The sequence below is a fragment of the Schistocerca cancellata genome, chromosome 5 (assembly GCF_023864275.1).
Source record: "Schistocerca cancellata isolate TAMUIC-IGC-003103 chromosome 5, iqSchCanc2.1, whole genome shotgun sequence".
NCBI classification, from domain to species: Eukaryota; Metazoa; Arthropoda; class Insecta; order Orthoptera; family Acrididae; genus Schistocerca; species Schistocerca cancellata.
In genome coordinates, this window is record NC_064630.1 from 615,572,581 (window position 1) to 615,705,669 (window position 133,089).

Below are 133,089 nucleotides of genomic sequence, written 5' to 3' on the forward strand. Positions count from 1 at the left end.
ATATACTACATTGCAGAGAATCAAACCACAACATCCATAGTTTTTACAATGAAAGGAGTATACAATTTTGTGTTATCGATTCAGTGAAACAATATTTACAGAAGCTCAACGATGTAACATTAAATAAAACAAAAGCAAAATAAATCCGTACTGCATTATAGCTATGGTGTTACACATGCCCCATGATTCGTTGAAGTTTCCCGTCAGGGATACTTCAAGGAAACATCCATAACACCTAAGTGGTGTTGACTACAAAAAAAAACATTATTTCATGCAACTTAAGTTGGGAGAAACATACAGTATATACACTAAGAAATTTCATATATTTCTTCGAAAAACATCCTCAAAATAAAGCATTTACAGTAATTTTCATCCACAGACTGGCTTAAGGAAACTAATTTTCATCATTACAACAGGGCATACATTAAATTTTCTGTCTCTTCCACATAGATACTACATCACTGACAGATAAGCAGTATACAAAATAATCTGCACATTAGTACAACAGGTATAGTATTCTAGAAAAAAATATACATACACAACAGCACAGCAACATTCTAAAATAAATCCGTACAGCATTAGAGCTATGGTGTTACAACCACTACTAAATCGTGACCTGAGTCTGTTTGTACTCCTCGTTACGCCTTACGTTCCAGTATGTCATTTCGGAATCTCGGCCTGACCATGACGTAATCCAACTGAAATTTCCATATGACCTCTAATTCATCTGATTTTCTTGTCAATTCACTTCACGAGGCGTTTTTGGGAGGACTTAATGTGTTACTCGGTTCCAGGTGGAACGTAAGCTCTCGCGTTTGATGTACAGCGCATCAGTTGCAGCATCTGCCAATGAAGTTTAATGAGCATCACTGTAACATTCTGACGGTCTCTAAACGAAACCGTGAGAAAATGCGCAGCTGTGAGTCTGATTTTTTTCTGTTTCTTCTGTTGTTTCGAATTTGCGATGGTCCGAATCGGACGAATAATATTCAGGAATTGGTCAGAGGAGTGACTGAGCAGCTTCTTTAGTGGACGAATTACAGAAGCTTAAGGTGCTTCCTATTAGTTCTGCTTGGTTCCTCCTTTACCTGTAACAATATTTTTGTATTTTTGCCACGTTACACTGCTACAGACGCTTAATGTGTTTTGCAAGGAGTAAAATTCTCCATATTTTTTAAAAATAATTAAATAACGTGAGAACCGTGAATCCATAGTTCGTCAGGGGTGCACCACCTTGTACTTTAAAACTAAAGATCATTTTACACAGAAATAGTGATATTTGCAAATTAACTGAGTTTCTGTAATGTATTAATTGCCAACAGCCTGTGTTTGAAAAACATTTTTTAACCGGTAACTGGTATCTCATAATATTTCTTCTCAGTTTGATTTAACTTACTAATTAAGGCCGTGTAGTAGAGAAATATTGTAACCGTTGACCATTAAATACAGTAATGGCAATATTTTCTCGAATTCGAACATTTTTTTACTCGTGGTAGATTGTTAATTCCTTGGAACCGTTTTTCACATTTGGAATGAACCCTTCTGCTGCAGAGTAATTCCTGAAATTTCACTGCCGACTACAATCCACATAAAGGGTACATCATAATTTCAAAAATTTATTAAACTTATATTCCAGGGCTGGTTAAAGAGTTACATGCAACAACACTGCTTCAATGGATGGGGATTTTATAGTTACTGATTCACAGAAGCTCTCCTGCATACTTTGCGGGTCTGCTACACCAGAAGGAATTCCTAGAGTCGCATACTGTGGGAGGAGAAGTTGCGAGGGCGGGTCATGATTGGTATCTAGATACCTTAGCAGAGTGCCGCCAGCAAAGTTCGGGTCACAATTTTAACCTACCTCATATATATGTGTGTGTGAGTGTGTGTCTGTGTATGTATGTGTGTATGTGTGTATGTGTGTGTGTGTGGTTTAGTGATAAAAAGGCCAATGTCCAAAATCTCCATTTTCAGCTACTGCTGATTGAAGTTTTGCTGCGCAATTCTCAATGGAACTAAACTGCAACAAATTGGTGTACTGACATTTTTTTTTTCTTTCATTTTATTATTTTTTGCACATTGTGGCCCATATATACTTATTTCAAAAAATTACTTATTTCTAACTTTATCAAGGACATTGGCCTTCACTAAGTATTTTCTTCGCGTTTTAATATAGGACATTGGCCCTTATGTTATTAATAAATGACTGCTTTTTACGTTGTTACAAGTTATGATTACTGAAATACCACATTTATTTGTCACTAAACGCACAAATGTGGGTTAATAACAATGTTTAGAAAGTATTAGAGCATTATGTAAGAGGAATGAACACACAATTAGAATACTGTAGATCTCAATTTTTTTTATTTTCTAGTAATATTTCATGTGCAACATGCAGATAATACTTTCAAAGTGTTCAAGAAACAATGTTGATACAACATGTGAAAACGGTTTAGTTATTACTAGTTTTAAGTAATAGCCTCATTGATTACAACTTGTTTTTGTACACATACATTAGAAGTTATAAACAAAGTAGAAATTAGAACTTTATGAGATAAAGAATCATACCAGGTCAGTCAAAACGCACACTAGTTCTCCTCGACTTCGAACTCTCAATCAGTGCCATCATCCCCATCGGAGGTGCATGCCAAACTATTGAGGAAAGTGGCGTAGTACATCCTGCCACTGCTACTTATGAATGGCATCAAAGGTTTCAGATCATTTCATTTTTCTTTTGACAGAGAAAGTGGTTGGTTTGATATAGGCTTCAGACTAGCTTGTTATTTGCTCCCATGCCGTTTCCCTTTTTTCTGCTTATGTCCAATACTTTGAACGGTACATTATCCTGAAGAGTGGTTTTGTACAACAACTGGCCATGTGAATCTTCATTAAACGCATACTTAACCCACCTAACACTGTTCCCATACACAGTATCCGCTTCGGTATTTTTAGTCATGTAGATAAATATGTTTTTCATGAGGGACTTGAAATCAAAGAACTCCCTTTGCTCCATTTCGAATAGAATAAGATTTGGATCACACTGTATGTACCTGATGAAGGTCACGCAATCCCTTGGAATTTCAATGGGGTCTACAGATTTTTTCTTTGCTCTCTGAATAACGGCACGAATTGTGTCAGCTTCCATATGAGTATGACCTGGTTCTAGGAATTTATGGTGGATGAGAAGTGGATGCCCTTGTTCGTGAAGTTTTTGAAAGACATAAAGTAACATTGTTCTAACAAAGATGTTTCTTGTTTGACCTGGACAACAGTCGCTGTAGAATATAACATCTGATACTTCTTTGTCTAATACATTGTTTAGGTACTTCATCAGACGCAAAGCAGTTTCTTGGCTACCACATGTGGCAATGGTTTCCTCCCAAATGAAGCAAATTTTTCGTTTTGTATTAGCTTGATTACCTGTGGCATTATAGGTCCTGAGCTGCCTCTTGTAAAACGATACTCCATTCACTAAAAACGCCGTTGCAAGGCACTTTTGAAAATCGAAGGAAACGACAGTTAGCTTTTTATCCTTCAAATACAACTTCTTGTCTATATCCTTTTGTTTGTACGCAGCTTCGGCAAAGTCAAGGTGTTTATTTATCAACTATTCAGCATTTATTCGCTCTGCTTCTTGGTCGTAGATTTAATAATCATATCAAATTTATCACATTTTGCGCAAGTATCGTTTTTGGGCTTTTTAAATTGATAGTTGAAATATTCCACAAACATCTCCCTGTAGAAAGACCTACTCTGAGGTATGATGTTGTTCTCTGTACAAAAGTCCACACCTAATTTGTACATTTTAGAAATTGACAGATCGTGTGAAAGGTACTTTCTTGCAGTATGTGAACGAGAGTAATGAGATTCAATGGTAGGAAACATCTGTAAATGATCGAGAATAATTTTCCGTGCCTCTTGAGACACTTTTGGCTGGTTCCCATGCTTTCCACGCAGACCTTCAGCACACATACCTGAGTTCGATTTCCTTTTCTTCTCCGTTACAACTCGGACTTTTTTTAAGGTGATGTCAAGTGTACTTAAAAACATTTTTTGACAGACTGCAATATGCTCACATGATTTAGGGAGTGAATAGAGGCAAGTGAATTTTCGCCTACTCCCCAATTCTCTACCATCTCGTAAACTTTGGCTAGCTTTACCTTTTTCACAAACGAATCCTGCTATGAATTGGTTTTTTGCTTCCTTACTTAATGCATAATAGTCTGCAAATATAGTTCTTTTTCTAAACACTTCAGCCTACATGTACAGGCTGCTTAAAGACCTTTGGTCTTAACCGTTTTTCCTGTAGCATTTTTTATTCTAACCCTGCATTTCTTCTTTTCTGCCTTACTTCTCTTGCCCACAAGTTTGGGTTCCTCATCCTTTTTCTGGTAATATTTCCTTCAGCCTTCTTTCTTCCACGTTTCGTTGTCGATGCATTTTGTTCCTGAAATAAATTATCGTGTTCCTTCTCCTCATTATTCAATTCACTCAAAGCATTCATTTCAGTTGGAGTGTTCACGACAATTCAGTTCATTCGCTTCATTCTGTCCATTCGCTTCACTGCCTGTATTGCTTAAATTACCTTCCGAGGAAAAACACTCATCAAAGGAAAAGTCATTTAGATCGCCACAATCAGATGGTGAACTGGTGACCATCAATCTCATTACTAAGTTGTAAAACTTCTTCGTCAGTGCACGACAGTGCCTGGTGCTGGGGCTCCTGAGACAGACCTGAAGAGAACGCATATGATAATAATTTGTTTAAAACACAAATGTACTACTAACTGCTAATTTTATGCTGATTATTATAGCGTAAAGCAAACAAAACTAATCCTTAAGAGTCAAGTGTAATGAAGTAAAAGGAATAATACAAGTATTCATTACCTTGGCTTGGAGGTTTTCTCAAACCCATTTGTAGCAGCTTTTTCCCTCTTGTTGCCATTTTGTAACCTTTGTAACAATGGTCTAACTGGCATTTAAACAAACACTACAAAACAATCTCGACAAGCGATATCAATAAGTGACAACACACAATTACACAACAATGTCAACACAATGTTATACAACAATATCAATACACGTTGCTTGATGGGGGGCCAATGTCACAAACACCCATGGTTTAAAAAGGCCAATGTGCACTTTGGCCCTTTTATTTATACAAAAATATTTTTCAAACGGGCTTAAGTGTATATTGGCCTTTCTTCCCATTAATGCTATTCTGACATTCCGTTTGGACATATGCCCTAAATGTATATGTATCTCTGTTAATAAAGGAACAGGACACTGGCCTTTTTTACACCAAAATAATGATCTTACAGACAGTGTCGTAGAGCCAATAACTGAAAAACTTTGATTTTGGACATTGGCCCTTTTAGCACCAAGCCAAGGATTCATTCTGGATTCATACCTTTGTTTGTTCCTGCATTTCGTAAATTGTAACTTCATTTTGACGCCATATATTACCCTCTTTCACATAAACATGTATTAACAGCAGTATAATGTCTCGTACAGCAAAATGATGGTGATGCCACGACTCACAAAGGATGCATATCGCGTGAGCATCTGGACTGCAGTGGACGAAGACTCGAGCAATGTAGTTTGGCCTTTGTATGAAAACATACTTACAGGCGCATTGGAAATTATGTTGGTGGAAGACTACTGTCTCGGAGATGTGGTCATCTTCGACTTGGCCAGTGAATGCTCGACATGTCGTACGCACAGATATCAACTTCATCCGCAATCTTGAACTCTGCTACAAGGTAATGTTGGAGATCTATTCCAGGTCTAATTGATTAAAAGTATGAGATATATGGAACCTTTCGCCATTAAAACTATTTACGCGGCTGGGAATTGAAGATGGGTAGAAAGTGGACTGATGTGTTCTCCAAATAAGGTTGGCGCCCAGGATAAAAGTGGCAGGAAGCGAACCCTCTTCCACAGAAATCAGTTGCAGTATTCAGGTGGCGTACTTGTACCCTGTAACTGTCTGATCACAAGGCAATATATTACAACAGTAAAAATATTGTGGGCAGGACTATGAATAAAGATAGTTGCTACTCACCATTCAGTTGAGATACTAAGTCGCAGATAGGCACAACAAAAAGACTGTCAGCAAGTGAGATTTCGGCCAGCGTACACACACACTCACACTAAACGTAACTCTCGCACACATGACCACGGTCTCTGGCGGCTGAAGCCAGACTACGAGCAGCAGCGCATGATGAGAGAGGCAGCTGCTTGATAGTGGTAAGGAGGAGGCTGGGGCAGGGATGGCTAGGCATACCAGTGCAGGGTTGGGAGACGGTAATGTGCTGCTTTTGGGAGCACACAATGACGAGATGGAGAGAGGATAGGGCAACTAGATGCAGTTTGGAAGCTAGAGAGAGGATGCAGGGGAAGGGTTGGAGGGGGTATCAGATAAAGAGAGAAGACTGAGTGCGTTTTTCGAATAGAGGACTGTGTAGTGCAGGAATGGGAAAAGGGAATGGTCTAGATGGATAAGAACAATGAGTAACGAAGATTGAGGAGCGATACGGAAACGTAGGATATATTGCAGGGAGAGTTTCTCTCTGTATAATTCAGAAAAGCTGGTGATGGTGGAAAGGATCATGATCACATAGATTGTGAAGCAGTCATCGAAATAATGAACGTCATGTTTGGCAGTGTGCTCAGCAATGGGGTCGTCCATCTGCTTCTAGACCAGAGTTTGTCAAAGGCTATACATGTGGACAGACAGTTTGTTGCTTGTCATGTTCTTGTAGAAAGTAGTACAGTAGCTGCAGCTGTCGGAAGGACAGACTCAGCACACAGGAAAGTCAAAACAATCTTTGGTAACATTAAAAGCAACGGTGGTAACATTAAGAGTGCAACTGGAATTCCACTGTTAAATGCAGAGGAGAGAGCAGATAGGTGGAAAGAATACATTGAAAGCCTCTATGAGGGTGAAGATTTGTCTGATGTGATGGAAGAAGAAACAGGAGTCGATTTAGAAGAGATAGGGGATCCAGTATTAGAATTGGAATTTAAAAGAGCTTTGAAGGACTTACGGTCAAATAAAGCAGAAGGGACAGATAACATTCCATCAGAATTTCTAATATCATTGGGGGAAGTGGCAACAAAACGACTATTCACGTTGGTCTGTAGAATATAGGAGTCTGGCGACATACCATCTGACTTTCGGAAAAGCATCATCCACACAATTCCGAAGACGGCAAGAGCTGACAAGTACGAGAATTATCGCACAATCAGCTTAACAGCTCATGCATCGAAGCTGCTTACAAGAATAATATACAGAAGAATGGAAAAGAATGAGAATGCGCTAGGTTACGATCAGTCTGGCTTTAGGAAAAGTAAAGGGACGTGAGAGGCAATTCTGACGTTACGGCTAATAATGGAAGCAAGGCTAAAGAAAAATCAAAACACTTTCATAGGATTTGTCGACCTGGAAAAAGCGTTCGACAATATAATGGTGCAAGCTGTTCGAGATTCTGAAAAAAGTAGGGGTAAGCTATAGGGAGAGACGGGTTATATACAATATGTACAACAACGAAGAGGGAATAATAAGAATGGACGATCAAGAACGAAGTGCTCGTATTAAGAAGGGTGTAAGACAAGGCTGTAGCCTTTCGACCCTACTCTTCAATCTGTACATCGAGGAAGCAATGATGGAAATAAAAGAAAGTGGAATTAAAATACAAGGTGAAAGGATATCAATGATACGATTCGCTGATGACATTGCTATCCTGAGTGAAAGTGAAGAAGAATTAAATGATCTGCTGAACGGAATGGACAGTCTAATTAGTACACAGTATGGTTTGAGAGTAAATCGGAGAAAGACGAAGGTAATGAGAAGTAGTAGAACTGAGAACAGCGAGAAACTTAACATCAGGATTGATGGTCACGAAGTCAATGAAGTTAAGGAATTCTGCTACCTTGGCAGTAAAATAACCAATGATGGACGGAGCAAGGAGGACATCAAAAGCAGACTTGCTATGGCAAAAAAGGCATTTCTGGCCAAGAGAAGTCTACCAATATCAAATACCAGCCTTAATTTGAGGAAGAAATTTCTGAGGATGTACGTCTGGAGTACAGCATTGTATGGTAGTGAAACATGGACTGTGGGAAAACCGGAAGAGAAGAGAATCGAAGCATTTGAGATGTGGTGCTATAGACGAATGTTGAAAATTAGGTGGACTGATAAGGTAAGGAATGAGGAGGTTTTACGCAGAATCGGAGAGGAAAGGAATATGTGGAAAATACTGATAAGGAGGAGGGACAGGATGATAGGACATCTGCTAAGACATGAGGGAATGACTTCCATGGTACTAGAGGGAGCTGTAGAGGGCAAAAACTGTAGAGGAAGACAGAGATTGGAATACGTCCAGCAAATAATTGAGGACGTAGGTTGCAAGTGCTACTCTGAGATGAAGAGGTTAGCACAGGAGAGGAATTCGTGGCGGGCCACATCAAACCAATCAGTAGACTGAAGACCAAAAAAAAAAAAAAAAAAAAAAAAAAAATAAAATAAAATAAAAAAAAAGCTGCAGCTTATCTTCTAGATCACATGTCTGGTTTCAAAGACACCCCTGCCTTTGATGGGGTAGGTGGTGCTTGCGACCAGACTGGAGTAGGTGGTGGTGGGAGGATGTATGAGACAGGTCTAGCATCTAGTTCTGTCATAGGGGTATGAGCCCTGAGGCAAGAGGTTGGAAGCTGGAGTTGTGTACAGATGGATGAAGATATTATGTAGGTTCGGAGGGCTGCGGACCACCACTGTATGAGGAATTTATTAAAATATATACACAAATATTCAGCTGCAGTTTGACGGGAGAGCTTGGAAACGACTTAAAGTTCTGAACTCTGGTCTGTATCTAACTCAATGGACTACGGCTAGCTAATATAATTGCACTTCAGTCCCGACAACTATTGGTGACAGCAGACCCAGTTACCGGATAAATTTTTGTGACTCTCGGCGATGATTGAGACGACTGGTGGTGTCCTGCTGATACCTGCAGCTGAAACTCCTGGCCGCTGGAACAATAACTATCTGAGTCAAGCAGAGCCGTCACTTATAACTGCGAATCAGAGAACTATTTGTTTGACATTACTCGAAAGCAGGATGAAGGGTATGCTTTCAGCGCATTCTCTAGCAGCATACACAACAATTGGCAGATAGCCCGTACTATTTTAATGTTTTTTGGTGGAAGCATGAAAGTGCAGCATCTGTGGAGGGAACGGTTTGCGGCGGGAGGGGATATAAGTTAGCCGCGAGCTCTCAGGATCTCAGTTTATCAGTGTACATGACAATGGAAACAAATAAAGACGCATTTGCGCCGTCACTGAAACATTTCATCGAAGTCGTCTACCCTTCGAAGGAAATATAAGATTTACTCCTTCTAGCCGAACATTGTACACACACCGTAGATATCGAAGCATTAGAGCCTGCTGCAAAAAATGGTGCAATTATGCTCTCACTACCGGATCACACGACACTTAGACTGCAGCCCACTGACGTTTCATTCTTCAGGCCACTGAATAGTTACTACATAAATGAAATGGAGAAGTTACTACGACATAGAGAGAGTAGACGTTGTCACCCTGCTTCACATGGCAACATTGTTTGGGAAAGCATATGAACCATCAACAATAGTAGGTACGGGAATAATGGCTTTTCTAAAACAGAAGTTTGACCACTTAACCGAGGTATGTTTCAAGACTGTCATTTTGTAGCAGCAGGTCAGTCTAAAACACATGGTGTCCTGTTTTAGAAGTTTGAGACACAACCCTAACTACTTCTACTAGTGAACTATCGCATGACACGCAGGTTTCAAGAATAAAATATGTTACAACCAGCAGTGATCAGAGGAAAAAATTCAGTCTTCCTTGGTTGAAACCTCTCCAACGCCACCCTAAATCTCAGTTGGAAAAGGGCGAAAACAAGCAAAGTTCTGACAACAGTTATACTAACAATTGGTAAAACCGTCAGATCCTGGAATATGGTGCGACAAAAACAAAAGGGAGAAGAAGAACCGCTGTGAAAGTACGACTCCAAAGTTCTAGGCCGAAGAAGACAGCTAAATTTAAACATTATTTACCTTCAATAAACAGAAGTTCCAACTCCAACGAGGATACTCTGTTCTGTACTACCTATTATGTTGACGCCAAGAAAGACATGACTCACTGTCTGATATGTAAGCAGTGGGTTCATGAGACGTATACTGATGTTATAGAGGGGATTAAAGCGTCTTACTGCTGAAAAATCTACTCAGATTAGCGAGAATGAAGAACCGTTGCAGTAGACTAAATTTTGTTAGACTAATACTATTACTAGTAGGTACAGTAATTGTTTCGTGTGAGATTAACTTTCAAGGTATGGTTATTGTTCTTTTCGTAGTAGCCTAGTAAGACATTAACTTTGTATTCTCTGTTCCTTTAAATTTCTTGTAATAATCAAAATCAAATTTAAAACCAGAGCAGCCACAGCTAAAGTAGCTACGCATAACAGGTTATCAAGTCATATAGTACAACAGGTGTTTAAATATACGTTTTAAAACTATTAAAATATAGTCCAATAGTCTGCTGTAGCTGTAATTATTTCGGTCGACCCAAACAACTTACAAGTTGCATCTTCTGGTGTATGTAAATGCTTTGTCCTATGGTATAGGTCAAGCAATTGGTGCTTGACATAGGACGAAAGGGACATATTCTAGTCGTTAAAGTGAAGAAAGTTCGTGATTTTAACACAGACAGGACATTCATATTTGATGATGGTTTTTGTCAGTTGACGAGGGCTGAGAACTTTGCCTACCCACGCCAAATCTTACTCTGCGGCATTCTGTATCAACTCCCTACACTATAAGACACGGCATTTATACACAGCAGAAGACACAAAAATTGCGAAACCGGTTATGTGGGTGTCCAATCCACTTACATAAATCGGCTTCAGGAGTCTACTGCACTTCTCATTAAGTTTTATATTTTAAGAGATTTTACACCTATATATAAGCACCTGTTTTACAATATGAATCGTCAATGTGTTACGTATAAATTTGAATGTTATTTCGTAGATACATTACTGTATGGCTGCAAAAGACTAAAAAAGTCTCACTCTTGATTGTATATAGCATTTAACGATTCCTTGTGAGTAGTGCGACGTTATCATGAATATATGCCTCAATGTAGTTTCTGTGTTCTGTGTTGGTTTCCCTTTAGCATTTTATATACCCGAATCATGCTGACAATATTTTAAATGTCTTACGAACTTGTGTTTCGGTGGAAGACGAGGAGATTAATACTTAACACAGTTTCAATCCGCCAGGAAGTTTCATATCAGCGAGCACTCCGATGCTAAGTGGTGATTTCATTCTGGACAGTAGCTGTCTGCACGCTTGTGTTGTGGTCTAATGGGTTGCTGTTATCCTCCACTCAGTTAATGCACTGCGTAGAGCGCACCTGCAGCCCAGTGTGTGTGGAGGTTGTATTTCAGGGTGGAGGGTGGTTTTGTGATGTTTTCAGGGTGTTCTTGGTGCTATGAATTAGGCCAACTCACTCAATTAATCGTGAGTATGAACCAGGGTGTTCACTTCAACGTTCTCTTTATCCGAGTCTTGCCCTCTATTCTGTGTGATTGTAATTATTGCTACGGACATTCTCATCTCTCCTGTTCACAGAGTGCATGCATACGCTGCAGGTTTGACGACTACACAAGCACCGTATCGCCCATTGACTGCGAAACTGTATTACATGACATCATCCCCATAAAAATGTCATGAAACGTAGACTGTCTTAGTGTGATGCTTCCTGGGATGACTAATTCTCTGTCCGGAGACTTAGCTTATTGCGTTTCTGATTACGGATGCAACTAAATAAATTTGCGCAATCATGTCTGCTAATGAAATCCTGATTTCAGCAGGGTGCTTTGAGGTCGAATTATGTGTGCAGCGAAGTAGGAAAATACTGTTTTTGTAATGAACAGTGGGACTTGTTAACTGATCTGATAACATCAGATACTCCAGATAGTTCAAGGTTAATATCAGGCACATTTCTACTGATATGACGTAAGTGGCAACATCTGTTTTCCCCATACATTATTAAGCTTAGTCTCTGCAATACTATTTTCAAGTGAAACTAAATCAAGTTTTACTTAGCTAAGCTTCTACAAATGTGGCTACTCAGAACATTATCATAATTTTTTTTTGTTTCTCCATTGCATTCTGTAGTGCTCATTAATTTCAGTTTAAAGACTAGTTTGTTTATTGAAGTGACAGTGTGGTAATGACTCAGTAGTGCACTAGAGAAAACCTATTAGTGTTCGTATTGTTTCAAGTCATACTGCCTGTCTGTTGCAGGTGTTCGTGCACCTTCCTGGATCGACGACTCTGTTCGACGAAGTGCAGCCTGACTGCGTACCAGACGAGCTGGGAGGCACTGCTGGACCTGTTGACAACTTTGCCTGTAAGCAGCTCCACTAAGAGTTCACCGAACAGATTCATCACATCCCACACATCCACGTACACTACTGGCCATTAAAATTGCTACAACAACAAGAAATTCAGATGATAAACGGGTATTCATTGGACAAATATATTATACTAGAACTGACATGTGATGACATTTTGACGGAGTTTGGGTGCATGGATCCTGAGCAATCAGTACCCAGCACAACCACCTCTAGCCATAATAACGGCCTTGATACGCGTGGACATTCAGTCAGACAGAGATTGGATGACGTCTACAGGTACAGCTGCCCATACAGTTTCAACACGATACCACAGTTAATCAAGAGTAGGGACTGGCGTATTGTGATTAGCCAGTTCCTTGGTCGCCATTGACCAGACGTTTTCAGCTGGCGAGAGATCTGGAGAATGTGCTGGCCAGAGGAGCAGTCGAAAATTTTCTGTATCCAGAAAGGCCCGTACAGGACCTGCTACATGCGGTCGTACATTATCCTGCTGAAATGTAGGGTTTCGCAGGGATCGAATGAAGGGTAGATCTACGGGTCGTAACACATCTGAAATGTAACGTCCACTGTTCAAAGTGCTGTCAGTTCGAACAAGAGGTGACCGAGGCGTGTAACCAATGGCACCCCATACGATCACGCCGGGTGATACGCCAGTATGACGAAAACGCATACACGCTTCCAATGTGCGTTCACCGCGATGTAGCCAAACTCGGATGCGACCACCGTGATGCTGTAAACAGAACCTGGATTAATCCGAAAAAATGACGTTTTGCCATTCGAGCACGCAGGTTTGTCGTTGAGTACACCATGGCAGGTGCTCCTGTCTGTGATGCAGCGTCAAGGGTAACTGCAGCCATGGTCTCCGAGGTCATAGTCCTTCCTGCTGCAAACATCATCCAACTGTTCGTGCAGTTGGTTGTTGTATTGTAAACGTCCTGGTGACTCAGGGATCGAGACGTGGCTGCACGATCCGTTACAGCCATGCGGACAAGATGCCTGCCGTCTCGACTGCTAGTGATACGAGGCCGTTGGGATCCAGCACGGCGTTCCGTATTACCCTCCTGAACCCACCGATTCCATCTTCCGCTAACAGTCATTGGATCTCGACAAACGCGAGCAGCAATGTCGCTATACGATAAACCGCTATCGCGATAGGCTACAATCCGACCTTTATCAAAGTCGGAAACGTGATGGTACGCATTTCTCCTCCTTACACGAGGTATCACAACAACGTTTCACCGTGCAACGCCGGTCAACTGCTGTTTGTGTATCAGAAATCGGTTGGAAACTTTCCTCATGTCAGCACGTTGTAGGTGTCGCCACCGGCGCCAACCTTGTGTGAATGCCCTGAAAAGCTAATCATTTGCATATTACATCATCGTTTTACTGTCCGTTACATTTCGCGTCTGTAGCACGTCATCTTGGTGGTGTAGCAATTTTAATGGCCAGTAGTGTATATTTGAAGACCATCTGGCAGCTTACCCTAATTATTATCGTACCTGGCCCGTAGGCCACAGAGCTCAGCGTGGATTCTGATTTCCCACACATCCACTCCATGATGTCTGAGTGTGAGGAGGGGGAAGAGGGGGCAACAACGAACACGCCGTATTTAGATAGCAATGCCGTATTTCTCAACAACACAGATCACGAACGAAACAGGTTTTCAGTATTACTTAATTAGTTTCGGCGCACTGAAGGCATAATGCCGTTATTATCTTATACAAACTGCCGGCATACGAATAGATGCGAACAATTTTACAGATTTTCGCACTCGGTCTTCCCCGTAATCGAGACCTGTTTAGTGTAGTAATAAAAAAAAGTCTTCGACACACATATGCTAATAGAAGTATTACAGCACTTTGGCAACCCTATTATGCAAACGTGGAAACTCTACCTGAGTACAACAAAATGGCTTTGAGCACTATGCGACTTAACTTCTGAGGTCATCTGTCGTCTAGAACTTAGAACTAATTAAACCTAACTAACCTAAGGACATCACACACATCCATGCCCGAGGCAGGATTCGAACCTGCGACCGTAGCGGTCGCTCGGTTCCAGACTGTAGCGCCTAGAACCTCACGGCCACTCCGGCCGGCCTGAGTACAACAATGTAGGCGCTCTCGACAGTGTTAACATAAACGGATTTCTATTGAAATCGGGAATCACACTGAAGGTCAATTAGCTATGTAGATATGCACAGGGGCGTTTTCAATTGAAATGGCAAACGGTATAGGAAACAGATGTGACGTTTGCAGCGTCCTCAAAACTTTTAGGAAACTACCCTTGTAATTCTTTCAATGCCGTAATAAAATCTTCAAACGTCACGTTAGTAAGCTTAGGGGCCTGGAATATGTTAGTCACAATCTGTCCTTTGAACAACACGATTTTCTTTTCAAATGCATTCCGGTCAAATGGGGGTAAAAATCAAAGCAGTGGATTTCAAAAAATATTCCGCTGCTACGGTCATCTTTCATAAAAAGTCACAGAGCATAAATTTGATTCAGTTTGACACAGTGAATTAAGAACCATACACTATGCAGAGATGACGCAATTAAATACTGACACTGTCACACGAATTCACTCTGTAAATTAAACCCTTCATCACTGAGTTAAAAGCCAAATACCTTTTCAAGTAACATTACAGGCACTGTACCTATCATAAATAGTTGTCGAACTGTCTTTAAAACATATTAATGTTAACTACAACCCGCCCCGCCACAATCGGGAATCAGTCAATCCAGATCTTCAACATTTGTCGTTCTTCAGAAATCACAGAGAAGATGCAGTACAACAATGATAGAACCACTTTACTGGCAAAGGAGACTTGATAACTGAACGTGAACTGACAAGCACTGTTTCTGTGTAAAGGTCATCTTCATGGTAATTCTCGTGGAAATACAGCCCCTCTGCCACGTTCAGTCACTACGTTACTTCAAAATTAGTCTGTACAGAATTGTTAAGGAAGACTCTTCTAACGAATAGACAACTATGTTTCGCAGACTTACAGAACTGTCATTGTTCTTTTAACATCGGGGTTCAGAACAAAAACTGCTTTTCACAGATTATCCAGCATTAGGAACATTTACGGTAGAAAATTAATACTTGTTTCCACAAGAAAATACAAACAGTCCTACGTTATGACTTTGATAATAACAGTGTCTCAAATTTCTTCTTACGCTCATACAGGAAAGCTACTAAAAATCGGAGTGCTTGTGTAAGTATGTGAGGTAAACTGTTCTCCGTGTTTCTGACAAACTTCTGGAGAACGTCGACCGTGATTGGCTGCTGGAGAAGAACAAGTACAAGTCAGACGAGAGCAAACGCCCCGCCAAGAACCACGATGGCGATATCTACGGCATCGCAGGCTCATTTAAAAAATTGTCCGTGGACTGACACACAACTCTGTATCGTAAGACAGAGAGAAGACATTGTAAAACACGTGTAGATATTGTAAAGGGTTACTTGTAGCCAATAACTGAAATAAACTGTTCTCTACTAAATCTCATAATTCTAGATTCATTTTATGATTTAGTCGTTTACCCTTTCTTTACATATTGTTTGTATAATGACAATGATTTATCACTAAGCTAACCATCTTCCTCGAGGCAACGACGAAAAGTTCTACAGATGTTAAGGAAACTGCCTTTCTAGAATTGCCAACGTTTCGAAGAATGCAGTTTTACGTTTTGCAGGCCTTCTACATTGCGTTTTGGCTTAATGCTAGGGACCGATATTACCACAAGGACTGTATGTACAGACTTGTGTGTACATAAGCTTCTATCATTATTATTTTTTTCTTGTACAACGATATATTATAACAGTGCAAAATTGTGTTTGGTTTAAGAGATACAAAACAACAGTATTTTCACTTTTTTTCTGAGATTGTTATCATGAATTTCGTGCTCCTCTCTTTTCTTAGTATCACAGTTTTCTGTATGAACTTCTGTAGAGGATGGACAAACATTTTAAACACCAAAAACACAGTGTGTTACCACGGCTAGTACGATGTAGGAAACCAATTGCCCTTCAGAACAGCTTCCAGTCGTCTTTGAATGGATAGAATCAGTTCCTCTATGGTTTTCAAGACAATCCTGTACCATTCTTCCAGGAAAGTAGTGACAAATTCAGGTAACGATGATGGAGGTGGATACCAACCACCTACCCTTCTCCTCAAAGCAGACCACAAACGCACAATAATGTTAAGACCTGGTCGCTGTTGTGGCCAGGGTAGAAGCAATAACTCATCCTCATGGTCACTAAACCAGTCCTGAACGATGTGAGCTGTGTGCGCAGATGCCCTGTCGTCTTGGAATGCAACATCGCCATTGGGGAACAAACACTGAACAATGGGATACACGTGATCAGCTAAAGTGGCCAATTAATCCTCCGTAATTGTGTGCCCTTGCTGAGTAACCACGTGGCTCATGGAATACCACATTATGGCCGGCCACATCTTCACTGAACCGGCCCTATGTTTCACTCTTACGACGTAAACTTGGTGGGAATTCGGAAACATGTGAAACAGGACTCATGCCCTCCAAATGACTTTCTTCCATTGCTCCATATTCGAAGTTTAATGTTTCAAACACCGCAGCTTTCCTCTTACGGACATTTCCATCACTGACGAGTGGTTTTGGGAATCCAGCTCGCCCTGCAGTTCCCTGCTTACGTAGCTCCCGACGTGCTCTTATGGTGCTGATAGGGTTTGCGAATGCAACATTGATTTATTCACTGACTCTTACAACAACCACAGTTCTATTTTTTCGTCACAGTTTCCTTACTGATCCTCTGTCACGACCACTCTGCACACATTTTCGTACGTGTTGTGGCCTAGCGGATGATATTTTTTTTCTTGATGTAATTTACCAACAGCCGTATGTATTGTAGAAATTGATTTTATGAACTTCTTACGTGCTATCAGTTTCGGCATTACACTGATGCCATCTTCAGGCCCCACACGCCATAGTCGTAAAACCCCTATGCACGGAAGGAGCCATTTAACAGGATCCATTAATTAAATCGTTACGCAACCACTCTTGGTGGCCAGGCGACACAGACTGTGCCCAGAGTACGAAGGTAGATGATAATATGAATGACACAAGACCGGTAGTCTTTACTGACACAGAAGAATACGAACAAATTTTGTTGTTTTTGGTTGTGGTCTTCAGTCCTGAGACTGGTTTGTTACAGCTCTCCATGCTACTCTATCCTGTGCAAGCTTCTTCGTCTCCCAGTACCTACTGCAGCCTACATCCTTCTGAATCTGCTTAGTGTATTCATCTCTTGGTTTCCCTCTACGATTTTTACCCTCCACGCTGCCCTCCAATACTAAGTAGATGATCCCTTGATGCCTCAGAACATGTCCTACCAACCGGTCCCTTCTTCTAGTCAAGTTGTGCCACAAACTCCTCCACAATTCTATGCAGTACCTCCTCATTAGTTGTGTGATCCACCCATCTAATCTTCAGCATTCTTCTGTATCACCACATTTCGAAAGCTTCTATTCTCCTCCTGTCCAAACTATTTATCGTCCATGCTTCACTTCCATACATGGCCACACTCCACACAAATACTTTCAGAAACGACTTCCTGACACTTAAATCTATACTCGATGTTAACAAATTTCTATTCTTCAAAAACGCTTTTTTTGCCAATGCCAGTCTACATTTTATACCCTCCCTACTTCGACCATCATCAGTTTTTTGCTCCCCAAATAGCAAAACTCCTTTACTTCTTTAAGTGTCTCATTTCCTAATCTAATTCCCTCAGCATCACCCGACTTAATTCGACTACATTCCATTATCCTCGTTTTGCTTTTGTTGAAGTTCATTTTATATCCTCCCTTCAAGACTCCGTCCATTCCGTTCAACTGCTCTTCCAACTCATTTGCTGTCTCTGACACAATTTGTGTCATCGGCGAACTTCAAAGTTTTCTCCACGGATTTTAATACCTATTCCGAATTTTTCTTTTGTTTCCTTTACTGCTTGCTCAATATAGAGATTGAATAACATAGGGGAGAGGCTACAACCCTGTCTCACTCACTTCCCAACCACGGCTTCCCTTTCGTGCCCCTCGACTCTTATAACTGCCACCTGGTTTCCCTACAAATTGTAAATAGTCTTCCCTGTGTTTTACCCCTGGTACCTTCAGAATTTGAAAGACAGTATTCCAGTCAACATTGTCAAAAGCCTTCTCTAAGTCTACAAATGCTAGAAACGTAGGTTTTCCTTTCCTTACTCTTTCTTCTAAGACAAGTCGTAAGGTCAGTATTGCCTCACGTGCTCCAACATTTGTACGGATCTAAACTGATCTTCCCTGAGGACGGCTTATACCATTTTTTCCATTCGTCTGTAAAGAATTCGCATTACTACTTGGCAACTATGACTTATTAATCTGATAGTTCGGTAATTTTCACATTTGTCGACACCTGCTTTTTTTGGGATTGGAATTATTATATTCTTCTTGAAGTCTGAGGGTATTTCACCTGTATCATACATCTTGCTCACCAGATGGTAGAGCTTTGTCAGGACTGGCTCTCCCAAGGCCGTTAGTAGTTCTAATGGAATGTTGTCTACTCCCGGGGCCATGTTTCGACTGAGGTCTTTAAGTGCTCTGTCACTCTTCGCGCAGTATCGTATCTCCCATTTCGTTTTCATCTACATCCTCTTCCATTTCTATAATATTGTCCTCAAGTACATCGCCCTTGTATAGGCCCTCTATATTCTCCTTCCACCTTTCTGCTTTCCCTTCTTTGCTTAGAACTGGGTTCCATCTGAGCTCATGATATTCATACAAGTGCCTCTCTTTTCTCGAAACGTCTTAATTTTCTGTAGGCAGTATCTCTCTTGCCCCTAGTAAGATAAGCCTCTATATCCTTACATTTGTTCTCTAGCCATTCCTGCTTAGCCATTTTGCACTTTCTGTCGATCTCATTTTTGAGACGTTTGTATTCCTTTTTGCCTGTTTAATTTACTGCATTTTTATATTTTCTCCTTTCATCAATTAAATTCAATATTTCTTCTGTTACCCAACGATATCTACTAGCCCTCGTCTTTTTATCTACTAGATCCTCTGATGCCATCGCTACTTCATCCCTCAGAGCTACCCATTCTTCTTTTACTTTATTTCTTAGCCCCATTCCTGTCAATTGTTCCCTTACGTTCTCCCTGAAACTCTGTACAACCTCTGGTTTAGTCAGTTTATCCAGGTCCCATCTCCTTAAGTTCCCACCTTTTTGCAGTTTCTTCAGTTTTAATCTACAGTTCATAACCAATAGATTGTGGTCAGAGTCCACATCTGCCCCTGGAAATGTCTTACAATTTAAAACCTGGTTCCTAAATCTCTGTCTTACCATTATATAATCTATCTGATACCTTTTAGTGTCTCCAGGGTTCTTCCATGTATACAACCTTCTATCATGATTCTTAAACCAAGTGTTAGCTATGATTAAGTTGTACTCTGTGCAAAATTCTACCAGGCGGCTTCCTCTTTCATTTCTTAACCCCAATCTCCCTTTTCCTTTTCTCGAATTCCTGTCATCCATGACTATTAAATTTTCGTCTGCCTTCACTACCTGAATAATTTTTTTTATCTCATCATACATTTCATCAGTTTTTTCATCATCTGCAGAGCTAGTTGGCATATAAACTTGTACTACTGTAGTAGGCATGGGCTTCGTGTCTATCTTGGCCACAATAATGTTTTCACTATGGTGTTTGCAGTAGCTTGCTCGCACTCCTATTTTTTTATTCATTATTAAACTTACTCCTGCATTACCTCTATTTGATTTTGTATTTATAACCCTGTATCCATCTGACCAAAAGTCTTGTTCCTCCCGCCACCGAACTTCACTAATTCCCACTATATCTAACTTAAACTTACCATTTCCCTTTTTAAATTTTCTAACCTACCTACCCGATTAAGGGATCTTACATTCCACGCTCCGATCTGTAGAACGCCAGTTTTCTTTCCCCTGATAACGACGTCCTCTTGAGTAGTCCCTGCCCGGAGATCCGAATGGGGGACTATTTTACCTCCGGAATATTCTACCCAAGAGGACGTCATCATCATTTAACCATACAGTAAAGCTGCATGCCCTCGGGAAAAATTACGACTGTAGTTTTCCCTTGCTTTCATCCGTTCGCATACCAGCACAGCAAGGCCGTTTTGGTTAGTGTTACAAGACCACATCAGTCAATCATCCAGACTGTTGCCCCTGCAACTACTGAAAAGGCTGCTGCCCCTCTTCAGGAACCACACATTTGTCTGGCCTCTCAACAGATACCCCTCCGTTGTGGTCGCACCTACAGTACGGCCATCTGTATCGCTGAGGCACACAAGGCTCTCCACCAACGTCAAGGTTCATGCTTCAGGGGGGAGGGGGGGGGGGGAGGAAATTCAAACAAAATCAGAATCAAGATAATACGGAACACAAAAGAGAAATCCGGTAAGTACAAGATCAGTTGGCACAAGTAAACAAGAATTACATATTTCAGAGGACACTCGCGCTCCAATACTGTCTTATCCAAAATTCTTGAAAAAATAATGTATTGTAGAGTAGCTTCACACATTTGTAAAAATAAAGTTTTAAGAAAATGTCAGTTTGGTTTCCAGAAGGGTTTTTCAACGGAAATTGCTATATATACTTTCACTAATGATATATTAAATGCTCTTAGTAACCGGAAGTCACCCATTGAGATTTTTTGTGACCTATCAAAGGCTTTTGATTGTGTAAATCTTGGAATACTTCTAGATAAGGTCAAGTACTGTGGTATGAATGGGACAGTTCTCAAATGGTTGAAGTAATACCTAACTGGAAGAGTGCAGAAAGTTGAAATAAGCAGTTCACATAATATGCAAAAAACTGGTGATTTCTCAAACTGGGGAACAATCAAGAATGAGGTGCCGCAAGGTTCGGTCTTGGGTCCTCTGCTGCTCTTAATACACTCCTGGAAATGGAAAAAAGAACACATTGACACCGGTGTGTCAGACCCACCATACTTGCTCCGGACACTGGGAGAGGGCTGTACAAGCAATGATCACACGCACGGCACAGCGGACACACCAGGAACCGCGGTGTTGGCCGTCGAATGGCGCTAGCTGCGCAGCATTTGTGCACCGCCGCCGTCAGTGTCAGCCAGTTTGCCGTGGCATACGGAGCTCCATCGCAGTCTTTAACACTGGTAGCGACAGCGTGGACGTGAACCGTATGTGCAGTTGACGGACTTTGAGCGAGGGCGTATAGTGGGCATGCGGGAGGCCGGGTGGACGTACCGCCGAATTGCTCAACACGTGGGGCGTGAGGTCTCCACAGTACATCGATGTTGTCGCCAGTGGTCGGCGGAAGGTGCACGTGCCCGTCGACCTGGGACCGGACCGCAGCGACGCACGGATGCACGCCAAGACCGTAGGATCCTACGCAGTGCCGTAGGGGACCGCACCGCCACTTCCCAGCAAATTAGGGACACTGTTGCTCCTGGGGTATCGGCGAGGACCATTCGCAACCGTCTCCATGAAGCTGGGCTACGGTCCCGCACACCGTTAGGCCGTCTTCCGCTCACGCCCCAACATCGTGCAGCCCGCCTCCAGTGGTGTCGCGACAGGCGTGAATGGAGGGACGAATGGAGACGTGTCGTCTTCAGCGATGAGAGTCGCTTCTGCCTTGGTGCCAATGATGGTCGTATGCGTGTTTGGCGCCGTGCAGGTGAGCGCCACAATCAGGACTGCATACGACCGAGGCACACAGGGCCAACACCCGGCATCATGGTGTGGGGAGCGATCTCCTACACTGGCCGTACACCACTGGTGATCCTCGAGGGGACACTGAATAGTGCACGGTACATCCAAACCGTCATCGAACCCATCGTTCTACAATTCCTAGACCGGCAAGGGAACTTGCTGTTCCAACAGGACAATGCACGTCCGCATGTATCCCGTGCCACCCGACGTGCTCTAGAAGGTGTAAGTCAACTACCCTGGCCAGCAAGATCTCCGGATCTGTCCCCCATTGAGCATGTTTGGGACTGGATGAAGCGTCGTCTCACGCGGTCTGCACGTCCAGCACGAACGCTGGTCCAACTGAGGCGCCAGGTGGAAATGGCATGGCAAGCCGTTCCAGAGGACTACATCCAGCATCTCTACGATCGTCTCCATGGGAGAATAGCAGCCTGCATTGCTGCGAAAGGTGGATATACACTGTACTAGTGCCGACATTGTGCATGCTCTGTTGCCTGTGTCTATGTGCCTGTGGTTCTGTCAGTGTGATCATGTGATGTATCTGACCCCAGGAATGGGTCAATAAAGTTTCCCCTTCCTGGGACAATGAATTCACGGTGTTCTTATTTCAATTTCCAGGAGTGTATATATCGATGACTTGCCATTCTATATTCACGAAGATGCAAAACTGGTACTTTTTGCCAATGATACAAGTATAGATATTACACCCAACAGAAAAGAATAAACTAGTGACATCTTAAATAATGTTTTTCAGAAAATCATTAAGTGGTTCTCTGCAAATGGGCTCTCATTGAACTTTGACGAAACACAGTATATACAGTTCCACACAGTCAATGGAATGACACCATTATTAATACAGACTTCGATCAGAAATCGGTAGCTAAGGTAGAATATTCAAAATATCTTGATGAGGGGTTGAACTGGAAAAAACACACTGAGGATCTGCTGAAACGTTTGAGTTAAGCTACTTATGCTCTTAGGGACATTGCAAATTTTGGCGATATACCTCTGAGTAAATTAGCTTACCACGCCTACTTTCATTCTCTGCTTTTGTATGGCATCATATTCTGGGGTAACTCATCATTGAGTAACAGAGTGTTCATTGTACAAAAGTGTGTAATCAGAATAATTGCTTAAGCTCATCCAAGATCATCCTGCAGACACTTATTTAAAGAGCTAGAGATTTTAACTGTAGCCTCACAATATATATATATTCACTCACGAAATTTGTTACTAACAATCCGAACGAATTCAAAAGAAATAACAGTGTACGTAACTACAACACTAGGAGAAAGGATGATCTTCACTACTCAAGCTTAAATCTTACTTTGGCTCCGAAGGGGGTAAATTATGCTGCCACAAAAGTCTTTGGTCACTTACCTAATAGCATCAAAAGTCTGACAGATAGCCATATAGAATTTAAAAGGAAATTAAGAGAATTCCTTAATGGCAACTCCTTCTACTCATTAGATGAATTTTTGGATGTAGTAAGTTGGTAATTTCCCCAACCTCCACAAAAGAAAATAAAAATATTAAGTGTCATGTAATATTTTGTGTAATGTAATATCTTGTATACACACCTTATATTAAACTGATACGTTCCACATCATTACGAAGTGTCGTATTCATGATCTATGGAACAAGCACTAACCTAATCTAATTTACTCTAATCTAATCTAATCTTGTTACACAACAGTTCGGAACTTTCGACAGAACTTGACACTATCACTCTGCAAAATATTGACAGGGATGATATTGACGACGTATTTGAATCTAATGACTTAATTCAGCATAAAATTAAAACAATTGACAACTGTAATGATACTGATGGGCAGGACCTTTTTGACATTTTACAAGCACATTCCACAGTTTTTACTCACAGAACAGGAACAGTCAAGCGATTTCAATACCAGTTTCGTGTCCGTGATCATACTAAATTTTGTGTTAGATCACACGTAATTCAAAAAATTGCTTCAAATGGCTCTGAGCACTATGCGACTCAACTTCTGAGGTCATCAGTCGCCTAGAACTTAGAACTAATTAAACCTAACTAACCTAAGGACATCATACACATCCATGACCGAGGCAGGATTCGAGCCTGCGACCGTAGCGGTCGTTCGGTTCCAGACTGTAGCGCCTAGAATCGCACGGCCACTCCGGCCGGCTCATACGTAATTCCGGCACATTATAGGGACCGTGATAGATCAGAAATACAATCTATGCTTGATTATGGCATTATTGAGCCTGCAGTAACCTCTTACAACAATCCACTACATCTTGTTGAGAAGATTAATGGATCGATCAGGGTTGTCTTAGATTCGAGACAAATCAGTACTATCATCATTCCTGAAACAAACAGGCCGCAAACGTTGGAAGAACTTGTTCAGAATTTTTAATGGTGTAAAACTGTTGTCTTCTATTGATCACAGATCCAGCTTTTATCAGGTCGAACTTCATCCAGAATGTAGAAAATACACAGCTTTTCTTTGTTTCGGCGTTTGATATCAATTTCGGAAACTTCGTTTTGGTTTGACAATTTCTTCGGCAGCATTCATTCGTGGGCTAAATTCCATATTACCTGAGTTCTTAAAACGTCGTACACCTTATATGTATACGATATTCTAATAGCAGAAGCCTCATGGGAACAAGATAATCGCTGGTTCTTAGGACATTCGAAAAATTTTGTGAGTGCGCAAGTGGTGGTTCATGGACATGGTATATTATTCACAAGACTCTTCAGTGGTAATTGTGCAACCGCACAGTCACAACGGATGGCTGCTGCCCATCTCTACAAGGACTACAGTGGGTCTGCTCCTTTGGTGGCCCACCAATACCATATTCTCAACCAGGACTAGAGTGGATCTGCATCTGCGGTGGCCCACTAATATCATTACCTTCTTCAAAACTTGAAATGACTCTGCTGCAGGTTTGCTCACTTGTGGCCCATTACCTGTCTGCATGTGAAGAGTTACCACTCTGTTTCCACTGGAAGGACAACACTACTTCTTCAAGACTCATGGAAATCAACTTCTTCCGTGTGCATTTTCTTTAACTGCTCAGACTTTGTGCAAAAAAAAAAAAAAAAGCTGCAATTACTACTGTGATGATTGATCGGGACTGTCTTTATGGACTGTGAGTAAAATTTTTGCTATTGACCAACAGTGTATCAACAGGGCGTGCATTTGGTATCTTTGTTATAGCAATTAACAAAAGAAATTTTAAATCAGTATTGTCCACTGCCCAAAACAATTTGTAAAATTTTTTGTGGGGAGCATGGCGGCTATGTAAGTAGGCTGTTCATGTTTGTACGTTGGTAACGCCACGTAGTGCTCTGTACGAAAATCGTTGACTGCGCTGTGTGCAGTCTGTGGCTGGTTTGACTCATTGTTGGAATATTCGCTTGAGTAGTGTTGGGCAGTTGGATGTGAACAGCGCGTAGCGTTGGGCAGTTGGAGGTGAACTGCAAGCAGTGGTGGATGTGGAGAGAGAGCTGCCAGAGTTTAGAGACGTTACTATAAGCGGACGATCTAGACGCGTGTCCGCCAGAAAAAGGAAATTTGTAAAGATGGGTGTCATGAATTGATGGATATATATATGACTTTTGAACATTATTAAGATAAATACATTCTTTTTTCTCTATCAAAATCTTTCATTTGCTAACTATTAGTATCAGTATTTAGTGCCTTCAGTAGTTAGAAACTTTTATCTAGCTGGCAGTTTTGGCACTCGCTGTATTGCAGTAGTTCGAGTAACGCATATTTTTGTGAGGTAAGTGATTCATGAAACGTATAGGTTATTGTTAGTCAGGGCCATTCTTTTATAGGGATTATTGAAAATCAGATTGCGTTGCGCTAAAAATATTGTGTGTCGGTTTAGTGATGATGAGAATAAGTAAAGAGAAAACAGTTAGAGTACGTTGAATTTTGCTCAGCTATTCGAAAATCAAACAACGTAGAAGTTTACCAGCACAGTCATTCAGAATTTTTCTAAGGGGACGTTACACATGCATAGTGCCTCAATCGAGGTCTCGCCGAAAGCCCCCCAACATTATTTGCAGGAACCTCCTCTGGTCGGGCCTCATAATCGTTTTATGCGTACCTAAGCATAATCGCTGTGCCCACGCACTAGCCGCAAAACAAGTTATTGACTCAAAGAGTGCTCTATAATTGGATTTCTTTTCAGTATGCCTCTTATACGGCCGTGGTAGCCGAGCGCTTCCAGGCGCTACAGTCCGGGACTACGCGACTGCTACGGTCGCAGGTTCGAATCCTGCATCGGGCATGGATGTGTGTGATGTCCTTAGGTTAGTTAGGTTTAAGTAGTTCTAAGTTCTAGGGGACTGATGACCTCCGATGTTAAGTCCCATAGTCCTCAGAGCCATTTTTCGTGTATGCCTCTTAGAAGTAGGTGAACAGTTTTGTTTTTCGCTATTATGAATTTGTTCTTCGTGCACCATTCACCGATGAACACAATGAACCACGTGGCTCTACTCTCTAATTTGGACTGGAGTTAGCAGATACCACGACCGAAGGTCATCAGCATACGCAACCACCCAGTTTGCTATGTCGTTGTCTTCTAGTTCAGTCAGTAGTAATTCTATGGCTATGTCCCAGAAAATCGTTCAGCATGGGGATCATTGCGGACAACTCGTTATTATCCTGTTTTTACAGTAATCTTTAAGCCTGTTGTATGAAACCAGTGGAACATTCATCACTCTAAGTCCTGCAAACTGCGCTAGCCACCAAAGGTTGTCGAAAGCATGAGCTATGTGAATTAGGATTTCTACTAGGTATTCGTGGGCCTGTTTACTGCCATGTGGCGCGGCTTGGCGTGCGGACGTGTTCGGAGCTCCGGTTAGTTTCGTGTATTGTGGTGGGAAAGAGTGGTTATAGGGCAGTGAACGTTTCTTTGTAGATAGTTAAAAGTGTAATCCGCCACGTTGCACAATAAAGACTAGTTCGGGACTGAAGTTTCACGGTGAGATTTCGTTTCTCCGTGATAGTGGATGCATTCTTGTGAGACGTGTGGCAAGCTTCGTCGGCAGAGTAGCTGGTCATTGTCCACTGGCGGCAGCGACGCGTGGCGCCTTCTGCCGACACCGACTCAAAGGAAGGCCTCGGCGCTTGTTCGTGACGTCACGTCAGCTAGGAACGGCGAACGCCAGGTCTGTTGCAGGCATTCTCATAATGGTGGTGTCTCCCTCTCTGACACAGGAAAATGTGAAACTATTGGCGGTAGTTGACCAACACACATTGTTCTGAGAGATTTCTGCAATCAATTAACTGAGCAATTCATTACACTTCTTAACAAATAGTGTACTCCTGAACTTAAACTTCCACTTGTTTTAAGGATTGACATACAAAAACAACTTCATGGTCCAGCAGGAACAGAATTCGTGCTTCTTTACCTTATTTGTAAATCTGAGGAAGTTACGTTTGTACTGGGTTGCTTTTACAAGAAACTGTTAACATATTGGTGCTCTTCTTTATGTATCTTGGTTGACTATGGGGTGAGGAGCACTGAATGTTAGTGAAATATCTTGCGATTGTACACGTTTGGGGAGGGGATGGGGGACAGAAGGAGAGGCAAAAGAGAGATACTTGTTTTATCAAATAATTTTTTTTTTTATCTTATAAAGTTTCTCCTTTCAGTTGCAAGAGGGGAATATTTATCTTTTCTAATGTGCATGCTTAAAAAAGTTTAAGCTCAGTGGTATTTTCGATGTATGAAGCTATTTTGTTTCCTGTTTAGAATTCCTTTCGTTGAAAACGACTGTAATCTAATGACTGGCAACAGTTGGACATTTACACATGTAAATTAGTTCACATTTCCAGTGACGATGTCAAATGAAAATAAATAAATAATAGAAACGAGTTAATTGTAAGGGGGTTGGGGTAAGTTTCGATAACAAAATGGATCAAATAAATATAGATACTTGAATGTAAAATTTCCGAAGCTTGCAATGGGGCAAAGCATCTTCTCATATTGATCTATGTTTGTTTCGACAGAATTCAGTAATATAGAACTACGATCTTCATTTGTAGCTTTACGACAGTAAGAAAATCTTTCATCTAAATAAAACTGCAGAATCCGAAACAATACCAAACGTTTTGTCCAAAAATAAGAGATTTACAGTGATAAGCACGCCCAGGCGTTTCTGCCTGCAACAGAACCGGCGTTCGCCGTGCCTAGCTGACGTGACGTCACCAACAAGCGCCGAGGCCAAGGTTATCCGAGGCCTTCCTTTAAGTCGGTGTTGCTTCTGCTGACGGTGCGCCACGCAGCCGACTGCAGTGACCCCGGGACGCTGACCATGCTGACACCGCGGCCTGCGGTGGGTTGATGGCGCGAGCTACAGCTATTCGGTGCGTCTGGCGTCACAGACAACAGCGGCCGTCTCCAGAAAGCTGGCTGCAGGAATGTTCAGCTGGTGCGTGGCTCTTATTTCTTCGCGCTACTTTGATACTGGCACACTGGCATAGTGCCTGAGCACGAAAGACGAGTTAACAATGTTTTCTAGGTCTTAAAGCTGTTTTTCTCTTTCGTTAGACCCAGATACCGGGAGCTGGATGTCAGCTACTAAGTGCCACCTGGCGTGGGCTCACTCTGTCTCACTTTGTGAGAGATTTTAAGAACGTGCATATTAGGCTGTGCATGAGGTTTAGCCCCAAGTCCGCACTAACACGAGGACCCTGCAGCATACATCGTGGATCAAGCAGGCGTTGGCTGGATCAAACACCGATGAAGGCTGACAGACGCCGCAATTAAACATTACAACAACAGCAGGAACTGGCAAAGGCGACACACCAACACGGGAACAAGGAGTGATCAGACGAACAAGCTCTATAGTAGCTGTAACACGCAGACGTACAAACATGGATTCAAAAATGACAGCAGCTGCAGACGAAATTATGGCAGATTTTCAAGCAGAGCTAAAACACTAAAGGGTGTCCTCCACAATTACTGCCTCAAATCAGGAACGAAATACGGGCATTGGCCAAGTCAGACTTTGTGGACAAAACGACGAAGTAAGAACTGAAAACGAAAGACTGTGTAGGGAATTAACGGAGGCAAATACCCCTCAAGCAACAGACAGAATACAGTATTTGCAAATGGAGATTGTGGCCCTAAAGGAAGAAAATCAAAAATTACGCATCGAAACGTGGCCAACACCACTGACTTTCGCTGCAGTTGCGGAAGGTAGTCCTGTCACAAAGCCGATAACCCGGGCTGAAAAAGAAATTGAATTAGTAAAACATAAACAGGCCACTGTCCTCTTTTTTAAATCAAAGAACAGCCAGGATGCTAAAGGAACAAGGGATACATTCACTACAGCAATAAACCCGAGACTTGATAAAATGAAAGTTACAGAAAGCAGTAAGGAATACAGCGAACACAGTAATTCTTCAAACAGAGGCATAAGCAAGCAAGAGGAAGATTATTCAAAAAAACATCAAACTTAAAGGACATTCGATGTGAAGAGTCAAGAAAACTATGATCACTACTGGCTGTACACAGCGTTCCAGCAACACCAACAGATCAGGGCTTCCTAGACGAATAGTTTGAAATAAGTTCAAATGGCTCTGAGCACTATGTGACTTAACATCTGAGGTCATCATTCCCCTAGAACTTAGAACTACTTAAACCTAACTAACCTAAGTACAGCACACACATCCATGCCCGAGGCAGGATTCGAACCTGCGACCGCAGCGGTCGCGTGGTTCCGGACTGTAGCGCCTAAAACCGCTCGGTCACTTCGGCCGGCCAAGGCTGAATCACCTATAGAGTGGCACAGTATGCTAGCCCACGATTGCACAAACAGACAGAATGATTCTTCCAACCGAAAACTTCCCAACAGATAAACTCTAACTCTGCAATATTTTATGGAAAGCCGGCCGTAGTGGCCGTGCGGCTCTAGGTGCTACAGTCTGGAGGCGCGAGACTGCTACGTTCGCAGGTTCGAATCCTGCCTCGGGCATGGATGTGTGTGATGTCCCTAGGTTAGTTAGGTTTAAGTAGTTCTAAGTTATAGGGGACTGATGACCTCAGAAATTGAGTCCCTTTGTGCTCAGAGCCATTTTTTATGGACATTATGTTAACGAAGACATGAAGACCTTAACCTTGACAATGTCTACAAGAAGCTGGTAAGAGAACATGGGTGCGTGTACCTCGATTACATCCAGAGCGGGCCGAAGTTCTTTGTTTTTACTAAACTTCCATAGTGAAATCGTATGGGTAGCACGACAGTGGCCGCAGAGCTTGGTAGGCTGGTGAACGAGATATGTTCGGACATAATGTGTCTATATAAGAACTGTACACACGAGATGGAAGAATTCCAGGCCTTCTGAGGCAGCATATACAAATCACAGGCACGAACAAGGTCAATGCTGCAATCATTTTCGTAAACAGTAACCTTACAGTAACACAAATAAAACAATTACTCACACATCATACGATTGCAGTCGAAATAACTTCTGGGAAGGAAACATGGATCATCTCGTTCATCTACACCCAGTACTCGTTTGGCCTAGAGCTTTTTGCTGAAGTAATAAAAGAAATTGCTCGATTTGTAAGTGGCAGAGGACTACTTCTCTTAACAGACATAAATGCTAGGCCAACCCTCAGGCACTCTGACAGAATGGACATCATAGGACACATAATGGTCGACATTATAAACGAATGTAATCTTTTCGTTTTAAACAAGCCTAGCCAAATGCCGAATTACCAAGGAAATAGTGGAGTAGGCAGCATCACGGAATTTCTCTGGCAAACAGTGCATCATTAATACAGGTAGCGAACTGGAAGATGCTCGATAAGAGAATACTCAGTGATCATAACGCAATAATTATATCCACTAAAACACATACACAGACACGGCACCCAAGATAGCTACTGCGCAAAGTGAACTGGCAAAAATTTAGGCATGTGAGTGATGAGTTCCATCTATGTGTTACCCAAGGAAGCATAGATTACAGAGCTCACGTTCTCACAGACGCCTTAAAGAAAGCGCAAGCTACAGCAATACCTGCAGCACAGGACACACCTAAACAAGTGGTCAGTATTATCAACAAGATTAAGAAAAGATACTCGTGATGAACGACGATATAACCAAAATTCAAAGACAGCACAGGAAAGAGAAATTAGACTTCAACATTATCGTGACGCTAAAACACTATACAGAGACGAACTACATAAGACCAGGAAAGACCACCGGGACACATTTGTTAGGACAAACTTACAGGACAACATGGTACTACCACATGAGGCTAGAGATGCACACAATAGTATCTCCTCAAGAAACTACTTCCTCAAGATGACACAATCACGCCACCCTTCGCAGACTCCTTTATGACTAACACGAAAACGAAGGTATCACCATCCCCTTTGCTCATGAGGAAGCTGCACTGACAATAGACAAAATAAAGAACAAAAGGTCTATGGGCTCTGATGGCACCCACCGTGAGACCGTCAAACAAGCTGCTCCACTTATAGTACCATATCTGAAAGACTTACTGAATGACGCTGTACTAGAAAGACGAATACCGAAGGTATGTAAGATGACAAATGGAATTATAATCAAGAAAGCGGAGGACAAAGACCCGACTGACCGTAAGACATACAGGCCAATGTGCATCATTAACATTCTCGCAAAGGTACAGGAGACACTGCTGTGCAATAGACTTCAGTCACACCGACAACTCTTCCTCCTTAGCCCACATCAATTTGGTTTTCGACCACATAAATCCATCGACAGAACTTAGTATTGCAGAAATTTCTTATTATCTGTATCCATAGTGTACATATCCTACACAAAATTAAAAATCATTGGCAAAGATATTACACAAACGCAAAGCTGTCACCTTGGATATGTATCACTATTGTCAAAACAGAGCACCGTTAGTACACAGATAATCTGTGTGAAAACTTGACAGCTGACCTCCTTTGGAGAGAAATACTTTTTCGCATTTGCAATAGGTGTCTCTATGACATTGAGTGACAGCATTAGTTCATGTAGCCTTTCAGCTACAAGTACCAAAATAGTATCTCGCTTTCGCTTGACAAGTACACAGAGATACACATTTTAAAATCAGTTTATTGTAATTGGTTTATTCTCATTGGATCAAACTTCATTTTCATAATCAATTGTGGCATCCTGTAGAAATAACGAAATCTTTGTTCAAGATGAATTAGAATTGTGAATGGCACTTGAATTTCATACACTTAAAAGTTTTGGATAATGGTGCATTCACGAAATGCACTTGGCGTAAAACATATAAATATGGCACAAACAGAACTTCCTACCATTGTTACTATAAGTACTGTTATGAGGGGTCTGCATTGCATGCAGCAACTAAGTAAATCGATACAGGGCAAAATATGATAAACAATACCTAGGGCAAAACCAAATGGCAGCAAAGATTTGCAACAGTTTACAATGATTTAGTGATAGAAGTTTTGTAATACTTAACTTCACTCTTCGGACTTTGATGTTCACCGTATTGGCTGTCTTTAAGCACTGGTATAGTGAACGATGACTGACATCACTTGTAATATCCCTAGTGTCGCCCTCTTTGGTGGCGACTGTAGATGAGTTTACAGATGTTTGATGAGACACTATCCTGATACTGTAAAACGGCGGTCGTGATACACTAACAGGTGGATGGAACCATGCATCTCATTACAGTGATAAGCCAAAATGTTATGATCACCCGGTTAATACCTTGTTGAAATGATGTACGTCAGCGACGCGTATCAGAGATCCAACAGTTTGTCAGTAGGTTTGTGGAGCAACGTGGCATCAGATGTCTACGGACAGCTCATTTATTTCGCTTAAATAGCGGGCTGCTGAATTGCGTAAGCAGTGATGGGACCAATTAGGGACCCATATAGATTCTGTAGGATTTACATTAGGCGAATGTGGTCGCCGAGACGCCAGCGCGTCTTCACTATAATGCTCCTCAAACCTTTGTAGCACGGTTCTGGCTCTGAGCCACGACAATTATACTGCTAATAGATGACACAGACGTCGGCGAGGACATAAAGCGTGAAGGCAGGCAGGTGGTTCGCAGGTGTCACCGTGTCTGCGATTGCTACTGCTGGTCACACGCTTTCGCAGGAGAATGTCCCCCTTAACATAATACTGCTCCCACCAGCCTGTGTCCGTGGCACGCTGCGCGTTTCGAGGCGCCATCGCCTGATGACGACTTTTGTGGAGACGACCACGGACTCAGTAAAAATGTGGTTCACCCGAAGAGGCGACACGTTCCCATTGATCAACGATCGAATCCCGCTGGTCCCGTGCCCTGTGTAAGTAGGCTGTTTATGTTTTCTTTATGTAAGTAGGCTGTTTATGTTTTCTTATTGGCAACGTTACGTAGCGCTCTGTATGAAAATCACTGGCTGTGCTGTGTGCAGTCTGTGGCTAGTTTGCATTGTTGTCTGCCATTGTAGTGTTAGGCAGCAGCAGCTGGATGTGAACAGCGCGTAGCGTTGCGCAGTTGGAGGTGAGCCGCCAGCAGTGGTGGATGTGGGGAGAGAGATGGCGGAGTTTTGTAATTTGTCATGAACTGCTATATATACACTCCTGGAAAAGGAAAAAAGAACACATTGACACCGGTGTGTAAGACCCACCATACTTGCTCCGGACACTGCGAGAGGGCTGTACAAGCAATGAACACACGCACGGCACAGCGGACACACCAGGAACCGCGGTGTTGGCCGTCGAATGGCGCTAGCTGCGCAGCATTTGTGCACCGCCGCCGTCAGTGTCAGCCAGTTTGCCGTGGCATACGGGGCTCCATCGCAGTCTTTAACACTGGTAGCATGCCGCGACAGCGTGGACGTGAACCGTATGTGCAGTTGACGGACTTTGAGCGAGGGCGTATAGTGGGCATGCGGGAGGCCGGGTGGACGTACCGCCGAATTGCTCAACACGTGGGGCGTGAGGTCTCCACAGTACATCGATGTTGTCGCCAGTGGTCGGCGGAAGGTGCACGTGCCAGTCGACCTGGGACCGGACCGCAGCGACGCACGGATGCACGCCAAGACCGTAGGATCCTACGCAGTGCCGTAGGGGACCGCACCGCCACTTCCCAGCAAATTAGGGACACTGTTGCTCCTGGGGTATCGTCGGGGACCATTCGCAACCGTCTCCATGAAGCTGGGCTACGGTCCCGCACACCGTTAGGCCGTCTTCCGCTCTCGCCCCAACATCGTGCAGCCCGCCTCCAGTGGTGTCGCGACAGGCGTGAATGGAGGGACGAATGGAGACGTGTCGTCTTCAGCGATGAGAGTCGCTTCTGCCTTTGTGCCAATGATGGTCGTATGCGTGTTTGGCGCCGTGCAGGTGAGCGCCACAATCAGGACTGCATATGACCGAGGCACACAGGGCCAACACCCGGCATCATGGTGTGGGGAGCGATCTCCTACACTGGCCGTACACCACTGGTGATCGTCGAGGGGACACTGAATAGTGCACGGTACATCCAAACCGTCATCGAACCCATCGTTCTACCATTCCTAGACCGGCAAGGGAACTTGCTGTTCCAACAGGACAATGCACGTCCGCATGTATCCCGTGCCACCCAACGTGCTCTAGAAGGTGTAAGTCAACTACCCTGGCCAGCAAGATCTCCGGATCTGTCCCCCATTGAGCATGTTTGGGACTGGATGAAGCGTCGTCTCACGCGGTCTGCACGTCCAGCACGAACGCTGGTCCAACTGAGGCGCCAGGTGGAAATAGCATGGCAAGCCGTTCCACAGGACTACATCCAGCATCTCTACGATCGTCTCCATGGGAGAATAGCAGCCTGCATTGCTGCGAAAGGTGGATATACACTGTACTAGTGCCGACATTGTGCATGCTCTGTTGCCTGTGTCTATGTGCCTGTGGTTCTGTCAGTGTGATCATGTGATGTATCTGACCCCAGGAATGTGTCAATAAAGTTTCCCCTTCCTGGGACAATGAATTCACGGTGTTCGTATTTCAGTTTCCAGGAGTGTATATTATGACTATTAAGGTAAATACATTGTTTGTTCTCTATTAATATCTTTCATTTGCTAACTATCCCAATCAGTAGTTAGTGCCTTCTGTAGTTTGAATCTTTTATTTGGCTGGCAGTAGTGGTGCTCGCTGTATTGCAGTAGTTCGAGTAATGAAGATTTTTGTGAGGTAAGTGATTTCTGAAAGGTGTAGTTTAATGTTATTCAGGGCCATTCTTTTGCAGGGATCTTTGATAGTCAGATTGCGTTGCGCTAAATAATATTGTGTGTCAGGTTAAGCACAGTCGTGTACAATTGTTCTAAAGGGGTCGTTTCACCTGTACAACCGTAACTGATGATGTCGTTGGATCAACTTGTGAACACGTAGGGGTGATCAGCAGCGGAGCTCCATGTTCAACAATGTACGATGAACGGTGAGCCGCCGAACCTCTCGTTCTCTGAAGAGTCGTGGACGTCCAACCATTTCGCATCTACTGGTGATTTCACTGTCCTTCCACGTGTCTCCGTAGATGCTCACGAGAGTAGCACTCGAACATTCGACCAGTTTCACAATTTTCGAAATAGTCCTTCACAGGGTCAGCATAGTAATAATCTGCCCTTTGTCAAAGGTGGCTAGCTCAATTATTTTTCCCATTTGCAGCCCGTATCTCCATTACGGTGATGTCCCGTTCTTGTCTTTTATAGTTACATACTTTTGTTACCGCGTCCCTTTTCCCGGAACGCCACCAGGCGGCATGCCGTTGCGGCGGCATGGCCATAATATATTGGCTTTTCTGTGTCTATTCAAGTTTGACATATGGATGTCCACTTGAGAACCATTCCTGTGACGTAAGACGGATATGTAACACAGTCAGTGTCGTATGTGCCCTTCTTGGAGTCTAACTACGCAGCGCCTGAGTTATTGGTAGCTCGGCGCTCGTCTGTATAGGCTGCGTCCCGTATCTTCTGGAGGACACAGCTAATGTTGTGTTACAGTGTCCATATCACAGTAGAGTTCTGAAACCCACAGTATAAATGACACTGCTTCTTGCACTGCCTTTGAAGCTGTTGTAACAGCGACCGGAACAAACGCGGGTTTGGAAGGCTGGCGTATTTTCTGTTCTTTGGAGTCATTACAACAGATCGACCAATGGCATAACAGTAGGATGTTATCTCTTTTCTCAAACAGAATTTGCTGAATATCTTTAAAGATTAGCCACTTGAAGGACAATTGTTTGCGATCTTGTGGGAACGAAATGAACCGTTGTTCACACTATTGTACTTACAAGTGTTTGGATAGTGGCTGACGCCTTAAAGTGTAAAAACAGTCACGGAGACTTCGTCGATGTAATTCACTAGGGTAGACACAAAAAGGGGGTTCTGGGACGTGTCCAGTTAAGATTTGCTAGCCTATTAAAATAGCAACATTTACTAGTGTGGTATCCACAACAAAATTAGCCTCAAGTGGACTGTTCAGTTCCCTTGCTGAATTGGACACAAACTGGAGAAAAATTGTGGTAGTCTGTTGAATGACATTAGGTTCTCGTGATGCTATATTACTTCTAAATATAGGTCCACAAAGCATACAAGAAAACGTATTAGGAAATGGTGGCCTTCTACCTGTACATCACTCTAGTTGCGTAACTTAATATCAACTGACTTCAAGCGAAGGACTGTCATGACCTTACACAGTATTGCATACAATCAGCGCAATAAGAGACTCATTGTTCTTTCCTTGAGCTTAACTTATCATTATATCTGTTCTATGGACGTACGGAAATTGGTTACATTTGCAATGTTTGGGTGTTTATTCTAAATTAAGAGTTGTTAACTAATAACTGTGACCCTTTAAGAAAATTGTGCAAGAGTTATGTTTTACTTACTTATTGCTTAAGAGAGGTTTTATTATTGTTTATTTTTTTATCTGTCACTGGCACTTAATGATTTGGACAGCAAGAATGGAAAGTTAAATCATGTAAATCTGTGGTTAAAACAATTATTTAACGACCTCTTTTATTCAGAGATATTTGGTGATTATTGTATTGCATTTTGTGCTATCATATGCGTTGTGAATAAATGTGGTCACTCAAAGACCAAATGATTCAAGAACTGTGGAACCACCCTTCCGTGTGATTCTTTTCCTATTCCAACCTGTTTCTTGGGGTTACCCACCCACACAACTGCGACAGGTAGCGGCAGTTTCCAGCGGATGAACAATGTTTGAGGCCTGAGAGAATCGCATCATGACAGTCGACAGAAGAAGTTGGAAAATGCGGGAGATGTTCACACATCTATCTCCTTTTCGTCCCTTAATTCTGCTACGTAGCTGCGTTCTATGATGGGTTAGTACTTTCGTAACTGTTGTTCCAGTTTAATTGTCTATTCAAGCATATACTACCTCACTCTGAATATTAACTGGATTGATTCTGTACTCCGGCTCTCTGGCTCTGTTGCAGACGTTATTCTTTCAGAGTAGGTCGCCATCTGATTTCCCCCTTCAAGGTAGACAGGTTTGGTTCTTTGTAGTTTTTCGTTTGATGCTTATTTCGTGAGATAATTTGCCCGGTCACGATCAATGGACTACCCTATATATATATCTGTGTGTGTGTGTCTGTGTGTATAGATTGTTTAATGTCGTGGCCACTCTAGTGTGAAACTTTATTTGTGCAGATTGGTTTTCCCTTCTCGTGGGTGTTCGCAGGGCAGCTTTGGCAGCAAACAACGCGATCTATTCCTGGGCCCCAAACTGAGCCTTGTTTGTTTGTTGCGTGGTGGCACTTCTGTCGTCGAACGGTGTCCCGGTTGACCGGCAGTCTGCCACCCCTACCAGTCACGGTGGCTCAAGTTCATCGTTTCATGCGTGCCACGGGAGAGTGTCACCCTTTATGAGGGAACCAGAGGTTAGATTTGTTTAGGGAGCTGAAAGAGCTGAGATGTTTAAGACCTGTTTGGCAAGCCTGGAGCTCTTCTTCATCACATCTCTGCAATTGTCTTTCTAAAGCTGGCACTCTTATTATTACTTCTCAGTTTGCTTATTAGTACGTCTCTTCTAAGACCTGTTGTGACTTCGTAGGATTACCTGGCGTATTATGTCTTGAAAATCTCTTCTTATTTGCTGCAGGATCCTAAAATCAACTCGATTCAGCCTTTCGGCGATCCAGGTGTTCGCCAACTTCAGGATAACGCTGCTTCTGCTCATGAGTTCCGCTGATAATTGATGCCTCGCTTTTTTCGTCTTTTTTTTCTTTATTGTGATTTCATTCCCCTGCCCCATATGGGCGCAGTTGGCGATTCGTGGAACACAAAAAGACACTGAAGTCACATGGACAGGTTAAAATTCGGCCACAGTATTAAAAACACTCCAGAACAACACACTGTAAACCCACTTGGAGCACACACGATGAAGAATAAAACTTCCAGGTGGGACCTGCTGAGGGAGAGGTCTGAGAGGATGGAAAAGGTGGGGAGAGCAATGTGTTGTAGAGGAGGGGGCTGGATGAAAAGTGTAGGGGCGTCAGCAGGTGCACCAAGAGGCATGAGACAGGTGGGGTAGGACATGAAGAGAGATGACAAAGTAGGAGGGAGTGCAGAGACATTGAAGGGAAGCAGGAGAGGGAGTGGGAGTAGGAGGAGAAAGCCACTCAGGGGAAGGGAGAGGGAAGGAGAGGGAGCCTGAGGAGGAGGCAGGAGGAATTTGGCGTTAGAGTTCGGAGGAATGGTAGATGTCAGGGCGAAGCTCTTCATCCAGGAGGGGTAGATGTTGGAAATTGTGTTGGGAAAGGAGGCACAGTGTGTGGAGATGGAAGAGGTTGGGACACAACAGTAAAGGCGTGGCAACTGGCTGGGGGTGGAGATGAAGGAAGACACTAGGGGGTGTGCTGGATCTAGTTGGCAGACAGTATGCATTGTGTGGATGTGTTCAAGGAAAAGGAGAAAGTGGGAGAAAAAGATGAAGTCTTAGAGGATGTGAGTGGGGGACAGAAGGCAGATGCGGAAGGTGAGGTGGAGTGCGTGACATTCGAGGATTTGGAGGGATTTATAGAACTCGGGAGGAGTGGAAATCCAAGCAACACTGACAGAACAAAGTATGGGGTGGATCCAGGATTTGTAGGTGTGAAGGATGGTGGAAGGATGCAGACCCCATGTCTGGCCGGAAAGGAGATTCAGGAGGTGGAGTCTGTTGTGAACTTTGTGTTGGATGGTAAAGAGATGGACAGTCCAGGTGAGGTGGCGGCAAGGGTGAGGCCAAGCTATTTGAGGGTAGGAGTGAGGTAGCTAGGATGGCCATAAATGGTGAGATAGAAATCTTGGAGACACAAAGAGCAAATGGTGCAGCCTATGATGATCGCCTGGGTCATGGAGGAGTTGGTACCTAGGAACCACATGTTGCACCAAGTGGTGAATTGGTCAAAGTCGGTTTGGAGGGTACTTTGGGCCTGTTGAAGGGTAGAATAAAGTGCTAGCAATGCAGTGTCGTCAGCAAATTGGAGGAGGAGATGAACAGACAGGGGAGGTTTGGGCATATCAGCAGTGTACATGAGATAGAGGAGAGGGGACGGGATAGAAAGTATGGGAGTTGGAATTGCGGATCGTCACATAAGAGGGATGATGGGAGAGGAAGGAAGCAATGAGAAGGATGTAGTTTATAGGGAGAGGAAGGTCTGGAGTTTGAAGAGGAGCCCAGGCCAGACACGGTCGTAGGCGTTCTGGAGGTCAAGGGAAAAAAAGATAGTGGAAAGAGGGGAGTTAAGTTGGAGGGCAAGAAGATTGGTAAGGGTGAGATGGAAGGCTGGAAGCCACACTGGGTAAGGGGAAGGAGGTGGTGCTGGTAAAGGGCGGTGAATACAGTGAGAGAGAGGATGGTCTCGAAGACCTTACTGAACACAGAGGTGAGGCAGAAGGGATGATAGTAAGAGAAATCAGATAGGGGGTCTGTTGGGTTTAGGAAACAGCAGAATATGGGAAGTCTTCCACAGGTCAGGGTAAAATACAGTGGTGAAGGGGAAATTTTACAGGGTATCAAGGACAGCCAGATAGGGTGGGCGCATACCTTGAGGTGGCGGTAGGTGACGAAATCATAACGAGGGGCGGTGTTGTGTTTGGAGCGGAGGACGAGTGTGATGTTGTGTGCAGTGATGGGAGTGTTGATGTTTGAGGGGGCAAAGTGATCCAAGTACTGAAAGCTAGGGCGAGCAGTGTGCCAGAGGTATCAGGGTGGTCAAGGTCGGTGGGGAAGAGGGAGTAATCAAAATGGGGATCGACAGGAACGGAGAAGACCTCGGAGAATTGGGAAGCAAAATGGTTAGCCTTACAGAGTTTGTCAGGAAAGGATCGATCGTCATGGTGGATAGGGCAATGCGGGGTGGGATGGCTATCAGTAAGGCGGTGGAAGGCTGACCAGTACTTGGAGGAGTTGACAGGGAGGGTGGAGTTGAGGCGTGTGCATGTCTGGCGCCAGTTCTGTCGTTTCTTTGCTGTAAGGAGGTTCCAGATATGTCGCTGTAATTGCCGATGGCAGAAGAGTGTATCCCGGTCACATGTGCGGAGGAACGAATGGTAGAGTCTGCAGGATTCATGCAGAAGGATGGCCTGTGGAGGAAGCGTAGGGAGGTTAGGTTGGATAAGTTAGGTAGGGACATGGGCCTCCACAGAGTCTTCTGAAGGAAGGAAGACGCATGGGTGATGTCTGCAGGATAGTAAAACGTGAGGGGGTGGCTTTCGACCTGTAGGGCGATGGTTTCCCAGTAGGCATCCCAGTCGGCAAGGCGGTAGACATGGACAGACTTTGGAGGGGCAGCTGGATGTGTGGCTGCAGAGGTGTCATGGACAGAGGAGACGGTGAGAAGGACAGGGAGATTTTCACTACCAACGGGATGCCTCACTGCAAAGCGACATCCTATGTAGGCCTCCATACTGTACACATTGCATGCGCCGCCCATCACAGTTGCTGCCCTCCAAGACTGGGCAGGTGGCGCTGCCATTATTAGAACACCGATAGTAAAGATACATCGCACTCAGGGACGATCTTCGAACACTCGGAGAGGCCGCACTGAAGGACGTTCTGTTTTGGTTGAGATAGTACAGGATTCCACGTCCTTCTAAGAGGAAACCCATTGTTTTTATTAATTAAATTTCCGCCAGCCTAATTTCAATTGCCTCCTTATAGACACTATTCCAAAAGCTGTAAGTGTTGGCAGCTAGCACACTTTCGTCGAATTTCATACCGTGTCCCTTGTTTAAGCAATGTCCTGCTACTGCCTAATTTTTCAGTTATTCTAGCCTTGTATGACGGAGATGTTCCATGCACCTGTCATGAACTGTGCGAGTCGAATGGCCGAAGTAAGCCTTCTCGCACTGATTCGGAATTTTATATATTCCAGGCTTCCTAAGCTTCAAATAATCTTTCACAGAACCAAGTAATGGTCTGATCTTGGAAGGTGGACGGGACACACTCTTAACGCAAGAACTCCTTAAAATTCTTCCAGTCTTAAACTACTTGCCACAGCATAAGGAGTAAAGGCCTCCAGTCTATGATACTCTTCATGCATCTCCGGTGATGGTCCACACTCCATAGCCCAACAATCTGCTTCTCAGAATATCCATTTTCCATAAAGCAGCCATTAAATGCGCAAGTCCTTGGGTTAAACTGTCTGCGTCGGAAATGGCATATGCTCTGCGTGCCAGAGTCCTAAGGACGCCACTACGTTGGTATGGTGGATGACAACTGTTAGATGGCAGATACTGATCTGTGTGCATCTGCTTTTGGTGAACACTATGTCCCAGACTAACATCCGGGTTTTTTGTAAACCATAACATATGTGAATGGAAGCTTTCTATCGCTTTCAAGCTCCATGGTAACTTAATGCTGGGATGATGACAGGTGAAGTGGCAACTCTGGGTGAGAAAGGCTACTCCTGGATTCTGTTCAAAAGTGTTACTTATCAATATAAACCAGCAACAGCCTTGCCGCAGTGGATAAACCGGTTCCCGTCAGATCACCGAAGTTAAGCGCTGTCGGACGTGGCCGGCACTTGGAGGGGTGACACTCTGGGCCTCCATGCGCTGTTGCCATTTTTCATGGTGCACTCAGCCCCCTGATGCCAATTGAGGAGCTACTCGACCGAATAATAGTGGCTCCGGTCCTAGAAAACCATCATGGTGGCTGGGAGAGCGGGGTGCTGACCACACGCCCCACCTAACCGCATCCTCATTTGAGGATGACACAACGGTCAGATTGTACCGATGGGCCACTTCTGGCCTTAAGACAGAGTGTACTATAAACTGCTGAGCCTTACCTTCGTCCACAGTCATTACCTACTAAACTCGTTCCTTGTTGGCTGTGATACCCGCCTGCTGTATCTCAGCTTACTTCGACTTTTGGGCAGTTACACTATGTGATCAAAAGTATCGGGTCACTTGGATGAAAATGACAAGTTCTTTGGGCCCTCCATCGGTAATGATGGAATTCAATATGGTGTTGGCCCACCCTTAGCCTTGATGACTGCTTCCATCCTGCTGGCATATATTGAATAAGGTGCTGGAAGCTTTCTTGGGGAATGGCAGCCCATTCTTCACGGACTGCTGCACTAAGGAGACGAAGCTGGTGCAGTTTGGAATTCCTTTGTCATGGTCTGGATAGATGACTGCCTATTAGTGATAAGTGAGTGAAAAATGGGAAGAGCACGAGTAAGCGGCAGCAGGCGAGGCTACAGGGGCGCAGGCAGCGCGGGCGCCCGGTCTCCGGCGGCAGGTGAGGCCTCGCTTCCCGACATCGGGGAGCTCGTCCGGTCCCAGGTGAGTGCGGCGCTGCAGAGTAAAGACACGCTAGACGTAATCGTGCAGTCCATCACGGACTCTGTGACGGCCGCGGTCATGGAAAAACTGCAAGAGTCTGTCGGGCGCAACAGCACCGAAATCCAGTCTCTTAAAAAGTCCCTGGCCGCACAAGAGAAAAAAGCCGCCGACCTAGAAGCTAAACTGTCTGCGGCCACCGATGAAATTGAGCAGTATCAGCGAAGGAACAGCTTGCGCTTGTTCGGGGTAGCTGAGAACGATCGTGAAAACACCGACGACCTGGCCATTAGCCTCGTGCGTGAGAAACTTGGCGTGCAGATTGACGTGACCGACATTGACAGTAGCCACCGTGTTGGGCGCAGGATACCAGGTGCCATGAAACCCAGGCCCATAATAATTAAATTTGTGTCATACCGGAAAAGAGCTGAAGTCTTTGCCCAGAAAAGAAAACTCGCCAAGAGTGGGGTTACCCTGAGGGAAGATCTGACGCGCGAAAGACTAAAAGTTTTGAACACTGCGATCACACAGTTCGGCCTTCAAAATGTATGGACCCAGGATGGCAGGATCGTAGTCAAGACGGAAGGAGGGAGGAAAACGGTGACGAACATGTCCGAACTGAAAGTCTGAGCGAAATATCGCGAGACACAAAGTCTCATATTGTACTCCGTCTAATATAAGTTAATTTTTATTCTTTTTTTCATTTTTTACGTAAATATTGCTTTGTTATTTCTATAAGCACCATAAGTACTCTCTTTAAAATCAGTCAATTGTTTCACATAAATATTGCTTCTTTATTTGTCTATCATAAGTGCTCATGCATATTCATATTATCAGTCAAACGGGAATTAACATTGTCCATTAACAGGAATCTCCTTAAAACCGCCTTTCTATATCTGTCATTTTCATCCTCGTCACTACCACTACTACTACTATTATCTTTTTCGTAACCACTACTGCCACTTTCCATCTTTCTTTTTGCTCCTTTCTCCGATACCTCCAGCTTGTCTTTCACCTTTAGCTCACAGACGCTTGAGTCAGTCACGACCTTGGACACACCTGTAAATATGTCTTCCCCCGCGAAATCCAGCTTTTGTCCCTCTTCCGGCCAGCAGGTAGACGGAGCGCGCTCGGTCCTACAGGGGGCCACAATGGGACGGACCGGACGGACCGGTTCCGGCGACGGGCTCTTTGTGGCCCACGCGAACGCGCAGTCGCTAACGGCTCACTTCGACGAGTTCTGTGACCTGTTCTGCCAATCGCTGTTCCATGTTATCCTCGTCTCTGAAACTTGGTTGAAACCAAACATTTCTTCCGACGCTATCCGAATCAATGGTTACTCTCTCCTAAGAGCAGATCGTGAAACACGACGCGGAGGTGGTGTGGGTGCCTATGTTCGCTCTGATCTCAGACCTACTGTACTATGCACATCGGATGCAAAGGGCGAAGGAGAAGCAGAGTTCTTGTTTTTCGAAATAAACACATCAAATCAGAAACTGCTAATTGGAGTAATCTATAAACCTCCAAACGTCGGTGCTATGTCCTCCTTTCAGTCTGCCCTGTCCTCGCTCGTGACACTGTATGAACACATAATCATTATGGGCGACACAAACATCGACTTACAGTTAAAATCTCCCTCTGCAGAAAAACTAAGGAGACTGTTCCTCTCCAATGATATGAGTTTAACACCGCTGGACCCAACTCATCACACGCCACACAGCCATACACTCATAGATATAATAGCAACAAAGCGACCAGATAAAATAATTCGCGCCAATCAGACATCCGCTCCAGGACTCTCTGCTCACGACGTGATATTCTTAAATTACTCAGTGCATACTACCAAAGAAAAATCTCACCTGGTAACCTACAGAAACCTAAAAAATGTTAACCATGACGCTCTTCAAAAGGATTGCTCAGACATCCCTTGGCATGATATAAGCAATGAACCGACTTTAGACGGAAAAATTCGGGAATTATGTCGCAAAATTATTACACTGTATGATAAACATGCTCGTCAACGCAGTGTCAAGGTAAAGAGAGCTCCCGTTCCGTGGCTCACCACTGCATTACGCCAGTTAATGTATAAACGTGATGCTGCACATAGGGCCTTCAAGCGTAACCCAACTCCCGAGGCGTACGAAGTTTATAGGAAACTCCGAAATAGAACCAAGCAAAGCGTGAGGAATGCCAAAATCAGACATGCCCGCTCTGTCGTATGCAGTATAACAAAACCTGCTGCACTGTGGAAAAAGCTGCGCAGTTTCGGTATAGGGAAGCGAAGATCTGACGCTGTTTATCAAGCGTCTGCAGAAGAATTCAATGATTTCTTCTCAACAGCTATAAACTGCCACGCAGCGACAAATTACCAGCCCCAAGATATCAATCTCTCGAGAGACAAGTTTTACCTAAAACATGTAACTACTGGCACAGTACACAAGGCAATTATGAGAATCTCTTCCGAGGCAGTAGGAAATGATGGAGTGAGCATTGGCATGATTAAGGACGTCGTAGACACTATTACTCCAGTTATCACAGACATCTTCAACCTGTCTCTTGTCAGTAGTACATATCCTACTGAGTGGAAGCAAAGTTTAATTCAACCTATACCCAAGACTGACAACCCTATGTCGCCAGGTGATTACAGGCCGATCAGCATACTACCTGCAATATCTAAAGCCCTAGAATACATCGTCCATGAACAGCTGACGGATTACCTCAAAACTCATAACATCCACAACAAATATCAGTCAGGCTTTCGAAAGCACCATAGTACAGCAACTGCATCAATCAAAGTAACTGATGACATTAAACATGCTATGGACAGACGTGAAGCTACCATCCTAACACTGCTTGACTTTAGCAAGGCTTTTGATACAGTTGACTTTGATATATTACTAATTAAAATGAAACAGCTGAATTTCTCAAACAGCGCTATACACTGGTTCGACAGCTACCTCAAAAACAGAAGTCAACAAGTCATTTGTGGGTCGGAAAAGTCATCATGGAAAAACGTGCGCTCTGGAGTTCCCCAAGGCTCCGTCCTTGGTCCATTACTCTTCTCACTGTACATTAATGATATTTCTTCAGTGATTCACTCCTGCAACTACCATCTATATGCCGACGACATTCAACTGTACATAAGTGCAAGCCCCAAGAACATTGCTGACGCAGTAGCGAGTATGAACGCAGATCTTTGCTCTGTTTCTCGATGGGCACAGAACCTAGGTCTGAAACTAAACCCCAAGAAATCCCAGGTCATACTTATATCTCATCCAAAGTTAATCAGTCGGTACTTTCGCGAAACAGTCCCTCAAATACTCCTCAATGGTACCCAACTACCATACCAAAAAACAGTAAAAGACCTTGGAATAATCTTGGATGAACACCTAAACTGGGAAGAACAAACAGTCACAGCTTGCCGGAAATCGCTCTCCTCCCTACATGCAATTCAAAAATTTAGAAAAATATTTCCAACCCATGTTAAACAAAAATTAGTCCGAACACTAGTCTTGCCTAATCTTTACTACTGTGATGTAGTTCAACACGGCACAAATAGTGAAAATTCGAGATGCCTCGAGCTAGTGATGAATGCTTGCGTTAGATACGTATGCAATATACGGTTGTATGATCATATCAGTCCTTCATACTCCCAGCTAGGTTGGATACGCCCACATAAGGCACGCGATCTCTACACGATGTGCTTACTTCAACGATTTCTTAGCCACTGGTGCCCTCAATACTTATCTTCTCACATTAAACACCTATCATCATTCCACAACCGCAATACCAGATCGGATACATCTAGCATCTTGGCTGTACCTTTACATAACACAAAATCTTTCTCTGTGTCATTCTCCATCTCAGCCATACGACTATGGAACGAGCTCCCCTGTGATCTGCGTCTTATCCAGAACCACTTAACATTCAAGAGGGAACTCAAGACTTACATATTAGGGACGGTGTAGCCACCATTGTCGTGCCCCTCTCATCTTTTTCTTTCTTCTCTCCATCATAGCTTCGAATTTTACCATTCTATTTCTCCTCCTCTAACTTATCTACCTTTTCTATATCTCTTTCACCCCATTCTATCGTCTTATGTCTCTGCTTGATGAGAATAACTCACAAGCTGCAAGAATATAACGAGAAAATGCCCAACTAGCAATAGGACTGACATTCATAAAAGAAAAAATATGTTCACTTTCCTATACATAGTCATTACTATTATTATTATTCTTGATTATTATAATTACTTTTTGATTGTTATAATTATCATTGTAGTACTTTTATAATCTCTAATTTTTTCTGTAACATTAATACTGTATAACATGTTATATGTCCTTAATGTTCTGTAGAAACTGAAATTTGTTGAATCTGAGTATGCCTGGTTAGGTGTAAGAGAGGGCCTGAAGGCCCTAATCTTGCCAGGTAAAATAAATGCATAAATAAATAAATAAATAAATATTACACATTACGACCCTCTTTAACCGTCGGCAGTGTCTGTCACACGAGGTCGGCCTGTAAGCTTTGGTGCTGTAGGTGTCACTTCACGTTCCCAATTCACTATCACATCGGAAACAGTGAACCTGGGGATGTTTAAGAGTGTGGGAATCTTGCGTACAGATATAAGACACAAGTGACACCCAACCACCTGACAACGTTCGAAGTCCGTGAGTTCCACAGAGGACCCAATCCTGCTCTCTAACGATGTCTAATGACTACTGAGGTCGCTGATATGGAGTACCTGGCAGTATGTGGCAGAAAAGTGCACCTAATATGGAAAACGTGTGTTTCTGGGGGTGTCCGGATACTTTTGATCACATAGTGTATATAGTTATTACAGGTTGCTTCAAAGCTTCTGCTGGTGTGTAACAGTTGCAGCACATTTTAACTGCATGTGCTTCAGCTTATTGTGAATGTTGGTCAATTGTACATTATTAATGGTTTTTGTTAATGTTTGGTTGGAATATACAGGTGGGCATTTATGTTTAAATTTTACACCTTCCCAGTTGGCCAGTTTGAAGGACTGTGTACTTTATTATTTAAGGGATATTCTTATTATGAGTTGTGCATTGCTAAGCGACCTTCCAACAGCTACAGTCAGTGACGTGTCTTGTGATCATTCCCGTATTTCGATAAATGATGTCTGATTTGTTAGTATATTTAGCTGCTGTTATTTTAATTGATTTAGTTGATAAAAATGTTTGAATAACCTGCCTGTACCCACGTCTAGTTGATGTGACTTTTATGTTTTGAGGAGTCTGTCCTTCCTACTTTAATGTCCTGCTCTTACTGGTACAATTGTTAAAGTTATTTTTTAAGAAACTGAGGAATTGTCAATATATATAACACCAATTATCGTAATTCAGATGGTTGATAAAATTGTTTCTTGAACCTGCCAGCATTCACGCCTAGTTGATGCGACTTTTCTTGTTTTCTGGGAATACTGTACGTCTGATTTTCATGTCCTGCTCTTAACGTTAAAATTTTTTCATTTTTTTTAATGATTTGAACCTGTCCAAATTTAGATTAGAGTTCTGATTCCTTTAATAAGTTTTAAATTTCAAATTCAACTCAGTCTCGAAGAGTAGCTCATTTCCAGAGAGTGAGAATTTCGTGAATAGTTATCAGCACAATGTGGAAACACGAGAGCATCGTTCGTAGAGGTCACTCTATCATTAACTTATGAAATATTAAAGAAGCAGTGGCCAAATTTTGTAAGACATGTTTGTTGTGGTCGTCAGTTCAGACTGGTTTCATGAAGCTCTCCATGCCACTCTACCATTTGCGAGCTTCTTCATATTCGAATAATTACTACAATTTAAATCCTTCTGAATCTGGTTAGTATATTCTTCTGTTGGTCTCCCTCTACAAATTCTGCCCCTCCCCCTTTCTCCCACTTCCCTCCAGTAGTAAACTGGTGATCCCTTGATGTCGCAGAACTTGCCCTATCAACCGATACCTTCTTCTAATCAGGTTGTGCCACAAATTTCTTTCCTCCCCAGTTCTAGTCAGTACCTCCTCATTTGTAACATGGTGTACCCATCCTATCTTCAGCATTCCCCTACAGCACCGTCCGCCTGATTAGCTGAGTGGTAACGTGCTTGCCTCCCATGCAATGATCCCGGGTTCGATTCTACGCTCGTGAAATGGGTGTTGTGTTGTCCTCAACATCATTTCATCCTCATCACCGGCATCCAAGTCACCCAATGTGGCGTTGACTGAAATAAGACTTGCACTCGCGGCCGAACTTCCCCAGATGGTGCCTCCCGGCCAACAGTGCAAACGCTCATTTCATTTTATCAACCACACAACATTTCGTATTTTAAATTTTATTGTCCGTGTTTGACTTCCATACATGGATTTACTACATACACACATTTAGAAAAGACTTCGTACCACTTAAGTTCAAATTCGGTGTTAGGAATACCTCTTCACCAGAAACCTTTTTCTTGTCATTGCCAGTCTATATTTTATATCGTCTCTACTTCCGTTTTAATCATTTATTTTGCTGCCCAAATAACACAATTCGTCTAGAATTTAAAGTTTCTGCTTTCCTAATCCACTTCCCTTAGTATCACCTGATTTAGTTCTGCTACAGCTCAATTTCCTCGTTTTGCTTTTACTGATGTTCATCTTATATCCTCCTTTCAAGACAATGTCATCCCGTTCAACTGCTCTTCCATGTTCTTTGCTGTCTGACAAAATTTAATGTCATCAGCAAACCTCAAAATTTTTGTTTCATCTTCCTGAACTTAAATTTCCGCTCATTTACTGCTCGCCCAATGTACAGACTGAATAACATCAGTGATATGCTACAACCCCGCCACGCTCACGTTTGTAGCAAAATAGTAAGCAACCAGAAAGAAACGTAATTTCTTTACCGCTTTCAGGCACTTAGTGCCCTTCTTCAGAAGTTTATATCAATAGCATTATTCGCGAGTGTGAACAATAAGATGCATACAGCAAAATGCTCTTCTCATCCACGGCTTCACTTTGATGCCCCTCGGTCTACGACGGAGAATGCTTCAGCACGCTTTCTGAAATGTCACCTATACTTAGGCGTGGAAATATAGCACTGGAGTATAGAAATTAAAATTTTGGACACTAATCTGGTGAATATAAGTTTTTGTGGAAATTGATTTGCACTTCCTTTTACATTGAGGATGCATTTCTGGAATATTGCGACATTATATTACTTGATGAGTTTTACACTGATTTTTCAGTCCCTTAACCCCATCTAGGTTCGGAATAATAGATATAATCATCGAGTTGTTTTGCTCCGTACGCATCTTGCGTATATTTTACAATTTTCCAACATGTTAGGCGTTGCAAACAATAAATTTAGTGCCGGCCGATGTGGCCGAGCGGTTGTAGGCGCTTCAGTCTGATACCGCGCGACCGCTACGGTCGCAGGTTCGAATCCTGCCCCGGGCATGGTTGTGTGTGATGTTCGTAAGTTAGTTAGGTTTAAGTAGTTCTAAGTTCTAGGGGACTGATTACCTCAGATGTTAAGTCCCATAGTGCTCAGAGCCAGCCAATAAATTTACTACACTATTGCTTTTTGTTACATTGGAACCATCTATTGAGAACAGATAGAACTACTCATAGTTCTAAGAACGAACTGCCCAAGTTTCTACAGAGCACCCATCTGTTGGTGGCAGTAACAGCCTCATCCAAATCGTGGTGCAAAGATCGAAATGTGCTCATTTCCAACAATGCAACCGCGCCACCGCTACAGTCGCAGGTTCGAATCCTGCCTCGGGCATGGATGTGTGTGATGTCCTTAGGTTGGTTAGGTTTAAGTAGTTCTAAGTTCTAGGGGACTGATGACCGTAGAAGTTAAGTCCCATAGTGCTCAGAGCCTTTTGAAGCTACAATGCAGGAATCTACGAGTGACAGGATCACCCGTTTTCTTCAGTGCAACCATCTGCTGGTTACAATAACAACTAGGATGTGAAACAGGTCTTGATTATTTTTTGCATCCTCTGATTTGGTGGGACAGTTATTAAAGTCATACTCATTTCCAACAAATACCTAGTTCATTATTTAAATTTTATAAACAAATGTTGGTTTTTAATTATTTACAGAGAAGCAAGCTGTCTATTCGTTCCATTATTCAATGGCAAATGATTTACATTTTGCAATGAAATTTATCAATGGTACTGGCGTTCCAGGACCTAAACGAATTTGTGGCAGACAGTAATGCAAACACGGTTGACAAAATTTTCCGGAATTCAGATTCTTGTTTGGCTGCCAAGCAGGGGTATGTGGGGAGAGGGGCATGATGTATGCTTTATAGCATTATGTTATTCGGAGACCTTTAGTAACATGAGACCCGTTTTTTCTGATATGAGTAGCAAAGCAATAAGCAACCATGGCTTCCGGTTCAAATTTATACAGTGAGACATGTCCAACTGCACACAGCAGCAAAAACTGACGCACTGTCAGCTTCAAGTTGTGAGAACCTGATGGTTTGAGCATAAAGTGTAATCAGTATCCAGGTCACTGCAGAGATGTCACCAGCTAAGTTGAACCAAGTTGGTGGATCAAGTCAGCCGTGACTTAGGAAAAACACAACACAAAACACTAACCATTAAAGATTAAAAAATTCTCACATTACTCACTGTCAGTAGGTTCCTTTGTCCTAAATGTAGCGTCATCGTGTTCGGTATTAGCACTGTGACAATCAATTAGCAATTAATAAGTCCCTGTTCACTGCTTAACATAGGAATACCCGTAATTATAACACACAAGACTCCGGTAGTTCTCTAAAGCTCCATTTTTTCGTTGTTTTTTCCTCGCAGGACACAACACAACATTAGTCTTTCACTGCCGTGGATTATGCAGAACTTGTGTCAGGCATTTACGTGGTCCTCGATCTCGTCCAGAAACCGTGGCAGTGAACGGTGTGTATGTTCCATGTGGAATCAGTGCAGTAAGTTGGTTCCGACGCGACGTGGGAAAATCGCAGAAAGGAAATGCCATGCTTTTCTATAACCTGCTCTATATGTTGGCGTATAAATGCAGACTGTCGAACGTGCATATAAGGAATACTGGACCACTCGCAGGCTAACCGACAAGTCCCGACGACAACCGTCCACTCCTCGTCAATGACAATTAGTTACAACAAGAGCAGAAATTACGTAGTGAACTGCATGCACTTGACATCTGCACTCAGGTACCTTTCAAAGAGCCACTGCTCTCAAGACAACATGAAACTGTGCAATTTCAGGCGACCAAGAAATACAGAAACTGTACGGGTTGGAGGTATGTGACATGATCCGACAGTCAGCTGTTTTGTCTCTTCTCAAATCATGCATGGCGTCGACGGCACTGACGACCCAGGTGTGTGGAGGATAATGCCCAGGCCGGAAGTTAGTGTTGTTTCTGGGAAATGCTTTGACTTGGGCCCACGTATTCAGACTGCCACGAATGGGAACAACAAGATTTGCTTCAGCACACTGAATCACCAAGTTGCCAAATCTTAATGATCAATACCCACCTCTGTAGCGGAAGCTTTTAACGCACTCTAGTGCTGTGGCGCTCGACTCTAAAGTGGACCACTTAAAATCCTGGTGGTGGATGGAATTTCAGCTGCCAGTGTTTGGCCGGCAAAGGGAAGTCAGGCCATGTCATAAGGTTCCTAATCGCCAGTTTTTGCACCAATGCCACGAATTTAATCCGGATCTCTGCACAGGCATGAAATAAGAGCATGTGGCACAGTTGATGGTGACCTGTCTTCCGGATAGAGACATTAATCTCGGCGGACCCCTTATCGCTATTCGATATCCGTAGGGTACATCCGGCAACATCCGGTTTCGCCCTCTGCCTTCTCTCGCGATGGCGCAACAGGGATACCAAATTTGAATGATGCTCACAACAACGCGTTTGTACGTAACTAGTCATACACGAATGGTGAGAGCCGCTCGTGGTAGCTGATGGGCTGAGACGCCTTGTCACGGTTCGCACGGCTGCCCCCGTCATAGGTTCGAGTCCTCCCTCGGGCATGGGTGTGTGCGTGTTGTCCTTAGGGTAAGTTAGTTGAAGTTAGACTAAGTAGTGTGTAGGTTTAGGGACCGATGACCTCAGCAGTTTGGTCCGTAAGACCTTACCACAAACTTGCAATTTTTTACAAATTGTCAGAATCGTTGTTCTCTGCGGCAGAACAGCCCTCAGAGTGAACGACTGTCGTTCTTGAATCAGATTTTCACTCTGCAGCGGAGTGTGCGCTGATATGAAACTTCCTCAAAAATTAAAACTCTGTGCCGGACCGAGCCTCGAAATCGGGAACTTTGCCTTTTGCAGGCGGGTGCTCTATCAACTGAACTACCCAAACGCGACTCACACCCTGTCCTCACAGCTTTACTTCCGCCAGTACCTCGTCTCCTAGTTTCCAAACTTCACAGAAGCAGGAGAGCTTCTGTGAAGTTTGGAAAGTAGGAAGTAAAGATGTGAGGACGGGTCGTGAGTCGTGTTTGGGTAGCTCAGTTGGTACAGCACTTGCTCGCGAAAGGCAAAGTTCCCGAGTTCGAGTCTCTGTCCGGCACACAGTTTTAATCTGCCAGGAAGTTTTACTGTTGTCCTTGTTTCGTGTTGTTACCAGACCTAATAAAGTAAGGCCCATGAACGGCGTCACATAAGGAGCGATCACTGTGAAGGACTCGCCACGTGATCGACTGAGACAGCATTATGAGCAGCCGACGATTTTGTGGGTCGTGTTGTGAATCGTGCAACATTAAGATTTGTGGGTCATTCGGCTGGACCATTGGCCTCATGTTGGACGGCATGGTTAACGTGAGGGCAGGCGTACACCTCGACATGGTTTCGGGAGACACCACCTGTCCCTCAGCAGTGAGGACCGCCATATTGTGCATAAGGCACACAGTAACCCCTTCAAATCTGCGTCTGCAGTCCCAGAACGAGTAGCGGACTCCCTGAAAATTCGGTGTCCTGTCGCACAGGGCGGAGGCTGGCGGCACCAGGACTGGCCAGTTGCCGTCCCACGCCTAGGCTGACTGTAACAACACAATCTGTACAAATGGTGACATTGTGTTCAGTGATGAATCACTGATTTCACTACTCTGGGTAACCGCCTTCGGAGAGTGTGTAGGCGACCTTGGGATAGATCCCATTAATCCAAAGACTTGCAGAGGCACAGCGGTGTTACTCCTCACGTTATGGTATGGGGAGCCATCTGGTATGGCTTCAAGTCACGGCTGGTAGTGATTGAGGGAACTGTGACGGCACAATGGAATGACACGGACATCCTACGCCCTCCTGTGTTACCTCTCACGCGATAGTAGCGTGGTGCCAGTTTTCAGCTGGACAACGCTCGTCCGCAGACAGCCTGCGTCTCTTCAAACTACCGTGTAATGGTGAGGTACTCCCTGGGACGGGAAGATCCCCTTTCCATCCGCAATAGAATGTGTGTGTGTGTTCATGCAGCTCAGACTTCAACTCCGCCCCAGTGCCTATATCCAGGATACAAGGACCAGACACAAGAGTTTTGTGCAGTTTGCCTCAGGGGAGGATACAAACACCTTGTGACACATTAACCCAAGCCGGCCAGAGTGGCCGAGCGGGTCTAGGCGCTACAGTCCGGAACCGCGCGACCGCCACGGTCGCAGGTTCGAATCCTGCCTCGGGCATGGATGTGTGTGATGTCCTTAGGTTAGTTAGGTTTAAGTAGTTCTAAGTTCTAGGAGACTGATGACCTCAGAAGTTAAGTCCCATAGTGCTCAGAGCCATTTGAACCATTAACCCAATCACTGCATGCATTCAGTCCATAGTCGTTGTAATGTCATACTGTGACCTTCATTCCAAATTTAATCACTGAAATAACTTAACATATCATCTTAATCCGTGCAGTACTAACTCCAACATGAAGTTGTGATATGAAACTAAGGCACATAAAAGTCAATTTCATGTGCCATTTAGTGTCTTAAGAATCGAATGAAAATTATCACGTGGAGAAGCCGACTCTTTCATATTCTTTTCTTTTAAGGAACAAGAGAAACTCTACCGAATAAGTGAACACACGAGTTGATATAGCTTTGCTGCACTTGCCGCATTTTTTACAACCAGAAAACCGGAACTTGCGCATGTTGCGAATCTGGACCTGCCGTGAAGGCTACACTGTAATTGCAACAGGTCCAGTTGCGTCATTAAAACCTGTGCAACCGCTTTTAATACTAGCGACGCCTGGCGTCTCTTGGCATACTAGTTTTTGCTAACACACAGCCGTCAGTCTCTTCGCGTCGGTCCTAGAGAGAAAAGGTCGGGATCTGCTGCTGAATACACTTTGTGTGGTGAGTCTAACGCCTTGAACAGTGGTTCCTTTTCAGCCTCGACGTTTTACGACCACAGTTATAAATGCAGTGATAACAAGTTCGGGTAACTTGCGATTAGGTGATCTTTAGCCTAAAAGCGACTGAACCGCACAGTTAAATGATTAAGAATGATTCTACGCTCAGAGAGGGGTAATCAAAGTAGTCCCTAAGTAAATCGTGTCCTCGACGTGAGAGTGCGTCCTGTGAAGTCATAAGGATGAACTAAATATCAAATCCATCACAGTTATTTGCTGTTCAGTAGTGTAAAAGTTTAAAAAAAAGGCTCTGAGTACTATGGGACTTAACTTCTAAGGTCATCAGTCAGCTATAACTTAGAACCACTTAAACCTAACCAACCTAAGGACATCACACACATCCATGCCCAAGGCAGGATTCGAACATGCGACCGTAGCGGTCACGCGGTTTCAGACTGCAGCGCATAGAACCACTCGGCCACTCTGGCCGGCAGTGTGAAAGGTTTTCAACGGCAAAAATAAGCTCCATTAGTAATAGGCACTCCTCTTGCTCATGTCATGCTGTTAGAGGATACGCTTGTAGCAGGCCGGTGGGGCCGTGCGGTTCTAGGCGCTTCAGTCTGGAAGCGCGTGACCGCTACGGTCGCAGGTTCGAATCCTGCCTCGGGCATGGATGTGTGTGATGTCCTTAGGTTAGTTAGGTTTAAGTAGTTCTAAGTTCTAGGGGACTGATGACCACATATGTTAAGCCCCATAGTGCTCAGAGCCATTTAAACTATTTTTTTGATAGGCTTGTAAAATACATTGTAAGGGATAACAAGAGATAAACGGCATGATCTGAAATACAAGAACATGCAGTTAGTTCTAACTTCTAAAATTAATGCCTGCTGATGTTACGAACCAATGCTTTTTGCAGTTACGTAACCCCTCATTAAAGTAAACTTCATTCGGGCCGTTTTGCTGTAAATGCCTTCATAATTAGATACTTACTAATAAAACGTAGCCAAGAACACATCAGCTCACTCTCATTCAGCTTCTGTGATACATGGGTTAAGTGAATCCAGAATTAGAGGACCTATCTTAGTTAAGTAAACTAAAAGCAAACTGCGTCTTGGAAGACTCTACGACACTGACCGACCGCCGCCGCCGCCTATGAACGTCACTGGATGCGCTTACATAGGGGCGTGAGGTAAGCACTCCGCTCTCCCGCTCTCCAGGCCGTTGTGAGTTTAGTGACCGGAGCCGCTACTTCTCGGTCAAGTAGCTCATCAGTCTGCCTCACAAGGGCACCCATCCAAGTTTTAACCAAGCTCGCCTGCACTTAACTTGGGTGATCGGACAGGAGCCGGTGTTACCGCTGCAGCAGTGAGGTTGGCTTCCAACGGAAGTACATTTCATATTATTCGCTCTGTTTACAGTACAAATTTACCAAGGGAACTCGCATAGCAAACATAAATTATTTATATCAAAGCTAGAATAATGACTGACGCTGAATACGATACGCCCCCTGAAAGGAAAACGTAGCGCTCCGCCGGCTGTCTCTCGACAGCAAAGCATTCACGTGTTGCTGTGAACTTGCTTGGACGACTCTGGAGGTGGCATTTAGTTGCTGTTGGTTTTATTATGCTCTCGAGCTTGTGAAACTTATTAATTACAGATTTTCGTCAACAACGACTCATAGGCAAAGTTCATGTTTCCGTGCCTTTATTTTACTGGCGTTCTCAATAATGTTGTTGAAATCTGTTTAATTTGAAACTTTTCTTTTAATTTATAAAACGGACATGTTTGTTAGAACTTTTTATTCATATGCCTCAGAATAGTACGTTCAGTGCAAAGTCTTGATTGATGGGAAAGCCCCACAATGGCTTAATAGCTGTGTTAGAAAATGCTACGTAAACAAAGATAGTTCCATCACAGCTTCAAGAGAAGATTCTGTAGCTGACAAACAAACGCCGAACGAAGCAAAGATGAGCGGGAGGAGAGGAATGAGACAAGCGTTCAGTGACTTTGAAAGAAAATGTTGTCAAGTGATCCGATTATGAACCCTAAAGGACTTTGGGTTTACGTAAAATCAGTAAGCGATCTATTCATTCACTCAGTGATCATACTGAAATAGAAGCGGAAGATAACAAGGAGACGGCTGAAGTATTGATTTGGGTCTTCCGAAACTTTCACCACAGAAGTTCGTAATACGGTCCCTCCTCTCAAGGATCGTACGAACTTCTAAATGGCAGATATTGCGATATGCAACACCAATCGCTTATTAGCGGAAGGGCATCAGAATAAGATGTGATACCTGTAACACCCACAAAAATTCTTCTAGCAGCAGTTCCTCTTCTAGCAGCAGTTTATCGTAGATCTCTGGAACAACGAAGGCTGCCTAGAGCATCTGTTGCGACATAACAAAAGAACATGTTTTCTGGATTAAGTGACAACGTGGAATTGTACTGAAGGTGCCGTTTGGAGGCAGTCTCCCTGAATACTACCATTATTACTTACAATCATAGATAATGTTTTTATTCTGTCATCGTGTTCATTATCCGCCATTCTGGCTTTTTTATTTGCTCTCTCTTTAGTGGTTCTCGAACGTCTTCGAGCGACTCTACAAGCACGATATTGCCGTCGACATACCTGCAGCGATCTTTTTTTTTTTTTTTTTTTCTAGTGGGCATTCTGGGAGGAACAAACTTCAAATCTGACAGATGCCCCTCATAGAGGCTGGGAAAACGACAGACTCATACCAGTATCAGAAGACCTCCAAGTCCATATTCAACGGTAGGATACCTGTATTTCGCAACTTAGCTCTCTTGGAGTAAACCCAAGCCACAAAGTAACTGCACTAAAGAACCAATACGCAGATCTGACTGTGTTGTGTTCATGGAACTATCCTGTAGCAAAATGAAACGATCGTATGGCTTTATTGACAGGGAGATCCCTGCAGGTGTAGTTGTACTGCCTGGTGCTAGTCTTTCGATATGATGCCACTTTGGCGGCATGCACTTCGAGGAACGTAAAATGAACTGATGAGCACAACACAAGCACCCAATAAAAGATGAAAGAAAATCTTTGGCTCAGCCGAGATTGGAACACGTAACCCTACGATCTAGAAGTGCGACGGTAACCACTTTTTTTAACTAATTATCCAAGATGCTACTCCAGGCGGGTATAAAATGAATGTGCACTACGAAAAATAATGAAGGCTAAAATGAAGGTTTGGCCCTGTTTGACTACCCCCTGAAGCTGATCTTAGAATCTCTTAATGATGATATCTCCTTGCTATTTAACATATAAAATACAACATAAACATTAAAGGATGATTAAGGAAACTAGTAACTATAAAATGATCAATGATATTTCTGCTTATACATTTATTGTAGATTAAAACCCCTTTATATTACAATGTTTATATATCAAAATCCAATGGACATAAAGAGATACAAATGAATTTCCTTACCAGTACGATTGATCGGTTGACCAAATCTGCCCCTTTTCACGGCTACGCGATCTAATATAAATACCGCGAGACGACTGGCGTCATCTAAGTACCAAACACTAGAAGATGCTACTTTCATGGATGATCTACCGCGGCGTGTTACCTCAGTAGAAAAAAAATTTACGTGAGCACAGCTGTTTAGCTTTATATCCCTAATAAACCGAAGCAATTAGCAATATCACCGTATGTATGGCGTCCGGTGCGTCGGAGTGGTAGTTCTCGTACAAGTCTGCAACGGCTGAAGAACTCCAGCCACAAAATATATTAAAAAAACTCATTCAATCTCTAAGTCGGCACAGGATGGTCCTCTGACTAGTATAATCTAATATTGTCTTCTCCTATCTGTGTTCTACAGACGAGAAACGCTAACTCCAGCCACAAGGATGGAGTTTAGATAACGTCTCAACGTGAGTATAGGCAGAAGTAGTGCTCCCAATCACTGAACGCTGTGTTCTCAACGACAACTCCAAACCTGGAGGCGAAATCCAGCATGGTATAAGATCGCAGCAGTACAGTGCCTAACAGTTCTAACTATAAAATCTCCTGAGAGTCTGTCTGTGCCAACAAGGCTGGTTGTGAGCGACTGGCAAACCAGTGCGCTCAAAATGGAAGACCTCCTCTTTCCACCTCTGGCTTTCCAGCAAAGTTCGGTTCCTCTCCCTAGTTACTCAGAAGGTGAATCATATTCTCGAAACCCCGGAATATTCTCCCTCTCAACATATTCTTCCTACCGCCGACCAACCATATTTTAGTCTTTTGTCATGCAGTGCGGAGAGTTTGCGAGGAAATACCTGTACTCATACAATGGTACGCTTCTCAGAGTAAAAATCCTCGGAAATAGCCCAGCCTGCGATTCCAGAGATAACGCATCGCCGTTCCTCACTGCTGCGTCCAACATTTTCAGAGTTTCCGAAGTATTTTCAGGTTATCCTTCCGGCCCCAGTACAATACGCCCGGCTGCCTCTGTATTGTGCTTCCCCGCTCAGGTGCCCAAACCATCCGTTTTGGCACTTTGTGTGTGAAGCAGGACCAACACACCTGTGTGGGCTTTTCCACCCACGGCTTTACACCTGCCGTTTCATTTCCACTAGCGTTCCAACCTCTACTAATATAGGCAATCATTCATTACGCTGTTTTGATAGGAAAGACACTCCGTCACCTTTCATGCAATAAGCGTTAACAACTATTCACTAGGTGTACGTGACAATGTCAGTCTTCTTTAGATATTCACGTATACGATATACAACCTATCAAATGATACCTAATTGCAGTTGTAAATCACGGCAAAGTATGTAAGGTGCGAAATTATAGCCACCTTACAAATAGAACAGAGGAGTGTTGCAGGACTTTGGGCAACAGAGTGGGCAGGGTTGTGAGCCCGCACCTTGGCCTCGGTGTCGCCGTCACCAGCCGGCGAGCCACGTTTATAAAGTGTGAGATTAGTCCGCCTCAGTAGCTGCATGGTCAGAGTGACGATGGTCTGAGCAAAGGATCCTGGGTTCGAAGACTTTCCAAACACTACCAACGACACTACAGTAACGCAAATCCACCGCAGTGCGACGCGTATCTCAGAACTCAATTGGACAAGTAGTAGAAGATCGTTGGTGTATGCTAGACAGCGAAAGGTATGATCAAGTAGTGTCAGACTTTTTCCTATTTTTCTCTACAAGTATAACCCATCTATACATAGGTACAAGAGAGTAACTTCCCTACACTTTAAAACATGTGACGTTGGAAGCAACACATAGAACGCGTGAGCTCCACAAAGGTTTATGGAATATTTGTTCCAGAGACAAAACAGTGCTGTTGTACTGGCTTCACGTATTTTTCGTTGTACTCTCCCGTGTACATCTTTCTGACGAGGCATTGACATCACCTAGGGCCCTGCAATTGGCAATATCCACAACAATGTTGTTGAATAACCTTTTCAGTCTTTCCCGACATAAAAAAACCGATGCAAAACTTTTTTTGTGCTTAATTCCAGTCTAAGTCCAGACGACTGTAGCATTGATGTTGATCTTGACGACTGGTAGAAACCGTTGCTTAAATCTAGATGACTCTAAAATGGTTCAAATGGCTCTGAGCACTATGGGACTTAGCAACTGAGGTCATCAGTCCCCTAGAATTTAGAACTACTTAACCGTAACTAACCTAAGGACATCATACACATCCATGCCCCATTCAGGATTCGAACCTGCGACCCTAGCAGTCGCGCGGTTCCGGACGGAAGCGCCTAGAACCGGTCGGCCACTACGGCCGGCTAGATGACTCTAGTTCATCTAGTTCGCTTTTCATATTCACAAAATAAATTGTGCGATTATTATGTATCACATTTGAAAAAGTAATTATCGTAATGTAATACTTCAGTTAAACGTTGATCAATCACTGGTACGCTCTCCACTGCACTCACGCGCGTAGATTTAAACTGTACTTATAGTGATATAGATGGGATATGTATCAGAAAATGTTTCATGTAAAATAATATGACGTTTTACGTAAATTCTAAATATTCTGGACAAATCCATTGACAACGATCACGGCATGATGACAGGAAAGTTCGTACCAATGTTATTATTTTGTATATTTGGGGCCTAGAACTCCATTCCCTTTTATTTACTGAACATATCTTAACCTTCTTTGCAACGTGATTAAGAATGGTCTGGTCCTGGAGTGCCTCAAAATACAGCGGTACTCGAGGTTTGAAGCCCCCTCCTCCATCCCAGAACCCGTGGTCCGGTGCGGATCACCCCTTCCGCCCCCATCTCAGCCCGTCAGTGTCTGTAATAACTGTTTCTTCTTTAATCCAGGCTCAACGGACGAACTTAAGTTCAAAATGGTTCAAATGGCTCTGAGCACTATAGGACTTAAGATACGCGGTCATCAGTCCCCTAGAACTTAGAACTACTTAAACCTAACTAACCTAAGGACATCAAACACATCCATGCCGAAGGCAGGATTCAAACCTCCGACCGTAGCAGTTGCGCGGTTCCGGACTGAACGCCTAGAACCGCGAGACCACCGCGGCTGGCTACAAACTTCAGTCAATATAGTGGATAGTCCAGAGGTCAACTAGCAGTCCTAGATTCAGTGTGGTGCGAAGCTGCTACGTGTATCAGGTGCACAGGTGGTCATTTAGAGCATCTTGATGTAAGCAGGAGTTTCATTTGCTTAGCAGCTGCACTCTGTTTCTATGTGGTTCTCAGGATTCAGGTATCGTAAAGAGGTGTGGGAAATGTTCTGTCATGGAAATAAAATGTTTACAGACGCTTGCCCGCACTAAGGAGTTTCTTCATCTATGTGTCAACCACGTGTACTGGTCGTATTTATTTTTAAGTTATTCAGAAGCCAGTATTAATTTGATCAATGGTGAATTTTTTATTTTTCGGAATGATAGTTGCTACTCTTCACGTGTCATCCACACATTATTCATTAAAAAATGTTATCCAACAGCTGCCCTTTTCAAGGATGATTTAAGCTCTGTTTCTGACTATGCTGCGGCATTTGCTTCGTTTCAGAAGGATTTATGGATTTTATTTGCTCTAACACACGTAATATAAAATTTTAGATTCCACCCATTATACTGTGGTCCTCTGTACTTCGTATCTGCTGCATTTAGATTTGGAGTTATTAGCTGTATCAGTCGCTCGCTGGGAGGAATTGTACGTTCTAATTCTTGACGTTCGGCCATCGCGGAGATTTTGTATTTGTCCTTCTGTTATTGTGTAAGTAGGTCTCAAATTTACAACTTTGAGTAATTTCATTGTACCAGGCAGAGTATGTCGATTTACCTTTCGTGAACTCAATTATGCTAGACGGTTGTAAAAACTTACTCAGTGACAATGAACAGAACCGCTAACCGAATAAACTGATAGCTGCGGGCAATGGAAGATGTAGAATTTTTCAATGTACAATTTAGCCCTACGGCAACTCAGATGTACCGTTTTGTATCCATTTTGATATGGCATTCATCGTTCATCAAACATCTCTTGAATATGATACGTTTTGGTAGTCCTCACTGTTGCTTCTCTTCCAGGCATGTTGTCTACTAGAAAATCGTTCGTGTTCTATCTTCTTTTGTAGCCACTACTTGAATTGTCCCTTGTCCTTTGTCTTTTGTTTGGCTCCCAAGTCGCTTATCTGGCAGTCAGTAACCGGTGTCTCACTCTACTTGTTGCTCACCCCTTGAAAACTTTCATGACGTTACTTATGTGTTGCGGAGGCTTCGACACAGCTTAATAGCGTTCCTGAAACTGGATTAAGGTTCAAATGGTTCAAATGGCTCTGAGCACTATGGGACTTAACATCTATGGTCATCAGTTACCTAGAACTTAGAACTACTTAAACCTAACTAACCTAAGGACATCACACAACACCCAGTCATCAGGAGGCAGAGAAAATCCCTAACTGGATTAACCCACAGCCAAGTTTATCCTAGCGTCTGCCACGCTACATTCCTTGTATTCACCAACCAACAGTTGTGGTACTGTGGAGGAAGCAACTGCGTGATAATGATAAATGTATCACACATTGCTTCGTTATGACTATTAGTTTCAGCTACACAGACGTATGTCTTGGTTCACTAGCCACTGGTCGAGAAAAGATTGCGATCGCGTAAGGGAAACCTTTTCTTCACAAATGCTTGCACAGAGCTCTCCGTGTCATGGGGCACCGATTTTATTATTTCTGGTTAAATTGTTACGTAACTTTTTACCCTGTCAGTTTTATGTATCCTAGTTACTCCGAACATTATTTTCCATTCACTTATAGGTTTTTCTTGTCGTATTACACCAGCTTTCAGTACTAAATATGGGCTGCGAGGCTCTGTGGTTAGGTGGATGGCGGAGTAAATGTCCAAAAATTTGGAATTTGAGGGTCAGTTCATCACAGCTGTTTTCTGTCACTTATCACTCCTTCCCTCTCTGGCGGTAATCTATGTAGGTGAAACACAGAAGTTTGCACCACACTAGGATTATATACAATATTAAACAGTGGTTCCTTCTGTGATTGGCTTTTAAGTAAGTGGGGAAGTCGGAGCAAGCAAGGACGTACTACGTGTAGTAGAGAACATTGCTGTCCAGATCAACCATCGAGCTGAGGGCACCTATGCTTACCGAAGCAGTTAACACATCAGCATTGCGTAACAACCATCCCCCTCCTCCCGCCGTACGCCGCCAAGCACGCGCCCAACGAATTTAATTTTATATCTGCCCAACCAAGGGCACACGAGAACAAGAGAATACATTACTAGAGGTGTTAGTTCCTTCTGGCCCACCTCTGACATACTTTCACATCCCGGCAAGGGCAGTAGCCCTCCACTCTCAAAACAAGTGTTACGCTATAGAATAGCATTAGTACACAGTGGCATTTGATGTCACAAACTCTTTCGCAAGTAACCCTAAGCCCTTGAATGTAAAGGTCCTGAGACCGACACCAGGCATGTACAAATATCTGAAATCTCGCAGTTCTGCGAAACTTGACAGGTCTGTAGTTCTCAGGCCTCAGGTTCAAACCTCCCGACTCCCCAGGCTCCACACTCTCGAGACTCTACGTCGACCTACCAGCATGTGCAGATATCTTAATTTTAAGCTTCACAGTCCCCCTGCTTTCATGAGTAAATTTCTTTGTTTCCACACACAATTTAATTTCAAACTATTGTTCTAGCTTATTGTGGTGTCACCGCTTCGTCATTTGCTACGACCTAGCAAGGCGTCATATTCAGTTACTATAATTACTATCTTCAAGAAAGTGTTCTGAACAGATAATATTGTGAATCACGTACCGTCAAGAGCGACGTTCATCATTAATGGATTAAAGTTAGGTATCGAACTAATTACGTCCGCTTTTTGAATTCGCATTCCTTGTCATGTGCCACACCTCACGTCAGTATAGTTCTTCCCTCCGCACGCCGGCCTGCGTGAGCTATAACTCGTGCATTTCTGCCTCCACTCGTGTTGGTTCTTCTGCTAACACAAAACTTATCTTGCATGTAAACTATATAAAAAAATTCTATCGAGTCTATAGGTGCATAGTTCATCCCCTTTCAATGCGTGAATATCGTAAATCTTATTATAAGAAAAGCGTAATTTCTTAGAAGTGGTGTGTAAATTACTTAATTTGCATGTAAAAAACAACGAAATTATCTTTGATGTCACAACGTGTATTGTAGGGCTTCAAGATTTTGCTATGATATCACAAATCTGCGTAGAGGTACATAATACTAAAGTGCAATTTATGGAGGTGAATTGCTGACAGCAACTCACTTACAAAATTGTAACAGCTTACGCCAAACTGCAACAAATTGTCCGAAAACTATAACAAGGTACTTTTATTAAACGTTCATGAGGTTTAGAGCTTGGAGTTTCATACCACCGCTTAAACTTGAACCCTGGACGTTAATTGCCTCACTTTCTTAGCCCGCGTTATGCTATTCAACTATAGGTCTTCCTCGAAGTTGTAAAATTATTCGGGTTATCTCTATGCATTTCCTACACTTGGTGAAGCCAGCAATATTTATAAACTGTCTACAATCTCGTTTGGACTGTTGTACCATTTTCATTATGTAAACAGACTATTTTCATGTGGTGAATGTTGATACTGGTTCTCCTACCATGACTGCCTCTAGACTCAGGTAGATTCAGGTTATCAATATTTTTCATTTTTCTACAGAGTCGCAGGTGCCTTATAAAGTTTATTCCCTAATTATTAGGGACCTTCCTCAGCTGATAATATTTTACCCTTGAAAATATGTTTCTTTCGGCGTTATGCTCTTGTTTTTCTTTTTTTTATACGTTATCATGTTACCTTCATAATGAAAAAGCAACTTTCATGTAATACTGGCTGACTGTAACAACTGAGCCTATACATCGTCATTTCATACGATGGTGCAGATAGTGATTAACAGAAAACTGTAACAACTCACTCACAAAATTGTAACAGCTTGCACCAAACCGTAACAAATTGTCCGAAAACTATAACAAATGGCCCCATGTTATATTCTAGGAATATCATACGAAAATATAATTCCGTAATGGACGTAAGCATATCTGCCTTCTACTATAACTTTAACTCTGTGATAGCCCAAAGTGTCCCCATATCATGCCTGATGTATGTAGTAGAAGGATGGTGCAATTTACGTGGGGTAAGTTTTCAAAGGTGTATTGCCTCCACCACTCCCACCAAATTCATGTATTTAAGGTTAGCTTCAGGATAGTCATTTGAAAGAAGACGTGCTATACTAACATTCTGCAGGTATGAGGGAACACTAATTTTTTTGCTACATTACATGGATGTGTTTGGTACAAAGTATGTGGAGCATATTGTAAACACTATTTATTAGCGTTTAAAACACTTAAACAGTATTGGACAGGGTCAAACATACAAACTATGCTGTAGCTGTATATTGTAGCCCCAAGCCTGGTAATAAGGTACTCAAAAGTTTTTCGTAGTCACCTCTCTGGACACTTTATAAAATCTATAAGGTGCTTAACGGTAACTTTGTTTACCCCTGTGTTTGTAATCTGAAACATAAACATGTTATATATCTGTACACTTGGAGCTCAGCCTTATTAAACAGACAATTCCAAGGGTCTCATCGTTGTCCACAGTCACATTGCTGTTTCTCTGGCAGCCTTTTTCCATGCGGAACACTTGGTCTCATAATAAGTAGTCTCACATCTGCATTTTGCTAAGACTCCCAGCAATATCTTGCACTGTGTCTAAATCCCAGAGGTAATAGCCGTTTAGCCGAAATTCCTGTCCTATTTCTGGATGCTCTTCCGTTACAATATTCATTTCAAAGCCTGCAAATTCCACTTTATATTGTGTAGCTCTGGATTTTTATGTTTCTTCGAAATGGTTTCCAGGGCTTCCTTACCGATTTTTCCCAATATTCCTCTTTCTATTGCGTTGTCGTTGCTATGTGGGAGAAATTGTAGCTTTGCTTTGACACCATGTCTTGCAATGACAAACTTGGAGAATTTACTAGCTCCCTCATAGTTAAATGACCAATTTATTTGTAAAATTACTGGCAGGAGAAACAAGTATCTGACTCACATGTGGATGTAAGTTATAAGGTAAAAACTAAGCTGGATGGTACATTTATTAAAACAAGACCACACAAAAAGAGACTTGTTCTCTATGAGTAAATATATGTGTAAAATCAAGAAAGGTTTTTCTACGAGAATATTTCTTGCTGTTCTCCGCCACAAATCCTAAAAGCGTCTGCTATATATAATCACCTACATGTACGTCTTTCGAATGGGGGATGCGTATAGTCGTGTGACCATTGGAAATAACTGAAACGAGGTAGCTGAAGTCATGGCGACCCTGCATCTTATCTACATAATTTACTCATCTGTAGTCTGCAGTCCTGCTTGTAACACCCGTACCTTTTGACATATAGCTTCACGGCGTCAATTTTTTCCTTTTTGCCTACGTGCTGTTGTATATTAAACTAGCATAGAGAAAGTATGCCACTTATGTATGATGTTTGAGGTTGTTGTTTTTATTTTTCTTCACAATTTTTTTGGTGGTTATAACTTCCAAAAGTAGTGGGTTTAAGGTTCTAATTTTTTGTTTTGAGTTTTGCTTCTGTTTAATCGTCATTTCTATCAAGTTTTAGATTTATCAACTGAGTAGCCCAGTTGCAAAAGCGACTATCTGACCAAAGTTCGGACATTGAGTTAGAGGCACTTTCTTTTAGAGAGTTCCACGTTATATGTAATAATGTATCGACGAGGCTTCAAAAACGGTTCTAAGTATTTTAAGATGAGGTGCGAAAAGTGCATGCGGGTGCAAAGGCGGCTACGTTTTCTACGCGTTAGGTTGCAAAAGCGTCCAAATCCTATTCGGTTAGAAAAAGGCAGAGTCGTAACGGGATAATGGCCGCCGAGAAAGGGTACTGTTGCAGAACCGGACAAAAAATGGTTCAAATGGCTCTGAGCACTATGGGACTTCACATCTGTGGTCATCAGTCCCCTAGAACTTGGAACTACTTAAACCTAACTAATCTAAGGACATCACACAACACCCAGTCATCACGAGGCAGAGAAAATCCCTGACCCCGCCGGGAATCGAACCCGGGAACCTTGGCGCGGGAAGCGAGAACGCTACCGCACGACCACGAGCTGCGGACGCAGAACGGGACATATCGTCTTGTCTCACATAACACCTTTTAAAAGTTCCGAGTTTTAGCTACATGCGACTAAAATGGTTTGGTTAGATTCTCGTATGTTTTTGCTACTATTGCTCATCGTAGGAAGGAAAGTGCAAGAAGGCATTGTTATATGATAAAAAGGCCTACCAGCACACTCGTTCCACTGTGTATTTTAAAACGACTTTGTAGGCAGTTTTATTGTAGCACTGTTCGAAATGGACAAGGGTGATGAAGAGGAAATTTCTACTGTTGAAGTACATTTCGACTAACTCGACGACAATAAAGCTGAGATTAGCGTTAATGATGAGAGGGAAGACGCGACGAGAAACTCTACTATTCAAATATTCATTACAGGTTTAATGTTGTTGTAGTTAATGACCTAGCAACATTACCGATCCTTTTCTGGAATACATTTCTTGTAAATTCAACGTACTTCGAAACAGAAACACTCAACTTACGATTGCTTTGACATAAAACTACTATCAGTTGGTTCTCAATTTCATTTTTCGTTTATCTGTAGGTACCAACCGATAGGGTTTCCACAGATGCCAAACGGTAAACATCCTGTCGGAAAGCTAAACTGTAAAGAACTCACTATGCAGGGCGTAAGACGAATCCATCACATCATTTTACGAACAAATTAACCGAGAATGGCAGAGCAACTAAATTCTACAGCATGTCACTTTGTCATTCCCTCGAACATCTAAGCTTACAGGAGACAAAGTATCAAGAAAGTAACTAATTACGGAGTTTGTGCTCCCAAAAATCGTGAAGGAGTTTCCATAAACATCAGGGTTTACAGAGCGGCTTTCACTGGGATTTTGTAGATGAAAAAAATGAGACTCAACAAAATTTGTCAGGGTACAATGAACGATTCCTCGCATGCAACCGCTGAAAGAAGAGGAAGTGACTGAAGAACGAAGCTGTACGAAGGTAGGTAAAATGCAGTTGTCAGACACGTTGAACAGTTCAAGCCGATCGAAAGTCACTATTCTAGAGGAAATATGCTACATCGTCAATATTTGTCCAGTGAATTAAATGTCAAAATAACGTGGGAAATGTTCTGTGACAAACATCCTGGTCTGGACGGAAAATATGATTACTACCGGGCAATATTCTTCAATAATTTCAATATTGGCTTCGGAACACCTTATATTGACACATTCTCTACATGCTCGTCCCTACAAAGTATGATTTCCTTGGAAAAAGAGCCAATGGGAAAGAAAAATTTGGAACATCAGTTTACAGCTCACAAAGTTCGGAGTGACGTTTTTTATGAAAAACTGAAGGAAGACATTGAAGGTCAACTAATTTTAAGTTGTGACTGCCAGAAAAATTTAGTACTTTCAAAAGTCCCAGATCAGGCCGGTTATTATTCCAGACAGAAATACTTATATAATTTCACGGTTTGCCGAGGTTCCTCTACGAGCAGTGAGGCGAAAAAACAATGTGACATCGTATGTTTGGCTGGAGAACGAATTTGCAAAAGGGGTCTAATCAGATTGGTTCACCTCTTCATCATCAACTGCTTAATCCCAATTTTCATGGTGTCACCAAACTGCGCCTCTTTTCGGATGTATGCGGTGGGCAAAACATGAGTACAACAATGATTGGGCTGTTGATGTACTGTTTCTTGTACGCTGCTCCAATACACGTAGAGAGCGTTGAGTGTGGTTCCTGATCGTCGGTCATTTTTGGAAACAAGGAGAGAAAATTTTCAAAATTGAGCGTAATCGAAAACCGTGCAGTATACGTCTGCATAACGGAAAAAATCGTTACAGTGGTGCATTTGGGGTCGGACGACTGCAGAGTGAGAGACTGGAAGATGATTGCCACTGACGTCATGAAAGCCCCTGGGTCGTGGCACTTCCAGTTTCAAAAGTCGAATAGAATTATCATCACGAAGACAGCAAACAGAAAATTATGTCTTGTGCAAGTAACATTCTCGAATTTTGAAAGTGGACAGCCGAAATATATTCTTAAAAAAGGCAAACGTATCACGAAAGAAACTCTTCGTGAAGAGATTACAAAAGGCGTCCTACTGAAAAAAGCTAAAATTACGGACGTCAATCAGCTATTAGAAGTACACTGGGGAGAGACATGGCCCGATGAGGAAAAGTTAAAATGCTACACTGATGTTTTTGAGCAGCAGAAGATCCTGGAAACAAGCGAATGTCGTGGATGGACTTGATTTTGAGCTCTTAGATAACGACGATTCCCCGAACATAGCTTAAACGCTGTATACTTCATTTTACCTTGTGATCGGTTCTTTGCAATATCTCATTTTCCCAAGATTTGTTTCCAAAGATCTCTCACTTTCACGACAAGTGTTAAGAGTGAATTCACTGATCAAATCTGAGTAATATTAATATTGTACCTTGTAGTAGTTCATGTTTAGTTTTCTATATAAAGGTTTCCATCTTTTTCAATATTTAAAATAAAACACTATTTCATTACTTCGTTAGTTTAATTTTCTTCCTTTCGCATTATTTTAGTGTACTACTATAGTCTACCATTATTACCGACATATCCAGATAAACAACGGAATTAATTTTTCGGCTCATTTTGCAACCGAGTACATTACATCACGGCCGCCGATGCGGTTGCAGAAGCGGTTAATTGGCCCATTCGGATGCAAAACGGGCTAAGTACCAATTTTTGCATAAAAATACTAATAAGGGGTTAATGTGCGATTATAGAGACATTTATGATTTATTCGCTATGTATTTTTTTCCTTTTTTTTTTTTTTTGAGACATTAACCACCGTTGTAATATTACTGTGAGAGCAAGGCTACGTTTATCCGCTTTTCCCTAAAATCTTTTAAAACTAACTTAGCCGCTTTTGCAACTGGGCTACTCAACTTTTATCCATTATTTAGTCTCTTACCTCGTACTGAGATGTATAATACGTTTCACTGTAGTTGAGAATTTCGTGTCACCGTAAAATGTAAATTCTGCCTTTGCATCCTGTCGGTGTGCGTATGTGAACAGCTACCAAACCTGTGCATTACTGATGTAATTATTCATGTACGTCACTAGATATAACAAGATGCTTTTACATTTCGTGTAAACGAATCACGGAAACTTCTTCTATGCCGTCCATAATTCCGTTTTTATTTCTTATCAACGAATAGAAACTCACGCTTATTATTCCCCCAATAAACTGCACAGATGCTTTAGAAATCATTAAATATCATATCTGTATTGACATGGTCTTCGTAAGTATGTTTCATATTCGTGGTTTCCTTTTTGAAAGCGAAAATGTGTTTTGAAATATCATGAATCAATCGTTTAGGTGTTTTTAAATACGTCTGCAAATTATAAAACGCACCTGTATTGTTAGGTCTTCCAAAGCAGAAGTAATTTGTTATATGATTCTGCTTCTCCCGGGGAACGTCCTCTCATTCAAAGACTGAATTCGGCTCTGTCTCACCAGGCAGTGGTACTGACATGTTATAAGTGTATTCTTTAAATCCTACACCTTCAGTTCCTTCCACTACTTCTTTTAATAGCTCGTATGTAGCCTCGAAAACTGTTTTGCAGAAAACATGTATGTGCTCAAAACGAAGTCAATCTGGATGGGTTCACAACGTCAATAACAGGTTCGTTTTTCCGCTGTCTTACGGCCCTAAAATAGCCAAACGTATGTTACTAGATAGAAAAGCAACGTTTCCATTCAATTTTTCCCCTCATCACCGTCACAACAATATTTCTGCTGAGTGAGCGTTTGATCCATGTTGACATTTTCAGTACTGCTGTTTATAGAAGTTTGTAAGGGATTTTGTAACGAAATACACACAATTTTCTATGTTAACTACTCTTTTTCGATGTCTTTTACAAAAGATATGATTTCGATTCAGTCCCTGTATCTTTTAGGTATGAATCTTGAGATGTACTACGTATAAACAGCAACTATCGTCATATTTGGAGACGTATTCTTCAAACGAAACAAACACCATCTGAACAGGCCTTGAAGGCCCAACGATACCGACCGATCACCGTGTCTTCCTCAGCCGTTAGGCATCACCGGGTGTGTTCAGCACACGGCTTTCTCGGCCGCTGTCAGTTTTTGTGACCGGTGCTGCTTCTTCTTAATCAACTAGCTCCTCAGTTGGCCTGAAAGACACAGAGTGCACCCCGCTTGCCAACATCACTTGGCAGACCCGGACAGCGACCCATTCAAGTGCTAGTCAAGCCAGACGGCGCTTAACTTCGATGATCTGACGGAAACCGGTGTTACCACTTGGTCTGAATTCACATCACGCTGCATCAGTTAGATTTGGTATTAACTTCACATATGTATTATAACGCTCGGTTACCAACCTCTTTTCACCGCCGTAGATCTTTCAATAGTAGTAAAACAGTGTATCATATTTTAAAACGACTACTTTCGCGTATGAATACATTCATCTTCATTGTGTTGTTTTATGCAACATGGGAACTCGCCACTACACTCTGTTTGGCTTCCCAAATTAACTGCAAGAGTTTCTGTATTCCAGAAAAAATTGTCGAAGAAGACGTGTATATTCTACAGAACTACTCCCACTCATGGCCTATTATTGTCACTTTAGACTTAAATAATCCAGGGTTTTCAGACGCAATCACCGGACTGAATTTATAGCTTTATGGCATTTCTATAACCACATATTTTGCATCATTGCTGTTGAAACAGTACATAGTTGAATAAAATGGTAGTTTACTTCCGTTGCTATCCAGACTGTGTGTCACAGTGTGCAGTAAAACTGGAACAACTTTAAGGCTGGTATTCATTATCAGCTAGTATTCCACAAGGTCACCTACAAGAATAATGATAGTTTATATAAAAAATCGTTGTTTCACAGCCATATAGATTTATATATGAGTAGACTGCATATATCACTTACAGGATTGACTTAAAGATCTTTTGATGTTAACGGTTTAACGTATAGCTGATTACTGATTTTTATATCAGTATTACATGTGATTTTATTGTTTGACCATGAAAATTAGATGAAATATGTCGAACCTCACCTTTGTGGGGACGCACATCACAAGAACTGCAGGCAGGAGGGTGAGTATTCCCGTCTCTGGAAAGCTGAAACAGGACCTACTTTTAAAGCTATTCCAAACTGTTAGGATCAGAAGCCGCAGAGACACGATTTCCAATACCGTGTTGCTCAGTCGGTATCATGGCTTCACATACTGAAAAGGAGGTTCGTTTCGTTCAACATTATGCAGTTGTTCATAATCGGATTACATCAAATTACGCTTATTGCACCGCATGTGTTGACTTATAGAAACAATTAGAATATGACAGAATTACTCTCAAGCGCCAAAGAAACAGGTGTAGGCGTGCATATTCAAATACAGAGGTATGTAAACAGGTAGAATACGGTGGTGTGGTCGCCAACGCTTATATAAGACAAAACTGGCGCAGTTGTTAAATCGGTTCCTGCTGCTGCAATGGCAGGTTATCAACATTTAAGTGAATTTGAACGTGTTGTTGCCGGCCGCGGTGGTCTAGCGGTTCAGGCGCTCAGTCCGGAACCGCGCGACTACTACGGTCGCAGGTTCGAATGCTGCCTCGGGCATGGATGTGTGTGATGTCCTTAGGTTAGTTAGGTTTAAGTAGTTCTAAGTTCTAGGGGACTGATGACCACAGAAGTTAAGTCCCAAAGTGCTCAGATCCATTTGAACCATTTTTGAACGTGTTGATACAGACGGCTCAAGAGCGATGGGACACAGCATCTCCGAGGTAGCAATGAAACGGGGATTTTCCCGTACGATCATTTCACGAGTGTACCGTGAATTTCAGGAATCCGATGAAAACATCAGATCTCCGAAATTACGATAGGCCCGAGGTATTCTTGCCTGTCGTAAGAGGCGACTAAAAGGAATATCACACTCTTCGGCCTTTATGTGATGGTCCCTTTTAGGGTTTGACCATTTTTCAAAATTTTCCAGAAGAGCGAGCCAATTGGGGAAGGGCGCTTTACATGGTGCATCATGTCCATCGTGCATTGAGATCTTTAGCCCACTTTCTCGTTGTCGCATTTTAGTTCCACTCATTCTACATTTCTTGGGCGAGGACACCTTCCTGGTTGTGGTTTCCACCGCGCACTATGCAGTGTCCCTGTATGCGTCGACGATGACCATGGACTTCTTTGCACCTGATAGCCAGTCCGTTGTGGTAGGGCCGCCATGTACCCAGTTGGTTGTAGGCCCCTGCCCACACAGGGATCGCTCTACTGATGCCTGCGGCGTTAACTCCACACGTATGCCAGGGGGTAGATGCCTTTCCCCCTGTGGCATTGGGAGTCCCAGCAATGTCCATCCTGCCAGGTGGCCTTTGCTGCGGCTGGGTGACGCCCGTGGGGAGGGCCCTGGTTGGAGTGGGTCACATCAGGATGGATGACACGCGATGATGCATAGTATGTCATCTATCGCTGGTGGTCCACCGCCAACAGTCTCTAAGCAGGCGAAGTCTAACTTCAATGCTAAGACATGTGACCCCAAATCGTTTTCCTCCCTTGCCACACCATGGGAGGAATGCCAGGTTGGCAGCGGATCTTATTCGTCCTGGTACCTTGTATGTTCGACAAATGATGGGGAATCTTTCATGACGATGAACCCTCAGTTTTTTGTTGAACATTTAGAAGACAAGTTTGGGGAGGTGGAGGGATTTTCCCAAAACAAGATCCAGGTCAATCTTGATCAAAACAGCATCCTATGCCCAGTTACGGACGTTACTGGCTTGTGACAAGCTGGGGGATGTTTCTGTAACAAACACGCACCGTAAGAGCTTAAATATGGTCCAGGGTAACATATTTCACAGGGACATTCTTTTGCTGTCTGACGATGAGCTGCAGGCCAATTTAGAGCGGCGAGGTGTACATTTCGTCCGTCGTGGCCACCAGGGTCCGAGGGATAACCAGGTTGACAGCGTTGCCTTCAGCTTGCCCTTTGAGGGTGATACATTGCCCAAGAAGGTTAACGTGATGGTCTACTGCTGTGATGTAAAGCCCTATATCCTTCCCCGAAGCGGTGCTTTAAGTGCTGAAAGTTCAGCCATATGCCTTCCTGTTGTACACATGTCAAGATTGTGGACGCTCCTCACATCCCAATACGCCATGTGCCCCAACTCCCATATGTATCAAATGCGGAGAGCTCCAATCGCCTTGATCGCCAGACTGCAGGACTCTTCAGAAAGAAATGAAGATCATGTAGTACAAGACCCTGGACTGACTGACCAACGCTAAGGCTAAGAGAAAATTTGAATGCCTCCATCGTGTACGTACGACATCGTCTTACGCCGACGCTACAATAGTTCTGGCACTATCAGTTCCTCATTTGCGAGGGTAGGTTTTATCATCGCATGTCCTTTGTCCCTCTGTGTCCGCCATCCTAGTGCTTTTAGGGTTGAGGTTTTAATGTGTTGCAGGGTGGCTGGCTTTTCCTTTTTATTTTCGTGGTCAGCCATCAACTGTAATCTGCTTCCTTGTTTTACTCTCTTCTAACAGTTTCTTGCATCTCTCTGTTGTTTTCTTGTCTTCTTTTGTTCATTTTAGTGTTGTTGCCTTTCCTTCGTTCTTGTGGTCTTTCCTTTCTTTCCGTTTTGTGTTATATGTCTCGTCTGTTTTATTCTCACATTTGTGGCATTGTTTTATTAGGAACAAGGGACCGAAGACCACATAGTTTGGTCCCTTCCACCCGTCTTTCAAACAAACCAACCAACCAACATCCCTGCAGCCGCGAAAAGATCTTACAAGAACTGGACCAATGACGACTAAAGAGAATCGCTCAACCTGACAGAAGAGCAACCCTTGCAAAAATTGCTGCAGATTTCAGTGCTGGGCCATCAACAAGTGTCAGCGTGCAAACCATTCAACGAAACATCATCCATATGGGCTTTCGGAGCCGAAGGCCCACTCGTGTACTCTTGATGAATGTGCGACACACACCTTCAAGCCTCACCTGGGTCCGTCAACACCAACATTGGACTGTTGATGATTGGGAACATGTTGCCTGGTCGGACAAGTCTCGTTTCAAATTTTATCGAGGAATGGACGGGCACAAGTCATGAATTCATTGATTCAAAATGGTTCAAATGGCTCTGAGCACTATGGGACTCAACTGCTGTGGTCATAAGTCCCCTAGAACTTAGAACTACTTAAACCTAACTAACCTAAGGACATCACACACATCCATGCCCGTGGCAGGATTCGAACCTGCGACCGTAGCGGTCGTGCGGTTCCAGATTGTAGCACCTTTAACCGCTCGGCCACTCCGGCCGGCTGAATTCATTGACTCTGCATGTCAACAGGGGACTGTTCAAGCTGAAGGAGGCTCTGTAATAGTGTGGGGCGTGTGCATTTGGAGTGATGTGGAAACCCTGATACATCTAGATACGACTCTGAGAGGTGACTGTACCTAAGTACCCTGTCTGATCATTGTGTATTCTAAAAGATTTGGGCAATGCTAGGAGGACAATGCAACACGCTAAAAGACCAAAATTGCTACAGGGTGACTCTAGGGACCCTGTTCTGAGTTTAAACACTTCCAATGGCCACAAAAATCCCCACTCATGACCATTATTGAGTATATCTGGGACGCCTTGCAACGTTCTGTTCAGAAATGATCTCCATCCCGTCGAATTCTTACGGATTTATGGAGAACCCTGCAGGGTTCGTGGTGTCAGTTCGCCCCAGCATTACTTGAGACATTAGTCGAGTCCATGCCACTTCCAGTTGCGACACTTCTGCGTGCTCCCGGGGGCCCTACACGATATGTACCAGTTTCTTTGGCTCTTCAGTGTGATTTTATATGCATATTGAAGATGTACTGAAAATTATAAAGCCGGTATTGGAATATATGTAAGAAACTGGAGCGCTCAACAAGCTCTGGATTTTAATGCAATGTAAATTAAACTATTTGCGCTCTACTTTCAGTGTTCGCACTGAAATTTAGCCCATAGCACTAGACTTTGAAAATTAAAATTTTTACAGGATTTGAGGGTTAATTACTATACTTGCACATGGGGGACTTGAGCCCAAAGCCTTCGGGCTCTTGTTATAACATTTACATACAAATAATCTAGCACAATTCCGTGTAATTATGTTCTAAAATATTAATACAAGCGAGCACTCGAAACTTGGGCCTGAGGCCGCGGGATTCGAATTTGGGATAACCGCTCACGCTGGAGGTTGAACTCAGTACCTTTAGGCTCGAAAAAGCTTGTGGCCTATATGCCATTCGGTACTTGCACTATTAGATTGCGTAGCACTTGTCTTGCGAATGGACGGCAATTTCTCGGGTGTGAATATGTGTCACTGCTGGGCCAGAAAGAATAACAACCTCTACTTACGTTATATTCTACCACCTTCCTTCTTTCATTGCTTACAACATCTGTCACAGAGAATTAGCACGGTCATAGATTCCATGCAGTAGGTATCACGTTTATTTATTTTCTGTTACCTGCTTAGCAAGTAAATTTAATTACCTAGTACTCATGGGCGTTGCATCGGATGAGAACTTGGGCAGAAGACTAACCACAAAAACCGGTGATTAATCGTGGCAAGACACGAGACCACATGAGATAAGAAACTTTCTCTATATTTTGAGAATATTCGCTCGACCAAAAAGTTCAAGAACCTCGCCACTGATTACTCTGACTGAGGCTGTGTTACCAAAACAGCTGCCAACATTCGTGAATGTGATAATTTAACGGAGGCTCGAGACAAGGTACATGTTAAGCTAACCGTGTTAAGACCATAATTATCACTGCGTGCGGTGCACAGAAGAAAGTCAGAAAACACTACTTCGGCAGCCAACTGGTCACCTCTTATTTCATCGCAGTCCTATAATGTTTGCCTATTCGTGTTTTCCCACTACTATGAAATCTATGATATGGTTTACCATCGAAGATGGACATCATCTCTTGCTCCAGCAATGTCTGCAGCGTACATCAGATTCGATAAATATCCAACCACTTACTGTTTTGAAGTAAGGAGTTTCCGTTGAAGGTATAGACTTTTCTAAAGACCAGTTTTACAGTGATGCCCTTTCACACCACACTCCATTACGTACTCCATCTATGGACTACAGAGTTTCAACATTAGGCCCGTTGCTGTGTATGTAAATCGAAACGTATTCGAAAATATGACCAGTTCCCAACCCTATGAAAACTAAAACTCAGACTGATGTTGAAACGTCCACAATGACACTAAATTTTACAAAAGAATTTCAATCAGTATGTTTTCATTGTGAATTTTCGGAGAGGTACATTTAAGTTGTCACGCCATAAGTACAGATGGTAATATGTATGAATATTCATGCTTGTAGTATCCACCCCCGTGAAGTGAACAAATATAATATAGATTCATCATGCAAATCTTTGTTCCATCCATTTAATGCTTAACTCCGCCAAAAATACGATCTGTTTTCATCCTATGTGATTCATTTGCCACCATCAAACAAAAATTATACAGTGCTAACATATTACACATCATATACATGTAAAACAAAGAACATATATCACAAAATTCTGTATCGAATCGGGACAGAACAGTTTTACGTTTTACGGATGTAAGTCAGTAACAAACATGTAAGATGGAGAGAGCGGCATTTTTGCGTTAACCTATTACTGGCCTGTGCAATTATACTGCACAATGGGAATTGTTTCCGTATACTTTCATGAAGAGCCTACATTGAGGAAAGATCGTAAGTTTCACCTATCTCTGCTAAATAAATCTGATTTCGACTGATGTGTACTGAATAATTTAAGGGTCAATACATTTCAAGTTCTTTAAGTCTTCAAACAAGTACGCAGAAAAATTTGTAATCAATTCAAGGTGAATTACAGTGTGAGTTTTCTAGGACCAATAAGATAATTAATCTTCGCTACACAACTAGTGGTGATTCCTAACCATGTGTCGGTTTTGTAAATTATCTGAAAAAGTAATTTCATATGAACTTCAAATTAGGTCGAGTGTCTAGTGATCTCTGTTCAACAGGTAACATATGGAAACGAACAACTAGGCCAATAACAAGTTAAGCTCCTGAGACAGTCTTTAGAGGTTCATTAATGTTTCAAATATTCGTTTTGCAGGTCACCAGTTCGTCTGGACAGAACCCACACTGTCGTGGAAAAGGATACAAACTATTGCCTGTGTGTCTCACCAGCATCTTGGATTGATCCGTGGACAATTCGTCCAAAGGCCATTTGCTCATCCAAATAAGAAACTTAGTAAGTGCAAAATGTGAAAATCACTGGCACCGCATGATTTCAGCATGTTGTAGTATGTAGCTTAAGATAAATACACGATTAAAACAACTTGTCTTGAATATTGGGTTGTAAAGCACAAAACATGTACTTCTTATGAGTCTTCATTCAAAGCCACATCATCACAATTGTATTACGAAGGGAAATGAGTTTTTCTCATTTTCTTAACCGCATGTAGGGTTTCTAAACAACTGAAAAAGTAGTGTGACATGCTTTTCAAAATAAAAAAAAATTTTAAGGCGAGAGTCTACTGCATGAATATATTTTAGAAAACGCATGTTCACTATGCGCTATTGACGTTTCTAATGGGGACAGAGGCAACTGGACATGCGCGGCCCGATCCTATCAATATTTCATGCTGTTCTTTTTAAATAGGGCGGTACATATCCTAAGGACCTACAATACGAGTAATTTCAGGTAAAGATGGAAGTGGTTTGCTCGTCTAGGATGCTGTATGACAGAGCAACTCAGCACCAATAAACGTTAGGTACTGTCGCACCTGGACGCAAGCACAGAGCAGGCTGTGAACGGAGTCATGAGGCCGTTTTATTCTCTCCTGAGGCAAGCTGGCCCATTGCTGTTGTAACTGGTCCTTGTCATCCTGGATATACTGCCACTGGGACGGAGTTGTGCCCGAGCTGGTCCCAGACACGCCCTGTAGTGGACGGATCTGGGGAACTGTTGTGCTACCAGAGTACCTCAACATCACACAGACAGTACATAGACATAGTGTGCTTCGTGTGAATGAGCACTGCCTTGTTAAAAAAAAATTATCCACGATATTGCCATAGGAGAGGCTAGTAAGAGCTTCTGCGTTCTCACCAGTGATACAGGATGGCACAGAATGTTGCATGGAATCCATTAGATGTTCTAAGGTAGCAGGCTCAGATGTGAAAGAGTTACGAAGTGTTTGGCGCACAATGCGCCTACCTTCCCTTGTGGCAGTTAGACGTGGCCGATCCTAACCTTGAAGAAGACTACGCACGCCCACACGTTCCCATGCAGTGCGACACCTGGCCACTGTCACCTCTAGCCGCCCCTCCACATCTCGATATTGCCCGTTCGACCAGCCGGTCAAATGCGTACCCACAATGAGGCCCTTTTCAAACTAACCAGGTGCTGATAACGCTGTCTTGCACGGGTGCCGGCATCTCAGTACCCTTCAGTGATCACTGAATAGTTGATGCTGTTTACGCCTCTTTTTACTCTATCAGACCTTGTAATAACACTAAACACAAACATTCCTAATGCACTCTGAGAATTTCAACTTCCATCATTTAAGTACTCGTCTATGGTGTGTGTGTGTATGTGTGTGTGTGTGTGTGTGTGTGTGTGTGTGTGTGATGTTACAGTGATACCCGACTATGTCTTCAGGGTGCTTTATTTCTTTTGTTATGGGCAAAACGTTTTCTGTAGCCAATAAAAATGGTAACCATCCGACAAGATTTCCGACTCCAACTTCAGTCTTACTGTAGGTATTTTCTGGCGGACAGCTTCAAGGATCTTCGGGTAAACCGGTCTCATTGAGCCTTATCCTGTACACCCATAGTCCAGCAGCGATTTTTCGAAAGCTCTATAAAACTGGACCACACGATCCCTGTCATTTCCCCAAAGCCTGTGGCTGAGGTACTTGAAGATATTAGTGCCCTTTTGGGCCCTTGCCTTAAGGCGTTTTGTGTGTGGTAACCACGACAGTTTCGAACCAAAAATAAGGCCCAGAGACGTCACGCAGTCTGTATGAGGTAGAATGGTGTCCTTCATAAGCAAGTCACGTAAATTAAAATGCCGCTAACAACGATTAAAGTGAACACACACACACACAATTATCTGCTGAAAATGTAAAACTCATCTTTTCAGCCTAATCTTCCACCCGCTTCACTGCACGTCGTAACTGTCGAGTCTCTGCTGCAAATTTGGAACACGAACAAAAAATTTCAAATTCGCCACAAATAAGAAACATTGTGCAGGACTCCTTCCTGTAGACAGGATGCTGTTGAAGAGTGTAGCAAAGACGGTAATCCTTAAAACACTCCCCTGGAGGACAGCATTCTTCTGCTCAAAATTATCTGACAGCACAGCACCAACTCGGTATCTAAAAAAGTGGTGAAATTTTGAGGACCGGATGAAGAAGAGGAAGCCACGGAAGCCCCACTGATGAAGCTGTTCTACAATACAGTGTTTCCAGGCGGTGTATTACGCCTTTTGATGTCAAAACACTACATAGACAATGCTGTTTACGTAGGAAAGCCTTATGGATAACCGTCTCGAGTAGGATCGGGTTGGCCGGCCGCGGTGGTCTCGCGGTTCTAGGCGCTCAGTCCGGAACCGTGCGACTGCTACGGTCGGAGGTTCAAATCCTGCCTCGGGCATGGATGTGTGTGATGTCCTTAGGTTAGTTAGGTTTAAGTAGTTCTAAGTTCTAGGGGACTGATGACCACAGATGTTAAGTCCCATAGTGCTCAGAGCCATTTGAACCATTTTTTTTTTTAGGATCGGGTTGTCGACAGCGAATCGTCATCCCCTCAATCTACACTGGTCTCTATGATCCAGACTAGACGTCGGTTAACCATACGTTCTTCCTTAGACAGGCGACGCTTTGGTAAATACTGCGACAAGTTCGATCCTTTGCTGGCTTGAGAAGAGCTGTCATTATTCCTCGCTTCATTGGATGGGAGACTGGCCTGTCAGCCATATCGAAGTCTTGAATCGTGATTGGCAGTACTATCAAGAGCCTTAGTCAGTGTCGAATCCATCTCCCATGTGGAAAATAGGTACTTGTAGGACTCAGAATTGCTGAACCTGAAGTCTAACCCACTCGTCTCAATGGTGGCACGGTAATGACAGAATACTGAATCTAGGCTGACAGTGGCAGTAGTTGGTGCAAGATGCTCTGCCATCGGCTGCGTGATGTCTCTGGATGTTGTTTGCAGACAACCGTGTTTCAGCACCTCTGGTATAGAGAAATGACTTCATTTATCAAAAATCATCCTGATGACTCTCTGTACGCTATATGGAGTGGTTCGAAGAGTCCAGGAACGCTTGCTATAATATTTTCTTGCATTCCCTAATAATACGACAAGCCTTGGCTCTCGCCGGTCGAAAAGCTGCAATATTTTCCGTCGTTAGGTGCTTCTTAAACCGTCACAGAGACACGTGCCTAACTCAGATTACTGTGCGACGGTCATCGGTCCACCAAGGTACAGGTTGGCTTCTAAGATGACCTGACCACTTCACGTTGGAGAAAGCAGCGATATGGTGGAGCGCTTGTGAGATGCGGTCCATTTATGGCTAGACGCTGCCTCAGTGTTAAAACGCAGCCATCTAGCTGAACTGGGTCCAGTTGGATCTACTGGTCATCCATTTTGGCGGGGCCTTTTGAGGGAGTGCACCCAATGATACAGGAGTCGTGAGTAATACGTGGTCACAGGAATTAAGGTCATCAAGAATTTCCCATGCAGAATCTACGAGGGCAGGAGAACAGAAAGGGAGGTTGATGGCTGAGGATGACCCACCAATAGCGTTAAAATGTACAGGACAACATTTTCTTTGGGTTGCACAGCTCCGCAGACATCATGACGCTCTCCAAAACTCACCGCTTGGGCCAAGTATAACGGAAGTCCCATAATGCACTAAGGACATTAAAATCTCAAAGCAGAAGAGGTCAATGGGGAGCCGTTCTAAAAGAATCTGAGAGACTCAGAATCTATAGCTTCCTGAGGTCGTACACACAGAGAGTAAATAGTAATTCGCCGACTCACATAAACTTCAGTAGCTACTGCTTGTATTCAGTGACCAAGAGGAGAGCAGTCTGTTCATCCTTGCAAAAGACTGCTTGGCCTGGAACATATGGGCTTCATATGCTGTAAAGTGCGTTCCTTGTAAGCGCGGTTTCGGTACTTCCAATTGCGTATTGAATCCACAGATGTTCAACTGTAGTATGGGAGCTCTCTATCATGGGGGCTGCACTTTCAAACTGTCTCTGCGCTGGGGTGGAGAACTGGCAACAGGAGTACGTTCAGTCTTAGGTTGATGGCTCCTGTGGGCAGACTTCTCATACCACTGGCAGACGCATTAGAACCTTTAGGTCGAGTTACGTCAACATGGGGTTACGGTTTACCATCAGTTTTCACCTGCGATGAGAGCTTCTTGTTTGATTTTAGTGTGGAAAGATTTGGCAGACTGTTTACCAAACGTTGACTCAGAAGGCACTGGAGGCTCTGCTGTGTCCTGGAATTCTAGAGAGGGCTGTGGATTCTGAAATAACTGCAGCTGAACAAGTTCACTTTTAAACGCAGTTATTAGTGCTGACACTGGCAGCCACCATTTGTTTAGAAGCATAGGTTATCGGAAGAGGTTTCTCAAGAGCTGAAGCGAAGGATGTAGTGAAAGTATGAGGCTGCAGGGGTTGTTTTGGCTTCTCTATACGGGACACACATCGCTTGTTTCATCTCCTGTATCTGATGTTCTTCAAGGAAGCTACTGCAATCTCTAGTCCGGGCAGCGTGATGCGCAGAGCAATTGACACACTTCGGAGATGAACAACCGACTCGTACGTGAGCAGCGGCCTTACTGCATTTGTCACAAGTGGCTTCTCCCTTAAAACCGATAGCAGTATGCCAAAAGCGCTGCCATTTGAAACAGCCACTGGGTGAAGGACGCGAGGAGATGGGATCCACTCAGAGCCCGGCTTGTCAGAGTAAGCTATAAAAGTCAGATACGGCAGTTTCCCGAATTTTCCCACTAATAGCAGTTCCACCTAAATAGACATGCGTCTCATCAACGTGCAACACACCTTGAGACCGGAGGGATTCTTAAAGACGTTTTCAGCATACTCGCGGTTCGGGTGGTCAAGCCAAGAGTCTTATTCCCTGTGGCACACAGTGTTCCACTGTCACGTCGCACAGTGGTCGCTGAGGCATTCCCAGAGCTTGCTAGCGATGCTTGCCAGGCTCATGCCCCAGGGAGTCCGGGGTCCGAAGCCGGTACCCAGCAAAAGAATACTGAGCCCCTGATGGCACTGATTTGAGATTTTTATAACCTTCACGGCAGATTTTGCCTCTTGAAAGAACAATTAATCTCTGCATTACACATAAAATCATTCTTTACAATTCTTTCAGTTAGTTACTTGACATCTTTTAATAATGTGGCCGAGCGGTTCTAGGCGCTTCAGTCCGGGAACCGCGCTGCTGCTACGGTCGCAGGTCCGAATCCTGTCTCGGGCATGGATGTGTGTGATGTCCTTAGGTTGGTTAAGTTTATGAACTTCTAAGTCTAGGGGGCTGATGGCCTCAGATGTTAAGTCCCATAGTGCTTAGAGCCATTTGAACCATTTTAATTGTTGCACCATTTGAAAGTGGTTTACGATAAAGTTGCAGCTCCTTGTTAAATTCATATTTTTTAACGCAGTTCACCTTCCGTAGGATTTACGTACCATCTCTGATGTTGTCGACGAAACATAGTCAAAATATATTGGTAGAGTAAGATTTGTCATCAGTCTTCTCAATTTTCTGATGCTGCCATTCACGAATTCCTCTTCTGGGCCAATCTCTTCATCACAGAGTAACAGAATCAATATCCGCAAGTACTTCTTTGAAATACGTTCTATGAAAAAAAACCGGCGCACCACGAAGGAATTACCCGAGTGGGACGGAAATCGGTAGATGTTATGTACGTGTACCACCACACGAAGAGGTGGACCAAAGCGTGTTAGCGTCTTTGGCTTACTCAATTTGTGAACCTCTTTCTCTTGAATAAATAATCTAGTTTTTCTGAAATTATAATCATTTGCTTGATCGTACATGCACGTCACATCTTGTGTTAGTATGTATTACGGTAGATACATTCCCTTGCTTTTCATAGCTTCTACATCTTCTTCAGCTACTGTGGAAGTTATTTCTTGATGTCCTATCTCCCTGACGCTTCATCTGGTCAGTCTTTGCCACATATTTCTCTCCTCGTCCATTTTGCGAGGAAACTCCTCTTTCCTTATCAGTCCACCTAATTTTCAACACCACAGTTCATACGTTTCTAATCTCTTCCTTTCTGGCTTTGAAACAATTTGTTACTTAGTGCTTTACAATGTTATTCTGCCGAAGTACGTTCCCAAAATTTTCTATCTCAAAGTTACTCCGACGTTTGATACTAACAGATTTCTTTAAACAGGGATGTCCTTGCCTGTGCCACTCTGCTTTTTTAAGTCCTCCGTTCTTGTTCATCATGTATTATTCTGCTTCTAAGCTAGCAGAATCCCTCTGCTTTGTCTACTTCTTGTTCCCCAGTTCTGGTGTTAAGTTTAACTTTAATCTCAGTTGTACTACTCGTCTTTTTTCGGGTTACTCTTAATACCTGATGGTATGTCTCCAGACGCATGTATTCTAGATAGCAACTGGAATTGTCGTTTGGGCGTTACTTCCCCAAATACTTAGAAATTCCATAGGAATGTTATCTGTGCCTTCCACCTTACTTGATCTCTGTTCTCTAACTCTGATCCTTGATCCCCTGTCTTCCATGTTGTCTCCCATTTCTACCATAACATCAAACAGCTCCTCCCCTCGTAGAGGTCTTCAGTCCACTAATTCCACCTATCCGCTCTCTTCTCTGGGTTTGGCAGTGTGATCCCCAGTGCACCCTCAATGTTGAGGTCCTTGCTTTTAATTTCACAGAAGGTTGTTTGGCTTTTCTGTATGCTGGACCTGTCCTTCTGGCGACAATTATTCTTTCGATTTATTCGCATTGTTGCTGTAACCATTTCGTCTTGACTTCACTGTACTCCGTACTTATGCCGTAGTGACTTTGACTGCTGTACTTCTGTCGTAGTCTGAGATTTCTGTATCTTCTTATTTTGTTGATCCAATGAAATATGTATGTTGTTACCCAAGCTAGAGTTACATGCCTTTTACCGACGTTTGACTGACCAGCTACTGTGATTGCCTTTGTTATATCTGTAAATTTCTCTCCAATTGAACAACCTGCTGTGGTTTTCATTATCGCAATGTGTACACATTTAGAGAAGTGATCTCATCATTCCACAGTACTTCAGTACACTGCCTCTTTCCACATTGATTCTTTGGGACAATTGTCTACAGTTTCCCCTCCATTATTGGCTTGTTTCCTGATGAGCAAAATCATATCACAGACTATTCATAGTAAATTACTCTCTGCCCTACCTTCCTATTTATGAAAAGTCCTGTTCCCGTACCGAGCAAAGTGGCAGAGCGGTTAGCACACTGGACTCCTATTCTAGAGCATGAATTTCAAGCCCGCGTCTGACCCTCTTGATTTAGGTGTTCCGTGATTTCCCTAAGTCACTACTGGAAAATTCTGGGATGGGTCTCTTGAAAGAGCACGGCCGACTTCTTTACCCGCCTTTTCCTAATCCGATGGGACCAATGGCCTCACTGTTCGTCTCCTCCCCCAAATTAACCAACCAAGTTACTCCCGTCAACTATTTTCTGCTAGTGTTGATGTTACCTTATTTTCTTAGGCTGGCTTTTGTTTTAATTTCCATATTCAGGGTCCTACGCAGAAACTGACTACTGGTCTCGTCCCCTCCTCAATATTGAGTATCGTCTCTAATAGAGAAGTAAGAGTTCTTCATTCAGTTATTTTCAACCTGTTGCTTCTCCTGAATGCAATCTTAGTCCACTAAAAGGTCTACCGGAACTACAGCATTGTTCAGTGGAGACGTTCACTAGGAATAGAGCGCCGTCATCCCAAGACACATACTCCACCATAAAATCTATGGATAATGACACAGTAATGAAGATTCGTTCAAAAGAAACGTAAAGCAGTCCGGCCACTCTTTTTCAGATTTTATGAGATTTCCCTAAATCAGTCCAGGCAAATGCCTTTTAAGGGGCTCTGCTGATTTCCTTTCCAATCCTTGAAACAATACAACTTTGCTGATACGACTTTATAAACGCCAATCTTCCTTCTTGCATTTATTTTAAGCAGTCAGTGGTTAAGTGTCACTTACGCCTTCGGGCTTTTCTGTTAGTGAACTGGCGATCTGGTTTAAGCGACTGTGTCTACTTTCTGCTTTACAGCAATGACAGACACCGACAACTTCTTTGGGATCACGGCTGAGGAGGTGGCGTACGTCAGGAAGCAGCTGGCCACCAACGAGGAGGACATCAAGGCGGCTGTGACGTCACTGCGAGAGTGGCTCAGGTTGCAGCCACACTTACCCGACGCCGTAGGTCAGTACGTTTGTCACACTAGAGGCCATATATTACGCCAAGTAATGCGCACAGAATCATCAAAATTTGTGTAACTACTGGGATGTAATACTTTGTACTTCCAAAAATTATTTATCTCTTTTATTCGCAGATCTAGGGCAGCACTTTCTTAGCGTGGGTGTATCTGAAATTCGCTATAGTTTATTACACATTGTACAAGTGCAGAAATAATTCAACTATATCTTATTATTGATGATCTATTTCTTTTATGGATAAATGTAAAACAAAAACTTATAGTTTTGTGTATTAATTTGTGATTGCAATATAAGAAGGGGATTATGGACTATACAAATGTGATAATGACACAAATATCACAAACATCTAAAAAAAATTATTTCTTAACAGTTCTATCGTACGAAGTTTTATACAAGAAAACTGTTGTCGATATGGTAATCCTTTTTGTGTTCTGTACACTTAACATCCTTCTAAAAATCTACCTTCATAATCTCTATGGGAAATCTATGTTCCAGAGGACTCCTTCGTTGAGCGGATGTACATCAACTGCAAGTGCAGCATGGAGAGGGTCAAAGTAGGATTAGACGCGTACTTCTCCCTGAAACACAGATTCCCCGAGTTATTAATGAACAGAGATGTAGGAGGATGCGACATCCAGTTTGCAATGAAGCATGTGTGAGTTTTTACCTTTCTTAGGCTTTTTAAATTTACAATAGCGTTATTATTTTTTCAGTAAGTAGTTCCCTAATGGGGTTCGTGGCACAGCTCACAAATCATATACGAATATAGCCCAAAAAAGCATTGTTGCGCGACAAACTTTTCAAAGTTTTCTGGCACTACTTCGAGTATTCCATAATGAAGATAATATGACATGGCTCCGCACTACCATCTAGTTACGAGCGCGCATAACAAAACAAGTCAAATTTCTTGAGCACTTAAACACAACTATGCACACTGACTGGATAAAAATAGCAACAGCAAGATGGAGAGTTGGTAATCAGGAGCTGCATGCGATTGTGAAAGAGAACAGTCATTTCAATAGAAATTTGGTAAAAATTGTCATTCCAAAAAGAGATGTTAAACATTTTCAGTTCGAGTGTGGTGTTGAAAATCATATATCAGATCTTTCTGGCCGATCATAACCATATAGTCAAGTGTACCTTTCGGAATTTTTTCATTCAATGTGACACAGTATTTCATCGTTGTCTTTTGTGTAGTTAAAACATTTATTCTTAGAGTCTTATTTACAACAAGCATAGGATAATACTGAATAAAATTTGGTGGACCGACATCACAATTATATTCTGTGACTTTAAGAAAGTCACAGAAAGTGTCCAATCCTTCAAAAAAATATTTGGTGGGTCTATATTCCATATATCTCGAGGAAAACTTCAATTTTGCCTTTCCTTGTATATATATTATGCAGTTTGATGTGATCAAATAAACAAATATCAATCGACTGATTTTTTCCTTTTTGTCTGGAAAACAACAAAAATAAAGTACGACATATCAGATGCTGTAGGATTGTAGACATTAGTAATAGATATAGGAATCAAAATTATTCCTCCCTATCCTGCAATCTCCACGTTTTGTGGTTTAAAGAAAGATATGAGAGTCTTCAGGTTTACCTTCTTTGGGAAGAATATCTTTTATTTGAACTCCAGCATCATTTTTATCACTCCATCAAAGAATGACACTGCTGCAGTTGGACTCAAAGTAAAAATTACAGATAAATCTCATTCCCACATAATTTCTATATAATCTTTAAAAAATCGGTAAAATAACTGTAATGGGTTAAGTACATCATTTTTCTTCCTTTTTATCTTACCATTGTTAAGAATGTGCCCTTCTGTAGCTAACTCATCACCTAGAGATGAAGTCAATCGAATAAGAGTAGTTGAACAAATTAATGGATACCCAGTCCTAGACAAATAATGTTTTCCTTTCTCAAAGTCCTTTGTAACTTTGGACCCTACCTGTGTGTTCTGGCCTATACATTTCTTTATCCACTCAGACTGCTCTAATTTTTAAGACCCTGTGTATTTTTGTGAGCTTCATTCTAGTGAGAGGCACTGTTTGAGATTTCTTTAGTGAACCCATATATTTCTGTTTGTCATTCAGTGTTGTCACCAATTTGCTTTTCTTCATTCTTTGAACAATTTTATTCTCTGCAGCTAATGGTAAATATTTCTGTAATTCATGTAATTCTTTCGAATATTCTAAATCTACTTCAAAACTTTATCCACTTTTAGCACTATCAGGTATTTTCTTTATTTTATGCACTCAAATTTATATGGGTTGTCAAATTCAAATCTACCATGTGGTAAATATTGGGTCATAGTCCATAATAAAGACTGTTAACATCTAAATAAGCTACGTAATTTAATGTCTTAGTCACATCGAAATCCCTCAGATATTTGTTGTTTGTCTTCACGTATCTCTTGCAGCTGTGGGATATCAAATGTCTTTTATTCCAGTCTTGCATCAAAATACAAAGTCCTTCGACGATGACGGGTTTCAGTCAATAGTGACAAACTTCAGATCTGTTCTACACCATGTCCTAATGTGATAAAGCCGTAATGGCATCGTCGAAACATATAAATACACTCAGCAATGCATCATGATGTAAAACTAGAATATGGTGTATAATAGGCTACATCGTCCACACAGTCACTTTGTAACTGACATTACTGTACAACATGATGTTTTGTACAGTAATGTCAGTTACGAAATGAATGTGTGAACGATATGGCCTATCTTATACCATATTTTAGGATAAATTTTATTTACATTTTTGTAAGAGTCGAAACGTGTAGTTTAAGGGCGGAAATGACTGTTCCACATCGCATTCACATAAAGCTGTAGTTATCAAACTGAAATCTTCCTGTTGCGGTATTTATCCATTCAATGTTGCATAGTTGTTTTTAATTGCTAGAGAAACTTTTCTTGTCTCTGTTATATGCACGTAATTCATAAACATGTAGATGCTGATGATAAAATGTAAAGATATTTTCAACCCCAGCGATTTACTGGGGTAATGAAAAAAATTATCAGTATTTACCTTCATTATGAAATGCTCAAAGTAGTGTTCAAAAAATTTGAAAAATTTTACATATGATGAGCCTTTCTCTTTTTTACTTTTGAATGATTTTGGGCTAAATTTATATATGTTTTGTGAACTGTGCCAGGAACCCCACTAAGGAACTACTTCAGTAGTTTTTCATGGTCTCTGGTAATGGATGTACAGCTCTACAGAACAAGTGTACCAATAATTGGAGTCTGACCGAGTGCAGAGGTATGTTGTCTCGTCAGTTATTCGTGAAATGATGTTATTACATATTTCGGGAAAACATTGGAGTCTTTTGTGCTACTGAAACAGTATTTAAGCATTTTCATTTACAATCAAATGAAAAATTATTTTTTAATTCTGTGGGATGCTGTGTCTTTCAGGGACATGACATGTAACCGTCTGGGCTGCTTTGAGTATTACTTTTTATTTGAACTGTAGGCCTATTTCAGTAATAATGCCATCATCAGTTTAATTGCAATTGGAAAGTTTATAAATTTTGGTACATTTCGTGTATTTCATGTGAATTATGAAAAATATGATTTCACATACGTTTTCAAGCCTGACTTCCATGTAGTATCGTCGTTTCTGTTGCTTTCTATTTGTTACTGACTATATTTTATGTTAATTTAACAACAATAATTAGTTTTGTAGTGCTTCCTGACTATTCGTTCAGTAGTGGTCAGTAAGAAATTCCACTCTGTAGTTGAAATATGTCACAAATGCTGTCACTAAATGTCACCTACAGACTGAGATTTATTTCTGACCACTAATAAGTGAAAAATCAGAGCAAACCACAAAAATTATTGTTACTGTTACACTAACTTAAAATATAACCAGAACAAACAGACAGCAACAGAAACAACGGTGTTGCACGTAATTCAGGACTTGAAAACGTATGTAAAATAGTATTATTCGTAACTCACATTTTATATAAAAAATTTACTATTACTTGTAAAATGTTGTGTTTCAGATAACATGACGATGGCTGTATAGTTGAAATAAGTAGTTAAAGTAAAAAATAATAGTCATAGCAGCGTAATTGGTTATGTAAATTTATTACGACTTTGAAAAATCTGTTGTCAGTTTTATCAGTCGTTTTGCCATATAATTCGACTGTTCCTTTAATGAGTGTTTCAATCTCACAGCGTTAGATAGTTTTGTTAGGCTGCTCGAAATGGTATGCCCCTTTAAAAACTCGTTGAGTGAAACGAGCCTTTATTATTGTGCAGTCGTATCATAATTTCACGTCAGAATACTTCATTCCTCTTATCTACGTTTTAAACAGTTTTGCTGCCACTAAATATCTTAATTTTCCCTTCTATAAACCTCGCAATTTATAGCAATGTGTTACGCTAAACTAATGTCTTTCTGTAGAACTATTTTCGTATTATAATTGTGTTCAGATAAGAAGTTTTGATTTTAAATTTTTGGTACATCAAATGTCCGTTATGTTTCACCAGTCGTAAATTTTTCAACGCCGAGTACTTTCGTATATGATCCTCGGCGTTACCCTCAAATCGTTATCGTTGCCTATATCACTAAAGAAATCCTTTCACATTAGGCCAGTATCAGGAACATGCCGAACTGCGAACTCCAAGCTATGTGTAATGAGATGCTAACGGCGGAATATGGAGACTGCAGTCTCCAAATACATGTTTTTTCACTGTGATCGTACTCGCACACGAAAAGATAATATAGTGTTTGGAGAGAAAGCGATACCCCTGTTTTCTTCCTACGAGAAAAAGAGTACAGACCAAACACTTCAGCAGATGACAAAACTTTCACTCTTGTTAACGTCATTGTGGCTTCAAGCTACGTTCCTGTAAGAGCACAATATGATGTGTCTTTGACAATTTCCAGTTTGGCTTCTATATGTCATTTACTCACCTATGATTCAAAAAATCGCATCTAACGTGCCATGAAAATTACTTTCTAATCGAGTCACACGAAAACGTAGCTGTAGATCTACTCCAATGCATTCTACTTCAGATTCTTGGAACTCTAAAATCAAGATTCGAAGTGATGCAGGACGCGGTTCTCAAGGGTTTTATCGAATAACTCAAAAATGTCCCCTAAAAAACAAACTCGTGGTAATACTGCTATAGTTGACATGAGCATCCTCATATTTTTCAACGTGTAACAGACAGGGAATTCAAGGATATCTTACCTCATCAGCTTCTTCACATCTTTGATGTTGAATTTTAACTTACTTGAAACGCTGCAGTAATACATGTTACCCTCTATATGGTCAAAGTTAAGCCTTGTATGATGTTGAATGAAAATAAGGCTAAAAGGTATTTCAAACAATGTAATATGTCCAAAATTTACCACTGGTTTGTGGCGTCTCACCACTAATTTCTCTCCTTTGCCAAATTTATCACCTCAGAGTAGCACTTGCAACCTATATACTCAATTATTTGCTGGATGAATCGGAATTTCTATATTCCTCCTCAGTTTTTACGCTCTACAGCTCCCTCCAGTACAATGGAAGTTATTTACTGATGTTTTAAAGTAACTAATTTTGCAGACAATCTCTTGATTCGTTATTTTATCAGTCAAATTAATTTTCATTATTCTTCTTTGGCACCACGCCTCAAATGCTTCGATTCCCTGCTGTTCCAGTTTTCCCACAGTCCATGTTTCCACAATTTGGGTCACATGTTCGATAATAGGATTTTCTTTGCCAAGAATGCCTGTTTTTAGGTCCTTAATGCTCCGTTCGTCATGGATTATGTTGCTGCTTACGTAGATGAATTCTTTAACTTCTTCTACTTCTAGATCACCAACTCTGATATTAAGTTTCTCGCTTTTCTTGTCCGCAGCTCGTGGTCTAGTGGCTAGCGTTGCGTCAGGGCTGGGAATTTCTCTACCTGTGGACTGGGTGTTTGTGCTATTCTCATCATTTCATGTTCATGATCATCATTCGTGACAGTGGCTAGATTGGACTGTGTAAAAATCGGACTGTGTACAAGTTGGGACTTTGTACAGGCGCTGATGAGCACCCCAGAAACCTAGCATCATCGCTGTTCTCAGTCCTGCTACTTCTCATTACTTTCGTCTTTCTTGAATTTACTCTATTCTATACCCATTAGACTGTTAATTCCATTTAACAGATCCTACGGTTCTTCTCTTTTACTGCGAATGGCAATGTCAACAGCGAATCTTATGATTTATATCCTTTCTACCTGAATACTGATCTCACTCTTGAACCTCCTATTTTTTCATTGATTATTTTATGTATAGATAGAACAGTAGGGGCGAAAGACTACGTCCCTGTCCTACACCATTTTCTATCCAGGAACATTGTCCTTGGTCTTAGTGGCTCATTGTTTCCGCTTGCATCCATTATCAACCGCTACGTCAGAACTCTCTCTCTCTCTGTCTTTATGTTTCCCAAAGCCAAACCGGTCGTCTTCTAACACATCCTCAATCATCTTTTCCATTTTTATGTACATTACTGTTGTCAGCAGCTTGGATGTGTGGGCCTTTAAGATGACTGTGCGATAATTCTGACATTTGTCAACTCTTTCAATCTTAGAAATTAGGTGGGTGATGGTTTTGCGAAAGACGGGGGATATATTATCAGTTGCGAAAGACGGGGGATACATCATCAGACTCACACATAATGCACCCCATCGTGAATAGTTATTTTGTTGCCACTCCACCCCAATTATTTCAGAAATTCTGATTGGATGTTATCTATCCCTTCTGCCTTATTTGATCTTAAGCTTTCCAAAGCAATTCTAAATTCTGATTCTAGTAGTGGATCCTCTGTCTCTTAATTGTTGACTTCTGGTTCTTCTTTTATCACTTCATCAGACAAGTCTTCCTCCTCATGAAAGCCTTCAGTGTATTCTTTCCACCTATCCCCTCTCTCCTCTGCATTTAGCAGTGGAAATGCCTTTGCAATCTTAATGTTACCACCCGTGCCTTTAATTTCACAGTGCTTTGTTTTCACTTTGCCGTATACTGAAGCCGTTCTTCCGACAGTTATTTCTGTTTCGATTTCTTCGCTTCTTTCACACAGCCGTTTTGCTTTAGCCTCCATGCAATTCGTACTGATTTCTTGCCTGTGTGATTTGTTTTTCTGTATTCCTGAATGTCCTCTTTTCGTCGATCATTTGAAGTGTTTCACCTATCATCCATTGTTTGTTCGCAGTTTCCCTCCTTGTTCGTATGGCTTTCTTTCCAACTTCCGTGAATACATGTTTGCCCTCAATAGCAGGACTGTGTAATGAGCTATTTATTATCGTAGTATCTCTAGCATCAGAGTACTTAAAGTTTCTCTCTTCATTCCTCAGTATTTCCGTGTCCCATTACTTACACATTGATTCTACCTGAGTAGTCTCTTCAAACTTAAGCCTACTCCTCACCACTATTAAATTGTGATCTGATTGTGTGTCTGCTACTGGGTACTCCTTACATTCCAGTATCTGATTTTGGGATCTCTGCCTGACCATGATGTAATCTAACGGAAACATCCATATGACATGTAATGCTTCTGATTTTCATGTCATGTCACTTCGAGAGGTGTTTTTGGGAGGAAGTGATTTGTTACTCGACTCCTGGTGGAATGTACATTCTGACAGTATCAATTTTACGTACAGCGCTTCCTTCGCAGCATCTGCCAATGGAGTTTGATTGTTCAAATGGCTCTGAGCACTATGGGACTTTAACACCTGAAGTCATCAGTCCCCTAGAACTTGGAACTACTTAAACCTAACTAACCTAAGGACATCACACAACCATGCCCGAGGCAGGATTCAAACCTACGGCCGTGGCGGTCACGTGGTTCCAGACTGAGGTGCCTAGAACCACTCGGCCTCAACGGTTGGCAATGGGGTTCTGTCGCTTTCTAATCGAAACCGTGAGAACATGTGTCGCTGTGTATTTAGCCTTTCCTGTCTCTTCTGTTGTTTCGAACTGATAGTCCCAAATTGACGAATAATGGTCAGGAATTGGTCGGAGTTGTAACTGTGAAGCTTCCTTAGTGGAGGATTTACAGAAGCTTAAGGTTCTTCCAATTAGTTCTGGTTTGTTCTCCCTATTCCAGTAGAATTTCATTTTTCGTTTTCCACTTTACATTGCTACAGATGCATGGGGTAAAGTGCTGTACCTGGAGGATAGTGTATGTAGGAACACATGATGTTTCCTGGTCAGTACTTAATTTTCGTGACCGATTTTGGAACCACATGAACAACCGCACACAAGAGATCGCCATAAGGAGTTTCTGTCATTTTCTACTGTTCTTATTGTTGTGAGACCTTAGGTTGTGCTTTGCCCACTATTTGTAAATATTAAATGTTCTATATATTTAAGTATTATATAATATATGAAAGCTATTTCGAAGGTAGTGTAAATTCCTCAGTTAATGAGTCTTAGGAGGAGTAAAATACTTTATATTTTTTTAAAACAGTTCGTCAGTCGTGCGCCATTTTGCACGTTGGGACTAAAGGTCATTTTACAGTGAAATAAGTGATATTTGCTAATTAACTGAGTTTCTGTAATATTTCAAGAAAAATCTGTCTCGAAAATGGAAATTTGTATTACTTGCCAACAGCGTGTATTTGAAAAATTTTTCAACCTGTAACTGGTATTTGGTAACAGTCCTTCTTAGTTGGATTTAACTTATTGATTATGGTCGTATAGTAGAATAATACTGTAGCGCATAGACTGTTAAATACAGTACTGACAAGATTATCTCGAATCCGAACGTTTTGTAATTAAAGTAAAATGTTAGTTCCAGGTAACCGTTTTTCACATTTGGAATGAACCATACTTTTGCGGAGTTGATTTTGCAATTTTAAAAAACCACTGTAGTCCACATAAAGTATATGCCATCATTTCAAAATGGAATTAGAATATTTATTAATTCTCTATTACAGGGCTGATTAAACACAGACCTCTACATGCAGGTATTTTACGGTTACTGGTCCACAGTAATTCTCCTCCATACCTTGTGGATCTGCTACTCCAGAAGTAATTCCCAGACTCCCATACTTAAGTTTTGAGAGTGGGTCTTGATTCGAATCTAGATACAGTAGCAGAACTCCATCAGCAAAGATCCGAGTTTGTATACCAATCAGAGTCACGGTTTTAACATACCAGCATATTTCCAAGAGTGCACAGTCCGTAATAATTTGAAGGTTTCATTCTGGACGCATACTTTATTGTTTGTTCCCGTATTTCGTAAATTGTAACTTTATGTTGACCACATATATCATCCTCTTTCTCATATGCATGTATTAACAGGAGTATAATGTCTCCTGCAGGAAATTGATGATGCTGCCACGCCTCACAAAGGACGCATATCGCGTGCACGTCCTCACGGGAGTGGACGAAGACCCGACCAATATAATTTGGCCCCCATATGGTAAGATAGTGTCCATCGGAATGGAAGTTATGTTGGTCGAAGACTACTCTCTTGGAGATGTTGTCATCATCGACTTGGCCAATGTGAACGCCGGACACATCGTGCGTGCAGATATCAACCTCATCCGAAACCTTGAAGTCTGCTACAAGGTAATTTTGAAAACCTATTCCATTCTGGTCTAACCGATTAAAAGTATAACATATATGGAATTTTACAGCACTAAAACTATTTACATCACTGGGAATCGAACATGAGTATAAAATTCTCTAATGTGCTCTCCATATGAGTTTGCCACCCAACATGAAAGTGGCAGGAAACGAACTCCCTACCACAGTAAAAGTTGCTGCACTAAGGTAGCGTGCTTTCAGCCTGTAACTGTCTGATCACAAGGCAATATATTACTAAAATAAAAAGAATGTGGGCACCATGATGAATAACAAACAAGCATCATTAACAAAATTACGAAAAGTTAGTTGCTACTCAAAAAAAAGCAGAGATATTGAGTCACAGATAGGCACAACAGAAACAATGGCAGAAATTGAGATTTCGGCCAACAAATGCAACTCACACACACATGATCACGGTCTCTGTCAGCTGAAGCCCGACTGTGAGTAGCAGTGGGTGACAAGACACACAGCTGGGTGATAGGGGTAAGGAGGAGGTTAGGGCAGAGGAGAGCGAGGCATATCACGGTACAGTGTTGCTTGCACGAGGAGGACAGAGGGTAGGGCAGCTAAGTACCTTTGGGGGATTATTAGGAGATTTGAGGGAGGCAAATAGCAGAAAAGAAGTAAAAAGACTGGGGGTGTATTGCTTGAATAAAGCGATGTGCAGTGCAGGAATGGAAACAAGGAAGGGGCTAGATGGATAATGACAATGACTAACGAAGGTTTAGGCATAGTAGCATATACCGCAGGGTGAGTTCCCATGTGCAATTAAAAAAAGCCCGTGTTGATGGGAAGCATGCAGATGGCACCGGCTGTGAAGCAGTCACTGAAATGAAGAACGTCATGTTGCGCAGCGTTCTCAGCAACAGGGTGGTCCAGCTGCTTCTTGGCCAAAATTTATCAGTGGCCATTCATGAGGATAGACAGATTGTTGGTTGCCATGCCCACATAGAATGCAGTGTAGTAACTGCAGTTTAGGTTGTAGATCACATGTCAGGTACCCTGGCCTTTGATGGGATTACGCTCGTTACCATACTGGTGAAGGTAGTGGTGGGAGGATGTATGGGACAGCTCCTGTGTCTAGGTCTATTACAGAGACATGATCCAAGACGCACACTGTTGTGTGCAAGAGCTATGTAGGAATGGATGATTTTGTGTAGGTTACGTGGGCGGCGAATTACCACCCGGAAAGGCATTTATTAAAATAATATGTACATAAATAAGTATCTAGCTTCAGTTTCAAGAAAGAGCGTGGAAGCGACTTAAAACTTTTGAACTCTAGTCTTCATCTAACTCAGTAAACTATGGCTGGGTAATGTAATTGTGGTTGAGTCTCGACTACTGTTGGCAGCACACCTAGTAACTGGATAAATTTTGCTACGCTCGGCGATGGTTATGGCAACTGTTGGTGGTTTGCTGGGAAATGGAATTGGATCAGCTGGTTACCGAAACCATAACTGGTCGAATGAAGCCATTCCCGATTTGGTTGCATCGTAGCACATTAACTACCGAACGGAAAATGTTAGTTCCAAATTGATGCATTAGTTTCCTAGGTTCAGTTTCACAAAAAATAAAAAAAAATGTTTCAAAAGTTTTCGAGATTGCCACATGCTGTGGATCTACTAATGGAAACTAATTTCATTGGTAGATAACAAATGTTGCTCTATTCACAACCTTTTCAAAGAGTCCCAAAAATGATTAGGTAAAGATTGTGCAGGTGATAGTGGTAATGATTCCTGAACTGAGTAGTTGAGATAAGGAACTACTAAATATTTGTACCTTACAGCAACAGTTTAAGCTCATAGAAACTGTTCAGTGTGACGTCCGTTCTCCACAACCCGTATTTTACAGAAAGATTCCCGCACTTAGTCGGATGTCGTTTTTAGGCTGTAGTAGAGAGTGGACAAAATGGTACTGTTCGCAGTGTGAAAATTGGGAGGAAAGTTTATTTTTTTCTTTAATTTTCGTTTAGAAATCAATTCCTTAACACAGTAAATGTAGTGTACAGTGTACACCATATTCCTGAAGCAGTAGGTACAACAATGGCTCTATGAATCAAGCAAGGATTCCTTTTTGAAATTTCTAAAGAACACTTCCAAGCAACATATTACACAGCATGATATCTCGATCATCTTGTCGCCGACAATCTAGACGAAAAAGTTTAGTTTCTCATAACAATTTAGGTTAAATGTATGTACGTCCATGCTTTCGTCACATATCGTACTTTACACATGGTTGAAAATTTCTCAGTCATTCTCTATTCTTGGTTTAAAATTCTTCAGATTGCCTTCCATGCATGTCTTCCCAGAATGCGTCCTAATTATAACAATGTACTCTTACAGACTGTAGTATGAAGATACGCTGATGAAGGTGGAACTAACGTACCATTACTCCTGTACAAACCCTTTAATTTACTTAGTTACCTAATGAATTTACACAATGCACAATAATAACCGTCAGGACGTCTTAGTGCAAATAAATAAAGTATTAAACGATTTATATGTATATTAAGGTAATACCGTATATGTGCTGGACCACTTGTTGTTCCATGCCATGAGTAGTCATCAAGGCTTTAGTTTCCCTTGCAGTCGTTCATGTTTACAAATTTAAACTAGCGTCGTGGGGTCCATCTTCTCTACAGGATCCTTCATCTTTCTTTCTCTTGTCTTCATCCAATTATTTATATCTCGTATTTCACTCTCACCCCTTATCGATACATTCATTCTCAAGCTCCACATGTTTAATTCTTTGACCTGTCTTAGTACCTTCATTTCTATTGCTGTTAACTTGTCATTTGTCTGTTTCGTTTCCGGTCTAGTTTATGCTGAATATTTAATAACAAGACAAACCATTGCATTAACCATTTCTATTCTCCCCTCTGGTGTCTTAAATTTGTTAGTCCACAGAGTCTTTTTTAAACAATCTGTTTAGGCTTACTGCTTCTGTCACTTGGCTTTCCACTTCCAGGTTTGTCTTTATGGCTGGTGATGACAGTCCCTGGCTAATTAAAGCTCATCACTTTTTCAGGTGATTCACCACATACATCTACTTTACTGTGCTTCAGAAGTGTTCTTGAAGTTAGCATGTTGTTGTTGTTGTTGTGGTCTTCAGTTCTGAGACTGGTTTGATGCAGCTCTCCATGCTACTCTGTCCTGTGCAACCTTCTTCATCTCCCAGTATCTACTGCAGCCTACATCCTTCTGAATCTGCTTGGTGTATTCATCTCTTGGTCTCCCTCTATGATTTTTACCCTCCACGCTGCCCTCCAATACTAAATTGGTGATCCCTCGATGTCTCAGAATATGTCCGACCAACCGATCCCTTCAAGTCAAGTTGTGCCACAAGCACCTCTTCTCCCCAATTCTATTCAATACCTCCACATTAGTTATGTGATCTACCCATCTAATCTTCAGCATGCTTCTGTAGCGCCACATTTCGAAAGCTTCTATTCTCTTCTTGTCTAAATTATTTATCGGCCACGTTTCACTTCGGTACATGGCTACACTCCATACAAATACTTTCAGAATCGACTTCCTGACATTTAAATCAATACTCGATGTTAACAAATTTTTATTCTTCACAAACGCTTCCCTTGCCATTGACATTCTACATTTTATATCCTCTATACTTCGACCATCAGTTATTTCACTTCCCAAATAGCAAAACTCTTTTACTACTTTAAATGTCTCATTTCCTAATCTAATTCCCTCAGCATTACCCGACTTAATTCGACAACATCCCATTATCCTCGTTTTGCTTTTGTTGATGTTTATCTTATCAAGGCACTTCCATTCCGTTCAGCTGCTCTTCCAAGTCCTTTGCTGTCTCTGACAGAATTACAATGTCATCGGCGAACCTCAATGTTTTTATTTCTTCTCCATGGATTTTAATACCTACTCCGAACTTTTATTTTGTTTCCTTTATTGCTTGCTCAATATACAGATTGAATAACATCGTGGAGAGGCTACAACGCTGTCTCACTCCCTTCCCAAATACTGCTTCCCTTTCATACCCCTCGACTCTTATAACTGCCATCTGGTTTCTGTACAAATTGTAAATAGCCTTTCGCTCCCTGTATTTTACCCCTGCCACCTTCAGAATCTGAAAGAGAGTATTCCAGCCAATATTGTAAAAAGCTTTCTCTAAATCTACAAATGCTAGAATCGTAGGTTTCTCATTTCCTTATCTTTCTTCTAAGATATGTCGTATGGTTAGTATTGCCTCTACGTAATCCAAACTGATCTTCCCCGAGGTCGGCCTCTATCAGTTTTTCCATTCGTCTGTAAAGAATTTGCGTTAGTATTTTGCCGCTGTGACTTATTAAACTGATAGTTCGGTAATTTTCACATCTGTCAACACCTGCTTTCTTTGGGATTGGAATTATTATATTCTTCTTGAAGTCTGAGTTTATTTCTCCTGTCTCATACATCTTGCTCGCCAGATGGTAGAGTTTTGTAAGGACTGGCTTTCCTCCGGAGGCCTTGTTTCGACTCAGGTCTTTCAGTGCTCTGTCAAACTCTTCACGCAGTATCATATCTCCCATTTCATCTTCATCTACATCCGCTTCCATTTTCATAATATTGTCCTCAAGTACACCGCCCTTATATAGACCCTCTATATACTTCTTCCACCTTTCTGCTTTCCCTTCTTTGATTAGAACTGGGTTTCCATCAAAGCTCTTGATATTCATACAAGTGGTTCTCCTTTCTCCAAAGGTCTCTTTAATTTTCCTGTGGGCAGTATCTATCTTACCCTTAGTGAGATAAGCCTCTACATCCTTACATTTGTCCTCTAGCCATCCCTGCTTAGTCATTTTGCACTTCCTGTCGATATCATTTTTTAATGTTGTATCCCTTTTTGCCTGCTTCATTTACTGTACTTTTATATTTTCTCCTTTCATCAATTGAATTCAATATTTTTCTGTCCATCCCTCAAAGCTTCCCATTCTTCTTCTACTGTATTTCTTTCCCCCATTCCTGTCAATTGTTCCCTTATGCTCTCCCTGAAACTTTGTACAACCTCTGCTGCTTTCAGTTTATCCAGATACCATCTCCTTAAAGTCCCACCTTTTTGTAGTTTCTTCAGTTTTAATCTACAGTTCATAAACAACAGATTGTGTTCAGAGTCCACATCTGCCCCTGGAAATGTCTTACAATTTAAAACCAGGTTCCTAAATCTCTGTCCTACCATTATATAATTTGTCAGATACCTTTTAGTATCTCCAGGGTTCTTCCATGTATACAACCTTCTTTCATGATTCTTGAACCAAGTGTTAGCCATGATTAAGTTATGCTTTGCGTAAAATTCTACCAGGCGGCTTCCTCTTTCATTTCTTAGCCCCAATCCATATTCACCTACTATGTTTCCTTTTGTCCCTTTTCCTACTCTGGAATTCCAGTCACCCATGATTATTAAATGTTCGTCTCCCTTCACTACCTGAATAATTTCTTTTATCTCCTCATACATTTCATCAATTTCTTCGCCATCTGCAGAGCTAGTTTGCATATAAACTTGTACTACTGTAGTAGGTGTCGGCTTTGTATCTATCTTGGCCACAATAATACGTTCACTATGCTGTTGCAGTAGCTTACCCATACTCCTATTTTTATTCATTATTAAACTTACTCCTGCATTACCCCTATTTGATTTTTTATTTATAACCTTGTATTCACCTGAACAAAAGTCTGGTTCCTCCTGCCACCAAACTTCACTAATTCCCACTATATCTAACTTTAACCTATCCATTTCCCTTATTAAATTTTCTAATCTACCTGGCCGATTAAGGGATCTGACATTCCACGCTCCGATCCGTAGAACGCCAGTATTCTTTCTCCTGATAACGACGTCCTCTTGAGTAGTCCCCGCCCGGAGATCCGAATGGGTGACTATTTTACCTCCAGAATACTTTACCCAAGAGGACGCCATCATCATTTAATCATACAATAAAGCTGCATGCCCTTGGGAAAAATTACGGCTGTAGTTTCCCCTTGCTTTCAGCCGTTCGCAATACCAGAACAGCAAGGCCGTTTTGGTTATTGTTACAAGGCCAGATCAGTCAATCATCCAGCTGTTTTATTGGAATGGTGAACTAACTTTTCTAAATTATTCTCATTATTTGCTTTTAGTAAAGCACCGTTAGCTTCACCGATATGTACCATTTTGCTTCCTGTTCTATATCCTGTTTGATTTCCTCTAGCATCTGTAACGTTCCATTAATAAGTTGATCAGGATTAGGATTAATAAGTGTGCTTGTCTAATTCCTTTATCTACTATAATTTCATCCATGTCCTTCGCGTGTTTTAATTATAATCTTTTACTATTATTTGTGTAATTACATAATTATATCAATATAATTGTATATAATGTAATTATAATATAATTAATTACTAATTTTGTAATTTTCACTTCCTTATAAATAAAGTTAGGCTTATATCCTTATTTCTAATCCTACGAAATGCTTTTGGCAAGGCAACAAAGCATACATAGGCTAGGTTATTTGACTATGTATTCCTCCACAGCCTGTCTGAGCGAAATTAGCTTCCACTGTGCTAATTTTTTTCCTGAATTCTTGTTAGTCTCCTGCTTTTTCTACCATATATCATTCTGTATTCTGTCTTTAATTACTGAAGTTAACAGTTTTAAGGTGATATCAAACAGGGTAATTCCCAGTAATTCTTTAATACATTTTACCTCCTATTTATAAACATAGAGTTTGTAATACTTCCTCTCCATCCTCTTGGTATCGCACCATCATCCATAATACTGTTAAATAAAGCATTAAGCTGTTGATATAATACTTTCCCTTCCCCCCCACCCCAATATTGTTATGCCATCTGTCCATGGAGATTTTCACTTTTAATGCCTTGTTATGGAAGAGCATGTTTTGTCCATTAAGCAGTCACTTTGGTTGTCGCTTTTTATGTGTTTCTGTATTCTTTGAAGTTTCATTTTCGTTACGTCCTTATATTACTGTTTAAAATAGTATTCCCACACACTTTTGCTAACATACTGTACCCAAATGCATTCATTAATATCCTTCTTTCTCTTTAGGTGCAGCTACCATATTTTCTTCTGTATTGCTTAAAAGTTGTGAAACTTCATTGTACCTGACCATCGACTGTTTTTTTTATGCTCAGTGCTACCGGCTTCAATCAGTGGACGCTTATCAAGCCGAATCGAAGCATAACTTGCTTGTCAGTACAAATCTGAGGCAATCAACTTCAATGTAGGTAGAAAAATATAGCTTCTGTTGCAATAAGTAATGCCCAAAAGACACAGATATGAAGGAGAAGCACACAAGACAATCATCAATTTCAAACTGAAGAAAAATGTGATGTTATCATTCCTTATCATTTGTGTATCACTCCTACTAACCGTCTTTCATTTTTCAAATACCTGATTTCGCAATATTGTGAATGGTCATACACTTTGTGTAATCGTATCAACTTGGACTAATTTTATGAGTGCTTCTGAATAGATGATTCCTTAACACCTCTGCTAAACCAAGGTGCTCTGTATGTAGTAATGCCTCCTGTATCGTTTATTCTTTTCGTACCTAAAGCAAGCATTGTGCCCCTTATTTATTTAATCTAAGGCTATTCAATCAAGCATCCTGTTCGTCTGGACAGGTCATTCTCTTTGCCTTTTGTAAATATACACCAGTATCTCTGTTGTGTACGAAGTCATATACAACAGTTTTTATGGTAAATCGTTAGATCTCTCTAAATTGTGTATGTTTATCCGCAACAGGACCTACTTCTCCTACTCTCGTCAGTAAATATTTGGCCTTTTGTTGGGTAAGAAAGGGGGTAATGTACATAATTCTTCATTTGCCGAACATTTACTTACTTCAGACCATTCGCCAAGAGAATTAGAAAAACAGTAGATTTACGTAAAGAAATAAAAAGCTGGAAACTGAATTTTTTTAGAACGTGAAATTTACAAACATCTGGTTAAGAGAGCTGGTAACACTTTGAACGATCAGTTCCAACTCACGATAAGCCCTTCCTGATGGATTTAAACAACTGCTCAAGCGTCACATAATCCGTTTTTACCGATCTCCGCTAACACCACTGAATGTACAGTTTTCCTCAAAATATTTCTGTTTCACTGTTGAGCGACTGACATTTCATGTTGCTGGGTTTCATTCTTCGAGGTCTTTTCTACTTATGTCCGTACAGTTGGTATTCCAAAAATGGTATTGGTACACTTAAGCAGAATGTTCCCATTTTTTTATGTTGTGATGTAACTGTATCCATTTTATATTTTCCTCCACCCTTCTGTAATAGAAGGAATTTGTTGTAATAGATTTGTTAAATTGTATACACTAAATCAACTTGCATTATCACTCTACTACATAAATGATTTACACACAGTTTTATATTTAACGTATACCTCTAAAAATATTGCATGTATTATTAGTCTTCTGTAAGAGATTGTCATACTGCTTTAATGTAAGAGTAAAATTATGTTACCTATCACCAGCAAGACGCAGTGCTTACGCGCATGTATATAGAGCCCACTGCTTTTCTATTATCCTTAGCGGAAATTTTTTAGTGCCTTTGTTTTCCCGTATTTGCACTTCTTTCCCCGTACATTTTTAACAGTGGTCTCTTGAAAATAGAACTCTAGATTCTGTGCACTGAATTTATGTACAGTATTACTCTGTCAGTAAATGTATTACAAATTTTATACGCAATGAATACCAGTAAATTTATTGCATTTTTAGTAGCGTTGTATAGGAAATTTCATTCTTTCCTCAACGTAAAATGCTGTTATTTAACACAAGAAAGGCACAGTTCTTATACGCTCGGATTTAGCATCCTCTGCAGATCAGTTTTTCCTGGTCGCTTGAGCATGTATATTTGAACAGTTCGCCTTTGTCTCTGGTACGGTGTATGCTTGAACTATACAAATATTGTATCCTTTGGCTCCCGTTATAATTTTACGTTGACAAGAGCCTTTACCAGTGGGCAAATACATTTGTACATTTCTTCTGACGTTCTCTGAATGTGATCTGTCTTCAGCCTTGGCATGTGATGTTTCTGGTTTTTATATCAATTTTGTATTATACGAGAGCCGCTCGGCCTCAGCTAATTTAATTTACCTCCATATGACGTAACAACTGAGTATATTTTTCTGTTATCAATATTCTGTTATGTATGTAAAAACAATTTTTGTAACCGATTATATACATATTTAGTGCAGAATCCTTCTGAAGAAAATACTTTTTCAAATATTGAATCTTAGATCAAGGGCGAATAAACCTTTTGCATTGCAACTAGGTGGCTGATTTTTTTCAGCCTTTCGGCTGTTTTGTGTTGACATATTCCTCGTCTGTCCTCAACCTTCCTTGATTTCCCAGTAGCTAATCCCGACTGTTATAAAAGCCAGCATTTCTTTTCCATGTTACGATCTTTGCGCACCAAGGATGACAGGTAAATTTGGAGCAGATATAAAATTTCATTTCGACTGCAGAGTTGACACAGGATCTGCAAGCATCATTTTACAAGGCGATTAACATTGTTTGTAAAATAATAGCAGGATGACAGAACAGTCCAGAATATAGTGACAGCAATGCTTGGATCCATGGAGTGGCTAAAATCAAGACGATCTAGCGACCAGGGCAGACAGAGCAACTGCATCGCCGCAATCACAGACACCGGCGCTAGGGTCCCGCGGCGCCAACACGAGTCCTCGTGCGCGGACCACGGAGGGAACGGTTTGCTGTGGGAGGCGATGTAAGCCAGCTGCGAGTCCTCAGGGCCTCAGTTATCAGAGCACCTGACGAAAGCAACATGTCTGATTGCCGAAATATTGTGCCCTTTGGACACTATGGATTGGCTGTATAGTCGTAGACTATTCGATCAACACATACGTCGTGAGAAACTAAAGAATGACACAATAATAAGATTTTCCAAGTACCTTTTATACGTTTTTTTTTATGCAACTTGGCTCGCAGAATATGATTGAGTATATGATACGTAAAATTTCTCATTTCTCTTCGTATATAATCAGTTATGGTAATTGAGACTGCTCTTCAAAATAAATTGTTACAATAGTTTCTTCCGTTCATTTGCGTCTTCTTTTGCTAATGGCGCATCATTAATTTCTGTACACACTCGATTATTGTTAAACAAGAGAGAAATCTCAGGACACATCGGTCATATCAGTCACAATTTTTCGCTTACTCATCAGAAAGGAGAACGTAAGAAGGTAGGCAACCACGTGCATACTATCGTCTCTCTGGCTAACATTTTCTCAATCCGTGATCATTCATCGAATTATTATTTGACATTATATTAAAAACTTGACGAATGTAATTCCTACCCGCAGTAAAAAGTGAAAAAACATTTAGAGGTCAGGATGGCATCGTTGCAACGAGAGCTGTGTAAGATTCCAACACCGCCGCAACACTTACAGTCCACATTAGACCACTTTACGCTTCTAAAATGGTCGCTTATGACGCTGGAACATGTGTGCCCGTAGATAAAGTGGAGTACGTATGAGGACTAATCATAAAGTTTTAATTATAATATCGCAAAACTAAAGTTACGTAATTAATTTCGTGTCTGTTTATAGTTACATGTCTACAGTTCGAATATACAGTGCAATTCCCTCCTCATAGTAACGCAGCACTCTGCTAGAGGCGACAAAGAGAATGGCCGAAACTGGCTACTCCAGGTGTGTGCTGCGGAAGTGTGCTGTTGAGTTTCACTGTGTACCACGACATGTGCACGCAATAAGAAAAAAATTAGTTAGACAACTTTATTTTTTCTAGGTGAAAATCAAAACAGCGTGGCTAACGCTCGTCCGTCAAGAAAAAACTTTAGCGTAAATGGTTGTTTTGCCTTTCTTTTCTTGCGAGTTTGTGTTCCGTATCACGGCACAGAAGTTACTGTCATATTAAGTTCAAATTAATTAGCTGTACTGTGTTTTTTTTTTTACTGTTTCCGAATTTATGTCTCATAAAAACAGTCGTTTTAAGTATACTCCCTCCTCTGCGTTCTTTCTTTTACCAATATTTATTATATACACACCTAGTGCAGATGACACTTGATGTTCTGCGGACTACTAATTCGCTATAGCTACTCAATTCATTGCTTCAGCTATACTTTGTCTTGTACTGCTCCTAATCATGTTGATTTATCTTTTCCCATTTCTCTCCAGTCTTTCATTATTTCATCAATTGTTTTGTTTTGGGCAATACCGTAATTTTCAGCCTCTCAATTGGTTCCCACTAGTGCTCCTGTCCTCTCCTCTCTCTCATTCTTGCTGTATGCCACTAGCCATCTCACCTATCTTAATATTCTCAATTGTCCACCATTCTCGTAGTTGTGCTCTAAGTTACTGATGTATGAATCGTTCTAAGCTCGTTAACTTTATCTCAGCAGAGCTGTTTCCTGACGTAAATATACCTTGAAACTGTTGCAGCATCTTGAGCCATCCTCGATCCACCCCTTTATGTAACACATCTCTTTTTTCCTTATCAAACAATCCTCTTAAGTAAATGAGTTTGTAGGTGCTGTGGAGTTTCACTAACACAGTTTCAGTTCTTCCAGTATTACCTGTCTTTCTTAACTATTTAACATTACTATTTAAAACTAACATTGAGACCAGTCAATATTACACTCCGCTCAACTCCATTACTACTTCTTCTACATCCACTTTGTATTCAGCTGTTAATATTATATTATTTGTGTAAACCATTCATTGTTTTCGTTTAGTAGCAACCCCCGAAATTATTTTTGCTTCAACATTTGTAATAATATTCCTCAAAAGTACATTACAATTTCTGTGTGTATACCTATATAGCCTGGCTCTCGTATTATCTTAAATTCGACTGATACCACTTCTCTTCGTGCATATTTGCTCCTCGAATTGGTGCTACCTTCGTTTCTTGCAATACAGTGTTTACAGTTTCTCTTCTAATACTGTCCTGGGATCTGAAGACGTTTCCATCATGGTATTCGAATTTTCATAGTAGTTTTATTTTGAAAAACATTAAATGCATGAGAAATTTAAAATTTTGTTCCACTTATGTTAACATTTAAATCCAGTTCAGTTATATGAAACTGAAGAATTTTCTTTCACATCATTTTGTACAGAAGTGTTCTCCTTCAAAAGATCATATCGCTCATCTAATTAATAAATTTGATATGTACAGACTGCTTACTGCCGGAGGTTGAAAGGAATTCACTTGGTGAATGCATCGAAGATCATACATTCCGTCACGAAAATAGTGAAGATGGCGCTGTCTGAAAAGTTGCAAAAGAGGGTAAGTCATGCATATCTCTCATTGATTTTTCCCCTTCTCTGCAACATGGAATTTACTTGTATATAAATCAATACGCAATGGTGCGCTTGACATATCACTAAGGTTAGCATCGTGATTTGTGTGCTGCACTGCACGGTACAAACTACAAGCAAACAGCACATATAACTAAGCAATACGACTGCGTAAAGGCTGCTTCGTATTATCGCTTGTCACGATTTACTTGTGTGTACGTATACTTTCCAAATAGTGTTAGATAAGAGTACCACTCTGGCACACGGTTTGGGACTCTAAAAGGTCTTTCTTTTCCAGCAACATTACTGACATTAACGTAGCCATGAAACAACTTTGACATCATGTAACAGACGTTCGGTTCTCTCGACCAGCCAGGACTCTGTCTTATATGTATGTGATGTGATTGTAACAGACGTCCTTTCCGCGTGTACAAGGGAACTGTTTCACACATCACTGTGGTGTGAGGTAGACTCCTGGCAGCATCTGCCTTCACTATGATGCTGCTACCCGTTGTGTCTTCCCAATCAATCACCACTCTCAGCCGTGATGTCCACGTTGTGTCACTGAGTGCAGAGACCATAAATTTTCACATTGTACTGGACGGTAGTGTCCAAAAGTGTCCAAAACCCCCGACAAAGCCTGTCGTGTGATCACTGTCAGATAATTCCTGCTCTATAAAAGACAAAGAAGGCTTTTCCACTCACATTCCATTGAATGAACTACATATTTAACAGCGCCACATTTCAGTGGCTGTCCGAAATATGACCGTAGTAGCCTACCTAGTTATTAGTTCAAAGTAAGCCATTTCTCTGGGTGTTCGTGTAATACTCTAATGTTAATTTAGGGGCCTCTATATCTACGAGTACATCAATATTCTGCTAGCCAACGGGTGGTGTGTGGCGTAGAGTATTTCTGATACCACTGTCTGTTCCCACCTTCCCTTCTCCATTCGTGAATGGCGAATAGGAAGAATGACAGTCGGTAAGAGAAAGTTTATCCAAAATATTACTGGCTACAGAGGTCTCTGCAGGGACGTTGTTTGCGTTGCTTGCACACCGCGGCCGCGTGTTCAATTCCGTGATGGTGGGGAGCCACGATGTCGAAAGCCTGTAGCCGCTCTCTCTACTGAAGTTACATATGTTGTTAGAAATTTGAATACCCTCTTGGACCTTTCTCCTGCAAAGTTTATTTCCTTAGCCAGCACAATTACGTTATTGAAATAAATGTCAAGCCCACACTTTTCCGCAGCGACACGTCGTCTTGGAAGTGACAACTGGAGAAATTCGACAATTATCTCACTTCCATTATTACAATCATAATTATTTGAATGTAATAATGCAATTTTCTCGTAGGACCATTTCACGGGTGTACCGTGAATAGCAGAAATCCGGTAAAACATCAAATTTCCGACACTGCTGCGGCCGGAAAGAGATCCTGCAAGATCGAGAACACCGACGTCTGAAGAGAATCGTTCAACCTGACAGAAGTGCAACCCTTCCGCAAATTGCTGCTAATTTCAGTGCTGGACCATCAACAAGTGTCAGCGTGTGAACCATTCATCGAAAGATCATCGATATGGGCTTTCGGAGCCAAAGGCCCACTCGTCTAACCTTGATGAGTGCATGACACAAAACCTTACGCCGCGCCTGGGTCCGTCCACTCCGACATGGACTGTTGATGACTGGAAACATGTTGCCTGATCAGACGAGTCTCGTTTCACATAAAATTGTATCGAGAGAATGGACGTGTTCGGGTATGGAGACAACCTCATGAATCCATGGACCCTGCATGTCAGCAAGGAACTGTTCAAGCTGGTGGAGGCTCTGTAATGGTGTGGGTCTTGTGCAGTTGGAGAGATATGACGCATGATACGTCTAGATAAGACTCTATGAGGTGACACGTACGTAAGCATTCTGTCTGATCACCTGCATTCATTCATGTCTGTTGTCCCTTCTGACAGACGTGGACAATTTCAGCTGGACAATGCGACACCCCACACGTCCAGAATCGCTACAGAGTGGCTCCAGGAACACTCTTCTGGGTTTGAACGCTTGCGCTGCCCACGAAACTCCCCAGGAATGAACATCATTGTCCATACCTGGGATGCCTTATAACGCCCTCTGTTCACAAGAGATCTCCACTCCCTCGTACTGTTACGGATTTATGGCGAGCCCTGTAGGATTCATGGTGTCAGTTCCCTCCAGAAATGCTGGAGACATTAGTCGATTCCATGCCACGTCGTGTTGCGGCACTTCTGCGTGATCCCGGGGGCCGCACACGATATTAGGTAGTTGTACCAGTTTATTTGGCTCTTCACTGTAGATGCAGCTAGGAATGAAGTAGAGTCGTGCACTTGAGTCAAAGCTAATTGGTGACATGGGGGTGTATGAGGCTGCCAGGAGATGATGCTCCAAGGGCTACGTTGCAGTGGAGGAGGAAAAAATAACGTACAGCACGGGTGACCTGCCCAGGATGTGAAACAAGAGCCTGTCACATGTCGTTAAACTAGAGAAATATCTGTTTCGGATAACACCTTGGGAGCTGCGCATCCTAGCTTTCGAGACCGATTGAGTTAAGAGAAAAAAATTGCTGATAAGAAGTGGTGTTATTAGTTTATGAGACATCCCGAGATCAGCTCGCGTCAGCTGCAACCGTCATCTTCCGCTCTGGCCAAAGGATTAAAAAACGAGAACGTTAACCTTTCCTTTGACGTATTGGAGTGAGATGGTGACGACAATAATTTCGATGCTACTCTTGTTTCCATGGTGGACGAGACAGGCTTGTCAACAGAGCAAAAGAAACCTCGAAAATTTCTTGCTTTGAGAGGTAAAGAGGGTGTAAGATCCATTGCCAGTAAAGAAAGAGGCTCTACTAGAACAGGAGAAAGCTGTGCATCATGCACTGAACAGTATGTCCCATCACTTCTAAATTACAAAAGCAAGCGTTTTACAGACCGATTACGAGACGGCGCTCCACCTCGAACAATTTTTGCGCACAGTCCCGAGAATGGATTCACAAATGAAGACGTATTTGTGCGGTGGCAAAATATTTAATGCAGGTAGTCCAGGCTCAGAAGGAAAAATAAGTTTCACTCCTTCTAGACGAACATTGTACACACACCATAAATCTTGAAACAGTAAAGCTTTCTCGAGAAAATGGTGTAATTATGCTCTCAATATCGGGTCACACAACACGTAAATTACAGCTCCTTGACGTTCCGTTCTTCAAGCCACTGAATAGTCATTACACCAATGAGAAGGAGAAGTTAGTACAACAAAGGCGGAGCGAAGAGGGACTAGAGGTTGTCACCCATTTCCATATAGCAACAATGTTTAGGGAAGCATAGGGACACGCAGCAATAGTAGGTACGGCAACGAATCGTTTTCCTAAAACAGGAGTTCAGCCAGTCAACAGAGATGAGTTTCAAGACTGTCATTTTGTAGCAGCAGTTCAGTTTGCAAGGGATGGTGTTCTGTTTTAGAGGTGCGAGTAACAAGCCTAACTGCTTCTACTAGTGAACTGTCACATGACACGCAGGTTTCAGGGAGGATATTTGTTATAACCACCAATAGAACAAAATCAGAAGCGCAGCAGGCTGATGCCTCAACATTAAAGTAAAAAATTCAGATTTCCTCGGGTGAAATCTCTCCAACACCACCTGAAATTTCAGTTGGGAAAGGCGAAAGCAAAGTAGAAAAAACAATTCTAATAACACAAGCTGCGACATGGTCACGAATAAGTCACACGAATAGAGAACAAGTTTCCCTTACGTCTTGTCTGTGGCCACAATTTTTTTTTTTTTTCGTCATACAACCAGTTTCGGTATGTAATAACCATCTTCGGGTCTGTTTCATAAAAATATGATATAGGGAGCTACAGAATGCCGCAGAGTAACAGTTGACGTGGTTAAGCGAAGTTCATAGCCCTCATCAATTGATAAGAACCATCATCAATGATGAATGTCCAGTCTGTGTTAAAATCACGAACTTTACTCACTTCACCGATTACCATACGTTCATGTCGAACTATTTCCAGCAATTGGTGCTTGACGTAGGACGACGGAAACGTATCATAATTGGTAAAGTGAAGACAGTTCGTGATTTTAACAAAGCCTGGACATTCATCATTGAAGACGGTTTCTGTAAATTGACGAGAGCTATGAACTTCCCCTAGCCACGCCGTTACTCTACGGCATTCTGTAACAAGTCCGTATAACATATGACATAGCATTTACACAGAGCAGAAGACGCAAATTGGAAGTAGAGAACCAGTTATGTGTGTCCTAATCGACTTAAAAAAATGCAGCTACAGGACTTATCGTACAGTTTCATATTTTAAAAGTTTTAACAACTACATTTAAGCAAATGTTGTACTATGTGAATAGTCTATCAATTATGTATAAATTACGACGTTATTTCGTAGATACTCGCATTATTTTATGGTCGCAAAAGGGTAAAAAAAAACCTACTCCTGATTTTCAAGTATCATTTAACGATTCCTTATGAATAACGTGACGCCAATATGAATATATGGCTCAATGTAATTACTGTGGTTTGTACTGGTTTCGATTTAGCATATTACATACCCGAATCATGCTGAAAATATTTTAAACAGTTTGCGGACTAGGGTTAATGAGCAGGAGAATGATATTAATGCTTGAAGTCCCGTCGACAACGAGGTCGTTAGAGAACGGAACACAATATCAGGTTCTGTCAAGAATTTGGAAGGAAATCTGCCGTGACCCTTCAAAGGAACCATTCCGTCGTTTGCCTGGAGAAATTCAGGGAAATCATGGACTACGCAAATTTGGATGGCCGGACGCGGGTTTGAACCGTCTTCTTCCCGACCGCTGGGCCACTTCACTCGGGTTGTTGTAAGGTGTTACTGTACTACCCAATATAATAGCTACCTGCACATACGTAGAAACTCCTCGTCCAGTGAAGGCGATCCGTTTCCTTTAGTGTGCCAATGAGTTTTTTTTTTCTTTGCGGATATTTACTTAAAGTATTTATTACTGTAACATCTATTTTTAGGTATGTGTATTAGGAAACACAGTCGTTCCCGTAAGACGTACAGCTTTGTAAGGCTGTAAAATTTAACTACTTCACGGAGCATTTAAGTGGTCCCACGGTAATAATCTCACCCTACTATGGACGCTGAAAGCAATAGTGGGGCTTTGTGAACGCGGTGCCGAGAGAAGGAACTGTGAACCATGAAATACGTTATCCGGAAAAAGGCGTATCGTAAAAGTAATGACATATGATGGAGAACTGTCCTGTAAAACCGTAGATCACCATGTAGAGGTGAAGAGTCACTATCACAAGCTATCTTGGTGACAGACCGTCATCTAAAAAAATTTGACCGCCGGACTGTCACCTAGATACCTTGTAATGGTGACCGTTCACTTCTACATGGTGGCATTCGGTTTTAGGGGACTGTTGTCCGTTATATCTTATTACTTTTAGGACATACGCCTTTTTCTTGTGGATAATCAATTACAAGGTAGTTTCCTCCAACGTTGGTTCTTCCCGTAATATGTATATCATGACAAGACACCAATTTGCATCTGAAGATGCAGCCGTAAATGCCGTGGAAGTGGTAGTGCCTAAGAATAAAAGGATTTTACAGTTGAAGCGGTTTTGTTTCTTAATGTGATTTGTTGTGGCTATGACTGCCCGAACAAATTTTTTTTTTCGTATGTAGATGTTATGTAGAGGTTTGCCTGTTCTCAAATGAGGCAGTGAGTCGAGCGCACTTACGGACCAGTGTGTGTGGGAGATATATTTCACTGTGGATGGTGTTTTTGTGATGGTTTCAGGATGTTGTTAATGCTATGACGTGGGCCCATTCATTCAGTTTATCGTGAGTATGTAGCAGGATGTTCACTTCAGCATTCTCCTTAACCCAGTCTTGCCCCTTTTTCTGTATCATCGCAACTATTGCTAAGGACATCTCAATCATCCGCGTTCACTGAAGCACCGTATCGCACACCGACCTCAGTCCCATACAAAGTCAGGATTATTCGGAACAGCACACGAAACGTAGCAAACATCATCCCCACAATTTGGTAGCTCAGCGGACGTGATCATGAATGAGTTCTGTTCCTCATTGAACTGCATCCATGACAGAGACCATAGGCTGTGGTAGACTGTATTGTTTCCTGGGATTGTATTGTTTTGTATTGTATGTTAACCGGGGACCGAGAAACGACGGAGGGGCTCCGTCCCCGCCGCAGCCGCAGTGGTCCACAACCCCAGAACGACTACCGCAGTCCACTTCACCCCTCTGCCGCCCCACACCGAACCCAGGGTTATTGTGCGGTTCGGTCCCCGGCGGACCACCCAAGGAACGTCTCACATCAGACGAGTGTAACCCCTATGTTTGCGTGGTAGAATAATGATGGTGTACGCGTACAACTTGTTTGCGCAGCAATCGCCGACATAGTGTAACAGACGGAATAAGGGGAACCAGCCCGCATTCGCCGAGGCAGATGGAAAACCGCCTAAAAACCATCCACAGGTTGGCCGGTTCACCGGACCTCGACACAAATCCACCGGGTGGATTCGTGCCGGGGACCAGGCGCTCCTTCCCACCCGGAAAGCCGTGCGTTAGACCTCACGGCCAACCGGGCGGGCTTCCTGGGATTACTAATTCTCTGTACGGAGACTTAACTTACTGCGTTTTCGATAACTCATCCACTTGAATAAATTTGCGCATTAATGGCTGCTAATGAAATTCTGTCACGTGGCAGGGTACTTTCAGGTAGTATTCTTTGTGCATATTACGATTGTAGCGAAGAGGAAAATATTGTTTTTGTATCGAAAAATGCACTTATTAACTGATCTCCGGATGTTTCGAGGTTCATATCAGCCTTTTTTCTGCTGATATGACACAGGCAGCAACATCTGCTTCCCCCACGCATTAGTAAGCTTAGTTCCGCAGTACTATTTTCAAGTGAAACTAAATGAAGTTTTACGTAGATGAGTTTATACTGATACAAATGTGGCTATTAAGGACATCATCATTATTTTTATTTGTTTCTCAATTTCATACTGTAGTTTTCATTGATTTCAACTTAACAGAAAGTTTGTTTATTGAAATGACAGTGTGGCAATGACTCAATAGCACATTATAAAAAAAACATACAGGTGTTCGGACTGTTTCGTGTCATACCGCCCGTCTGTTGCAGGTGTTCGCGCACCTTCCAGGATCGACGACTCTGTTCGACTACGTGGAGCGTGACTGCGTGCCAGACGAGCTGGGAGGCACTGCTGGACCTGTTGACAACTTAGCCTGTAAGCAACTCCTCTAAAAGTTCTCCGAACAAATTCATCAGCGACTGCCGGGCACCTATATTTAAAGATCATCCCGTTGCTTACCCGAATTATTTCAGTTGGCCTGAAATCGTAGGAGTGAATTTTAAAAAATAACTTGCCACTACGGTCATCTTTCATAAAACAACTGAGCACGAAATTCAAATAGTAAAAGTCTGACTCAGCTTCTCACAATATACCTGGAATTAAATACTCACACTGTCACAGGATTTGACTCTGTGAATGAAACCATTCATCATTGAATTAGAAGCCAAATATATCTTTCAAATAATATTACAGGCACTGCATCTTTTAGAAACAGTTGTCTAACTGTCTTTAATAAGTATTAAGGGCAACTGCAACCGCCCTGACACAATTTGGAGTAAGTGTCCATTTTTCCCTTCGTTCTCTTTCACAACGGCAGGCATGCATGAAGTGCTTCTCCACAACCGTAATAACTCTGGCGGTTCAGACACAACACAATTTTTTTCAAAATTATTAAGAAAACCAATATTTCCCACTTGTATCCAAAATACCATCACTCACAACACTTTGATATTCATTATCCTAGTTTTAAATTGAAAGTAGTATTTAGTAAATTGGTAATAAATGTTTTAGTGCGTCATAAAAGAATCGCAACCAAATAGCGCACTGGGAATATTTTCAATCCGATGTAAGTGGGTTACATCGGATTGAAAATATTCCCAGTGCGCTATTTGGTTGCGATTCTTTTATGACGCACTAAAACAATAATTTCCTGTTGCAGTTGATTTCTCCATCTACTCGAAGACTTCAAAACGAAAAATTAATACAATTATTCAGGAACAATTACCATGGTCCTTTGCTAGAGGGCCTCGTTGTTGTACATTTGTGTTCTTCAGTATTTGTCGTTCTTCCGCTATCACCGTTAAAGTGTAGAAGAAGAATGATTCTGCCAGTTTACTGGTAACCGAGTTATAATAATGAAATGAGAAGTGAGAAACACTGCTTCTAACAGATATAAATGCCATCTTCATGGTATTTCTAGTAAAAATAGAGCACTTTTGCCACGTTTAATCACCATGTTATTTGTAAATCAGTGTGTACAGAACTGTTAGGGAAGACAGTTCCAACGAATAGATTACTATGTTGTGCAGACTTACAAAAATCACATTGTTCATTTAGGACTCAGATCGAGAAGAAAACCTGCTTTTCCACAGATTATCAAGCCTTAGTAACTATTACGGAAGAGAATTAATACTTGTTTCCTCAATAAAATACAAACAGTGCTACTTAACGACTTTGATAATAGCAGTGTCTGAAATTACTTTTTTTGCACACACAGGAAAGCTACTCTCACCCAGAGTGCTTGTGTAAGTTTAAAAACTAAAACTGTTCTCCGTGTTTCAGACATTGCAACGAAGAGGGCCAACCGCGAGTGGCTACTGGAGAAGGACAAGTACGTGTCAGACGAGAGCAAACGCCCCGCCGAGAACCGCTATGGCGACATCTACGGCATCGCAGGCTCGTTTAAAAAATTGTGCGTGGACTGACACACAACTCTTCTTTTTAAGACACAGATTCGACATTTTTATACTGGAGTACATATTTTACACGATTACCTGTGGACAAAAAAACTGAAATAAACTGTTCTCTACTCAATTTCGTATCTCCAGTTTGATTTTATAATTTACTCGTTACACTTTCTTTACTTACTGTTTGTGAAATGACTACGGTTTATCACTAAGTTAATCATCTTCTTTGAGACTACGACGAACTCTTGTACAGATGTTCAGCACAATTGCCTTTCTAGAGTTGCCAATGGTTCGAAGAATGCTGTTTCAGTTTCTACACGCCTTACACATCGCGTTTTGGCGTAATGCCATCGTTCGACGCTACCACCCAAGGACTGTGTGTGCAGGCTTGTGTATAGTTGTGCTTACTGTCATTATTATTTTTTTCGTGTACAACGATACTTTATAACAGTGCAAAATAATGTTTGACTTATCACATATGAAGCAATAGTACTTTTACTTTTATTCTCAGTTTTCTGTATGAACCACCGAAGGGGACGGACAGAAATGTCGGAAGACAGAAAACACAACGCATGACCACAGCTAGTACGTGTAGGAAACCCATTGGCCTTAAAAACAGCTTCCAATCACCACGGACTAGATAATAGCAGGTCATCTATGGTTTTAAGGCCATCCTCTACCATTCCCGGAAAGTAGTGACAAGTTCGGGTTACAATGATGGAAGTGGAGGGCGACCACGTACCCTTCTCCTCAAAGCCGACCGCAAACGCATAATAATGGTCAGAACTGGTGGCTGTGGTAGCCCGGTAAGAAGCAATAATTCATGCTCAGACCCACTAAACCAATCCTGGACACCATGAGCTTTGTGAACAGGTACTCTGTGGCCTTGGAATGCAGCATCGCAATTGGGGAACAAACATTGTACCATGGGGTGTGTGTGATCAGCAAAACTGGCCAAATAATTCTTATTAATTGTGTGACCTTGCTCAGTAACCATGTGGCTCATGGAATACCACTACATCGCCGCATTCACTATGTTTCACTTTTAGAACGCAGACCTGGCGAGAATTTGGAAACAGTGTGAAACAAGAGTCCTCCCACCAAATGACTTCCTTCCATTGCTCCACATTCCAGGTTTTATGTTTTAAACAACACACTTTTCTGTTACGGGCATTTCCATCACTGATTAGGGGTTTTGAGAATCCAGCTCACCTCGCAATTCTTTTTTTACTGACTTAGTCTGCGAATGCAACATTTATTTCTGCGCTGACTTTTAAAACTGTCACCCTTCTATTCTTTTCGTCACAGTTTTCTTCACTGATCCTCTCTCACGATCACTCTGCACACAGTTTCGTGCATGTTGTGACCTATCGGATGATGTTTTTCCGCTTTCACTGCGTGCGTTATAAATCTTCGATATGGCGCTTCCTGAAACACCGAACAGTTGGTTACGGAATCAGCCCCCATTCCTGCACCAACAATTTGCTCATATTAGCAATAATGCTCTCAAAACTACGCAGAACACTGTTCCGACAGCCTCAACATATTGAGAACCGATGTGTTGGTAGGCGGACAATAAAACTAAATCCTCTTAACCTACATATATATATAAAGAGGATTAATTATTATATATATATAAACTCATGCGCCATACGATAATATTGTGGCATAATCAAATACAACATAATAATTAGCAGCGTTGTAATACTTGTCAAAATCTGTGCACTTCAAAAGTACTACTCCATATTTGTTGTTTACAAGTTTACAGTCGTAGCTCTGAAGCAACAAAAAAAAATACGTCTGAACTCTGAAGCTGTAAATAATAGCAACGTTCTACTAGCGCTTGCCTTCATGAACTCTGCTCCCACTCCTTCTGCCAAATGACAGATGAAGACAGAACTCCTTCAGGCAACAGATCTTTATTATCAATGGGAAATCTAATAGAACGACAAAGACATTAATACCTACGATCCCTCTGTATTGGGATGTTCATTAAATCTAGTCCGTTAGAAAAATACTCTTGCGGAAGCACAACGAAAATTCTGAATGTTTACTAACAAAGGTCAAGAAGCATTGTGAAACTAAATGATAGAGACAAGGAACTATGTGGAGACCGACGTGACAGACACGCGTGTTTTAAGATGCAACTGTTGACTACCGTTTTCAGAGATAATACAGCACGTGTAGGTTAGCTGCAAAGGAATACCGGGAGGGCAAGATTGTACGGAAGCAAAACATGGACTGTGGGAAAGCTGTTACAGAAACGTATCGGAGCATTTCAGACATGGTGCAAAAATAGTGCGCAAGGAACATCCACTGAAACAAGACAAAATTTATGGCGATAAACAACCCTGTTACAATCTTGTACTTGGAAGTGTGCTGGAAAATGATCAGTGGCGAATGTGTTGGGTCCAAACAAAATTAACGGGTCGTACTTCAGTCAGCCGTACCGTGTCTAAAGAATGTGACTATCGGAGCAGCACGGTATTGCAATATTTAATTAGGAGACGCTGGCTTGCTGTGCACCCCGCGTCGGTGCCAGAGAGTCGAACGAACGACCTGCCGTGGACTGGGATGCTGGCGCCCCATCTGTTGTCCCATGTAGCCCGGCGGTGTGACACGCCTCGCCGTCCAGGAGAGCTGCCACACTTGAATGAATCTTGTTAGAAAACAGCACCTATTTATTCTTGGCTGTGTGCCTCTGTTTTGCCAAGCGCATCGCTTCGTTTCACGTATGCGTAACACTTAGGTTGGCCAGTGGCCCTCTTCTGCCGGTGACTTGCGCCATGGAAACTGCTGTGTGCGCCCTCTCTGACAGTTCTACACCCCTGTGGCCTCTATTTGCCTTTGCAACTGCTGGTATGTGTGACTTTCTGCACAAAACTAACTTTCCATATCCTAAATGGTGGTGTCACTACATTATTCCCCTCTCCGGAAAGACCCAGACCCCGGGTAGTCATTTAACTAACTCTTAAACTTGTTTGAAATGGCACTTATGAAACACTTACTTACAATTAGCAAACTTAGACGTAGCCCAGTGCTCCTAAGCAGATAACATGAGGGGAAAAATATAAAAAAAAGTCCTTAATGGATGACCACTCCAATGAACAGTCGTTCAACTCCTTACCTATGCCCAAGGTATCCAATCTACTGGGACTTGGACTACCCTCGAATCCCTCTGGGAACTGGTTCCCCACCTCATCAGAAAGAAAACAACCCATAAGAAAGTTAAGGCTGCGATGACACTTGGCACAGAGGTGCTCAACATGATCGTTATTTGTCGTTGCCTTTTCCTATACCGAGTGACATGTTGCACAAGCTGTTCGGCTGATATGCGCCCCTCTTGCTGTAAAATGAACGGATCTCAACAGCCCTGGATCCAGTTTGATTTAACAAAGTCAGATCCTTCCTTGGCAAAAACTCTAAAGTGGCTTCTGGACTGTACAGCTCTGGCTGCGTAACAGTCAGTTGTGTGACTCCTGAAATTAACGCTGGCAGATGGAAGGTTGGTCCTATTATGTTACACTTAGTTCCATTGATTAAAATTCCGCCACCTCGAGCTCTATACGTTTCGCTTCTGCAAATACTCACCACCCAAAATAACTTTCTACTACCACCAAATTTTCGTAGGTGGAGAAGATCCAATGCATCCCGATCCGTTGCAAGCTCAATTTTGGTTCCACGATGTCACTTGGACAGTCTATTCCTTTCCCCATAACTAAAAATAACTGCACCGTACACGTGTCCCATATTTTTAGCTTCACAGATTTTCCACCAACATTCACTATTTTTGATCCAAACTCAACAACGGTTGTGTGACTACTTTAAACCTTAAATTTACATTACATGAACTGGTGCAATACACACGACTTTCCTGACTCAGCACTGTCGATAACTAAAAATTTAAACAAGCAATCATACGACTCTGACATCGTTCAACACATATTTATTACAGCTCTGCAGCAAAGTCTACTACGACGCATTTATTTCTCCAAAACTGCGTCTGATTTCTCCTCCAACAACAGTCCACATACGTCAGACGCTACCCTTTCCTTTTCAAAGACCTGAGGACAGGGATCACAATCACCCTTCCTCCCTCTTCAAAGAAACTGCTGCTCCTAGCAGGCTCACAATACTCGAAAACACATATAACACACAAAAACACAATGCCTAATGAAACTACACAAACCCAATGGTACATAACAAGAAAAAAAAAACTACAAATACTCTACCACTTTCTAGACCGAAAAGCATACGGTACTTCAAGCTGTACTCTATCATCCTGGTTTTCTCTGCGCTTAGCACCTCTCTTCACTCTCTCTTCCTTCCTCTTCCCTTCCTGTGAAATGCCCGGAATCACATTGGGGCAACCCTTAAATGGCCGCAACCGTCAAATGTGTAATATTGTTGTTCTAGTTGGCAGCTGAAGGGTAACATTAACGGGGGATGTGGTTTCATCTACTTGGTATGGCCCTTGATACTTCGTGCCGAACTTCTTAGTTTTCCCTTTTGGCGTATAGGGGCTGGATAGCATTACCCATTGCCCTCGTCTATACAGCAGTAAACTTTCTTCCCACTTCACTGCATCTTCTTGTATTTTCAGAGCCTTCGTATTAGCCTATTGTACCCGTTTCCAAACATCCAGAATCGTTCTTGCGAATTGATGTACATTTTCACCGGTCCTTTCTTTCCGTAGCTTCACTAAATCAAACAGTGATGGCATTTTTCGCCCGTACACTACCTCTAACTGAGACAAACCGGTATCGGTATGGACTTTTGCATTGGATGCGCATAAAATATGCTTCGAATACTCGTCGCACTGATGGTGATGAGAATCCACATAAAAACTCAGCATCTTCCCTATTGTTCTGTGCACCCGTTCTGTCCTTCCGTTCACCTTGGATGCAACTCGCTCGTCCTCAACTTCTTTACATTCAATAATTTACTCAATTCCTTCATTAAATCCGACATGAAGTTAGTCCCTTGGTCAGTAATTATTGTCTCCAGTACACCAAACTTCAAAATACAGTTGTTTACTAATGCTTGCGCGACCATTGCAGCCCGTTCATTTGGCATAGCCGCCATCTCCACATACCTCGAAAAATGGTCTATTATTGTCAGTACGAATCTATTCCCCGATTGTGTACGCATAAAAGGACCTAAGAGATCAATCCCCAGCAAAGACAATATACATATTGCTTGCGGTAATCGTTGTAGCTTGTTTTCGACTAAAATCTGCTCTCTGCGCAATTGGTGTACAATTCTTGACATAGTGATCCACATCTAATTTCCTACCTCTCCACCAATAACTCTCCACCACTCTCCTATTCGTCGCTCTACACCCTTCTTGACAACACGTGATCATATGCTTCCTTTAAAACCTCATCCCTCAACTTCGCTGGCACTACCACCCTCGGCCCTAACTTCGTTTCTCTGCACAGGAGACCGTCGTATATATTAAATTGTTGCTGCGTCCGATACAGTATACAATCGTTGTCAGTGTCCTGTAAATCTTGCCATACCGCTAGCTCGTAACCTATGACTTCTACTTTTACCACCTTGCTGCTTAGTGCATCCTCACTACCGTCCTTCTTCCCATGTTTGTGCACAACCTCGTAGTCGAATTCACTAAGCCTCACAGCCCATCTAGCGACCCCAACAACCACTTGAACTCAGCATCATCTGTCACTACACGAAATCGTCTCCCATGTAAATAACATTTAAAATATGTGATTCCATAGATTACGCTAAGCATCTCCCTCTCTGTTGTTGAGTAATTCTTCTCTGCTGCATTCAACTGCCTAGATGCACAGGCTACAGGATGTTCTTTCCCATCAGTTTCCTAACTAAGAACACACCCTAATGCTTGATTCGATGAATCGCGTGCTAGAATACATTCCTTTTCAAAATGGGGAAACACAGTAACCAGACTTGTTGTTAACATATCTTTCAATTTGTCGAACGCTTTCTGACACTCTTCTGTCCACTCAAATTTCACACGCTTCCGTAACAATCGCGTCACTGGCTGTGCCACTTCCTTAACTGTTTTCGGCTCCCGAAAATCCATTACATCCTGTACCAACCTCGGAGCTTTTCGCACTCCGTACTTACTGATGATATGATCTAAATATTTCATTTCTTCCAATGCAAAATGACACTTCTCCAGGCTCAACGTCAAACGAGCTGCTCTTAACCTCATAAAGACTTCCCTTAACAGCTGTCTATGTTGCTCCATACTACTTGAAAACACTATAATGTCATCCAAATTGACAAGACACTGCCGTGGTTTCAAACCCGTCAGGACACTGTCTAGCAACCTCCGAAACGTTGCCGGAGCCTTTTTCAAACCGAATGGCATTCTGATGTACTGGTAATGTCCTCCAGGTGTAGAGAAAGCAGTTTTTGGACGATCCTCTGGAACCACCTCTAACTGATGATAACCACTTGTCAAATCCATCGTAGAAAAGTACTGGCACTGCCCTATGTGATCCAAAATCTCCGATATGTTTCGAATGGGGTATGCGTCCGCTACTGTCTTATTATTGAGGTATCGGTAGTCACAACAGAACCTGTATTTCTTAGTTCCATCCGTAGACTTTTTGGGCACAACGACAATGCCTGCTCCAGAGAAAAAATTACTGTGCTCTATAGTACTGTCCGCAAGCTGCTGATCAATGAAATCCTCCACAATCGGTTGCAAATACCTCCGTATTCTGTGTGGTTTACGGTAAACAGGTGCTTCATTCCCTGTTGGTATCCTATGTTGAACTACTGGAGTTACTGGTAACGGCCGTTGTGGAAAGGAAAACAAATCCTTAAATTCCCACAATAATTCTTCCATGTGGTCTCTTTCTTCTCCTTTCAAATGCTTAATTTTTTCACGCAATGCATTTCTATCGGCAGTTAGTTGTTCACCGCTTCGCCTACGTGTCGAACAGCAGTCTTCGTCATCTGGCACATCTAAATTTGCTACTAAAACTCCTTTCCTGAAATTCGCGTCTACAGCGCTAAAATTATCCACGTTCACGGGAACTCAGTAACGCACACTGTACCCACAGGTAGATTCGACTCCACACTTAACCAAAGCGACTTCCCGGTGCCACTAGACACACAATCATGCAAATTAAGCCTTAATGTTAATGTACGTGGTTAAATTGGTTTGTTCATTACGTTGAAAGCCCCTCACAACAACTCTGCATTGTCTACAGTTTCCCCTGACGGAAATAGCATTCCACCAAGTTCCAAAATGGTTGTCCAAGGTCAATTTTGGCATGATGTTGATGCAAGAAATCTACTCCTAGCATCATGTCGTACAAATCGCTCACCCATGGTACTACCTCCATGCATGCATTAAATCGGACTTTCCCTCTGCGAAAGTCAACTGTCACAGACCCAAAACGGGACTTCCTTATCCCCCACTCCATGCAATATATAACGTGGAGGGTGTAACTTCCTTCGTCCCATTATACAGGGTGTTACAAACAGGTACGGCCAAACTTTCAGGAAACATTCCTCACACACAAAGAAAGAAAATATGTTATGTGGACATGTGTCCGGAAACGCTTTCTTTCCACGTTAGAGCTCATTTTATTACTTCTCTTCAAATCACATTAATCATGGAATGGAAACACACAGCAACAGAACGTACCAGTGTTCAAAATGTCCTCCGTTAGCGAGGATACATGCATCCATCCTCAGTCGCATGGAATCCCTGATGCGCTGATGCATCCCTGGAGAATGGCATATTGTATCACAGCCGTTCACAATACGAGCACGAATAGTCTCTACATTTCGACAAGAGCTTTCAAATGTCCCCATAAAAGAAAGTCAAGAGGGTTGAGGTGAGGAGAGCGTGGAGGCCATGGAATTGGTCCGCCTCTACCAATCCATCGGTCACTGAATCTGTTGTTGAGAAGCGTACGAACACTTCGACTGAAATGTGCAGGAGCTCCATCAAGCATGAACCACATGTTGTGTCGTACTTAGAAAGGCACATGTTCTAGCAGCACAGGTAGAGTATCCCGTATGAAATCATGATAACGTGCTCCAGTGAGCGTAGGTGGAAGAACATGGGGCCCAATCAAGACATCACCAGCAATACCTGCCCAAACGTTCACAGAAAATCTGTGTTGATGACATGATTGCACAATTGCGTGCGGATTCTCGACAGCCCACACATGTTGACTGTGAAAATTTACAATTTGATCACGTTGGAATGAAGCCTCATCCGTAAAGAGAACATTTGCACTGAAATGAGGATTGACACATTGTTGGATGAACCATTCTCAGAAGTGTACGCGTGGAGGCCAATCAGCTGCTGATAGTGCCTGCACACGTTGTACATGGTACGGAAACAACTGGTTCTCCCGTAGCACTCTCCATACAGTGACGTGGTCAACGTTACCTTCTACAGCAGCAACTTCTCTGACGCTGACATTAGGGTTATAGTCAACTGCAGGAAGAATTGCCTCGTCCATTGCAGGTGTCCTCGTCGTTCTAGGTTTTCCCCAGTTGCGAGTCATAGGCTGGAATGTTTCGTGCTCCCTAAGACGCCGATCAATTGCTTCGAACGTCTTCCTGTCGCGACACCTTGCTTCTGGAAATCTTCTTCTGGAAACAACGTACCGCGCCACAGCTATTGCCCCGTGCTAATCCATACATCAAATGGGCATCTGCCAACTCCGCATTTGTAAACATTGCACTGACTGCGAAACCACGTTCGTGATTAACACTAACCTGTTGATGCTACTTCCTGATGTGCTTGATTGCTAGTACTGTAGACCAATGAGTCACATGGCAAAACAAGCACCGAAGTCAACATTTCCTTCCTTCAAAAATGGTTCAAATGGCTCTGAGCACTATGGGACTTAACTACTGTGGTCATCAGTCCCCTAGAACTTAGAACTACTTAAACCTAACTAACCTAAGGACATCACACACATCCATGCCCGAGGCAGGATTCGAACTTGCGACCGTAGCAGTCGCGTGGTTCCGGACTGCGCGCCTAGAACCGCTAGACCACCGCGGCCGGCTTACCTTCCTTCCTTCAATTGCGCCAACTGGCGGTGAATCGAGGAAGTACAGTACATACTGACGAAACTAAAATGAGCTCTAACATGGAAATTAAGCGTTTCCGGACACATGTCCACATGACATCTTTTCTTTATTTGTGTGTGATGAATGGTTCCTGAAAGTTTGGCGGTACCTTTTTGTAACACCCTGTATTCTTAGTAGCCACTGACACTTGATCCCCTATGTCCAACAAAATCTTAAACTTTTTAGTTTTAGGAAGCAAAAACCGGCAATGGACAAAGAGATGTCTCAGCAGCTGAGGTTTCATAACAGGTTAACTGATTACTCAACTCCAGCTCTCACAGCTACTGCCTCACAACTCCGACCGTGCATGCACGCTGCCAGCGGCCCCTGCCTGCCTCGCCCCAAGGAGACTTCCGCGCTGCTTTGTTGCCACCAACCGACTGCCTACTCCAGTACGCAGACAGCATTAACATAGTTGCCCAGTTGAAATTACAGAGGCTAGACACAGTTCCACGAAAACACTTCCACAAGAACTCAAACTATTGCAAAAGCAATCACTGTTGAACTACCACGACGAATGACAAGTCGACACATATAGAGAACCCAAAGCGGTCGGCGACCAAATACAGTCGTCCGATGATACGACCGACCACACGACCAACCACGGCCGTCCTCACTCAAGTCACGTGTGTCAGCGACAGTCGGGCGAGTCTTGGCCGTCCAGACCTCACTGCAGGTTCATCCCAACTCAACTCCATGTCCTTTCTGAACTCGGAGACACAGAGACCTGGGCACACTGGCTCAGGCCCAACCATGCAGAGGGAACCTTTGCCCACTGGCCACCGACATCTCTGCACAAGGAACGAACTGACCCACGTCTGACACCATGAACAACTGACGAGGCCCAGAAACGGTCAAAAGACCGAATTCACGTCGCCCGATGAGACGACCCAACGAACGACCAACCAACAGTCCTTCTCGCTCCAGGTTGCTTCCGTTAGACAGTACATGAGTGTCGCCTGCGGTCGGCGAGTACTGGCCATCCGGACCTGACTGGCATTCTGTCCCAACTGAACTCCCACGGATGACGACCCGGAAAATACTAGCGGTCGCTCCTGAGGTAGTATGACAGTGTACTTGTCGATAAGCGCTGCTGCTGCCACTCACAGGCAAGCAAACCAGCAACTTAGTGGCGCCAGTATATCGAATAAAAAAAGAGGTGACAGAACCATAAAGAGAAGATGGCGAGCAATAAACGGCATGACCGCGAGCCGCGCACGGCTCAGAAACCCTAACTAAAGCCATAAACCCGAGACTTGATGAAATAAAGGTTAAAGAAAACAATTAGTTGTATAGTAAATGCAGTAATTCTTGAAACTGAGACACAAGCAGACAAGAGGAAGATTATTGAAAAAAATAGCATATTTAAGGGACATTCGATGCGAAGAACCCAGAAAACTAAGTCCGCTACAGACACTCACAGAGCAAGACTTTCTTGAACATAAACCTCAGAGACCACATCACCAAAAAGAAGTTTCAACAAGAAGTCAAAATACGATTCAACACATGTCTCAAAGAGAAAATAACGGTAAATAATATTCTAGAGGTGAGACTAAGAGTCAGATTACTGTTTTTACAGAGGGATAAGGTGTACATACAATTTGAATCTTTACGCCTTAGGGAATATGTGTGCCTCAGCTGTTGGGATTTTGTCCATCCGGCGGAAGGATGTCACAGTGAAGCTCTCTCCGGGAAGTGTGCTAAATCCGGTCATAAATAATTCAGTGTCGTGAAGTAATATATATTGGCTGTATTTTTTGCAAGAGCAGAAAAATAACATGTAGCAAAGCTCGGGGAGTTCAATGCACTACTTATAAAGAACTCTACAAGAGAAAAATTGAAAAAACGGTGTATGATGTCACCAACAATGTCAACTAGCACACTCCAAAACTAAAGCAGTGAGACAACACACTTTGGACATCTGAGTACGGGTATGAATACAAGTATTAACTGTGGAAAAGTTCAGACGACCTGTCAACAAAACATAGATATCAGCACTAGAATCCCACTTCGCAGAAGCAAACACCGATCATCAGCAACCAAAACAAGAGCGTTGCGACGTGCAGTAGGCTGGAAACTTGGCCTGCTGCTGACCACAGACTCTCCAACTGACATGAATTGCGTCAATAGTAGCAACAGTGTACAAGAAAAATATTTTAGCCTAACTGATCACCTCCACGTTACGTGATTCTACGGCGCCATGGACTACAACGGGTAGAGGTACATCAGACACGAACTTTTCCAGTGGGCAACACTCCAGACTGATACATCCCTTAGAGTAGAAGAACTGGAAGGGGAAAACCTGAGTAAAGAAGACTTTAAAAACAACAAACCACGCATAACAGAAGTAGATAACAATGATAACAGACTTCGACACATGATCAAGCCCAATCAGTAAGGGATCATGACACCGGCATAACACAAGTACCTCCGGACACATCGAAACAACATAAACACAAATTAGTTCTTCCTTCGTGAGAGAATAGGTTACCGCATAAAGAATCAATAACTTCGGAAAAACATGCATATGATATCCCGAAATGTAAACCATGCATGCAAACCGTACGTTTCGTCCACAATGGAAATACACGCGAAGAGACAACTCAGGTGCAAGAAACAGTTGTCAATGAGAACCAAACGCAGACAGAATACTTTAAACAACAAAATGTGACCACACGCCATATGGATACTAAAAACAACATGAATGCACAAAGGGCTCACACAGAAAAATCACAAAACTCTTCAACTGACGAGACATCACATCACCCAAAACCGGAAACTACATCAAGAGATAAACACCACGACCCAGTACCTCAATTAGTTACAAAACCATGAAGTAAGAAACGATGACATCGAACAGGACTTGCGCCTAAGTCGTCTGGAAAAGAAAGGAGTTTTTCAAACTACACTGATATTGGCAACAAGATTGAATCACCCATCGGGCAACACTATACGCTACCCAACGACTGAATGAATAGACAGAATGATTCTACGAACAGGATAACTATCATCAGATAAACTCGAACTTGTAATGTTTTACGTAAATCATGTCACGAAGACATGTCTACAAGGACCTGTTAAGGGTGCGTGGACGTATATACCTCGATTGTACCCAAAGCTGGCCGAATTTGTTTGTTTTTACTAAATTTCCACAGTGAAAGTCTTGCAGCTAAACTCTATGGGTAGCACAACGGTGGCCGCAGAGCTTGGTGGGCTTGTGAACGAGTTATGCACGGACATATTGTGTGTATAAGAACTATACAAACGAGATGGAATAATTCCAGGTCTTCCGAGGCAATATATACAAATCACAGGCACGAACAAGGCCAAGCCTGCATTTATTGTAGTAAACAACATTACAGTAACACAAATAACATAATTATAGACACAACATACGGCTACAGTCGAAATAACGTGAGGCAGGGGAACATGCATAATCTCGTCGATCTACGCCCCGTACTCATTTGATACAGCAAAAGCTGAAGCAATAAAAGAAATTACTCGATTTGCAAATGTCAGATAACTACTTATCTTAAGATATAAATGCTAGTCAACCATCTGGCACTCTGAGAGATCGGGAGCCAGAAGAGAAATAATAGTAGAAGTTATAAACAAATTTCATCTTTTCATTTTAAACAAACCAGGCCTGTAGCCAACTTACCGCGGAAGTAGTGGAGTAGGCAGCAACATAGACATTTTTCTGGCAAACAGCTCATTATTAATATAGATAGCGAACTGGCAGGTGTTCGACAGGAGAAAACTCACGGTCTCACAGACGTCTTACAAAGAGCATAAGCAACAACATACCTCCAGCACGCGGCGCACCCAAATAAAGGGCACCATGGTCAGCATTATTAACGAGCTTAAGAAAATAGAGTCGTGATAAAATGACGATATAACCAAAAATCAAAGGCAGCACAGGGAAGAAAACTTAAACTTCAATAGTGTCGTGATGCTAAAACACGATATAAGGACGAACTACATAAGACCAGGAGAAACCACTGGGAAACAGATGTTAGTACAAACTTACAGAACAACATCTGGGGAAATCCGTTTAAAATGCAGACTGAGGTTTAAAGACTACTACAGTATCATCAACACTGAAGAAACCAGATGGTACTACCAGAAGAAGCTGGAGATACACAGCACAGTAACTCCTCAAGAAACTAATTCCAGACGACGAGCACACTCACGCCACCCTCCGCAGATACATTATGACGAATACGAAAACAAAGGTATCGCTACCGCCTATGCTCTAGGGGAAGTTGCACTGGAAATACACAAAATAAAGAACAGAAAAGACTTCGGGCCCTGATGGCATACACCCCGAAACCATCAAATAAGCTGCTCCACTTATCATACCATACGTGACAGACTTACTGAATGATGCTCTACTAGAAAGACGAATGCCGAAATAAGGAAGTCGGCAGTTAACATCGAGAAAGTAGATAACAAAGACCCGACCGTAAGACGTACAGGCCAATATGCCTCATTAACATTCTGGCAAAGATACAGAAGAGACTCCAGTACGACACACTTCAGTCGCACCCACAGCTGTTCGGCCTTAGCTTACATCAGTTTTCCACCACGTACATCAATCGACAGAACTTAGTGCTCCATAAATATTTCTTATTATCAGTATTTTTATTGTGCATGTCCTATAGGAAATGAACAAGCAGTTGCAAAGGTACTGCGCAAACGCAATGCTGTTATCTTGAACATACATCCCTGTTGTCAGAACAGAACGTCGTTAGTAAACAGATAATCTGGGTGAAAAAAATCTGCGTGAAAATAGTCTGCATGAAAACTCGACAGTTGACGTCATGTTGAGAGAAATACGTTTTCTCATTTGCGGAGGCGATACTGAATGACAACATTGGTTCATGTAGGTAGTGCTTCGTTTCAGCTAAAAGTACCAAAAATGTATCTCGCTTTCGCTTGAGCAACTGCCTGGCTGCCTGTGGCGTCTGGCTGCCGGCTAAGTAACCTGAGTAACACTATCTCCCGATCTCCGACAAGAAAGTTTACGGAGGTGAGACCGCTTACCAGTGTGATACGGTCCCAGAAAATGGGAGCTACCTTACTACCGAACGTTAACCCTCTTTTCGATGAAATGCTGTGACTGCGCACGAAAACCTGGTTTCCAACCTTCAACTCCCATTGTCCTTGACTGTAGGGGCGGGCCAACCTCAGTTGGATGTTCCGCCCAGCTACCAAGGAGGAGATTGTTGGTAAAAGTGAGGCTAGGGAGGGCTTAGGAGACTCGTGCCGTGCAGTACTGGAGCCAGGGTACCGAAAGATCCCTCTGCTGAGAAATATAATGGGCGATGCCTTTAGGTTACGTTTCGTCTGCTTCACAAAAGACGGGTGCAGATAATCAGATTTAGTGGTGTCATGCAGGACGGCATTCTCAATGTTGAACCTCTTAAATACCTTGGAAATAAAGGCCGGTGCATTAGCACTGATGAGCGTTGTGGATGGCCCAAAACTGGAAAAATTCCCAGACAGGTGATGAGTAAATAACGGAGTCATCACCCTTCTGCTCGGAACCAGCCAATGAAAGACGGCTACGGCCACCAGGATATACCTATTCCCAGCGACAGTACAAGCGATAAAAATTTTGTCCAAAGAGTGCTGCTACCTAGTGACTGAAAAAAAAAGCTTAAGCGAATTAGGGTTAGGTATAGTGCTCGTACAGCCAACGGCCTTGCCACAGTGGTAACACCGGTTGCCGTCAGATCACCGAAGTTAAGCACTCTCGGGCTGGGCTGGCACTTGGATTGGTGACCATCCGGTCTGCCGAGTGCTGTTGGCAAGCGGGTTGCACTCAGCCCTTGTGAGGCCAACTGAGGAGCTAATTGATTGAGAAGTAGCGGTTCCTGTCTAGGAAA

The 133,089-nt window shown here is 42.2% G+C and overlaps 1 protein-coding gene across 1 annotated transcript; it reads left to right on the plus strand.

Moving 5' to 3' along the window:
* Nucleotides 1-55,198: 55,198 nt before the first annotated feature.
* On the plus strand, nt 55,199-118,229 carry LOC126187955 (clavesin-1-like). The gene is made up of 7 exons (XM_049929334.1): nt 55,199-55,281; nt 87,230-87,382; nt 87,892-88,051; nt 96,719-96,968; nt 109,153-109,263; nt 116,465-116,570; nt 117,978-118,229. The coding sequence occupies exons 2-7, from the start codon at nt 87,232-87,234 to the stop codon at nt 118,118-118,120; spliced, it is 921 nt and encodes a 306-aa protein (XP_049785291.1). The 5' UTR covers nt 55,199-55,281; nt 87,230-87,231; the 3' UTR covers nt 118,121-118,229.
* The last annotated feature ends 14,860 nt before the right edge of the window (nt 118,230-133,089 follow it).

What these genes read in the sequence shown, in the direction of transcription:
- LOC126187955 (XM_049929334.1), top strand. Translation starts at nt 87,232, where the DNA reads ATGACAGACACCGACAACTTCTTTGGGATCACGGCTGAGGAGGTGGCG. An exon ending in ACACTTACCCGACGCCGTAG is followed by an intron (nt 87,383 to 87,891) that starts GTCAGTACGTTT and finishes TCTATGTTCCAG; the next exon opens with AGGACTCCTTCGTTGAGCGG. An exon ending in ACCTGTTGACAACTTAGCCT is followed by an intron (nt 116,571 to 117,977) that starts GTAAGCAACTCC and finishes TCCGTGTTTCAG; the next exon opens with ACATTGCAACGAAGAGGGCC.